The sequence below is a fragment of the Phocoena sinus genome, chromosome 8 (genome assembly GCF_008692025.1).
Source record: "Phocoena sinus isolate mPhoSin1 chromosome 8, mPhoSin1.pri, whole genome shotgun sequence".
Lineage (NCBI taxonomy): Eukaryota > Metazoa > Chordata > Mammalia > Artiodactyla > Phocoenidae > Phocoena > Phocoena sinus.
This window is the reverse complement of record NC_045770.1, coordinates 102,072,798-102,192,529: the sequence shown is the minus strand read 5'-3', so window position 1 is coordinate 102,192,529 and position 119,732 is coordinate 102,072,798. Positions and strand designations below refer to the sequence as shown.

Below are 119,732 nucleotides of genomic sequence, written 5' to 3'. Positions count from 1 at the left end.
TTCCCTGTGTCATGGCACAAGAGACCTTCCTGAGGTCTCCACTGGAGCATCCCATCCACGAAACAGGAGTCTCTCTGAAGACTCTCTCTACGCCCAGATCTTACACTGAGCCCATTCCTCTTTGGGAACCAGCCAGACCCTGACCCAGGGCTCCAGGACTTTCATCAAGGCGGGAATAAACACTCCATTTGTCCAGCAGTGTGTGTGGCGGGGAGGGGGGCTTGTCAGGAATCCAGCTGTAGGGAAGTCGGAGAACCCATGCTCAGGGCCGAGAGCCGAGCGAGAAGGCAGCCACCGTGAGAGGAGGCACCTCGTGCCCCGGCCTCCGCCGGCTCTTCCGGCAGCACCCTCTCCTCTCTGCTCCCTCCGGCACCCTGCTCTTCTAGGAGAGAGCAGGAGGGGCGGCGCGGACCACTCCTCCCCAGGGTTGGGGCTGAGGAGGCCACAGCTCTGAGGGCACCTGGCAAGCGGCTTGAAACCGGGGAGAGAACAGGCCTTGGAGAGAGCTTGGGAGTTCAGTGGCAGCAGCCACCACAGTGCCCGCCCGAATGGGAGTGCTGGCTGTCCCCAAACTTGGTCCTCCGGCTCAGGATCTCATAGGAGCAGTCCTCCCCACAGCAACCGGACATGCTTGGGGAAGAGTCGTCGATTTCAAATCTGCAGGCGGGCAGGAGGAAAGGGTTGGCTACGGGCAGCTGACTGCCTTCCTCCCCAGGAGTCAGGGCTCAGGAGCAGGGCAGGGGACCAAGCCACAGGCGCTCCCACACCATCTCCCCAGTTGCCAACCCCAAGGACCTCAGAACCGAGAGCTCAACGTCAGGACGAATGGGGCCAGGATGGGGGAAAAGACACTGGGGCAGGCAGCTGCTACCACCCAGAGCGTCCCACGCCGGGGCCCAGCTCCTTACTGCAGCGCTTCTCTGAAGAACTGGTAGGCACCATGATTGTGCTTAAATACCGTTAACATAACTTTCTTCATCTGTGTGCTGAGAAGAAAGCAGAGAGAACCTTCCAGAAAGAGAAACAGGTGCTAAATCCCGCTTGCTCTCTCGTGTCTGCCTGCTGTCTCCCATTTGCTCCTAAGAAGTATTCCTGAGGCCCGACTCTAGCCTGCCTTGGGCACCCACAGCACTGGGTGCCGCCCCCTGTGACAGGGCTGATCAGGCCCCCACCTGACTGGCTTCTCCTCCAGGTCCTCTCTGCACCCCGTTACTCAGGCGCGGAACAGGCACTCAGAGGTGCTTGCCTCCTTGAGCCCAGTGTACAAGATCTGGAGTCATGGCCGGGCAGGGAGAAGCTTACTGAGAGGGTTCTAGACACCGTTCTTTCACAACAGTCCCGTGAGCCCTGCCCCCACGAGGGATGCCTCAGAGGCAGCTCCCTCCAACTGAGCGGTGCACGGAGGGCCCTCACCTGTTGGCCACGAGCTGCAGGATCTGTACGAGGAACTTCCCCAGGCCTTTCCGCCGTACCTTGCTCTCCAGCTGCACTTCGTAGCTGGGGGAGGAAAGCAGAGTGAGTGTGGGGCGGCTGCGAGGCCTGCCACAGACCCAGACGGGCGTGCTGGATTTCGCCACTGGCTGGGGTGCCTCCGCCCCCCGCGCCCACCCCCAGGCCAGGGCCCCTACCAGTACAGGACTTCATCCCCGCACTCCACGTCAAACCGGAAGTGAGAAAAGGCTACGGGAACCGAACTGTTTTCCCAAGCGATGAGGTACCAGGCTCGGTCATCCGTCATTTCCTCGCGTTTCTCTCTGTCCTTCCAGCCCCACTCACTCTGCTCATACCTGGGAGACGGGGGTGGGGGGCAGTCAGGACAGGGGCTCTGGAGAGGAGGGCCAGTCTCCCTGCCCGAGAGGGCGTGCTTACATGGTCTGCATATTGGTCTTGGTCAGGTCGAAGGCCCAATCCACGGTGGCCGGCTCCAGGCCAGACACTCGCTTACATTCAATGGAGACATTTAACCTGAGAAGAGGAAAAGGAGGCGTCTGGAGCCGGCTACAGGCCCGGCACCACCGGCTGCCCTGACAGCCTGACAACGAGGCCCGCCTGGTCTCAGTTAATCTACAGAGAAAAGCCGAGCCCGGACGTGACTACAGAAGGTGCCTGTGAAGGAACGAGGCCGCTCAAGCCGAGATTAACAACTGTCATCACCAGCCCACCGCCCTGACCACAAGCCCACTTCCTGCCTTCCCTGCACAGCCCTTATCAGACGCAGCACTTTGTAAACTTCGGTCCCTCTCTGCTAGCTCTTTGCTCTCTCCACCCTCTCTTCTGTAGTTTGTTATAAACCCCGGAGTCCTCTCTGTTCCCTCGATTCCTGCCCTTAGGCATTTTTCCTGTTGCTTTCATTTGGAATCAAGTCTTCACTGGGCTCCCAGAGGAACTCTTCCTTCTTATCTACCAACCTTGCCTGCCAAAGCAGCTGGAGGACCTCAGGCCCTTCAGGAAGACTATGGCCCACGTCCCCCTGAGGAGTCCTGCCCGCTGCTTCCTCTGAGGACACAGTGGGTGCTCTCAGCTGATCAAACGGGGTAGATCGGGATTCACCCCGATGCTCTGTTTTCCTAAACTAACGAATGATGTAGGTGTTAAGGTATCGACTTTTTTTTTTTTTTTTTTTTTTTTTTTTTTTTTTTTTTGTCCTCGTCGCGTGGCTTGCGGGATCCTAGCTCCCCGACCAGGGACCGAACCTGGGCCGCGGCAGTGAAAGCGCCAAGTCTCAACCACTGGATGGCCAGGGAGTTCCCTCAATCTGCTATTTAGGTCTAAATGAATTAAATAAATCACAATTAAACTCCCTGGCCAAACTGTGAAATCATATTCTCCAGGTAGTGCCACATTCTGAAAGGACTGACTCGACTCCTCAGAGGACATCACCACTGGAATCCACGGTCACCTCTGCTGTCTGGTATGTCATACGAGCTGCACGTGTGTGTGGCCTTGTGAATTCAGAACTTCCTGGCTCTGAACAGCCTTTCTTTCTTTCCAAGTACTGGCCATGTAGTGGTCAGAAATGCCCACGCACAGCACTGCAACTGTCTTAGCTATAAATTTCCTCAAGGCTGGTTTGCAAGTATAAATTCTCCACTAATCTGAGTTCCTTAAGTACATGAAAGTAGGATCACAGGCACACAATTCCAGGCACCAAGTGAGCCCAGAGTCAGCTGGCAACGCCTGCTTCAGAGCTGGTCCATATTTCTGGAAGTCAGTGCAAATGTGGGATAGGGAACACTGAGAGAGATCACAGCAAGGAATCTCTAAACTGTGTCAAAGGACTTCCCAGAGGATGAATGATGACAAAGCTTCTAGAGGAAGCATAATGCATCTGATCTCAGACAGAAAGAATAAATTAATATGATACTATGAAACTCAGACACAGCTATGAAAGGCAAATGTAGTATTACCTACTATAGTCTTTCCTTCATAATTTATGCGTTTACATTTGTCTTATCTTGTTCATTAAAATACTCACACCAGCTGCAACTTACAGAGCTGGATATAGTTTCTGTCCTCCTTAAAACAACCTTGCAAGTTTGGCATCATCGTTCCATTTAACAGATAAAAAATGAGGCTTGAAGAATATGTTGACTTAACCAAATATAGTTAATAAGAGGCACTGTTATGATTCAGACCCATAGCAATGATTCTGTAAAATCATAGCCCCTGTTTCCCCCTCAGCCAACAGCATCTCGGGTAAGACAGATAATGCCACCTATTTTACAAACCAAAGGAACAGAAAGTGGAAGGGGGCTTTAGTCTAGATTCTGCAGTGAACTGGATTAGTAAAAAAAACAGTAGTAATAACAACTAACACTGACCTAGCCTTTCGTATGCTCCAGGCAGTAACACTTTACAACTAATCCTCCTGACAACTCCATGAGGAAGGTACCCATTTCTGATTCGAAAACTGAGACACAGAGAAGTTAAGTAATTTGTCCAGGGTCACAAAGCCAGTAAGTGGCTTTTAACAATTATACTATAGACCCAGGGAAAGAACGCTGGACCGGGAATTAAAAGCTCCCCTCCCGCGGCCAGGGAGAAGCTCCATAAGCTCAAACACCTCATTCAGCTTCTCGCAGCTTCGGTTTCCCTCTGCATAAAATGAGGGAGTCGGCCTAGATGATTTTCCAAGTTTGTTTCAGCTCTATGGTTCTTCGTCGGAGAGAATAACAAGTCCCACAGAGACATCAGTCTGAGATTAGGCAATCTTTGCTCATTTGCAGATTCCTTTGTCTCCCTAACTGGGGGATTTTATATCAACAGGGTACTAGCCATCTTTTCTGCTTTTTCATTAACGAAGAATGAAACAAGTTGGGTCTGAGGAAGCCTACTCTGGAAAGGTGAATTCCTGAAGAGACTCAAGGAGAAAAGTTAGGAATGCTGAACACTCACCCATTGCGATCATATTTCTTGAACACTGGGAAAGCCTCTAATGGGTCTCCAAGCTGTGGAGGGAAAGAAAAGAGGAGTAGCACAAACACTCGCCTAGCAGAGTCACAGGCTCCACCCTGAAGTACCACGCTGTGTGGACCCGAGTGGAGGCTCAGCTCCCAGGGCCAGGAGCCGCCCTTATATACGGACCCTCCATCTGCCTTAGCTCTGAAATCACACGTAGGAGGGAAGCTCTGGGAAGGAGGCCCAACAGGGTTTTAGCTTCGTTTGACAGGTTAAGAAGAGACTTTACTGCCTAATTCTAATACCGGCCTCTGGGCATAAAACCTACTCAGCACCCACCTGACCCAAGAGAGAAGACAGGTCCCTTGCTCCACTCACATAATTTTTTTAAAAAAATGATATATTTTCTTCTGATTTTAGTTTTGGCTACATGCTATAAGTTTTTCTTTTTTAATTTATTATTTTTGGCTGCATTGGGTCTTTGTTGCTGCATGCAGGGTTTCTCTAGCTGTGGCGAGCCGGGGCCACTCTTCATTGCGGTGTGTAGGCTTCTCATTGTGGTGGCTTCTCTTGTTGCGGAGCACGGGCTCTAGGGTGCACGGGCCTCAGTAGTTGCGGCTCGCGGGCTCTAGAGCGCAGGCTCAGTAGTTGTGGCGCATGGGCTTAGTTGCTCCGTGGCATGTGGGATCTTCCCGGACCAGGGCTCGAACCGTGCCCCCTGCACTGGCAGACGGATTCTTAACCACTGTGCCACTAGGGAAGCCCCACTCACATACTTTTGAGAGGCCCCCAACTAACCTCCCCTGGTCAAAACCCAAAATGAAAAATCATGTCCCTGCGCCACATCCTTGTAACTGTGAATGTCTACTGAGTGGACTAAAATAATAACAAAAACTGGGACATGAACCCGGGCAGGAAGGGTGACCAGAATCTCTCTGGTTCCACTGGAAAGCTGAGCCACTCCCAGTCAGGCCCACCAGGTGCTCAGAATCTCAGCTACTTCTCCCCCGACTGCGGCCCCTCGAAACCAGGCTGCTGCATCCCTGGCACAACCTGTAGTACCCCATGGGCAGGCAATAAATGTTTGAAGGAAAGAATGAGAAAACTATACCACATTTTACCAGGGAGGTTTCCTCCCCAAAATGCAAAACCCTAGGAAAAATTTCTGCAGACCCTCTTCTAGTGCTAAGGAAGGAGACCCACAGAGAGAAGACACCACTTCCACTTCAATCCACACCTCCCGCCACTTCCACTTCAATCCACACTTCCCTGCACGCCTGGGCCAATCGCTGGCCCTCCTCGCAGCTCTCTGCCAGCCAGGCTAGTTTTCCCCAGCAGCAAGGAGGCAGCAGAGGTATGGATGCGTAGTAACACAATTCTGCCACAGGGTGGCGCCAAAAGAAATCAAATTAAAAACCAAGTTGCAGTTCCAGGAGGAAGGGACTAGGAAGGAGGGGAGTCACCCTGTTGGCGGCGTCCACTTTGGCACAGACAGCATCCATGGCTGCTCGCTCCTCCAACCGCTTCTGTTTCTTCTCCTTTGCTTTGCTCGACTTCCTCTGCAACAGGGAAAAGCAAAGTGGGCTGGAAGGCTGTGACCAACCAAAGACTTGACTTTGACTTTCCCTTTGGAGACCCTAAGGGTCAGTCCCCAATCCACAGCAGAAACTCCGGATCCTGGCTGCCGGATCCTGCTTGGTAGGGTAGGAAAGACCCAAGCGCGTCCCAGTCATGAGACCTTGGGAGCGTCACTAGACTTCTCAGCTTCTCTATCAGGAAGAGTACTGACCCTTGGGACCACTGGGTCACTGTGAGGACCCAGTGAGAACATGTGACAACACGTGAAGCAGGGCCTGGGCCCCCAGCAGTGGCCTAATATTCACTCGTTCACTCCCTCCTAAGGTAGGAAAAAGTAAGTTTAGAGACATTCAGGGCAGGTTTCAGGGAGGTGACGGCATCTGAGGCAGCTAGTGGCTGACAGCTGTTTCTAAGTATAAATTCATTAAGCCTTTTCAGTGTCTTCTGGCTTCAGAAAACAAAGATCTGGTCTGGGGGCAGCCTCTTTGGGAGCTGAGTCTCCTTTCTAAGCTAGGGCTGGGCACTCTGGCTTAAGGCGATGGAGTTGTTCCCAGAAACGGCTGCTCAGCCAAGGCCAATGAGTGGCAGACACACCGAGCACCTAGTAGCGACAGGGCAGAGTGAAGGGCCCCAGGGGGTTCACCTGGGGACAGAGGCCATACTAACACGTGGTCAGCAAAGCCAAGTTGCAGGACACATAGGCAGCAGAGGAGGAGCAAAGGGAGGCTGTCCTTACACAGAGAAGCAAACTGCAAACCGCCCATAAACTCCAAACGGAGCAGACCCTGTTTGGGGGCTCACGTGAGTTTTTCTCAAATCTAAATGGACCCTCTTACCCTCTTGTAAAAACTGGTAACACAGGGAAAAGAGCCCAAGCTCTGGGGTCCAGCAGACCTTGTCCAAAGCCTCCTTTTGCCCTTTACTCCCTTCGGGTCTTAGGACAAGACACAACCATTCTTTGAGCCTCCTTCCCTCATCTGATGAGCAGGGCCCTTAACACCTCCTTTGAAGTATTAAGCCCATGAGGGTTACTATGGCCTGTGCTCGATAAATGACACTTTTCATTCTCACTCCCGAGGAGGAGCAGAGCAACACAGGCATCCGGAGGTGCCTGCCCACCCAGCCCAAGTCCTGAAGGTACCCCAAAGGCGCTGGGGAGGTGGCTCTGCTTTTTACCAACCGCACTGCCTCTTCTGCCCCCACCCCTCACTTCCGGACCTCACCAGAGAGAGGTTTTGCCACCTCCGATCCCACAGTAGCCCTGACACTGATTGGCCCAGGAAACGGTGAGTTGAATACCCAGCTGCTGGATAAATTCTACCCTCGGTTCCTCAAGGAATGACACTGCTTAACTCCTATTTCAGGCACCCAGAAGGCAAGAGCTCAGACACTAGGAGCTCACAGGGATGTTTGGCTCTCCTAGGCATAGACTCGCCCAGCACCAGCTGTTTGCTATCTGCAGGCTGAGCCCTGTGCAGAAAGCCGAGAGCTAGTGCCCATTTCTTACCTCCCTAGAGGGACAAACAGCAGAGAATGGACTGTCTTCACAACACTGGGATCTTGGGGCAGAACTAGCCCCTCTCTGCCACAAAGAGGTTTTAGATCATCCACCTTTTTTCCTCTGGGAATCTGGGTTTCAAGACAACACTGAGAGATACACTCATCTTGCAAAACACTTTCACCAACATTATCTGGTTCAATTCTCCGGGCAGAAACCACCACCTCCCTTTACACAAGAAACTGAGGCTCAAAGGCCTGGCGCGACTTGTTCGAAGTTCCCCAGAGAGTAAGCGGCAGAGGGGAGACTCAACCCCAGGGCTGGGTGCAGATTCAGTGTTTGTCCCACCAGCCACTCTGCCTCCCTCGGGGAGAGCCTACACCAGCGTCCAAGGCCTCCTCAGCTCCGCCAAGGTAAGGTCAAGACAAGACCTCAGGAGCCTCAAGGCAGCCACTTGGTGATTCACTTCTCATTACCCTTCTGGCTTGGTAACAGCTGACGTGACATGCCCGCACGGTGCCACCCCAGACCCTACATCCACACTGAGGTAGGGGTAAGGGACATGGAAACTTGAGACGGAAGGTCGCCAGGGCTGTGCAAGGGGGCAGAAAGAATATGAGCTTTGGCACCAAACAGGCCAGGCCACTGTTCCTCCTGCCACCCCCCGTGTGGCAAAGGAGCTCCACCTCCAGGAAAATGGGAACACAACTGCTGGCCTCACAGAACAGCCAAGGACAGGTCAGAAGCCAGCACACAATCCCAGTCGGTGCCAGCTGCCTGCCTCCACCCTGCACGTTAGCTCTATGGCACAGAGCTGAGGGATCAGAGGTGCCGGAAGGAAAGAGTAACTCCCAGGACCCCGGAAGCACTGAAGTGTAGGTTCCCTCCATAGCGTCTCATTTCTAAGCACCAGAAGCAATTCCTAAGCACAGGCGGCAGGAGGGCCCAGGACGTTCCCCTCATTCATGTAGGGGAACAGGTGAGCCAGGCAACTCGCAGTGACGCTTGGGGCCGCCATGGCCAGAGGCCGCGGATAATGAAAGAGCCCCTCAAGCGCTTCGCTGCCTGCACACGGGGTATGAGGCAGGCTGCGGCAGGCGGGGCCCTCCCCCAAAGCCAGCACCGGCTAGGAAAAGTAGTCTCCTACTGTTCCAATTAGCTTTGTCCTGCCTCCTGGAGGTAAGACTACCCTGCAGGGGCACAGGAAAATTCTCCTCATTAAAATGGGAAATAAGCACAGTGAACAGTAAAGCTCATTGTGGTTAAGTGTCTTTCCCAAGGGAGCTTTATATAATGAAGAGTGTGGGATTCTGAGTCAAGAAACCCACATTTGATTCTCAGCTCTTCCACTTAACAGCTGTGTGACTCTGAGCAAGTTATTTACTCTCTCTCCAACGAGTTACTCAGTTTCTCTGAACCTCAATTTCCACATCCATAAAATAGGGCTAACAGTGCCTATACCTCACAGGACTGCTGTCAAGGACAAAATGCTACAGTGTACTAGATATAAAAACTCCTTACTGTAAGGATTTCTGTGCACAAGGACCTGCTAACGATAAACACTCTGCTAGTGCTTTAATAGAGATGATTTATTTTAATCTTTGCAATAACTCAGCGAGGAATGCCTGCCTACTTCTTTGATGAGGAAACAGGCCCAGAGAGATTAGATAACTTTCAGGGTCACAGAGCCCGTGAAGATTCTCAAAGAGGTCTTCTGGCCACCCTCTCCCTCCACTCCCACCAGACTGTACACTCCACAAGGTAGAGGAAGGTCACATCTGCTTTATTTGCCGACGTATACCCAGTGCTCAGCAAACAGCAGGTACGCAATTCATACCTGTTGAATGAGTCCTCCAAGATTCAAATCCAGGTCTGAACCCCAAAGTCCCTGCTCCTTCCACTACATCAGTTAAATGTGTATGACACTTATTATTACAAAGTGTGGTATAAATGTTGTTTTCACATGCAGCTGTCTAACTCCTCCCCTTGCTATTCCTATCAAGGTAGTATCTCTCTTTTTTTTTTTTTTTTTTGGTCGCACCTCATGGCTTGTGGAATCTTAGTTCCCTGACCAGGGACTGAACCCCCACCATTGACAGTGAGCGTGGAGTCCTAACCACTGGACCACCAGGAAATTCCCTCAAAGGAGTATCTCTTTGACTGCTAGTCATAATAGTAGTTCCATGACTGCTAGGGGTCACACATAGAAATTAAAAAACAAAAAACGCCCAGATGGGGGCAGGAGGCACCTTCCAGAAAAAGGATTTGGCAACCCTTAGGTTTTCAGTATCAATGCCTCCATCCCACAAAGAATCCAGAATCCAGGAAAAAAACCCTCAGTTTTTGGCAAAGGGAGACAGAGCTCTAAATTCTAATTCCTAAAACACGTGTGGCAGCAAGGGTGAAAGAACTGTGGACAGTGCTCCAGCTGATGCCACTCTCTCAGCCTGTGGTCAGGCTGCCAAATGGAGCAGGGCCCTCTTCTGGAGGGTAATCATTAGGAACCACGACGCTCCTGACACCGAGGTGGGGAGTCCACAGCCCCCACCCATCAGGAATGAGCATGATGAGAGGGCTCCAGCTCTGCTTCAGGGAGGAAAATTCAATTTCACTTTTGCAGAGACTAGGTAGGGGCTGTTCTGAGAAACACATCTGTGAAGTATGAGTAATAAGATCAGGGCCCTTAGGGAAGCAGCAAGGATCGCAGGGTCTCTGAGGCCTGCTATTTCAACTCAACCAATGAGGAAGCGTTGAACGAGAATGGCATGTTATGCTTCTTGTTTTCTGCTCAGTCTGGAGTGGCTGACGCTGGGTAGACGTTTACCAAGTAATACCAGGGACTCAATATTTTATTTAGTTTCAACAAGACCTGGGGTCTGGGACCTTTCACTAAAATCTAGGTTAAATATGCCTAAGGTTTCCAGACTCGATTTTCTATACATGAAGTACACAGTATCCAAAAGTCCTTGTTGAAACATGATGAATGTGTTTGACATGGATTTTACATGAAGTGCTTCGACATGGATAAGACAACTATTTTTGTCTAACAAGTTGATTTATTCAGTCAATAACTATTTGAGTGCAGAGGAAACAAATCCAGATTAATAATAGTAGGGACAAACCCATGAGTTAAAAATAGCACAAATCTATTTTAGATGACTAAAGGCTGAGAATACAGGCAAAAATAACAGCCACTATTTAAGAAGCACCTACGTAAGCTATTTACATCCACTATCTGATTTTATCCTCACATCTGTCCTAAAGGGGAGGTATCATCATTCTCATTACATCGAAGAGGAAATTAAACTCCACAAAGGCCAGGTCACTGGCACGATATCATGCCGCTAGCCGGGGAAGGTGGGGCTGGAACTGAGGTCTCTCTGGCTCCAAAGTCAGGACTCCCTAAAGGTGGTGGAAATTTCATGTAAAAACTAAGCTACATGGTACCAGGGAGGGCCAGTTACATTTTTAGGAGAGTGACTTGTGCTACTCTAATTGGGACTTAGGAAGGTGATCTCACAGAAACATGAGAATAACTTCTGCTCAACCCTCTATCAGCACATGCCAGGAAGGGCATAAAACGCACCTCCAGGCTGCCTTGTGCAAAACAGGTGGTCACTATCCATCCCCGGCTGGGGCCATCACCAGTACTCCTCCATCGTCTCCCTGCTCACCTTCTGCACAGCTTCCCCACCCAAAGCCACCTGAAGTAGGAAGACTACTAACAACCCAAGTAATAAGACCCACTTCGGTGCATCTGGGAGGCCTTGAAGGCAGGCCTCTGTCGAAAAGGAAGAGAATGTTTTTGGAGCAGGAGGAACCTGGTGGAAAGATTTCGAAAGAGACTGGGGAAACCAGCTTCGCTGAGAAGCCGAGTAGCGGGAAGCGGGCGGCCGGGGATTCGAGAGCCCTGAGTCGGGGTTTGGCGCCCAGTCACTGCCCGTGTGACCTTGGCTGGGTGCCTTCTTCTCTCTGGGCCTCGGTTCCCTCTAACCCAGTGTAGGCCTAGGATATGGGAAGCCGCGAAGCCGGTGACAGCGGGGTGATGGGTGACCCCTGGGGGCGGGGGGGATACCCAGGGACCGCGCGGGGGTAGAGGGGAGGCCAAGAAGATAACACGTCCTAGAGGAAGGCAAGGGCGGGCACGACGCGAGAGGCTGGGGGCACCGGAGGGGGTGGGGCCCGGAGACGGGGCTCCCCAGGAGATTCCCGGGCTGGACCGGGCGTCGGGACACTAGACTGGGGGAGTCGAGTCATGTGGGGGCTGGGGGTCACGTGAGGCCGGAGGGGTTCGGGGTCACGTGAGAGGGGGTTCAAGGAACAATGGGGGCGCAGGGGACGGGGTAAGCGGGGAGCCCTCCCGGCCCTCGCGTCTCCTCTCCCTCCCTCACTCACCCCCATGGCGGCAACGGCGGCGGTGGCCCTCAGCTCCTCCTTCCCACACTTGCCAGCAGGGAGGCGGCAACGGCGGCAACGGCTGCGGCAGCGACACCAGAGCGGCGGCGGTCCCCGCACGGCGCATGCGCCTCGTGGGCTCCCCCTCGAGCCCTGGCGGGCACCGCGCCGGCGCAGAGCCCGAGGAGGGGACGGCGCGCGGGGGAGGGAAGGCGCGCAGGTGGAGAGCCGGGGAGGCGGGCGGAGGGTCTCGCACCCGAAAGAGGCGGGAGGCGAGGAGCAGCGTCGCTCTAGGAATGACGTAGCCGGGCCCGCCCCCTCCTCGGTTGGCTGTGTCTGTAGCTATGGCAACGGCCGCGCCGCCCCGAGAGAAGCGCGCCGTTGGGCAGCTGGGTGGGTGGCAGCGCCGCCTCTGCGCTCTGTTCCGCTTCTCCCCCGCCCGCCTGGGTCAGCCTGCGCAGCAGCCACCTTCCCAGACAACCAAACGCGTCACGACCTCTTAAATACCAGTCCCTCCTACAACCCTCTGGCACAGGGGAAGTCTGGAAAATTCCCACCTTCTAGATAGTGAACTCTTGAAATTCCTTTTCTAACCAGAGTCATTCATCCTTCTTCTAACCATTCATTCACCCTCCATTCATTCGCTCTCTCAAACACTGACTAGCACTTACACCTACGCTGTGCAGAGCCCAGGGGGCACAGAAAGGAGCAACATGCCATCCCAGTCCAAAACTTACTGTTTAGAGGTGAGACAGGCATGTAACAACTGTTTACTGGGGAGTGGAAGGTGCTGTGAAAATGAGACATTAGGCGTCCTGAACAAAATTAACTTCAGTCTATCCCAGCAGACCACTGTGACCCCCACTTGACCGGCATCAGAATTACCTGGGGAGCCTGTGCACTGTGCACACCACGGGACCTACCCTAGAATCTCCAGGGGTGGAGCCAGAGTCTTCTCTTCTGGGACTTCCCAGATAGGGTCGTACTCAAGAAAATCAGAAAACCGCTGCCCAAGGCAAGCTTCACAGGCTTTGTCAGGTTTTGCTCATTATCCCATCATCAGTGCTCAGCACAGGGGTGGCCCCCAAACAGCCACTCAAGCAACATTGGCAGTAACCATATGCTAGGCGCTGTTGCAGGCAGCAAAGAAAATACCAAACAGAAAAGGCACTGCCGTCATAGAACTTGTATTCTAGAAGGAAGAGGCAGATAATAAACTAAATGAATGAACCGGTAAAATACGTAACACGTTAGATGATATAGGTTCTATGGAGGAAAGAAAGCAGGGAAGGCAGATGGGGAAAGTCAGGTTTATAGTTTTAAACTAAGACGTTCAGGGAAGGCAAACAAAAGGTGACATTTGAGTCAAGATCTGAAGGAGGTGAGGCTATCTAGGGGAAGGGCATTGCAAGCTGGGGGTACAGCTAGTGCAATACTCCCTAGCAGGTGCATGGCTGGAATGTTTGAAGAACTACACGTAGCACAATGTGGCTGGAGCAGAGTGGGCCCGTGGGAGAAAAGTGGGAGGTGAAATCAGACAAGAAAGGAGAGAATCATTTAGGGCTTGTATGTTTTAAGACTTTGGGGCTTCCCTGGTGGCGCAGTGGTTGGGAGTCCGCCTGCCGAGGCAGGGGACACGGGTTCGTGCCCCGGTCCGGGAAGATCCCGCGTGCCGCGGAGCGGCTGTGCCCGTGAGCCGTGGCCGCTGGGCCTGCGCGTCCGGAGCCTGTGCTCCGCGACGGGAGAGGCCACAGCAGTGAGAGGCCCGCCTACCGCCAAAAAAAAAACAAAACCTGCCTGCCAATGCAGGGGACACAGGTTCAAGCCCTGGTCGGGGAAGATCCCACATGCCACAGAGCAACTAAGCCCGTGTGCCACAAATACTGAAGCCCACACGCCACAACTACTGAAGCCCGCATGCCTAGAGCCTGTGCTCCGCAACAAGAGAAGCCACCGCAATGAGAAGCCTGCGCACTGCAACGAAGAACCAACACAGCCAAAATAAATAAATAAATGTATTTTAAAAAAATACTTTGGCCGGGACTAGAGCAAGTTGGGATGCCATTAGAGAGTTTGGAAGGAGTATTAGGGATGGCTTATGTGCTCATAGGACCTCCTGGCTGCTGGGTTGAGAAAAGAGTGTAGGGGCAGGGTCAAAGGAAAGGCAGTGCAGAGGCCACTGCTATAATCCAGGCGAGAGTGATGGTGCTTGCAGCAGCTGGATGGCAGCGGAGGTGGGAGAAAGGTTCAGGATGTGGATGCGTGTTGAAGGTAGAGCCAACAGGACGTGCCTATGGACTGGATGTGGGGTGTGAGGGAAAGAGAAGAGTCAAGATAACTTCAAGGTATCTTGTGCTACTGGAAAAATGGAGTGACTTCAACTGAGATGTGAACAACTTTGGAAGGAGCAAGGTGGGTGGGGGAGGGGAAGATCAGGACTTCAGTGTTGGCCACGTCAGGTAGGTATGAGACTTTTTTTTTTTTTTTTTGGCCACACCGAGCAGCATGAGGGATCTCAGTTCCTCGACTGGGGATCAAACCCATGCCCCCTGCAGTGGAAGGGCGAAGTCTTAACCCCTGGACCACCAGGCAAGTCCCTTGAGATGTCTCTTTAGATATTCACATGGAGATGTGGAGTAATCAGAGTCTGGAACTCAGTGGAGAGGTTCAGGCTGGAGTTACAAATTTCAGCGCAATCAGGTCTGGATGGTATTTAAAGCTGGATGAGACTGGGTGAGACCGTGGAGGGAATGTAGGTAGACTAGAATGAATGACTCTTTGGCCTGCATCCCATTCCTGGGTCAGAAAATCTGGTTGTTAGCACGCCGGGGGCCAGAAGAGGGAGCTAAGGGTGGGAGGAGGGTGGCCAAGGTAGAAAGAGGGGGCTTCTGAGCTTGCCCTTGAAGGAGGAGGAGAAGGAGGAGAAGGCAAGCAGATCCCAGGGGAGGAAACGGTATTTGCCAGCCAAGGAAGCATGAAGGGGTGGGGCAAGGGGATTCACAGAGGGAGGAGGGGCAAAGTGCAATTCCCCACCCTATTTTGGCTTCTCTTGTCTCCTCACCCACACTGAACTTCATGGTCAGCTGTTTCAGGGAACAGATGCCCGCCACTGTGATGCCCTGTGCCCTGTCTCTTCTGCCACTCCTTACTCTTGGGTCCATCCTCCCCAGGCTGCAGGAATTTGCTGGACACCAGACAAGGCCCGGGAGGTGAGCCCAGTAGGCCCTTGGGGAGGTGACATCACCTAGGCCCCCGAGAGGCCTGAGAAGGCCCAATGCCCTATTCCTGCCCCACAGCAGTGTCCTTCTCCCTGGGGGCTGCCCCCAATTCTGGGCTCACTCCTGCTCAGGGCTTCCTTGGTCTCATGGGGTGGAGGACAGAGCCTGCTCTGGAGTCAGACCGGCCTGTGTTTAAATGTCCTTCGTGCTACTTCCATCCTTTGTGACTTTAGTCAAGGTGCCTCGAGTTTCCTTATTTATAAAGTGAGACCACCAATAGCAGTCATCTTCAACAGCGGTATCATCTTCCAGGAGAGGTGGTGAGAATTCATGAGATTAAATGAGATGAGGGAATTCCCCGGTGGTCCAGTGGTTAAGACTCCGTGCTCCCAGTGCAGGTAGCCCAGGTTCGACCCACGGTCAGGAAACTAGATCCCACATGCATGCCTCAACTAAGAGCCCGCATGCTGCAACTAAAGATTTCCGCATGCTGCAACGAAGATCCCGTGTGCCGCAACTAAGAGCCGGCACAGCCAAATAAATAAATATTTTAACATAAATAAATAAATGAGATGATGTTGCAAGGCACCTGGCATGGCCTGGGCCAGGAAAGGAACCCCCTCCCTGGGACAAAAGTACACACACCCCACCACACCCCCTTCACCACCCTCCCTCCCTTCTCTGCCAAACCTCTGCTCCTAGTGACCAGGCTGTTGTCTAGGCCAGACTCATTAGCTACGCCCTCCAGCTCCTGTGCACGCAGGGAACCCAGGCGACCTTCTCCACCCTCCTCTGACCTCTCAGGATGGGGACACTGTCTCCCCTCTCTCCAGGCCCTGCGCCCCTCCCACCTCCTTCCTGGACTCCCCTTCCTTCCAAGACAGCCGCTTCCCCAAACACCATGCTTCGCCTTCCTCAGCCCACAGCTCTCAACCGCTCTCACATGCTCAGCGGAGGCCTGGGGGCTGCCTTACACTGTAGTCTTCTGTGCTGGGGAACAGCCTTGGGAGATAGCCCTGCCCAGCAGGTGGCCCGTCAGGGCACTCACAGCACAGTGGGGGATGGATGGGCAGACTTTGCACCCTGTGATCAGCTGGCCAAGGAGAGTCCTTCCATTTCAAAAAGAAGAAAAGACAAAAAGACCAGAAAAGAATCTGAATGCACTCCACCCTCCCCTCCCTGCCACCTGCAGAGCTACTGAGACTCCTCCCCTCAGGGTCCTTCCCTTCAGTCACCCCGCCCTCCCTCAGCCTTCCTCAACCCTGCTCTCCTGCTCTCCACCTCGCTCCACCCAAAAACCTTTGGAGAAAACGGCCTTCCCTGTCTCTTACCTCCTCCTCGCTTCTGACGCTGCCTGCTCTCAAGCCGCTGCAGCCTCGCTTCTGTTCCCAGCGCCCCACGGAAGCCTCTCCCGAGGCCTCCAGCAGCCTTGCTACCTGCAAGGGACACGTCTCAGTCCTGATCCTTCGGGGCCTCCCTGCCACATCTGGCCTGTTCTTCTCGCCCCCTTCCTTGAAACACTCTTTTTCTTTGGCACTTGTGACCCCATACGTTGCCCTTGTTCTAAAATGCACGTCTGGTGGGCCAGTTAAAGCCCTCGGAGGCTGCAGGCTCTGTTCAGGGTTAGGGACTGCATGTTCGGTGTTGCCCGCTTGGCAAGGGCCCCGTCTCCCCGCCTTTGGAAACTCTTTTTCCTCCTCACCCCTGGGGGTCCCAGCTTAGATGCAGGAAGCCTCCTCTCACTCCCCTCACTCCTGCTGGCCCGGGCACACTCCCTGGGTCTCCTGATGCCTTATTCTCCCCCTGTTGCACCCTGCCATCTCCCCCACAAGACCGTAGGCTTCCTTCAGTTGAAGGCTGTGCTTCTCTCCCCCGCTGCTGTTAGCGTTGCTAGATACGATACACAATACGGGGGCAAACTGAAACTCACTCTGCATCTGAAATTCAGATTTCACTGGGTGTTCGTGTTTTTGTGTGCTAAATCTGGCAACCTGAACTTCTGAACTCCCAGGACCCAGCTCAGTGCCTGATATAGAGCAGGTGCTCAGGAAATGTTCATTGAAGGAATAACGGTGCATTGGTGGTACCAGGCACCGGTGCTGTGGGGCACAAAGGAGAGGTAGCAGGCTCCCTAGAGGAGGTGACACCCGAGCCAAAGCAGATGGAGATACTAGGTCATGGCATCAACCAGCCCCTCCATGGGGATGCCTCCTGTAGTGGGTTGAATAGTGTCCCCAAGTCCAACCCCTGGTACCTGTGAATGTGACCTTATTTGGAAATAGGATCTTTTCAGATGTAATTAAGTTAAAGATCTCAGGATGAAATCATCCTGGATTCAGGGTTGGCTTCTAACTCCAAGAACCAGCGTTCTTATAACAGAAAACAGAGGAAGATTTGAGACGCACATCCAGGGGTAAGATGGCCATATGAAGACAGAAGCAGAGATTGGAGGGAAGCAGCTGCAAGCCAAGGAATGCCAAGGGTTTCTGGGAGTCATCAGAAGCTAGAAGAGAGGCACGGAATGGAAGCTGTCTCAGAGCCTCTAAAAGGAACCAACCCAGCCAATACCTTGATTTGGACTTTTGGCCCAAATTAATTGTTGTTTTTCTAAGCCATTGTTTGTGGTAACTTGTTATGGCAGCCCCGGGACACTAATACACTCCCAAGGCTCCATCTTTCCCAAGATCAATGCGTAAGACTCTTCCTTCATGACCCTTTGCCCCGTAATCCCTTCTGGTACCAGATCTCTTATCCAGCCTGCGGTAGCCAGCCACCCAGATGGCCCCGGTGACTTTCTGGTATTCATGCCCTTACATAGTCCCCTCCAACACTGAGTAGGGCTGACGTATGTGACAATAAAATACTTCTGAAGTGACAGGGTGTGATTCCCAAGGTCAGGTTATCAACACTTAAGACCAAGCTTCTGCCTTGGTCTCTTGCATTGCTCCCTCTGGGGAAAGCCAGCCGCCATGCTGTCAGGATGTGCAAGCAGCGGCCTGGAGGTGAGGAACTGAGGCTTTTCACCAACAGCCGGTCTCCACTTGCTGGCCAAGTGAGTGAGCCAGCTTAGAAGATGATTGTCCCACACTAGTCAAACCTTCAGAGGACTGAAGCCCAGCCAACATCGTGGTAGCAACCCCACGGGAGACCCTGAGTCACAACCACCCAGTGAAATCATTCCTGAGATTCTGACTCCCAGAAGTTTTGGGTCCTTTGTTACACAGCACTGTTGTGGCATAACTAATACAAGGCAGTTAAACGTCATACTTGTTACTCTCAACTTCAAGGTCCACAGGCCCCACCCTTGGCATTAGAAGGCAACAACTGGTGGCAGGATTTAACAGTGACAGCTGGCATCATCAGCCTCAGGGCTGGTTAGGAGGCCAGGTAGTCATCTAGTCTATCCCTCCTTGACAGCCAAGGATGCCAAGGCCAGAGACGGGCCCAAAGGTGGGAAGGGGGTGAGATGTCCTGACCTGGAGGCCCAGGGCCGCTTCAGGTCTTGGTCCAAGTAAGTGGTGCCCAATCTGAACACACACACCCCTGAGCCCAGAGGCTGTTTCCCCATGTAGTAGTTTTGCAGGGCTGCTGTAACAAGGCGCCCCAGGCTGGGTGGCTTAAACAACAGAAGTTTATTGTCTCACAGTTCTGGAGGCCAGAAGTCCAAAATCAAGGTGTTGGCAAGGTTGGTTCCTTCTGAGGGCTGTGTGAGAAGGAGCTGTCCCAGGCCTCTCTCCCTGGCTTGTAAATGGCTGTCCTCATGATCACATGCTGTTCCCCGTATATGGCTATCTGTTCCAAATTTCCCATTGCTATAAGGACACCAGTCAAACTGGACGAGGGCCCACCTATTGACCTCACTTTGATTATCTCTGTAAAGATCCTATCTCCAGGGCTTCCCTGGTGGTGCAGTGGTTGAGAGTCCGCCTGCCGATGCAGGGGACACAGGTTCGTGCCCCGGTCCGGGAAGATCCCACATGCCGCGGAGCGGCTGGGCCCGTGAGCCATGGCCTCTGAGCCTGCGCATCCGGAGCCTGTGCTCCGCAACGGGAGAGGCCACAACAGTGAGAGGCCCGCGTACTGGAAAAAAAAAAAACAAAAGATCCTATCTCCAAATAAAGTCACATTCAGAGGTACTGGGGGCTGGGCCTTCAACATATGAATTTGGGGGAGGATACAAGTTAACCTATAACACGCCGGGGTCCCCTCTTTAGGGTCACAGTCATTCCATAACTTGTTGTTTCCTGGACTCTCTCCTCTCTGCTCTTTGCCGCTCATGCTGTGCCCAGGACAGACATTGCTAATCTCTCCTGGCATCCTTTCTGCTGAAGCAAGGTGCAGACTCCGTGTCCTCATCAGTAGTCCCCAGGCAACCTGTCCACCAATGTCAGCTGGTTAAGACTCTGTGGAGGAGAGGGAGGAGTCAGAGGAGATGATGGACCATAAACCCTTGTTGAATGAATGATTGCATACATCTAACCTGCAAAATCCATCCACTTGTCTGTCTGTTCCAGGTTATCTGTCTCTGCACTGGACCACTGGATCCAGTGAGCCTGCTTTCCACCAGGACCTGCAGCCCTCTCTGCTGGTTTTCATCCTCGGAAATGTGGGCACCTGGAGGCTGTGACTTCAGGGCTATAACCCAAGTCTGCCAGGGAAGAGAACCCCCCTACCCGCTTCTTCTGTTTGTAGTTCAGCCAACAAATATCTCTGAAAACTCTAGTGCACAGAGGGTGTCAGGGGGATGGGGAGGGCAGCTGAGGGCGGGGTTGCCTGTCTACCCAACAGCCATGTTTCCTTCTTCCTTGCTAACAGAGCCCCAACTGCTCAGGTGATGGGCGTCATGGCAGGGGATTGGCTTAAGGGGCACAGGCCTGCTCAAGAATTCCTGAAAAAGGTTTTTCTCTTTGATGAAAGAGACATGCCAAGGAGAAAGCCCCTGCTCTCTGTCCCTTCCGTCATACTCTGGAAATTGTCCTCCGAGGGTGAGATGCTTGGAGCAGCTGCAGCCATCTGGGGACCATGAGGGGGAACCTTGTGAGGCATGGAAGAAGCAGAGCTGAGAGATGAGAAGCATCTGAGGCCTTGGTGACCACTGAGCTCTGTCAGTGGTGACACTGACCCCCACGCTTCTTAGGAGAAACAATAAAGTGTCCACTTTGCTCAAAGCACCATCAAATGATGGTGCCTCTTGCCACAGCCAAATGCATCTTAACCGGAAGGATGTGGACACAGGAATATAAAAAGCAGGACTCTGGCATCAGCCGGCTTGAAACCAGTCCCAGTTCTGCCACTTTCAAGCTTTATGATCTTAGGCAGATCATCTCCTGAAGCCTCAGCTCCTCATCTGTAAAACGAAGACAATTAGAATACCTACCTCACAGGGCTGCTGTGGAGGAAAATGAGATAATTTAGGCAAGCATTTTGCACACTGGGGTTGGAACCTATGAGCATTCAATTTGTTTGTTACTCATCCACTAATTTATTCAACAATAGTTATTGAGCATTTCCTACGTACTTGTGCTAATCTAGGGTCTGGGGAATATAGCTGTGAAAAAAGAAATTATAGACACTCACAGAAGGTGGCATTCTCTATTATTATTGTAAATCTTTGCCTACAAGGAGATCCTAATACGTTGGTAAAATCAGGGGAGATTTGGCAGAAGTGATTTCCTGGGACCTGGCAGTGTAGGTACCTGTGGAGTGAGAGGGGCTGGGGGTGCACAGGTGAGTAAGACAGATGCTCTGCCCTCTCAGGACTCGCAGCCTCAAGGAGGAGACAGACAGGTAAACAGGTATGTGGTTACATTAGAGTGTGATCCGTGCTGAGATGGGGAAGAGCAGAGGTCCTAGACAGGGTGAGACTGAGTTTCATTTTGTGGGGCAAATGAGAATTAGTCAGCAAGGAAGATGGTCATCCCAGGTATCAGGAATCGCATCTACAGACTCCAAGCGAACGGCAGGTTGTCGGGCGTGGCTAGCTAAAGCGTAAGTTCAAGTGGGGTGATGTTGAGAGATGTCTTATTTCAGAGGCTGTGACAGAAAACTGAAATCAACCAGGCTCCAACAATCAAAGGAAGGTACCGACGCACGTGACTAAAAAGTTCAGAGGTTCAGTGGCTTCAGGTAAAGCTGACGTCATTGGGAAGCCAGTTTTTTTCCCATCTCTTTGTGGTGCCCTCCAGGCTCAGCTTCCTGACCTCCATCCCATATTTGTAACACGCTGATTGGGCCAGCTTAGGTCTCTAGTCCACTTCTGAACCAATCATGATCTCCAGGGCCTTGGGAAAGGCTGACATTGGCGTGGGATCAACTCCACAGCACCACATGGATCCCCAAAGGAGAAAGGCAAAGGGGGAAGGGTATCAGGAGGCCAGATTTTGAAGGAGATTATCAAAGGATAATGAAAAGCAGCGGATTGACTTGATTAGATTGGATGTGAGAAAGACTGCCCTGGCTGCTGAATAAAGAACAGATTAGAGGGGGCCAAGAGAGGAGGCAGGGAGGCCTGCTGGGAGGCTGTTTCATACATGGGGTGAGAGGGGGTGGCCATGGGGGAAGAGACTGACACAAGTTGGAGGCTGTTGGACTCGGAAGTGAAGCAGAAGGAGGAGTCCAGGGCATTTCCTAAGTTTCTATACTTCGTCGGGGACTGGTGGGAAGAGGTGGGCAGGCAGAGCAAACGGGTAGTCAAGAGGTGGAGATCCATTTCAGACAGGCCTAGCTTGTTGTGTCTGAGAGAAAACTGAGCACTGACGTCCAGAAGGCAGTTGGTTGGGTATGGGGGGTCCAGAGCCAGGGGCAGGGGTCGGGGTTGGAGATGGAGGTTGCAGTGTCCACAGCCCGGGGAGTTAAGGATGTAGCCTGGGACCGAAGGATCTACAGCAAGGGTTTGGAGGCAGAGAGGATGAGCGCCAGCTGGGAGCTCATGTCCAGGAACAGGGGTAGCCCTCTCTGTCCGTGCTGCCCAGAGGTGGATTGAGTCCAGGCCCATCAAAAGTCCTTTGGGGGTTTCTCTGGTGGCGCAGTGGTTGAGAGTCCACCTGCTGATGCAGGGGACATGGGTGTGCTCCGGTCCGGGAAGATCCCACATGCCGCGGAGCGGCTGGACCCGTGAGCCATATCCGCTGAGCCTGTGCGTCCAGAGCCTGTGCTCCGCAACGGGAGAGGCCACAACAGTGAGAGGCCCACGTACCGCAAAAAAAAAAAAAAAGTCCTTTGGGTTTAGAGATGACAGCCACTAGTGACCTCGGCAAGAGCAGTTTCCGTGGAGTGGCAGAGGGTGACACAACACTTCAGCGGGTTGCAGAGTGAGTGGGAGGTGAGAACAAGGATGAAGGGGTGTGAACAACTTTTTTAAGAAGCCCAGCTTTATCTTTATTTTTTATTATTTTTATTTATCTATTTATTTATTTTGCGGTACGCGGGCCTCTCAGCGTTGTGGCCTCTCCCGTTGCGGAGCACAGGCTCCGGACGCGCAGGCTCAGCGGCCATGGCTCACGGGCCCAGCCGCTCCGCGGCACGTGGGATCCTCCCGGACCGGGGCACGAACCCGTGTCCCCTGCATCGGCAGGCGGACTCCCAACCACTGCACCACCAGGGAAGCCCTATCTTTATTTTTTAATTTTTTTTTTTGGCTGCACTCTGCGGCTTGAAGGATCTTAATTCCCCGACCAGGGATTGAACCCAGGCCCCCTGCAGTGGAATCCCAGAGTCCTAACCACTGGACCACCAGGGAATTCCCTAAGAAGCTCAGCTTTAAAAAAAAAAAAAAAGAGAGAGAGAGAGAGAGATTGAGAGCAAAGGTAGCACTAGCTTTCAGTAGCTGTAGCTGAAAGGAGTAGCTAAAGGTGAAACTTGGGATGGAGGAAGGGGTGTGTGTGTGTGTGTGTGTGTGTGTGTGTGTGTGTGTGTGTGTGTTGGTGTACATGGGGGATGGGAGTGTCTTGGGATGGAGGGCCTTAGGCAGGTTGACATGCCGAAGGGAAGAGAATAATGAGGGAGGAGAGGTAAATGAGGACCAAATGTGTGTGTGTGTGTGTGTGTGTGTGTGTGTGTGTGTGTGTGTCTCGCTGAGAGATGCAGAGCCTGGGAGGGAGGTTGGCCTTGAAGGGGGAAGGTACACTTACAACTGCAGGTGACAGGGAAGGAGTGAATCTCTGGGTGCAGGGGCAGGCCTTAGAGGGGGTTCCTCCCAGAGGCCTCTATTCTCTCTGGAAGCGGAAGGCAAGGTCACGGCCATGCAGCAGATGGGGTGGTGGAGGAGGAGTATGAGGGGGGCAGGTTGGGGGAAGCAGGAAGGATGATTGTAGCCAAGCCAGGAACCCTGGATGTGCCCTGTCACAGCAGAGCTGGCCAGCAGAAGCCAGCAGTCCCAAGGGACTGGCCAGGTATGGGGCATGAAAATAGGTGGGCCGGGCCAGGGTCTGCAAGGGTGGATGGGGTATTCTGGGGCACCAGGCAGGGCTCAGCAAGTAGCGAGCAGACCTATTCAGCTGGATCAGATACAGGCTAGAAAGGCCTTGAGTACTGGGCTGGGAGAGGAGAAGCTCCAACTTTGCCTGGAAGGCAACGGTGAACCATGGAAGGTTATTGAGCAGGAGTGAGACCTGATCAAAGCAGTATTTGAGAATCTGTATCCAGCTATGTTTGTGTGATGGGTTGGCGAGCTCAGACCAGACCGAAGGCAGGAACCTGAAGCGGTAGACAAGTCAGAGGGAGGTTGTCAAGTGTCAAATGTCTCAGAGGAAGAGCTTTTAGCTCCAGAGGCCAGAACCAGGAGCTGCAGGTGGCAACGGCCTTCAGCTGGTCCACAGATCATGGGCAGCCTCACAGAGAAGTGAAGGGTGGTTTTGGAGCCCAGCTAGGGGTGTTCAAGAGGGGACCCCTGCTTCAAAAGGAAACCAGCACTGATGGAGACTCCAGTTACACTCCGTGTGAGATGACGTTGGATCCTCCCAACAATCAGATGAGCTCAGCGTTATTGTTCCCTTTGAGAGATGGAGGGACTAAGCCTCGGAGAGGCCAAGTAACTCACCTCGGGCCACACAGCAAGCAAGAAGCAGAGCCAGGACTCACTCCGGGTCTGAGCTCCCTGGCCTGCAGTGCTCCTGCACTTTCCCTGCGGTTCCCCTCTCCTCTGCCATTTCTCTAGGGGTTTCCGCTCCACCCGACTTTGTTCTGGGAGGTTCTGGGTGGCTCTGGGCCCAGGAGACGTGCTGGGGATTGGATCTAAAGCTCAGTTGGCCCCAGACGATCTTGGCCGCATGCACTTGCCCCAGGAGAATGGGCTCCTTAGGGTGCCGTGCTCAGACTCCCTGGGAGGACATTTGTGGCCAAGCTTAGGTGGGACCCCTTGGTCCACGCTGTGACCACTAGAGGGCGCCAGCTATTGCCCAGGTGAGCGTGAGGGGAGGTTCCTTTCCTGGCTTCCGGAGAAACAGAGGGGGCTCCCAGGTCTGGAAGCTGCCCCCTCGTGGCTCCAGGGAGCCTCTGTCACCTTCTCGTGTCTCTCTGCTAAGGTCTCCCTGACCCTTCCGCCCTAGTTCCTGCTTTGCTCAGGGAGTCAGCTTTCGTCCGCGTGGGTGACAGGAAGCCTGGGGTCTCCTTGCTGACCTCCCGCCTGCTTCTGCTCTGCCCGCCCCCAGCGCCACTCACAGATGTGCTGGCCTGGGCTCCTTTAGTGCCCCCCCCCCCTCACGTGGCCACAGTGCTGAGGCGATACCAAGCACCAGATCGTCACCCCTGTCACCTTCTCTCAGCCTCTTCACAGTCCCGGGTGGGAGGGTAGTTCAGGAGATTACTAACTGGGCCCAGGAGGGCAGTGCCCTGGGCCACACCGTCTGCCAGTGAGCCCCAGGGGCCTGGGAGGAACTGAAGTCCTCTCTGGGCAGGCTGAGGGCGTGAGGGCCCTGGAGGGAGCGCCGCCATGCTCCTTTCACACTGTAGCCCACCTTCACCATTTCTCCAGCTTCATCTCCCCCTGGCCTCCAGTCCGACTCCCCCGCTGCTCTGCCAGGTTTCTCCTTAGATCCTGCCACCTTCCCTCCCCCACCCAAGGGCCCGCCTGCCTGCCACCCTCCCCAAGCTGAGCCCCTTGGCTCTAGCCACTGAGGGCCTGGCCGGGGTCCCAGGCACCACACCGCAGCGGCCAGCCTTGCCTGGCCAGAGCTCAGGACAGTCCCAGTCTGTCTGGCAGGGCTACGGGTTCAGGATTGGCTGGAGCTGCCCCCGCCTTTGGGAGGAGGGAGAGGGGAGGCTGGTGGCTTGTTCAAGGTCACCCTCCTTTTCTCTCCCAGCATCCCTGTTCGACCTTCGTCCCCTCTGCCTCACCTCGAGGAGTCGGGAGGCAGGATGCCCAACACGCAGAGGACAGAGGAGCCCAGCGAAGAGGAAGGCTTCTGGGGCTTCTGCCATTTATTTATTCAGCAAATTTGAGTGCCTCCTATATGCCAGGCACTGAGAACACAGCAGTGAACACAGTGGACCCAATCCCTGCCACGCTGCCCTGCAGGGAGACAGTCGAGAAATAAACAATCACACAAATAATGTAAACTCGTGTCCCCAGCAGTGTGGCAAAGGCTCTGAGCACCTTGGTCTGGCTTCCCGGGGGATCTCAGGGGTGAGGAGCCCTGTCTGGCCCCGGGGTGGGGTGGGGGGGAGTCGGGGGCCGGAGGAAGGCTTCGGACACAGCCAGGGGCGTTGGCTTTGTGGAGGCCTGTGCGGGGTGGGGGGGGGGGGGGGGCTCGGCCAAGCCTCAGTTTCCTCAACTGGAAAATGCAGGAAGTAAATGTACCCGGATCACGGGGTTGCTGCCCAGAGGCCTTCAGCCCTCAAAAAGCAGGCACTGGCATCCTCCCTGAGGAAGGCCGAGGGGGAGCTCCTCAGTGAGAACGGCGGGGAGGGCACTCCCGGAGGCCGGCAGTAGCTCACAAAGCTCAGAGGTGGCCTCAGGGAGGTGAGGGACCCCAGTCCTGGTGCTGTACTACTGAGCTTCCCTGGCCCCTCTGCCTAAGGCAGGAGGGGAGGGGCTGGTCCCTGGCTGCCTCCTTTCTCTCCCCTCCCACGCCTCCTGTTCTGGGCCACGTGGCACCTCGGTGCCCCTGGCCTGGGGGAGAATGATTCCCGACCTGGGGCTGGGGGAGCGAGGGAAAAGTGGGTGGCACGTGGGGTACCGCCGAGACCAGGTCCTGTGGCGCACCCGGTCCATCCCGCCCCACAGCCCCAGGGCAGGGAGGGGGTGCTGTCTCTTTAAGAGCCTTCAGGCTGCTGGGAGCAGATGGCCAGGCCGGCCGGGGCCCCTTGTCCTTTGTGTGGCTTTGCACAAAAGAGGGGGCCAGCTGGGGAGGGGGCGGCTGCAGCAGGTGGGAGGGTGGGGCCTTGCCCCTCCCCCTCCTAACCCTGCGCCGTTGCCCCTTGGGGAGGAGGTTGCTCACTAGGAATGTGCCTCCTCTCTCTCCCTGGGCACTGTGGACCTCAGAGTCATCCCCAGATTCCTAGATACCCCTCCCATGTCGCGTCCCACCTCCTAGGCGGAAGCCTCATCACACCAGGGCCTAGGGACTCCCCCCCTCCTCTCTACGCCAAGGAATAAGCCTCCCCTCCCTGCCCCCTCCTCCAGAGCAGAATCTTCCTCTGGCCCTGAGCTCCAGGCCCTAGGGAGAAGTGAGAACAGAATTAGGTTCTTATTGGGGGGAGGGGTGCTAAGGAAGGAGGGACGCCTGCGGCTGGGGGTACCTGGGGCAGCCCAGGAGGAGGGAGCCCAGAATAAGCACGATGCAGAGGCCTGGGGGTGGGGTGAGGTGCTGGGCCCCGGACCCTAAGCATGAGGATGGAAAAGTGGCAAGGGGGAAAGGGGGCACCCAGCTGAGGCCCTGCTTCAAGAGGGGCTGGTGTGGGCAAAATGGAAGACTCCATCAGAGGAGAGGGCAGTGAGCAGCGATGGCTGCCGGCCAGGCAGGAGGGGAGAGAGATGAGAGGCTCCCTAAAGACTGGAGGTTCTGGGGGCAGGGTGGCCACTCAGAAGGAGTAAGGCCGCGGAGGCTCTTTTCCATTTGTAGCAGAGCCCTTAGCTCAGACCTGCCCTTGGCCCACTCGTTCTCCTCTATCCAGACCTCCCCACCCTGGGGCTTGGTGCCCAATCCATGATTTAAGAGGAGGAAAAAGGCCCCATAGCTCTGACCGGAGGTGTGGCGGGCAACGTGGCTGCCGGCTGGGTGGCCCCAGTGTGGCCCGACAGCACCGCAGCCGGGTGGGGTTGTGCCTGACTTTGCCCGGCCGCCCGCAGGAGCCCCCAGGACCGGGAGGCCCCAGCCGGGTCGTGGCCCGACCGCAGGACCCCGGCCGGCTGGCCGCAGGCAGCGGGTGGGGGCGGGGATCCATCCCTGGCTGGGCCCTGGGTTGCTTCTAAATTTAGGAATCTGATTACTGAGTGGCCGAGGAAGGGAAGGGAGAGGAGGGTGCGAGCGCAAGCTCGGCTCAGTCTGGGCACAGCGGGGCGTGCCCGGGTGGAGGTGTGTCTAGAAGTCTGGGGCTCGGCTGGGAGGGGCGACGGGTGGGAGGGGGCTTCGGCCTGTGTGCGCGGCCGCACGTGCCTGCGGCGGCTGGGACGGGCACCGGCGCAGCTTGTCGCCGGTGTGTGTGTGTGCTGGCTCTTTGTGTGCCTGGCAGGGTGGCTGGGTCTGGCTTTGAAAGTCTCTGCCCACCCCCCTCCCCCATCTCCGTCTGTGCCGCTCTACCCGCTTCCCGGTCTGTCACTCTGCCCGTGCTCGTCCTGGGGGAGGGGGATGCTGCTCCCAGCTGGGGTGACAGTGAACCCAGTAGGGAGGACACCCAGCTCCTCCCTCACCCTGCAGTCCAGATCTTTCCCTACACTTCCCACTCCCCATCCCGCAACCCCTTGTGCCACTGTTTTGGGGTGCGCGCTGCAGCAGTTAAAGGGAACTGAGGTGACCCCTGGGGACCCACAGATGCACCAGAAGCCAGGCTTTGGCCCGGTAGCTCTTGGAGGAATTCATTCCTCGCCTGTCCGGCCTCCCATCCGCTCTGGCCCCCAAGGGCGCATGAAGGGGGGGGGGTCCCCCCTGCGGAAGGGGGGCGGGGAGTTCCTTGGCAGGAAGGGAAATGGAAGGAAAAGCTGGGCTCCACCCGGGCGGGCGGGCAGGCGGCCTCAGGGCCCCCGGGGCAGGCGGCGGTAACCCGAGCCCACTGGTGTGTGGGGCTGGTGTGCGCCTGGGTGGGGCTGACCCCCGGCTACTCCTCGGGGGTAGGGGGTGGTCTCCCCCAGGGGCAAGTCTGGGAGCTCGGGGGGCCCGTAGAGGAAAGCGCTCTCCACCCGGGTCCTGACCCCACCCCCTGGAGGTCTAGCCCCGGCCCCCAGGCCCCGCCCCCCGGGCCCTCCCTTCCACCCCAGGGCCAGATGTTCAGCTGGCGGAGGCATCGGCTGGGGGAGGGGTGCTGAGGCCGCAGCCGGCACTACTTCCCTGCCAGCAGCTTCATTGTGTGCGCGAGGAGCGAGCGGCGGCGGAGAGCGGGCGAGCGAGCAGCAGCCCGAGCGCGCCGTGGAGAGCGAGCGCGCCGGGGAGGGTGCGAGGCGGCGCCCGCGGCTGCGCTCCCCCGCCTCCCGGCAACTCTGCCCCAGCACCGCGCGCCGTGCGCGCCGTCCCGCCGCCGCCGCCGCCGCCGCCACCGCCAGCGCCGGGGCCCCGCCGGCTGCCGTCGCAGGCAGGGGTCTGGTCCGGGCAGGGGTCCCCTCCCGGGGACTGGGGCATCCTGGTGCAGCCGAGAGGCGCGGAGCCCGCCGGGGGCGGCAATCGCGCCGCAGCGCCCGCTCGCTGAACTGCGTGGGCAGGCGGGCATTGGGGCTCCAGGGCGCTCCGAGGGCAGAGTGCCCAGACTTCTCCGGGGAGCCCCAATTCCGTGGAGCGTCCAGAGCGAGCGCGCCCCAGCCCCACCGGACCTTGCGCTCATCCCCCGCGTACCCCACTTCTACACAAACTTTTCTGACACCCTCACCCGGGGGGGGTCGCGGAGAGCGCTGGGCTGCCCGCTGGGCTCCTGCCCCGCCGGACCCTAGCCACGCTTGACCTCCTGCCTCTCGTAGCCTCAGTGGCGACCTCTCCAGGCCGGGCCGGGCACGGCACCCCAGGCGAGCGCGGCAACGACCGCTGCTCTCCGAAGGCTCCCGCGCCCCCCGGGGCAGCTGGGCGGGGTAATGCCCTCGGTGATGGAGAAGCCGAGCGCGGGCTCCGGGATCCTGTCCCGCAGCCGGGCCAAGACGGCGCCCAACGGCGGACAACCCCACTCGGAGGATGACAGCAGCGAGGAGGAGCACTCGCACGGTGAGCCCGGAGGCCTAGGGTTAAAGGCGCACCGGCCCGGGGGAGCGCGGAGCAGGGCGTGGGGGAGAGTTGCCGACCACGGGGGTATTATACGGATGGTTCCTGCCTTGCCTGTATTGGAGCCTGTGCCTTGCTTCTCCCCCAAGCCGGCACAGGGAATCTGGAGGCTGGGCCCCTAGCTGCCGAGGAGGCGGTCCTGCCTGCCCGCTCCCTGCCCTCAGTCCCCGAAGGACTCAGGCGTCCCTCCCTTTCACAGCTTGGGCTCCTCGTACCCTGCCACCTTGCAGGGGACTGAGGTCTGACTGGGGCAGGAACTGGAAAGACACCTCCACACCGGGCTGTGGGGCTCCTGTGGTGGGGAGGAGCCTTGGATTCTCTGCAGGAGGGCTGTGGTCCAGGTCTAGGGGCAGCCCTCCAACCCCCCCAACTCACCCCCCCCCCCCCCAGAACAAAGGGCTCTGCTGGGCCTGGGCTTGAAAACTGGCCCCTGTCCTCTCCCCCACCCCCCATGGCTATGGCTAGGCAGGTCTCTCCCTTTTCCAGTTCCTTCTGTGGCTGAGGGTAACTGAGGGGAAGATCAGGGAAAAGTGAGCCTCCTGGAAGATGGGGGCCCTGGGTGGTCAGGAAGGAGAACTCCAGGCCAGCCACCTCCCCCGCCACATCCTCCCGTCCTCCCTCCCTCCCTGGAGTCCTGACTGCCTCCCCCCACCCCCCACCGGCTCCACAGACAGCATGATCCGCGTTGGAACCAATTACCAGGCCGTAATTCCGGAGTGCAAGCCTGGTGAGTGGCAGGACAGGCTGTGAAGGGAGGGGACTGGAGGGCCCATGGCTTGGCCCTGAGCCCCACCTGGGGGAACCCTTGGCTGGCGCCCACTGTAAGGACAGGCGGGGGTGGGTGGCCGGCCCTGTGGCATGGTTAGTTTTCCTGCTCTGCCTTCCTGTCTGGGTCTCTGTCCCTCCTTCCCCTCTGGGCCTCACCTCGCGGGCCCCACTCCTCCGCTGCCCTCTGGCCGTGGGTCCAGGCCAGCGCCACCAGGCTGATGATGTCTTCCCTCCTCTGCTCCGTTGCCTTTCAGAGAGCCCCGCACGCTACAGTAACAAGGAGCTGAAGGGGATGTTGGTGTGGTCGCCCAACCACTGTGTGTCAGATGCCAAGCGTGAGTGGGGTGGGACCCTGGGCTCATGCATACCCTTGGGAGCTGGGGCCTGGGGTTCATGCCAGCTGGCAGCCAGCTCTTCTCAGAAGTGGGCTGGAGGCTGAGGTATGTGGGTTCAGCCCCTGCCCTGGGGCTCAGGCTCAGGGGCCTAGCCCCTGGGGGCATACCCCTTTCCAGGCAGGCCTGGCTTAGGGGTTGTAACCCCTCCTCCAAGACCTGGCTCCTCCCGCCCCTGCAGTTGACAAGTACATTGCGATGGCCAAGGAGAAGCATGGTTACAACATCGAGCAGGTGAGCCTTGGCCTCGCAGGGATTCGGGGTGGAGACGGGACAGTGCTGCGGGCAGCTGAGCCTGAGTTGTCCCCTCTCCTGGGCCAGGCACTGGGCATGCTCCTGTGGCATAAGCACGACGTAGAGAAGTCGCTGGCTGACCTGGCCAACTTCACCCCGTTTCCGGACGAGTGGACGGTAGAGGACAAGGTGCTGTTTGAACAGGCCTTCGGCTTCCACGGCAAATGTTTCCAGCGGATCCAGCAGATGGTAAAGCCCTCCACCCCCGCCAGTGCTCCTTGGCCCCTTCTTTCTGTTAAGCCTGCCCGAGGCCCAGAGTCTTAGGTGGGCCCCAGCCTCTGGCGTTGCCCCTCCAGCTGCCTGACAAGCTGATACCCAGCCTGGTGAAGTATTACTACTCTTGGAAGAAGACCCGCAGCCGGACCAGTGTGATGGACAGACAGGCTCGGCGGCTGGGGGGCCGAAAGGACAAAGAAGACAGGTGGGGGGCTCGGGGGAGGCTCTGGGTGGGGGTAAACTGAGCTCCTGGGGGCCCTGGCCCCTGCCTTACCTGGCCTTGGCCCCCGTGTAAGCAGTGATGAGCTTGAAGAGGGACGAGGAGCCGTGAGTGAGGGGGAGCCGGACGCTGGAGACCCCAAGAGAGAGGTGAGGTCCCAGAGCTCCTCTGGCCCTGCCCGCCTGCCCGCCCTCTCCCTGGGCTCTGCACCACCCACCTCCTCTCCTTTCCCTGGCAGCCTCTGCCCTCTCGGCCCCTGAATGCCCGCCCAGGTCCAGGAAAGAAGGAGGCCCAGGGGTCTCAGTACCGCCACCATCCGCTGCGAACTCGGCGGCGCCCTCCCAAGGGCATGTACCTGAGCCCCGAGGGCCTCACTGCCGTGTCAGGGAGCCCGGACCTTGCCAACCTCACACTTCGAGGCCTCGACTCCCAGCTCATCTCCCTCAAGCGCCAGGTGGGGGGCCCAAGGAAAGAAGGGGCCAGGCAAAGGGGACAGTCGGCAGCTGGGAACTATGATGGGGGGCAGCTGGAGGTGTAAGGGAGGTCGTGTGGATGCCAAGCCTGCCTCTGCCCCATCCTCTGGGCTTCTGGGTAACTTAGCGTTCTTTTCCGGACATTAAAAAACCAAAAAAAAACAAACCTGGTCTTTGAAAAGGGGCAAACCCCAGTGTCTCCCCTACTGAATGGCTGTGAGGGAGAGATGAGGTAGATGGTGGGTGGCGAAGAGCTTTGCTGGGCAGTGGGGCCCTGGTGAGGGTTGTTGTTGACGGCCTCCCTGGCTTGGAACTTGATGTCCCTTCCTTGCCTTGCCTTCCCAGGTGCAAAGCATGAAACAGACCAACAGCAGCCTCCGCCAAGCCCTGGAGGGGGGCATCGATCCGCTCCGCCCCCCTGAGGTGAGGCTGCGCTTCAAGTCTGGGTGCAGGAGGGGGGTCCTTCTGGTGGCACAGCAGAAAGGGGAGTTTCTCTTGGGTAGCAGGGCCTCTGTTCCCATATTTTTGAGTCTCAAGGATATATTCCTTGCTCCCCAGGCCAACACCAAGTTCAACTCCCGCTGGACCACGGATGAGCAGCTTTTGGCAGTACAAGGTGGGTGAGCCTCGGGAGAACAGAGGGCCCCAGGAGTCTCTCCTGCCCTCCGAGGAGCTGGGGCAGAGGGGGAGGATCAGGGAAGTAACTAGTTCTAAGGGGGTATTCACACCTGCTGCCCTTTTGACCCTTGCAGCCATCCGTAGGTATGGCAAAGACTTTGGGGCTATTGCAGAGGTGATTGGCAATAAGACTCTGACCCAGGTGAAGACCTTCTTTGTGAGCTACCGGCGCCGCTTCAATCTGGAAGAGGTGCTGCAGGAATGGGAGGCCGAGCAGGATGGGGCCCCTGGAGCCCCCCCGGTCCCCATGGAGGAGGCTAGGAGAGGGGCTCCCTTGCCAGCCCCAGCCCTGGAGGAAGACGATGAGGTGAGAAGGGGAGAGAGAGCGAGACGCTTCAGAGAACAGAGGAGAGGAACTGCCTCCATCCTTAGACTGGGCTGAGGGTGTGCTTGAGCCTGGTTTCTCACTCTTCTCTCGCCCCTCTCAGGTCCAGATTACATCTGTGTCGACATCAGGACCCCGATCGGGGCCCCCTGCGCCGCCCCCTCCTCCGCCTCCCACCTCGCTGTCCCAGCCGCCGCCACTGCTGAGGCCACCTTTGCCCACGGCTCCCACCCTGCTCCGCCAGCCACCCCCACTCCAGCAGGGCCGCTTCCTCCAGCCCCGGCTGGCCCCCAACCAGCCCCCACCACCTCTTATCCGCCCTGCCCTGGCTGCCTCCCGCCACGGTGCCCGCCCCGGCCCTCAGCCTGCACCCACCCTGGCTGGAGCCCCCCTGGAGCCTCCAGCACCCTCGCTCTGAGCCCCGAGGTCCTCCGCCAACCGGAGGCTTCAGAACCCCTTTGCCGGATGTCCTCGGGGACCTCCAGCTTCACTGATGACAGAAGAGACTAGAGCTCTCGCCAGGTCTTTCGAAGACCCAGCGCTGCCGACGGGGGGCACAGCCTGGACCCCCGCGGGTTCTGCACGTCTTTCTGGCAGCCAGCCTGTCTCCACCCCCACCCCAGCCAGGGTCTGGGGCCTTCTGAGCTGGCCCGAGGGTACTTTTCCTGGCTGGGACTGGAACGGCTGCCTCCTAGTCTGCCAGGGCCTGGCCTAGGGGTCCTGCCCTTCGTGTGTAGGGGGTAGTGACCATAGCCTGGGGGGGGGGGGGGGCGGAGAGGACAGTTTAGTGTGTTGGCTGTTCTTCCTCTTCCCCTTCTTTTAGCAATAAGTCTGGGGTGAGGTGGGGAGGGAGCTGGAGGGGGGAAGTGGGCAGAAAGGTTCCTTGGGGCCTGACAGCAGCAGAGGCTGAAGAGGTAGCTCTCCAGTCTTCAGGGGGCCGGGTGGAAAGTGCCGAGGAGCCCTGAGGGTGCCCACTGTGTCCACCGCCCAAAAGTTTAGAGAAAGGAGGGTTGGGAACATACGCAGACATGGGTTTATTTTTCAATGTTTTTTAAAAATAAATAAAACCTTCAAGCTCACTGAATCCTCTTTCCCTTTTGGTTTAAGGGTCTTGGGCTTTGCTTCATGTCTGTGCCATGAGGGTGGGGACCGGCCTTTCCCCAGGCCCCAGACAGGAATCAGTTCTCCCCTGCGAGGCAGGCAGGCTGGGCCACATCTTGCTCAGGGGGACTGGGTCCCTGCCCGGTAGGAAGAAACAGGAGGAGGCAGCTCAGATTCCAAACATTCTCTTTATTACGTGTTTGATCCAGAGGAGAAACTAAGTGCAGGAAGGGGGGGCTGGGTGGGGAGGGGCCACCTTGCCTGGGAGGCCCCCCCCCCCAGCCCCTGGCCACCACCCCCTTTGGGAGCCAAGCCTTGCCCTCCCGGCCCCTCGGAGCACCCGGGCTGTTCCATAGGGCAGGAGGGGGGAGGGAAGAAGGGAGGGGAGCCCTTGGTGGGAGCCGGAGCCCGCATTCAGGGCTTGGGGCAGGAGGGCTGAGGTTGGCGAGGCCCCTTCCTGGGAACCAAGGGCTCGACTTGCCAGGGAGCCAGGCCTGGGAGTGGGGTGATGAGTGGGAGTGGAGTCATCATAAATCAAAAGAAAAAAATAAAATAAAATAATAAAATAAAAAATAAAACCCATCACAAAAAATGTACAACTCAGGTGAGGGTAGAGGCAGCCTCTGTTCAGGACCCGCCCCCCCCAGTTTCTCAAGAACAGAAGCAGCAGAGAAATAAATTAAGGGATGCGGCGGCTGCCACCAGCCAAGCGCCCATAACCAGCCACTCCCACGCTGGCTGCAGAGGTTAGCAAGCTGGGAGTCACTTGGCCTATCTGTGCCCCCCACCCTGTGGAGGGCAGAGGCTCCCGGCCCTGCTGCCCTGTCCAGCCTCCCGCCAGGCGGCCGGCCACGGGGGCCCCCGGGCAGTGTCTCCTGAGAGGAGGGGCGACAGTGTGAGGAAGAAAAGGCAAGGCCGAGAGATGAGTGGTGAGGGAAGTCACTGCTATGGAACTAGCTGGTGCCCAGATTAATGCCAATGAAGGGGAGCAGTGGGGAGAGGGATGGCGAGGGGGGCTGTGCTTTCAGACAAAGGCTCTCCCAGAACGGAGAATGCCCAGCGTCCCTATTCTGGAGACTAGCAGCCCAGGCGGCCCCCTGGGGGCCGAGGAGCCCATCTGCCCTGCGGTCCCCTCCCCTCTCCCAGCCCTGGGGTCAGCCCCGCCTTCTACCCAGGAGGGGGTGGGAGAAGATGGCACAGACTTTTTGAGGAGGGGAACAAAAGTCCCCACAGCAGCTTGTGGAAGGAAATGCCCAGCCTCTGGGGAAGGAGGGGCAGAGGATACAGTGTGGAGGGAGGCTGAGCCCCGCGCCTAGCCTGCCAGCCCCAGAGCAGCCGCCAGTCCCACCGCTTCAGGGCTGTGCGGCACCCCTGCCCCCAGCCCCCAGCCGCCCAGGCCTCCAGCCCAGGGGCCTGAGGTCGGGGAAGGCCACCTCTGGTGGTTTGCTTGGAGGGGAAGGAGGAGAGGAGAGGGGAGAAGCCCAAAGTGGGCCTGGCGGAGGGCCTGACAGGGAACTCCACCACTCTTGCCTGAGAGTGTTCCAGCCCTGAGCCACCCTCCCGGGAAACCCCACAGATCCAGTCTCGACTGTCCCAATGGGGCAGGGAGGAAAGGTGGCCGCTGGGATTTTTTTTTTTTTTCTTTTTTCTTTTTGGTAATAAAAAATTTCTTGGTTTAGGCGAAATACTCTGTGCAACCGCAGTACCGAGGGGAGCCCCGCCCCCACCCCTCCCGCCCCTTCCTCTGCCTCCTGTGGGAGAGAGGGGGCAAGGGGGACTATCTGGGCAGGGGTAAATGTGGGGGGGAGAGAACCGTCTCCCAACCCCCACGAACATGGAAGAAGAAACTGAGAAGGGCGGGGAGGGGAGAAGTGCCAGCAGGGGAGACACACCGATCCGTCTCTGCAGTCCCGCCCGGGCAGGCGGAGCGCCGGCCCCGGCAGCTAAGTCCGGCTGGCCGCCCCCGCCGCCCCCGCTCCCGGCAGCCTGTTAAAGCTTCAGCTCGTTGGCTATTTTGGAGGCAATGTTTTTGAAGGCCATGGAGGTGCCCGATATCCGCTTAAACCGAACACCGTTGAGAGACAGCCGCGGCAGTTTGCACACCTCCATCTCCCACTGCACGAAGTTCTCGTGGCCCGGCGTGCCGTGCATGCACAGCAGCATGTACTTCTCGTGCAGCTCGCTCTGGCAGCTGTTCGCGTCCAGCACCTTGCGGATCTCCCGCATCATCTCGTTGGGCTCCATGGAGCTCGTGGTCTTCATGCTCCACGTGAAGCGTAGCGAGCGGGGCTTGGCCTCCCGAAACTCCTCCTTTTCCTTGTCACTGCCGCCGCTGCCCACCACGTGAGGTCTGCGGAGAGGGCAGAGGCGGGCGTCAGGCGCCCCAGCCACAGGACAGCCCCCCTGGCAGATGGACCCCGAGACCAGAGAGGAGAGCGGGAGGGTGCCCGGGAGGCGGCAGTGCTGGAAGAGGGAGCGTTAGACCTGGCCCAGGGAGCAGAGGGAGGGCGAGAGGGGTGGGCGGTCTCGTCTCTCAGGGCAGAGAAGGCGAGAAGCCAGCCCCTGGCAGGGGGTGACGAGGTGACAGCGCCATGCTTTCCTGGGAAGAGGGCAGGGTCAGGGAAGAAAGGGGAGCACGCGCTCAGTAGCCCTGAGCAGTTCACAGACTGGACAGAAAGAAGTGACTGATTCACAGGCAAGTGAGCTTGTCGAGGGGTAGGAGTCTAGAGTCCCAACCACCCGGCCCAGGCAGGGCTCTTGCTTCCAGAACACACCAGACCTGAGGAGAAGGGCCCACACCCACTGCAGCGGGGCTGTGGGGGTCCTCTGAGGAAAGGGAGGCCCCAAGAGGGGGAGGACAGGGCGCAAGCGTGGGAGGAAGAGCCGGGTGGCAGAAGGAAGAGGAGTGGGAGGCTCGTGGCAGGGCCGGCGGCCCGGGCAGGGCGGGCGCTGGCTCCGGCCCCCTCTCACCTGAGCGTCTCCACTCGGTCTTTGCTTTCAGGTTCATTCAGGTTCCTCAAAAAACAGAGCGAGGGAGAGTTTAGTGCTGGGACCTCTGTGAGGGCGGGTCCGGGGGAGGTGCCGCCGGTGGGTGGGCGGGACCCAAGCCCAAAGGCCACTCGCCCATCACCTAGCAGGCCAACATGGCACCTCACACTGGCAGCTCAACTGTCCCTCTCCAACAGGGAGCCCAGCACGCGGGGCCTGCCCCTCCCCACACTCTCAAAGACGGGTGCCGGGAGGAGCCGGGGGAGGAGGAGGGTGTGGACGTGCGGGCACACGCATGGCGCACACAGCCCACAGCCAGGGCTCGCGCAGGGCGGCTTCTGCACTAGCGCCCCCTGAGCGGGTCTCAGAACTGTAGTCCTCTTGGAGGGAAGGGCCGGGGGGGTGGCGGGGGGGGGGGGGGAGATAAATAGAGGTCTCTCTCAGGAGGCTCAAACGGCCAAGGGCCGGACCTGCTTTGAGTACGCCTGGGGCTCAGTGCCTGGGACTGGGGCGGGGAGGAGATGGGCCCTGAGGCCGGCTGTAGACAAGCCCACCTCCCCCACTCTTTTATAACTCCCCTGCCTGCCAGGCCATCTGCTGATACAGAAGGGAGGACAGAGGGCAGAGCAGGGGAGACACCTTGGGAGGGTGGGTGGGGAAGAGGTCTGGCCCCGCTGAGCGGCTTCTCCAGCTCCTGGCTGGAAGATGGGTGCCTGGAGCTGGGAAATTGGGGAGTGCAGAGGAGGGCAAGGATGTAAGGAGGAGTGAGAGAGAGCAGCGGCAGCACATGTAAAAGGAACACAAAGACACAACAGACACACGAATGCAAACAAGTGCACTGCGAACAGGGAGCCTGGGCCGTGCAGGGGAAGGAGCCTGGCTGCTCTCTCCGGCCCCACCTGGCTCCTGCCCTGTGGGTGGAGGTACCCTGCAGGGCAGGCCCCCACTGGGGCCCCATGAGTCAACAGCCAGCCATGCAGTGAAGAGCTGGGTGGCGAGCAGCGGGTGGAAGGGGGAAAGCCTGAACACCCTGTCTTGGCCGTCGTTCTGTCAGCTGGGGCACCGAAGGGGCTGGGCTGACGGCCTTGGGGAACCAGGGCTCCCAACCTGGCCCTTGGTCCTCAGCTTGGTATTTGGCCCACCCAGGCCACCAGAGAGGATGAAGACAGGGCCAGGGGTGGCAGAGCCAGGACCTGGCCCAGGAAGGGAAACGCCTGAGGGAGGGGGGATCTCCCACTATTTGGCCAGGGCTTAGGGGTAGACGGCCCCTGCCCTAGAATGTCCCAGCTTCTGGCTCTTCGGAAGTCACAGGCCATAACTGGAGAACACAGCCCAGAGAGGACGCGGCTTGATTCATCCAGAAACGTCTGGAGGCAGGAGGTACGCTGGGGTGGGGGTGGGGTCGGCCTAGTTCTGCAGGAGCTGCCAGAAGGGGGTGCTGTGCCCCGCTCGTGAGGCAAAGGCTCCTTGGGCCTGGAGGCATCAGGCTGAAGTCTTGAGACCCCAGTGTCCCGGCAGTACCTCCAAAGTCCTGCCATCCCAGAGGACAGGGGCAAGAGGCCACACAGCCCTGAAGTTCAGGGCACCAGGGAAGGGGAAGCCCAGGAGACCCAGAATGAGATACCATCCCAGATGCACTTTCGACCCCGGTGGAGCTTCCTCAGAGCGCATGCACAGACACGAGAAAGGGCTGGAAAAGGAGCCCAACGCGCTTGTGACCAAAACCCAGGGTAGGGGACTGGGGGGAAGGAGACAATCTTAAAGGGAGAATTCCCTGAGAAGGTCCCCCTTGCTTGGGGACAGGCCCATCGTTTTCAGAGTCATTTGCCCTGAGTGGGCAAACGTGGCCTTGTGGGCCGCCCAGGCAGAGGCCGTCTTCATCCCTTTAAGATGGCAGAGAGAGGACCCCACAGACATGGTTTAGCAGATGCAGGAGGGAGCAAGAGCCAGAAAAGGCGAGTTAGTGATGGAGGCAGGACACAGGACACAGACGCACACACAGCGGGCTCAACGCCTACCTTCTGGCAAACCTGAAAGACAGATTTCTAAAAAAACAAACAAAAAAAGACAAAATAAAAAAAGAAATAAAAAAAAAAAACCAACAAGACGGTATGTGGATAAGCAGGTGGGGAGTGGGCTTTACAGGTTCAAGGGTCACCCCACTTGTGGAAGAGCCGCTCAGCGAGACTAGAGTCCCAGACATCCCAATCTGCTCACGCCCCACCCTGCAGCCCTACACCTGCATTCCGGGGCTGGAAAGGGGCATGGCTTGGCTACTCTAGCTGAGTGGAATGAAGTGCAGGAGGAAGGGCAGGCAAACCTGTTCTCTCCAAGGCTCCTTCCTGCTGCTTCCTGAGCTACACTAAGATGGTTGAGGAAGTGGTGGGATGGAGACAGGGAGCAGCCCAAGAGGCCACATTACTGGATGCACCTCAAGAATCAACGCTGTCCTTTTGGGTCATCAGGGGCCAGGCGTGAGAAACCTCACGAAGAGAACCTTCACCCTGGTTCCCACGTAGGAAAGCGTCAGAGTGCCTCAGGCTGCAAGGGAGACATCCTAGGCCCCCACCAGCTATTTCATTTATGGCCTTCATCCTGGCAACCCCCAGCCCCCCAGCAGAGGAACGTGGCAGCGGCGAGTGGCTGCAGCCAGACAAAACCGACTGGGTGGGGAGAAAGGAGGTCAAAGGGGGCAAGACAAGAGACCAGGAGAAACTCTCCTTGCCGGCCCAGCCTGGCTCAGGCCTCATGACTCTGCAGCTGCGTCACCAAATATAAGTTTCCATGGGAACCCAGGAGAGACGAGGGGGGCTTTTATTTTAGCATCTGAGTTCACACTCTCCTAGAGAGGAGGCGGCATCGGCCATCTGCTCGGGCCAGAGAACAAGGAGTTGGGGAGGCCTGAGAGGGACGGATGGGTCTGGGCATCTCAGGTGCCAACAAAGACTCAATTTCTTAGGCTTCCTGAGGTTTCTAACCCTGGGACCTGATCCCAGCTCTAACCCCCAGGTGTCCTCATCCCCACCCCCAGGCAAGGTGGAAGGCCTGGCCTCAGCCTCTCTGCCGCCCTAGGCCCCCTACTCACCTGCGTACAAACTTGGAAGTGAATTTGCTGAAGATGCTCCCCGAGGCCCCCCGCCGGCCCTGGCTGTTGCCAGAGGGAGAGGCTGGGGTCACACCGTAGGGCAAATTCTGCTGGTCCCGCACCTGCCGGAGCTGCCCAGCGTGGAAGGTGCTTCGACTGGAAACACCCCGGGGAAAATTAGTTCGGTCTGGGGCTCCACCGCTGCTGCTGATGTTGTGGGCGGAGGGGGAGGCGACAGGGACACGCTGGGGGGCTGTGCTGTGAGAAAAGAGGTGGGGGGCGGGGAAATGCGTCAGGGCATGAGAAAGCCATCAGCACCGAGCATCTGGAGCTCCCTGGCATGGGAAAGGGAAGGGGGACACTAGGGCAGAGGCAGCCATCACAGAGGACACAGAAGGAAGGGGTGTGACCACTGAGGACACCAGTAAGGAAGATGTTTGGGTGGAGGGGGAAGGAGATGGTTTGGGGGAGGGAGGGGAGGCAGGGAAGGATACGTGTGTGGAGAGCAGTACAGGAAGGAGAGAAGAGGCTCCTTGGGAGCTAGGCAGTCTGGAACCTCAAGGGGACAATGTTGACCAACCCTCAAGGATTGAGTCCCTGTGATGCTGACTGTCCCCGGGGTCCTAAGGAAGTCCAGGAAGGCTCAGAACAAAAAGGCTTCCTTCTGGAGCCTCGGGACGGCTTCTTGCATATCTGTTCTGAGAGGGAGAACTGGAGGAAAAGAGGGGCATTAAGCTATTTTTTGTGTCCTCTACTTCCTGGCTGCAGGGGACAGCCATCTCTTGTGGCTAAGATGCCAAAAACAGAGCAGGACCCCCAGGTGGGAAGAAATTGTGGGGGGTGGGGGGGCGGGGGTGGGCTGAGGGCAGCAGGTGTATCAGCTGCCCCAGCACACTTGCCTGGGCCGCGGCACCTCACAGTTACTGTCCGTGGGGGGCAGCCCAGTGGCCTTGTTGGGGTGCACGGAGGCCGACATGGATTTCTGGTGCTGGCGGGGCCGGGCCGCAGAGACCGCGGCGGAAGCAGAAGCCGTGGAGGCCCGGGACCCTGGCATGGTTAGGCTAGGAGACAAAAGCAGTGGAGAGGCCTGGGTTAGGGGTGGGAGGGGGCAGGAGGCTCCGGTTAGGAAGCACAGGCAAGGCGGGAAGGGCCAGAGCTGGGGAGCCTCGGCGGGACGCACGTCAGGCCCAGCAGCAGCAGCGGGGCACGAGTCAGAGCCGAGGGAGGCAGGGCTGGGAAGTGCAGGGCACAGCAAGGAAGGAGAGGCAGGCCAGAGCCTAGGGGAGGAAACCCAGAGTGCAGGAAAGCCAACAGGAGGCAACTGTCTCCGGGCTGCACTGGTCTCCTAGAAATTCTAAGAACAAGGATGTGTCGTCGCCAGAAAGAGCAGCGTGTTGCTAAGGGGAGTTTTCGTTAAGCTCAGAAGACAAGGAGCCAGGAACTCAACATGACGGTCAAGGTTAGGGGGGCTCTGCTCTCATGGGCACAGCTAGAGTCACCCTCAATGTGTACACGCTTCAGGTGGGCATCTCTCGGTCCTGCCCTGAGCTGGGGCCCCTCAGGCACTGATGCCCAGAAGAGTGCAGTTGCCACGCCCTGGCTGCAGTCAAGAAGCAAGAAGGCAGCTGAGATGACCATGGAGTCATACTCGGTACACCGTAAGGAGCGGTCACAGGAGCACAGGGGAGAGGAGGAGGGGGGTGGGGAGAGAGGGAGGAGGTGCTGGCGTGTGGAAGGCTGGACTGGACAGAGCCAGGATGGGACTCCAGGGGGGCAGGACGGGAGACGGTGCTGCTGACAGACGTCACCGCTGGGAGAGGTGGCTCCCGGGAAATACGGCAGGCAGGGCCCAGGCCTGCTCACCTGTCTTTGCCGTTCTGGATGGAGGCCTGGCCAAGGCTGGCCCTCTCCAAAAGCGGGGAATTCCTGCTTCGATTTGTGCTGGTGGAGAGGACGCTGTTCTGTGGGGAATAAAGGGCAGAGTAGTATCACAGAAAACCAAAGTGTTCTACTGGCAGGTTCACAAAACCTGCTCCCCCTCCCCCTTCCACCACAAGCAGTCGGGCTGGGAAAAGAACGGAGTTCGCTTTTACCCTGTGGGGCAGGGTTTTCTACAGTAAGCTGAAGTGGCCCCGGGGCGGAAGGTCAGGTAGGCAGCCAAAGGGAGCTGGGTCTGCATTAAGGAAAGAGCTGCCTGGAGAGGGCAGGCCCCACAGCAGGAGCCGGGAGGATGGGGAGGAGAGGTGGGGCTGGCCAGGAGGAGGGAGGGGGTGGGCGTGGCTCACCGTGGAGGGGGTGGGGGTGGTCTTCTTTCTCTCCAGCCCAGGCAGGGGGCTGGCGGGCACTTTGGCTGTGCTGCTGGCCTTCCGCCCTGGCTCCCGGTCCTCCTCAGGCCGCTTGTTTTCTGCGTTGTTACTCTGAGTCTTCTTAGAGTAGGAATTAGAAGTGGGAATGGCAGGACCAGCTGCTGGGCCAGAGGACAGTGGGAATGGGTAAGGGCAAGTTGGAGGGAAGTTAAGTGACTTGCCCAAGGACATGCTACTAATAAGGGCTGAACAGGGATGGAAACTCAGCTGTGTCATCCAAAGCCCCAAGAACCCATCAGGAGAGGGGTGAGTCCCCCACCTGCAGTTCCCAGAAGTACTCACCCTGGTCGCTAAAGCGCCGCTGCTTGGGGTTGGCTGAGACGCTGCGCTGTACCTTGTGGGAGGGGGAAGGGGCACTGCTATTGGTCAGATCAGCTGAAGGCCGGGGTTTCAAGGTGATGGTGTCGCCCTCCAGCTGCAAGAACACAAAAGGGAGGGCAGAGGTCACGAAGAGTTGCCTATGGATGATCCCACTTACACATTCCTGCCTGACACAAAGCCACCCCAGGCTCCCATGAGACATACCCCCTGCAAGACCAGCGTGCATCTAAATAAACACTCACGGAGACAAGTCCCAACACAGACCCTGAAAAACACAGTCAAAGACACACCAACCTCCCCAAAAAGAACCCCGCCCTCAGAGTGGGATACACACGCCACACACGAGAGTGCACATTCAGACTCAGAGACACCCCCCAACACCTCCTGAACAGGCTAAGTCAAGAATCAAGAAAGGGCGTCCAGCACCGCCAGGCGGAGCGCAGGACGGGGAGGCCACGAGTGGATGTGGGGCCACACAGATGGCGAACAAGGCCCTACTCCCACAGAGACCCAGGCATTCAGGCGCAGACATGGGTACCCATACGAGCAGAACAATCATCACGAAGCCTCCAGGTGCACAGACGGGAGGATGGACGTACACGCACACAGATACACATACCCAGACACAAGCTCTAGGCAGAAGCAACACACAGGCTCAAGATTCCTATAAAGACAGACACAGAGCACCCAGGAACCCAGACTTCCAGATACAGAGAGACACAAACATATCGAAACAGTCAGAGACTTCTAGAGCCAACACAGAACTGACCCAGCCAGAATGACCTAGACCCAGTCTAACCAACACAGAATGAGCCAGATCTACTCACCCGTATGGAAACCCAGACCCAGGCCCAGACCCCACCAGCTTCCCTATTGAACTACTGATGGAAATTAGCGAAAGCAAAAGTCAGGGGACCTTAGCACCACCAGAGATTAGGCTTAAAATTAGTCAGTAGAGAGCACACCTACTCAGAGATGAGCTTCTGCCCTCAATAGCTGCTAGAAGCATGGGGATACTACCAACAGAGAGGCTGGCTGGACGGGGAATGGAGCAGGGGGCACACACCTCGGAGCTCTTGTAGCCCAGGAGCAGATAGGTGGCCATCACCTCGTTGTACCTCTGGCCCACCAGCGAGTCCTGGATCTCTTCCCGTGTGTAACCCATGGACACCATCAACTCTGCGTGGGGGGACATACAGTTAAGGCTGGTCCTGAGTCCTAGGCAGGCTCAACCTCACGGCCCAGCACAGCCTCACCTGTCCGCCGGGGGTCCTTGTAGTCAGGGAGTGGCTCCACATAAGGCTTTAATTCATCATCTTCGTGACCCACATTCATCCATCGATCTTTCATGATTTGCTGGGGAGTAAAGGGAAGGGGAAGGGCAGAGAGGAAGACTCAGCTTGGAGGTTTCCTTGGGAACCCAGGACCTCCTACCAGCTGGGCTCAGGCCGCTCACCTCTAAAGTGCCTCTCTTGCTGGGATTGAGAATGAGAAATTTCTTAAGCAGGTTTTCACAGTCTGTGGACATGTAGAACGGAATACGGTATTTCCCCCTCAGTACCCGCTCCCGCAGCTCCTGTAGGAGGGAAATTTAAATCACCCAAGGCCAAGGGAAGGAACCTAATATCCAGGCTCCTGACAGTTTAAGACTGGCCAGGCAGATATAAATGAAATATGGTTAAGAGGCAGAGAGCCTGGGACAAGGCACCTCACTCGAGAGGCGGCGATGTCAAATACCCCACGCCCTCTGGCCTGATCAGCCCGAGGCTTGCAATTCTGAGGACCTTGGAGGGGTGAACGGACATACAATTTATCCCAGCCCTCAAGAGAGGAACTGAGGTTATTTTGCTGGATGCAGAGGGCTTTTAATAGCTGCTACCTTTTGCAAGCCCTTCTTTGAAGCTCTGGCTCAGGAAAAATGTAGAAAAGCAGCAAAGGTGAGAGGTCGGGGATAAAACCAGAGGCCAAGAGAAGAAATGAGAGTACAAATGATCTAAGCCTGCACTTCACTCCACCTTGAGGTTCTGTCCATCAAAAGGCAGGGATCCGCTGACCAGTGTATATAGAATAACTCCCAGGCTCCACACATCCACCTCGGGTCCGTCGTATTTTTTGCCCTGGAAGAGCTCTGGGGCAGCATAAGGGGGACTGCCACAGAAGGTATCCAGCTTGTTCCCAAAGGTGAATTCGTTGCTGAAGCCAAAGTCTGCAATCTTGATGTTCATATCAGCATCCAAGAGCAGGTTTTCTGCCTGGGAGGTAAGAAGGAAAACGTCAGGGAACCAAGTGGATCACACTAAGGCACCGGACAGGAAGGAGCTGAGCGGAATGGAAGAACAAACAGGAAGTCATCTCCAATGTTAGAACTTCTCCCACCAACTCCAGGGCAGGCCTCCAGTCAGTGTGCAGAGGCTGGGCTGGGCTGGAGGAGGGCCGCGCAGGCCGGTGAGAGCTGGGATCTGAAGGCTCAGAGACGCGGTGAGCTGTGCAAAGCTTCCCTGTCAGGCCTGGGTTAATCACGGTCACATCTGCGAGGACGCAGGGGCCAGGAAGACTCCTAGGTAGTCTCACATGCTAACAGCTCAGTGAAAGACATGAGTCTGCTGCACGTCTGCAAAGCAGCTGTGACGCAGCTGTGGAACAGGCAGCACTGCTTCCTCGGTCAGCCGCCAGGCTGCCTGCAGCCCTCCTGCCATGCCTGGCTGCACCAGAAGGTGAAGGGCTGAGAGGTGAAATGGCAGAGACCCTCTCCTCGCTAGCTGGAATGGGATCCTAAGTCCAGTCATAAGGCCTATGTCAGAAGCAGCCCTAGGGGTTTCCTCATTGTCCCCCAAAAATTAAAGGCTGGTGTTTCCTTGAACACTCAGGGTGTAATGGTTATGTCACAGTTAACAGAGGGTGAATGACCCAGCCCTGACTCAAAGACACTGGAGATGAGAGCACGCCTTACCTTTAAGTCTCTATGAACAATAAACTTCTGGTGACAGTACTGCACAGCAGACACTATCTGAAAGGAAGGAAGAGCGGTCAGCTCAGGGGCACCTGAAGGTGGGCTACAGGGGCTGGTGGAGCTGTGATCCTGTGACCGAGTTCGAAGCAGCCACATAGATAAGCAAAGCCCAAAGGACCCTCCAGATGCCGCTTACAGACAGGCAGCTCCTCCCTGTATGCCAAACCCCCCAAAGCAGAGGTCGGGCCCACACTCCATGGAGGGAGTCACACCCACCTGGCGGAATTTGGCTCGAGCCTCTTTTTCTTTCATCCTGCCATGAGCCACTAGGTAATCAAACACCTCTCCTGCAAGTGACAGGGGCAGGGTCTACATCAGAGCTTGCTGGGGCTGGGGAAGGTGGGGACACAGTAGGAAGAGGCAATTCCATACCTACCTCCACTAGCGTACTCCATGACAAGGTAGAGAGTTTTCTCAGTCTCGATCACTTCAAATAACTTAACTACAAGAGAAAAGGCCAAGCTATGAGTCAGAGAAGCAGCAGGGGCCACACATCGAGCCCCAACATGTACAGGGGCATCCTAGGAATCAGAAAGTTTCCTCCTCTCCCAAAGACAGGTTCCTCTCGAGGCAGCCACACCACTAAGGACAGCCCTGTGCTCCAGAGGCAGAGCTGGATCTTGAGCTGGGCTCCCCAGAGGCATCCTTGAAGACTACGGACTCCAGAAGGCCATGTGCCTCAGGGAGAAGGGCCACATGCTGGGAAGTGGAGCCTTGCTGTGGGGGAAGAGGAAAGGAATGATGACTGGTTCTCACCTATGTTGGGATGATTCAAAACCTTCATTATTCTTACTTCACGGAACAGCTGGAAAATAAAATACCAGGGGTCATGCTTGCTCAGCTTGCTCCCCTCAGGTCCCCTCCAAACAGAGCCACTGCTAAGATTCTTTTTCCAAAAGAGAAAACAGGCAGGGAAAAGAAATAGAGTAGCTGTCCAGATCCTCCATGCCCATCCCCAGTGGCTGAGAAGGACATGGCGGGGAAGGAGAGCAAGAAGGGTCAGTGCGAGGAAAGCTGGGCTCTCATGACTTGTACCCTCAGGGGCAGCATCTGGACGAGCCAGCTGCACCCTTGGGTGTTGTCTCCCCAAATCCAGCCCCCAAACAGCAGACGGGTTTTGGCTGCATGCCTCTGAAAGAGGGAGCGTGAGCCCACGTACATGAACATTTAGAACCTGAACTGCTTCTACAGTTCACTGACAAAGCAGACTCTAGCTTGGTCTGTGTGAAGAGGTAGGGGAGCTCTGAAGGGGCCCCTCTGAAGGGGCCCACCACCTTCTGACTTACAGAAGTCAGAGGGCTCTGCACTAGTGGGTACGCCTTTCTCTCCTGGGCCTCGGGGTGGTGACAGAAGAAGCCACTCCTATATATAGCTGATGCCAATTTTAATCAAATCCACCTCCACACACTCACGCTCTCTTTGTGAAACAAAATCAGGGACTCCAAACCATACATTTCCATGAAGAAAGATGACAGAAATGAACTCCATCCCCTCTGCGGGGGCCAGAGAACTGGAGGTGGGGTTTTTTGCAACTTCTAGGCCTCACCGTTTGCACAAAGAGCAGAACTAGTTGTGTTGTGTTTTGTTTTTGTTTTTAAGGAGAGGGGAGGTATGGAGACCTAATTTAGGTTATTATTTTATGGGGAAAAGTGAACACATCTTTCTTTTTTTTCCTTTAATGAGATCCCAGAGCTTTTGTGGGCTGGAAAGGAAAAGAAGAGACAGGTTTTCCAATCTTCGAGAACCTGATTCTGACCTTGGCTCCCTTTTCTTGTTAGGGCCCAGGTTTTTCTTGCTTTCTTCCCAGGCCCAATAGCTATCTTGGATGAAGAGGCAAAAAATCCTGGACGCCACCTCAGGGGCAATAATGGGCCTGGAAAGGGCGTTCTCCTAGGAGCGCGTGGAGTTTTCTGAGCTTGTCTAGAACCCCGAAGAGGATGGCTTCTTCAGCGTTTGTCCTTTAGGGATCATTGCTGGGATCAAATTTAAACAGAGCGATCTGGCCAGAACCAGGCTGGCCTTGGCAGTGGCGTGAGTTCAAAGGCCCTAAAAATGGTTGCATTTGCCTGGTGCTGCCGCCTCCAGCCCGTCAGGAAGAGGCGGGAGAAAAAAGAGGTGGGAAATGAGACGGCCTAGCTGACTCTGGCAGGCTAAACTGCTCCAAAGACCAAACGGCCCACACCAGGCTGGCTTCTGCTCTGTGGGGTCTGAGCCAACATGTCAAGAGTAGCCCTCTTTCCCTTTCTTCCGGAAAGCTCCCAGCAGCAGGGAAGCCCTGGTGATGACAGCCATGTTTCCTTTGAGTCAAAGAACTCTGAGGGGATCCCAGGGGTAACAAAAAATAGGAAACACCTTGGTTTTGGCTGTCAGCATGTCAGGGCACCTCAACTCACACTAATTCTGTGAGTGTCTCTCTCAGCAACAGCTCCCAACCTCCAGTCCCAAGCTTCCCAATCTCACTGTAGTTGGCTGTTAGCATCAGGTTATGCCCTCTCCTAACTCAAGTAACAATGTGCTCGTGAAAAGAAAAACTCAATCTGCCACAAGATGCAAAGAACTAGGTTAATCAAGGTCAGAAAATCTGAGCCAGGGTCAGCTGGAGTATGAGGAAGTCTGACTGACCTGAATAGGGACAGCTTTTTGGGAGCCTGACGGGAGATTTCTTCCTTCCCCTAACTGACGGAGCCCAGGGTGGGGGCAGAGGGCAGACAGTTTCCAGTTCTACACCAACCAGTCACTGGTAAGCCGTCCCTCCTCTGCAAATGAAAGCCTTCTTTTCTCACTCCTACATATGTGGTCTCACCTGGAGGGTTCCCCGACCAGCTAAGTAAGACCTCAGTTTTCCACTGTAAGTCAAGAAGGGAAGGAAAGTTCAACCTCATCTAGCAAAAACTACATGCAAAGGACTCTGCAACTGTTAGTCAAAAGAAGCCTAGAAGTGAGAAGGAAAACTGGGAGGACCTGTCATTAATCTGCACGTACGGTAAGAGGCTTGAAACTGGAGTTTAGTTTCGAAAAACCCCAGCCTTCCATACCCATTCTCTGAAATGTAGCTGGCACAGAATCCAGTGGCAGGTTCTCTGCCTCCTCTTATCCCTGTACTTCTAGAGCCACTCCCCGGGATCATTCAGATCTTACAGTTAACTGCATGTGTTTCTAGTAATGGCTATATACATGTGTTTTTGCATAGGGCTGGTCACAGGCCAGAAGAAAACAAGATGCAGGAAGTAGGTCAGACAGGTAGGCCAAGGGGCAGGAAAGGGGCAGAAAGACTTCTAAAAGGGCCAGTGCCTGTGGCCAGGAAGCTCAATCAGGAGGCGCCAACACAGGTGATCCAACCCAAACCCTAAAGATAGCAGAGCCACGGAAAGGGATGGTGGGAACAGTGCAACGACCAGAGATTCTGAATTAGGGGTTCAAGAGGAGGTCCAAATGGGGTCAGCAGATCATTAACTCCTGACAGAGGTTTAGAAAGGGACAGGAGGTACTGTGTGCTTACTTTCTGGAGGCTGGAGGAGTTCAGTTGAGTCTTGTCAATGATCTTCACAGCTACCTGAACAAGAGATAAAAAGCCCAAGATTACCTCTCTGACCAGGCTAAACTCAGGACTCGAATCTACTTCCTCCTTTATATTTCTGCCTCCTTTTGGCCCTATCCCTCTCAGCACCCCTATCTGTTCAGATCTCATTTCTGCCTGATAAACAAAAGGCTGGCTGTGGTAGAAGTTCCACTACTACCTGCTGGCGTATCAACAGTTGGGAGATGCTGCCACGTCCCCAACCCCAAAGCTCACCTCTTTCCCAGTAAGGATGTGCCGAGCCAGCTTCACCTTGGCGAAGTTACCCTTGCCAATGGTCTTGAGGAGTCGATAGTTGCCAATATGGGGCTGCTCGTCAGCAGAAGTGGCTGAGTTGCGGCCCCGCAGCATGTTGGACTTACTGCTGGGCTTGGAGTCGAGGTGTCCCAAGGTGGGCTGCAGGGTAGAAACATGTACACCTTTGAGTATGCTGCCCTTCCGGTTCCCCATACTACTGCCCTTAGCTCTCTGCAAAAAGCGCAAGAGGCTGGGGTATGGGGGCAGACTCCAGGAGGCTGGTAGGCATGCAAAGAAAGAATCATAAGGCAGTGGGATAAAAGGAGATGGGAAGAGCGCCCACCTTCACGCCAAAAGAGCACAGCCTAAGGTCCAACGTCAACATCCTGTGGGCGCTGGAGCTTAGGACCTAAGCTGTCCCATCACTGGCTCCACTGCCTGGCAACACATCCGCTGTAACAACCCAAGAGTTCCTCCACCTCGTGTGGGAGAGCGCCGTCTACCGTCCTCCCACTTTGATGAGGCTACATCTCAAAGTCGCACGAGCTTGATCAGAATTACTGCAAAGCACTCACTGCCTCCCAACACTTTACATTTCTCTTTACTATGTATCACTTTACATTGATTTGTTGTCTATCCAGCAAGAATGGAAGCTCATGAAGACAGACATGTATCATTTATTCACTGATACATCCCTGCACCTAGACAGACTGGATTATGGTAGATGCTCAATTAATACTTGTGCAATGAACATGGAATGACAGGGTCTGCACAAGGCCACCCTCTGCCCTCCTTAGATATCCCATAGCTCAAATAAGGGTGTGAGGAAGCAGAAATGACAACTGGCACCAACAGGTATATAAACATAACACAAAAAAGGTATGGTCCAGATGAAAACATACATCTGTATGAAGACCTATACAGTCCTCAAAGGGCTAAATGTAGAGTTCCATGTGATCCAGCAATTCCACTCCTAGTTACATACCCAAGAGCAACTTGCACACCCATGTACATTCGTAGTATCACACATTCATAATAGCCAAGAAGTGGGAACAACACAAATGTCTGTCAATTGATAAGTGAAATATCCACATAGTGGAATATTCGTTGGCAATTAAAAAAAAAAAAGAAGGGACTTCTCTGGTGGCGCAGTGGTTAAGACTCTGCCTGCCAATGCAGGGGACATGGGTTCCACCCCTGATCCGGGAAGATCCCACATGCCACGGAGCGACTAAGCCCGTGTGCCACAACTACTGAGCCTGTGCTCTAGAGCCCGCGAGCCATAATTACTGAGCCCACATGCTGCAACTACCAAAGCCTGCGCACCTAAAGCCGGAGCTCTGCAACAAGAGAAGCCACCGCAATGAGAAGCCCATACACTGCAACAAACAGTAGCCTCTGCCTACTGCAGCTAGAGAAAGCCCGTGCGCAGCAACGGAGACCCAACGCAGCGCCCGCCCCCCACAAAAAAGAGAGAAAATAACTTAAAAACAAAAAAAAGAACTGACATATGCTACAACATGGATGGACCTTGAAAGCATTATGCTAAGTGAACAAAGCTGCTCACAAAGGACCACAGGTTATATGATTACATTTATTTGAAATGTCCAGAGTAGGTAAATCCATAGAGACAAGAAAGAGATTACTCTAGGGCTGAGGAGGGCTGAAGAGGGTGAGGGAACTTAGGGGTAACAACTAAGGGCTGTGAGGTTTCTTTCTGCAGTAACGAAAATATTCTAATGAAATGCTGACTGTGGTGATGGATACACAGCTCTGAGAATTTAGTAAAAGCCACTAAACTGTACACTCTAACGGGTGAACAGTCACACTGTGGAGCGTCTGGCCTGACTCTGGTCGAGAGCACGGATGTGCCTCTTCCAGAACACCCGACGCCATTGCTCCAGCAGGATGGGGTAAAGCGCTGCCACAGCCTCATCGCAGAGCCACCCAGAGCTGCCCTGAGACTCCAAGGAAACCGTCCGGAGGGAGCAGGGCGACCAGAGAAGTGTGACTCAAAATTCTTCCTTTCACGGTCCTTTTCTGGCTCTAAGTGAAGCCCTCAAAAACCACAGAGAAAAGAAATGACTTCTTGCTACCACCCAAGGAACTGTCCAGGGTTCCTTGGCAAGAAGCATGCTTCCCCAAGCTGTTGCTTTTCAGCCCTAAGGGGCTATGAGTAGGAAAACATTTCCCTCTGCCCCAACTTCCAAGATAGGAAGATGGGTGAAAAGTTTCCTTGGCAACCTCTAAATCACCTCCTAAATTGTCACTCTCCTGTTTTCTGAGGATATGAGCCAAAGGCAACAGGGTCTTGACAGTCCCCAAGTCCTCAAAGTTTGCAATGAGAATTTAGTGTCTACCTGAGGATTTGGGTCCTTTGCTCCCTGAAGCCAAATCTGGGAACCCTACTGCCTATCGCGAGCTCTGCTCTGCCCATCCCTCTCCACGTTTCCCGCTGTGTTGCCCAGCAGGACAGCATCCTCCCCACACCCAGAGGCTCAGCTGCACACAGAACTTCAAGGAACAGCAACAACCCTCCTCCTTACTGGGACAGAGAGGGGTGCTTAAGAGTACAGATGCAGAGACCAACTGCCAGGTTCAAGCCCCGAATCTGCCGCTCACTCAACACATGTTAACGCTATTATTATCAACAACATCCTTAAGATGGAGATGAGATTATTACAAAGCAGGAAGGAAGTCATCTAAAAGATGACCAACGTGGGATGATCCCACACGTGGGTGTCAGGAGACGGTCTAGTGGGTGCCGAGGAGCTCTGTCCAACAGAACTAGGTTCCAGTCCTGGCTCCCCCACTTACTAGCATTAGTTTCCTTATCTGTAAAGTGGTGATAAAGTAGTCCCTATTTCACATTCATTAGGTGACAGAAAATATGTAAAATGCCTTATCCAATGCTCAAAAAAGAACAACCATGAATACCACTATTTTTAGTTCCTAAATACTACAAAGCCTATTTGCAAAGCCGGAAGTCTCATTGTCAACAAGACTTCTGCATCTAAGTCAAGCCCTCCTAAGCCAGCTGCAGCCTATCTGGAGGCCAAGAGATGCTATGTATTGGCCCTCCCAGCTGGGGAGAGGTCCCGGCTGAGCATCAGCCACCTGGCCTACACCGGCACCTTTAACCTTCACAGGAGGGGACTCGACAGGGCAGCTGTGAAGGGCTGATTCCAAGCTAGGTATCCAGGACAGTCAAAGAGAAGGTTCTGCTTGTCTGGAACCCAAGGAAGCAGAGAACACTGGTGCGTGCTCTTTGATCCCCTGCTCTAAAAGTCACACACTCCCCTTTCAGGACCGAACTACCCAACTCTCAGGACTCAAAAGACACAGTCCTTCTCTTACCCCCTTCTGCCTCTTCTATGTTGTGAGATATTTCCCACAGCAGGGATGTGGGACAGGGTGAGGAAGCAGAGAAAGGAGAAAGTCTCTAGTAGGAAATGTTCCTTGGACCAAGGCCCCATGAGAGGCAGCTTCTTTGAAGGCTGAAGAGGAGGTAGGGGTGTGGGTGGCTATCATGGAGAGAGAGTCCCATCCCTGGTTCTCGACTAGGCCCATGTAACCTGGACCCAGATCTCACCAACAGGGTGGGGGGCTGAAGACTAGCTGCCCTTCTGGGCCAACTAAGCAGGATCTAGCTAGAGCCATGCTCTGCCCCCCACCTCCATCCTCCTTGCACACAGTAAGACACGGAACACCAGACATCCTCAAAGCTCTGGTTGACCTCACACCATAGGCAGGCCCCAAAGGTCTGAGGCCAGTCTGTTGAAAGCAGACACCACGGCTGTCAGGCAGCTTTCAGAAAGAACAAGGGGTCACCCTGTGAGGCAGTATTTGGAACCAAATGGCAGAACACGCAGGTTACTAAGCAGGCCTGATTCAGAATTAGGGCCTAAACAGCTTTGAGGTCCTCAGTCGAGAGGAGAGAAGGCAGGACATGAGGATGAAAAAAAAAGTCTTCTATCCAATGGGCCCTTCAACCTGGATCTCAGAACTCAGCCTAGGCATGTTGCCACGTTTGCCCGGAAGACAGCCTCCACCCCGAGAGGCCCGGCGCTGACTCAGGTAGGCAGGGCCCCTTCCCTAATGCTGGAGGCCCTGACCAACAGTTCTCCCCTAGAAAAGCTCACGCTTTGGGGCTCTGCACTCAGGTTTGGCCTTGAGTGTCCTGAGACTTCCCTGGGGCCGGGAGGGGGCCAAGCTGGGAAGGGGGATAGGCAGGTACTCCCTGGCCAGAGGCAGAGTGAGCCTGGGCACTGTGGAATGGAGGAAAAGTGTCCCTTGGGCACCGGCCCTGGGCGGCCGCCCCAGACCCATCTCCCCTCACTGTAGCACTCGTGCGCCCTCCCTGGGCCTCTGCCTGTCACTAGCCCATTCCCTTCACTCTGGCTGGGCCTGCTCATTCGACCTAAGGGGAGAGTCTTCTCTGGGCATTTGCCACCTCTTCCTTTCTCAGCCAATGCCTCTTCCCAGGAGGAGCACTTCCCTGTGCTAGTTGCTGCCTGGCTCCATTTAGCAACCCTTCAAAGATCCTGTGTTTGGGGTGAGACGGAAGAAAGAGGAGTGGGCAATTCCACAGCAAAAAAAAAAGGGGGGAAACATACCCGGCTGGAGAAAGGGACAAGGACTACCAGCGACTTCCATTCAGCAGAGCCCACAGCAGGATCTGTCAGGCAGTGAGGGCAAAGTACAGAGGCCGGGAAGAGCCAGGCCCAGGGCGGGGGCTCCTGGCTCCGTCAGCCACCCTTACTCAGCTGAAGCAGGCGACTCCTTCCACCACCTCGTCAGTGAAAAGCAGCGAAGCAGCCAGGCCAAGCGGCTCCTGCCTGGGAACCTGGACTGTGTCGCAACCGAAACCACCACTAGCAGAGAGAGCCCAGGCTTGGCAAGGAGAGCAACGGGGACAAAGCCCTGCGACTTCTTGTGGGCCAGGGTCTGGTAGCCAGAAGATGCATGCAGTCCTCGGACACTACCCAGGAGCAAGGTGGGAGGAAAGGGGCAGAAGGCTAACGGGAAGGAAGGGAGACAGAGAGAGTAAGAGGCGGGTTTAGATCAACTTCCTTCTCCCTTCCCCTCCCCCTCTCCGGAAGTGGGCTGCCCCACCCTCCCCAAGGTGCTTTGCTGGGTAACAGCTGGGAGAGGGTGAGGAGGAGACTTACGCCAGCCCAGGTTGTCATAAAGCCATTATCTCACCTGCAGCAGGTGGGACCTGGGTACGGGCTCAAATCTGCAGGAGGAGTATGTGTGAATCAGACATGCTGACCCAGAGAGCGCCAGCAAACCACCCACGGGGCGGGGTGGGAGCAGAAACTAGCCATCCAACAGTGGCACGTGGATCTCCTACTTCACAAAAAGCAGTGTTTAACCTTAGAAAAATGCACATTCCACTTATACAGATAGTATTCTGGACATAATATCAGGAGATTCAGGAACCCTGTGAAGCCCCTTAGGTCCATGGGTTCTAGACTAAGAACCTTTGTCACTGATAGAGAGTGAGAAGCTAAATCCTGAATTCTGCCCAAAGGCTGGGAACAAACCAAATGCTTCTCTAAACCCCTTCCAGCCCTGATTCTGGGAGTCTATCTCCAGGTTCCCACCCACCTCCAGGTCTCCATCACCCCCCCACCCCACCCCAATACTGCTTTCTTTGAGAACTCTTGAGGGCCTGGGGGCAGCAGGGGAAGCCATTCCTCACACCTGCCTCCAGCCAAGCCCCTGCTGTCCAGGCATCTGCTGTCCTTGTGGCAAACTGGAGCCCTCCCCGTTTGTGTTCTGGTCTCGGCCTTTCTTCTGGCCGCCAGATCAACTTCACATTCGTTCCACTACTCGAGGCTAGGGTCTTTCCCACTAGGCAACTCTTTAAAGATCTCATGCTGGGAAGCCATAAACCCCTCTAGGGAAGGGCAAAGCCTCCCACTGACCTCACGGCACCTGAGCACAGACACCTGGGAGACCGTGCTGCTCAGTGTTCACCTTATGTATGAACCCTGGTCAACAGATTCGGCATTTCTGGTACTACCATCTGCTGGCACGTACTTCCCATGTTCTCCACACCGTAAACCTACAGGGTAGGGAGCATCTTCACTTTACAGATGAGAAATTTAAGCACAGAAGTTAAGAGACTTGCCCCAGGTCAGCCTCCCAGTGCAGAGCTGGGACTGGAGCCCAGGGCTTTCGCGCCCACTCCAGCACTCTGCTGTTCCTCACGGTCCCCTTCACCAGCTCCTCTTCAATGCTTCTGAAGCCTAATCTGCTCTTATTTCTCCCAGAAGAATGAGTCCCTCGCTCTTCCTCCAAAGATTAGGAAGAGGGGAAAGATGTGAAGATTCCGGAAAGGTGCCTGGGACAGCAGGAAGGCCAACATCCGGGTTAAGGCCAGTGGGGGGCAGGGGCTGTTTTAAAGGCCTACCCAGGTGGTCCCACAGCACCCCCTGCTCTCACTCCTTCCCAAAGTGGGCCCTCATCTCAGTGGAAGAGGTCAGGTTTTATTCTGGACCCTGGGCTCAGGCTTGCCCCTCCACTCAGATGCCAGAGCGGGATCAAATGGCTTCATTTTCCAGTCTCCAGGATTTTGCAATGTGACAGAAGGATTGTTTCCTCAATCTTATTTGTTGGGGGGCAGTAAGGGGCTTTGTAAACTGAGGAAGTACCAAGCAGTGACCTCAGAGAGGCTGGGGAGAGACAGGATGGGACTGAGCTGAAACGTCACATGGCAAATCACTAGTTCTTTAACCCTTCCTCCTTCATTGCATCCAGGAGTCTTCTTTGCATCCTTTGATCCTGAGCAACCGTCACTCTCAACTGCCAAGAGTCAATACACCAGCGGAGCATTCTGGGTAGGAGAGCTCTGGTAAAGCTTGGTGACCAGTGGAGAGTCTGGATGTACACCCCCAGCCCCAGAATGAACTGTGATGTCTCCACCTGGGGAACCCCCACCATCCCTTAATACTCCGTCGCAGAGCGGAGGTGGGCTTGTGTAAAACTGCCAAAGGGCTGCTCCCTTTTTCCAACCAGGGTAGGTGCCTCCCTGACAAAGGAGGCCAGCACAGCCTGTGACTGAAGCAAAGCCAAAAGCAAGGTGGTTCGCTGCCCTCCAGCTCTCTAAGCTGCAAGTCTCACCCCAAGGCTGGGAGACCAGCACTGCAGCCTGGGCCACGCAGGGAGCCCACGCGCCTCAAAGCTGCCACAGCAGAGCCAGTGCCTGCCTGGGAAGTCCGGCAGGCGAGAACTGACCTGGAGTGAGATCCGAGCTGAGCCACCTACAGCCCCTTCATGCATGGAAGCTGCGGTGCAAGGAGCACCCCTCAAATCTCCTGTCTTCTGAGCCACTTGAAATGCTGGGCTCCTCTTCAAAAACGGTGGATTCTACTGAGCAACCACGGCTTCAGAAGCTTCCACACTTTATCCCTGAGAATCTGCTCACTGGGGCCTGGTCTCTATCTCAGTCCCCAATTACTGTTGCCCTGTTCAGCAAACCTTCATTGAGCGCCCACCTCTGGAGCCTGTTGCAAAGTACAGAGAGATCTGGTTCCTGCCTTCTAGAGACTGAGAGGAGGGGAACCATACACGTCTCGACTCACGACGGTATCTCTGCTTACTTGTTAGGCAGGCAGGATAGCACAGCAGAGCTCTGGAGGCAGCCGGAGGCAGTGGGGGCCCTGCCTTCGCTCCTTACCAGCTCACCGAACACCACCGGCAAGATCACTTGGCACCTCTGGGTCTCAGTTTCCTCACCTGGGACACGAGGACACGAGCTGTTCCCACTTAACAGGATTAGTGTGAAGATGAAATGAGCAAATCCACGCCAGCGTTGACCACGGTCACTGGTGCGCAGTAAGGTCTCGACCATGTTTTCTAAGATCTCTCTTCACTTTCAGGCAGGGACCTTTGTTTCCCATCTACAGGGGTTCTCTGAGCCCTGAGAAGAGCTATAATCTCTAAGAACTTGACTACAAGTACCAGTGTAGCAAAGGTGGTATTCCTTCTAGAATGAGGAGAGTCAAATTTCTACCATGGCTGGGCTGTCAGACAAAAAGGACCCTCCTTCCTAACACCACTCCTGCCAAGAGAAGTGGGTGACTGAGAAGGCAGCCACGCCTCTGCCCTCTGAGCAGCCCAGGGCGGGAGGAAGGTGTGCCCAACTCTTCCCTTCCTCATCATTTCCTTAACTCCTTCCTCTCAGAAAAGGTCCAAGAAACGGCCAACATACCAGTACCACATGGTGCCAAGGGCTGGGGGAAGCTCACACTGCCAGCCTCGCACTCCATTCGGCTCCTCCCTACCAGTGGGTTACCGTAACCATGGAGACCAACAAGTTCCTCCATATCACAGGAGAGCCTGCCTGCCAGCAGCCCAGGGCTCTGGGGGAGGCAGAAGGCAGCCTGCAGCAGGAAGGTCTGGCTCGCTTAACAGAGGACTGTGGGGAGCTGATGGGAGACTAACCAGTGAAGCTGAGGTGCCTGGGCCTGCCTCCAACTTCCTTTTCTTTGCCCAGTAGTTTGTTTTTAGCACATTCATTGTCTGGCTGTATGTGGTGTGGTAGTGAAGGGTGTCACTCTGGAGTCAGACAGACCCGCGGTGGGACCCCAGCTCCACCACTCTGGCTGCTGCGTAGGGAATGGACTGGAACTGTGGTATGAAGAGCTACACAGATCCACACACACTAAAAGGCTCCAGATCTCATATAATACCTTCTTTTAAGTGATCCAGGTAAGTAAACCCTCTTATCCCTTGTTTATCCCAAATCCCTTTGTTCAAATAGTTATCCAGACACCTTCTTAGCTGAGAGTGATCTCTCCCTTCTCTGACTCTCACAGCACCCTATCTGTATCCATTCAGGTCTTCTGCCTTTGTGCCTCTATGCCTTCACCCCCTCTTTGAGCTCTGAGAAGTCAGAGGTCACCGTTGTATGCCCTTAGTGCCTAACAGTGCCCCACGTTATAATACTTATGGAATATATACAGAATAAAAGTGGTACAACTTTTTGATCCCTAAAGTTGCTCCCCTCGTCCCCCAAGGAGATAAGCAAGGGCAGAGGAAGGAAGATCAAAACCTCTGGCCAGGGGCTTCCCTGGTGGCGCAGTGGTTGAGAGTCCGCCTGCTGATGCAGGGGACACGGGTTCGTGCCCTGGTCGGGGAAGATCCCACATACCGCGGAGCGGCTGGGCCCGTGAGCCATGGCCGCTGAGCCTGCGCGTCCGGAGCCTGTGCTCCGCGGCGGGAGAGGCCACGGCGGCGAGAGGCCCGCGTACCGGAAAAACAAACAAACAAACAAAAAAAAAAACAAAAAAAAACCTCTGGCCAGAAGATCCCTTTCCCCTCTTTCAGGGCATTTACTGCCCTTTGAAGTTGGTTGGTTACTGTCTGTCCTTCCCACTAGACTACACCATAAAGGGAAGGCCCCCGGTCCGTCTGATTCATGGCTCACAACAATGTCTATAACACAGAGCGGAAGTATTCAGTAAGGTAATGAATGAATAAACGTGAACGAATGAATAAATAAGAAAACATGTTGGGGCATCTTCGTGACAGTCTCTGGGATACACGCCAATAACCCGTATCAGTATACTCTGCACACAACATCCAAGTGGGCAGTGGGTCATGAGATCCTCTCTCCCCAAAATGGATGACATCCATGGAGCGTCAGTTCTACTAACAAGCTTTCTCTCAGCTGGGACAAGCCCCTTGGAACTCTCATCTGTCACAAAGCTTGAGGCAAAGGTGGTCACCGAGGAGAACTGGAGGCAGGCTCAGAATACAGGCACAGCTGAGGACCAGCAGCCCCCACCCCCATCCCTGGCTCCCCTCAATCAAGCTTAAGCCCTCCTTTCATCACAGAGGGGGATCCCTCTCCTCGAACTTCCTGCTGCCCAACAACCACCAGGCCTTCCCACTTCAGACAGTTCTCTCTGCCTCTCCACATTCAATCCCTCCACTGCTTTGCTACCAAAACCACTGTGTCTTGCTGTGACAATGCAATGCAGCTTGAGCCATTCTAAGAGCTACTGATTTGGGGAAGTGACAGTGACTTTAGGAGACATTTACTTACTGTTTGCCACACCGAGAGCTGCTTTAATATTTCCTCTTTGAACCAATGTACTGATTGCAAGGCCCTGTCAACCCTAGAGAGCCAAAAAATTCACCCATATACACCTGCCTTCTGTCCAATGCACAAACAGCGTTCCCACCCAGCCGCCACCCTCCCCAAACTGCCTCCTGTTACAGAAAAGCAGAGGGACGACTAAAAACGGCAGCTGGGGAGCTCAGGTGACTCACCCAGCATAATCACCACCTCCCAGAATCTCCAATCTTCTCCTGGGGTTTTTGCCAACACAAAATAAAAAAGAAGCACGAGATCTAAAACAACAACAACAACAAATAACCCCTCTCTCAGCGTTTATGCAACAGCCTTTCTACCTGGGTGCAGATTTAACCCTTTGTCTCTGCCCCTTCCAATGCGGTTTCCTTAAAATGTTTTTATGCTGAGGCCGGGAAACAGGCCTTCCGGGTCTTATCTGGTTCCAGCTCTACACTGGAAGGTGCTGAATAAGACATGTGCCTCTTTCCACTGCGTCTTCCTCTGGAAGTGGAAAAACTACTACCTTCCTACTCCTCCAGTTTCAAAGAGGGAGTTGAAGAAGGAGGAGGAAATATCAGAAAAAAGATTGGGACAAGTTTGCTGCCCCAGAAGTCACCATGGTCAGAGATCAGAGCTCCAGCAGGACAATAAGTAATAGAAACCACCTAAGGCTGGCACCACCACTCTCAGAACCTGTCTCCACCTGGCCGGGCTGCAATGTGGCTCTTCCACTTACGTGACCACTAAAACTCCAACTGGCTGCTCTTTCCATGAGCAAACCCCCATTGAGCTGTTCCTGCTCACAGGGAGAGTTGCTATCTTCCTCCTACAACAGATCATTGAAAACCCAAGCAGGTGAGGACACGTGAGCTGTGGAATGAGGGAACGCCCCTGTTTCCGGTGCTACCTGACAATGGGTCAAATCAGTCAAAATTGAGAATTCAGTCTCAATTCCCAGAACAATCACAGGAGCTGCACACAGCTCTCTAGCAAACTTTCTGGGTAGGAAGTGGTGTGTGCGTGTTTATCTTTGGCATTTGGCATCTAGAAAGACAACTTCTGTGATAGCTGGTGCTACGACTACAAAGTGATGAGAATGCTCCCACAAGGCACATGCAAACCTGCCGCAGCATGTGCTGCAAGAAAGTCAAGAAACCCCCAGCGTGGGACTCCCTGGTGGTCCAGTGGTAAAGAATCTACCTTACACTGCGGGGGACACAGGTTCGATCCCTGGTCAGGGAACTAAGATCCCACATGCCATGGGGCAACTAAGCCCGCACGCACCGCAACTACTGAGGTCGCACACTTCAACTAGACAGCCTGCGTGCTGCAAACTACAGAGCCCACGCGCTCTGGAACCCGTGCACCACAACTAGAGAGCCCAGGTGCCCTGGAGCCCATCCACCACAACTAGAGAGAAGCCCGTGCACCGCAAGGAAGAGCCCGCAGTCTGCAACAGAAGATCCAGCACACGCCTCAACAAAGATCCCATGAGCCGCAACTAAGACCTGATGCAGCCAAAAATAAATAAATAAATACATTAAAAATCTTAAAAAAAACAGGCAAAAGAAATCCCCAACTTACCAAAAGTTCTGTTCCATTTTTCCATAGAAGCATGTTACAAATGATGGCTGCATTCTCAGGCCAGCCCACCCCATCAGGGCCCACCACGGTATCTGAAGTAGTGTATTAACCATACCTAACACCTAAACCAGAGTTCAGAATAGGAAAATGCATTCAGTGTTCCAACATGGGACCTAGGAACGTATCTTTGCTTTCCAAGGAGCGTGGCCCGTAGAAACTGGGGTTTCTTAACCTTCAAACTCTGGGTGAGGGCTTGACATAAAAGGACTTGAGCACCGGGGGGTGGCTGGGTGGGAGGGAGGGTCTAAGGAGATATGAACCTAGGTGGAGATGAAGAATAAGGCTGGAGGAAAGGAATTCTGAATGGACACTGCCTTACAGGAGAGAAGGGCTAATTAAAGGAAGGCCAAGTAGAACTTCCAGAGAGAGAGAAGGCAGCCTGGGACAGTCCCCTGACATATCAGGGGAAACACTCTTTAGAACTGTCTTCCCTGCTGGGTACCTCCTTTCTACCTCACTGGGCCCGCCGCTACCACTGCAGTCTCAACCTTGGGCCAAGGGCAGAGACTGCTGAATCCTGTTACTAAGTGGCCATGACCTGGGCAGGTGCCTTGGCTAGCTCGTCGGATAAACGGAGGAGGGCTCATTTGTCAGAAGCTGGGTGGAGAAGATTGGAAAGAACAAGTTTCTGACTGGGACTGAGAACATGGCAGCTTGACTTTAGGCCTAGGTTGCCTCTGAAGCCAAACACTGTTCGTTTTCTGGTAGCAACGACACTTCCCCTCCCTAGCTGTTTGTGTGCATGACCTAGGAGCAGAGAATATGGTAAATGAGACTGCAGCTATTTTCCATTGTAAGCGCCTTCTTAAAAACACTTTTATAGTTAATCCATCTTCTCAGAGACAGAGCCCGAGGAAGAGAGTCTGACTGTACTGGCGTCTAAGAGAAAGGAGTGGTCCAGAAAAGGCCAGTTTAGCCCTGGCTAAGGCAGCGGGGAGATGGGGGTTCAGACTTCACTGCTGGAGGTTCTGAGCTTTCTAACGTCTGTGATTTGAACACGGGAACAGGGCCCTTTGGTACAGATTAACTCATGTGCTGGTGGAAGCCCTCAGGAACTAGATCCACCAACTGACCGGTGGTGCTGGGGAGGAAGGGGGCCACTTTGGGGCATCGTTAGATGCACTATTTATTACACAGACTGCAGACAAGAGAATGCTGGTTGTTTTGAAGGAGGCAAGCAGCCAAGTTTCTAGCTCTCCACCTCCTAATTCACTCAGAGAGAGCAGGGAAGAAAGGATGCCTGCAAAAGGAATACAGATCCTCCCCAACAAATCCTGAAGGGCAGCTCTAATTGCCAACAGGCATGGTGGCTTAAATAAAGACCGGAAGATTGAGAGAAAAAAACCCACCCAGGATACCTCCGGTCAGAAGAGTCTGGCTGCATAGCAGGAGGCCACTGCTACCCATCCTGTTGTTCTATCTAGTCAGTCCATGCAAACACCGAGTACAAGGACAAAGACCCCATAGTCATAACGGGGTTTCTATCAAGAGAAAACAAAGGGGTAAAGTCAGAAATTATCCAACACCATCCAAAACACTTAGAACAATGCCTGGCATATATTAAATGCTCATGACATGCTAGCTATTATTACTATAATTCCACATGCTTTCCCAACTTATTCTGTAGGTTGCTAGAAAAACATAAGTTTTTATATGTTTTAAATATGATTTTTTAAAAATTAATTATTATTTATTTTGGGTTGCATTGGGTCTGTTGCTGCGTGTGGGCTTTCTCTAGTTGCGGTGAGTGGGGGCTATTCTTCCTTGCGGTGCACGGGCTTCTCATTGCGGTGGCTTCTCTTGTTGTGGGGCACGGGCTCTAGGTGTGCGGGCTTCAGTAGTTGTGGCTCAGGGACTCTAGAGCACAGGCTCAGTAGTTGTGGCGCGTTGGCTTACCTGCTCTGAGGCATGTGGGATATTCCCGGACCAGGGCTCAAACCCGTGTCCCCTGCATTGGCAGGCAGGTTCTTAATCACTGTGCCACCAGGGAAGCCCAGATACGGCTTTTGGCTTTACCTTCTTTACCCACTGCTTACCACAAATTCTCTATTCTCCAAAAAGAGATGGATCTTTCAAACCAGCCTAGGAGAGTGCTAGAGTTGGAAGACCAAGTTCTGGTCACCTATTTGCACAGCTCAGACTTGGACATGGGTTTCTGGCAGAGCCAGAAAAGGCTCCAGCAGCTCAACTGTTTTATCCCTTCCATAAAAGGCCACTCTACTTGTCCCTGATAAAAAGCACTTTAAACACACACATCCAACCCCAGGAAAATCCAGAGTACACACCACAGCTCCTGAGACACACAATGTCAATAATCTTGCCAAGATTTTCTAGGGAAAAAAAAAAAAAAAGATTTTCTAGGTATATGGAACTGGAAACTTTGCAAATTAATAGTCACAATGGGAAATGTGACCGGTATTTAAGAAACACACACACACTCACACAGTGTGGCTAGAGTCCCTGATTGTTATGTACTGAAGAGCACTGCCTCTTCCGTAGTGAGAGGAGGGAGACTCAGAGCCAGGGTAGTGGGGGTGAGTGTGGTGGTGAAAACTTAGCTGCACCCCCAGCTCCTGAGCGTGTCTGGCTTGGAGACTCAGCAGCCTTCGTGGCAGCCAGGCTCCCACCACCAGCTGTCCTTCACACAACATAACAAGATCACTGTTTGGGAAGATGGGATTTTCGGTGTTGGGTTTTGTATCCCATAAGCTGGCATGCATCTGTCTCAGGGGCAGTTTCCTGAAACAGCTGCATGTCATGGGCCCCAGCAGACAGGATTTGAGATACAGGAGAAAGATAAATGAGATACCAGAAGTAGCAATTCAGGGATGATAAAGGTAAGAAGGAATGAAACTGTCTAGCTGTCCTTTTCTCACTCCTGTCCCACAAGAGCTGACTTTTCCTACCTGGTCCTCACTAAGGAATCATAAATACTCCTGTTTCCCTTTCTAGACAGACCCAGGCTTCCTCCTGGCATCTCCACATTTTTGTGGAGCTCTAACACATCAAGTGACTGTCTTCCCTACTGGGTACCTCCTTTCTACCTCACTGGGCCCGCCGCTACCACTGCAGTCTCAACCTTGGGCCAAGGGCAGAGACTGCTGAATCCTGTTACTAAGTGGCCATGACCTGGGCAGGTGCCTTGGCTAGCTCGTCGGATAAATGGAGGAGGGCTCATTTGTCAGAAGCTGGGTGGAGAAGATTGGAAAGAACAGGTTTCTCACTGGGACTGAGTACATGGCAGCTTGACTTTAGGCCTAGGTTGCCCCTGAAGCCAAACAGATACTGTGGTATCTAAAACTGATGCTGGGGCTTGCCTGGTGGCGCAGTGGTTAAGAATCCGCCTGCCAATGCAGGAGACACGAGTTTGAGCCCTGGTCCGGGAAGATCCCACATGCCGTGGAGCAACTCAGCCTGTGCGTCACAACTACTAAGCCTGCGCTCTAGAGCCCGCGAGCCACTACTGAAGCCCGCGTGCCCAGAGCCTGTGCTCCGCAACAAGAGAAGCCACCACAATAAGAAGCCCGCGCACTGCAATAAAGAGCAGCCCCCACTCGCCACAACTAGAGAAAGCCTGTGAGCAGCAACGAAGCCCCAGCACAGCCAAAAATAAATAAATAAGTAAATTTTTAAAAATAATTAAAAAAATAAAGCTGATGCTGGCTACCCCATTAAGAGATAACCAAGGTCACGTGAGCTGGCCCGACATGTTCTGCTGCACTTGTTTATGGGCAAGAGGATTCAAACAACCTGTCAGGGGAGGGAAGGGGGCAAACCCTGTACACAGGGCAAGCACTGGGAACACCACACAGAGGCCTCCTGCCAAGAGATCTTTTGCTCAAATATAAAGCAGAAATCTCTCACCAAACACCAAACCAGCTAACTATGCCAAATACCACTTTTGATCCAGTGACTTTGAGGCACTGCTCCGTCTTTCCAAAGTTCTTCGTATAAAAGGTTTGGGTTTTTTTTGGGGGGTGGGGGTCCGGGAGATTAGAAGGATGAGCAATATAGGGCCCCATTAAGAGTCGCAAATTGGGGCTTCCCTGGTGGTGCAGTGGTTAAGAATCCGCCTGCCAATGCAGGGGACACGGGTTCGAGCCCTGGTCCGGGAAGATCCCACATGCCGTGGAGCAACTGAGCCCGTGAGCCACAGCTACTGAAGCCCACGCACCGCAACGAAGACCCAACGCAGCCAAAAATAAAAATAAATAAAATTAATTAAAAAAAAAAAAAAAGAGTCCCAAATTAAAATAATACCCAAGCAGAGGCTCTCTGTCTCACCAAGAAACATATGTGGCATGGGGCTTAAAGCAGGGTGTTTCCAGGGTACTTTTGCATAAAGAAAGCACTCAGGGGCTTCCCTGGTGGTGCAGTGGTTAAGAATCTGCCTGCCAATGCAGGACACAGGTTCAAGCCCTGGTCCGGGAAGATCCCACATGCCACGGAGCAACTAAGCCCGTGCTAGAGCCCGTGCTCCGCAACAAGAGAAGCTGCCTCAATGAGAAGCCGTCGCACTGCAACGAAGAGTAGCCCCCGCTTTCCACAACTAGAGAAAAGCCCCCGCGCAGCAACAAAGACCCAACGCAGCCAAAACTAAAATAAATAATAAAATAAATTTTAAAAAAAGATCTGTGCATTAAAAAAAAAAAAAAGAATCTTCCTGCCAATGCGGGGGACACAGGCTCGAACCCTGGTCCAGCAAGATCCCCCACGCCGCAGAGCAACTAAGCCCGTGAGCCACAACTACTGAGCCTGCGCTCTAGAGCCCGCAAACCACAACTACTGAAGCCCGCGCGCCTAGAGCCTGTGCTCTGCAATAAGAGAAGCCACCGCAATGAGAAGCCCGTGCACGGCAACGAAGAGTAGCCCCTGCTCGCCGCAACTACAGAAAGCCCGCGCGTAGCAATGAAGACCCAAAGCAGCCAAAAACAAATAAATAAATAAATTTATTTTTTAAAAAAAGAAAGAAAGCACTCAGTTCTCAGATGGCTAAATGCCCAATCAGAAGTCAAACTATCAAAACAAAGCTTCCTATGACCATTTCTTGCCCTATACAAAGTCAGAATCGGGAGGCCATTTAGGTACAGCTCCAGGGCAGAAGGGCTCAGGCAGCAGGGAGTCAGGGTCGTCCTCTCTGACCAGAGGGTTAACCTCACAATGACATCACTAGCCACCAGACACAGGAAGGAAGGGAGAAGGCAGTCAGCACCTGAGCCTGTGGCCCTGTGGTTCCAGGCCGTCTGGGCTCTCCACAGGGTTACTGTAGAAATTGGCCCCTGGCTTTGCTAAATTAGATCCTTTCTCCCCTGCTCTTCTGCAAAACCATTTGTCACAGCCCCTAAATAACCAATCTTCCCCTCTTAGCAGGCCTGAGCTGCTACCATCTGGTCTCTCTGCCTTAGGCACTCAAGCCTCGGCAGAAAGAGGATGTTTCCATTTGGGTGCTCCCTTGGCTGTCTGGAGAGGTCCGCAGACAGGAACTAGGGGTGGCACCCTTCTCTAGCCAGCCAGAGGGGGATGCGAAATACCTGCTGGCAACCTGTGCTCCCTCTCCAAGCTCCCCTTTCTAGCAAGGAGCAGCTACCCCTTCCTAACCTTCCACCCACAGTCTCACCCCGGCCAGGGAGATGCACTCATCCTACAAGAAGTGAAGGTAGTTAAGTCCAGCTTAGGAGCTAAAGAACCTGGCTTAGGGAAGAAAGGGATATTGTGCTGCAAAGGATTCCAAGAACAAACTCCCCGAACCGCCCACCAAGCTCTTCTGAAGAGCAGGGGTATTTAGAAGCGCTTTCCATTTCCCCACGTTAGAGAGGAGGGTGGCCTCAGGCAGACACACACCTGGCTGGGTCATCATCTCCCCTCAGAAGCCCTGGTGTCCCTAACACCAGAATAAGTCCACACCTGCCACCGAGGACCAGCCTGAGATGGTAACGTGCTCCGGGGTTCACATACTCACACATCCATTAATCTTCCTCCAGATCGCTGCTGTCACGCAGAGCAGTGAGGCGGGCTGAGTCCCGCTCTGAGCCCCTGAGCCGGTCACTCCAGTTTGCTTGGTGTATTGTGGGGGGAGGGGGGCAGGAGGAGGAGGAGGAAGGGAGATTATGATTCTCTATTTTCAAGCCCTGCCCCTAAAACCGAGGAGGGAAGCAGCTGGGTTCCCACTGCAGGAGAGCTCCAATCTCTGGGCACTACAGCTGCATATGGAGAACTCTGGGGAACATGCACATCCAACACGCTGGGAAAAGGAGGGGAAACCAACCCGGAGAGAAGTGAGTTGGTCTCCTGCCAAGAACTCTGAATGGTACTCCTATCAGAACTAGAACATAACAGGAGGTAGGCAGGTTTATGGTCTCTGGGGAAAGGCAGGAGGGGAAACAGTAAAAGCCGGACTAGCATGGGAACAAAACTTGCTCCCTGGCAGGAGAGCGGACAGCCCAGCTATCTGCAAGGCAGCAGCCACATACAGTCAAGTGAGACCCTGTCCCTGTTCCACCTTTCGGGGACAGACAGTCCACACTCTAACCTCAGGTCGCTTTTCACGTGCTTTGGTTTTGCCGTTTGGAGCATGGTCATTTCTATGACCCTGTAAGTTAAGGTCCACCACTTAAGGACCTGTGCCCCTGATTGCCAGTGGCAGGAGGGAAGGGGGACTCTCGCTGGCGTGCTGTATAGGGTCAAGCAGAAGCCTCAGATGGCCCCTCTCACGGAGAGGAAATGCTCCTCCTTTACCAGAGCAGAGCCCAAGGCTGCCACAGAGAGGTGCTATTTAGCGACAGAAATGTCTGTCAGGAGTGGCAGGAGAAATGGCCACTACGTACTTCTTTCTCACCCACTGCTACCACCAGCCGCCACAGGCTGCCTCTGAAAAGCCTGCAGAACCTCCGGTGTCAGCAACGGCCTGTGAGTCACTCCCCCATGAGAAGAGGGAAACTGGTCCTGTCCCTGGGCCTGAAGAAGCCCCACAGTGTCCTCAGCCAGCTCTGCTCCAAAGCTAAAACCACTCCCACCTGCCAGGACGGAAACCTCGGACAGCCTACCCTCCACCCACACCTGCATGTAGAAAAACCAGTCCTCTTACTCTGCCACATGTGGGGGGCATCCACAGTCAGTCACCTCAGCAGGACGCCCAGCACTGGGAACGGGAAGTGATGGCTTCATATTCAAAGCTCCCCTTAAACACACACACACACGATTTATATGTATACGTACACATACATGGGGTAAATGTCTATATACATATATATATATATATATATATATATATATACACACACACACACTGTAAAACTGATTTGCAGACCCAAATCGTTTCTGGATTTTTCTTTCAGCTGGCAGCTCCCTTTCCCTGCCTGCAGCTCCAGCCTTGCCCTCGCCCCGCCCTAGAGTCTCACTCTGGGCTCCTGCCACTTGTCTTCAAGTGTTCTCTCAGACCTCCAGGCCTTCGCCACGGCCTCCTACTGCCTGGAACGCTTTGCCTCCATCCTCCGTTCCCATTCTTCTTCCTGGTTAGCCTCAGCTCAGACATCACGTCCTCCAGGAATTTTTCCCTGCTCCACCTCTCTGACTTCACAGGGTCCCTGACACATCACTCCAGGTGTCCCAAAGACAGCCGCCTTCTTGCACTAGGACTTCGCTCTTGCCGAACGGCCTGTCTCCTTCACAACTCTCGGTGGCTGTCTTGTTCACCACTGCACAAGAGTGGGAGTGACCTAAGAGAAATTTCCAGGGCTTAAGTCAACTCTGTGTCCTCAGTGCCCAGGCACAGCGCCTGGCACCTAACAGGCTTTCAAGCAATGCTTTCCTAACTCACGAGAGGTCAGGGTCTTCCTGCTTTTTTCGGAGTGACTCTTTACCCAATAGCTCTTCTTAGCACATCGCTGTTCCACGTGACTACTTCACCCTGGGCCAGGGCTAGAATGCTGGTGCCCACTGCTTTTAATCCTTTCTCGAGGGCCTTCTGGTGTCTCTACGGATGCAGACTCTGGCAGGATTTCAGAGCTCATGGCCAGTGTGTGGAGCTGGGGCCTACTGCCCTTTCACCTGTCCTTCCCCAGCCTCCCCTCTGCCATGAGGGCTGCAGGTAGCCCCCGCACAGGTCTTCTAAGCAAGAGGACTGCTTCTGAAGTGGAAGCAACGGGGGATACAGCTCCAAGTCCTCAAGAGAGAGCAAATGTAGATCCAGCTCCACCCAAACAAGTTACATATCCTGAGCCAGTCATTCACCCTCTTGTGACCTGTGTTTCCCCACTTGTATAATGAGGGGCTGGAGTTGAGCTCTGAGGGTCTGTCCTAGGTGGATATGAGGGCTCTCAGTGCCTCTGTGCTCATAAACCTTCCAGCCCTGTCCCTGAGACCACAGTAGGAAGTGAGCATGGTCTGCACGTCCTGAAGACCACATCCTGACCTTGTCTTACATCGAGTCAACCTGCCAGAAGTCTGGCTCCATAAGTAAACCTCACCTAACATGTCTTGAACACCAAGCTCGCACACTGGAAAACCTCTTCCACCTAGGGCTGAGAAAATTAAAGTTAAGCTAGGTGACAACTCTGGACTTAGAAACATTACAACCCTGAACTCAGTGTGCCCTAGGCAAGAATCCTCTCCCTCTCTAGACTTCATTTACCCACAACTTACAAGCTCCTCACCACTCCCAGCCTCTCTGCATACCACGAATGTGGCCACAAGGTGCAGGAAAAGGTACCGTGACACACAGTCTACTTCCAGCAGGCCTCAGGGCTCTGCAGCCTTAGTCTGAGCAGCTCTGAGCAGGTACAGCCCCTGGTAGGGTAGGTGGCACACCTGGTGCCTAGCACCTGCCCCCCCACACCCCCGCCCCCGCAGCATGACTCCCTAGCAGCCTGGCTCCTTGGAGGGCTCCCGGATGGGGAGCTGCCTGCCTGCCTGCCATGGTAGCCGATCCATAAGGAGAAACCAACTTGGCAAAGCCCAGCAAGCAGCAGTTTCAGCCTTGCTGCCCAGAGTGGGGGAAGGGGGAGGCGGGTCCAAGCAGATCAGTCCAACAGGTCCTTTTTCCACCATCTTACACAGCTGTTGCGTTCTGCACTGGTTCAAAACCAAGAGCTTCAAAAGTCACTTGGAGGAATTCCCTGGTGGCACAGTGGTTGAGAGTCTGCCTGCCGATGCAGGGGACACGGGTTCGTGCCCCAGTCCAGGAGGATCCCACATGCCGCGGAGCGGCTGGGCCCATGAGCCATGGCCGCTGGGCCTGCGTGTCCGGAGCCTGTGCTACGCAACGGGAGAGGCCACAACAGTGAGAGGCCCGCGTACCGCAAAAAAAAAAAAAAAAAGTCAGTTGGAGCTCTCACACCCTGAGTCACAAAGACCAAGGAATCAAGAGAAAGTAGAAAACGGTCATTGCATTCTTGCCCTACCCATAAATGGTCCTGGAAAATGTGGTCCCTGACACCTCACAGCTCTTGGTCAATTCAGAAAAGCACCTGATCTCCCCCGAGATGCTCCAAAAGAAATCTGGGTCCGCACCACCACCAAGTGCTGAGGTGGTGTGAAATCAGTTCTTTCTGTGCCATGCTCCTTAGCTTCTCTCCCACTATAAATAACTCCAGCCTTCTGATACAGACCACATGATCTCTCCAGCTCTGGACAAAATTCCCAACACCCAGTGTACCTCTGTTCACCCATTGCAGAAGCAGGGAAGATGAGGCCAATTTAACCAAAAGCAACAACATAGCCAGAGATGCTGTGTGTCAGGGGCAAGAACAGAATTCAGCAAAACCGGGAGGGCCTGGCTTTTCCACTCTCTTCCCTATTTCGGGAAGCCAGACAGGGTTTCCTCAGCAGTGCACTCCCCCGCTGTGGTTTCCTCTCTGAGTTCTTAACACAATCCAGTAATAGGGTAAAACGTCCCCTTTAGGGCTTCCCTGGTGGCGCAGTGGTTGAGAGTCCGCCTGCCGATGCAGGGGACGTGGGTTCGTGCCCCGGTCCGGGAGGATCCCACATGCCGCGGAGCGGCTGGGCCCGTGAGCCATGGCCGCTGGGCCTGCACGTCCAGAGCCCGTGCTCCGCGACGGGAGAGGCCACAACAGTGAGAGGCCCGCGTACCGCAAAAAAAAAAAAAAAAAAAAAAAAAAAAAGTCCCCCTTATGCTCTCATCCTGAAAAAGTTGTTCTTTTTAGTCATTATTGAACCTATTAAGACACCAATTAAGACTTGTGACTTATATGGCCAAAAAATTGATAGACAAATGTCTGATTCACAAATCAATATGGACACACTTCCCCAAGGGTGGTGGTAAATGAATAATAATACCCATGTTGTAATTTTTCTTATTGTTTTATTTCACAAATAATTCACTGAGAGATGATCATGTGCAAAGCACTCTAAGAGACTATGGGGGAGGAAGGGATACAGAGAAGGGTAAAATACAGCCCAGCCTTCAAAAAAGTTGACTGCCTAATTGGAGAGATAAGCACAAATCACACTGTCCAACGTAGGACCAAATCCAGGAGCTAACTAAAGTTACAGTCTGCCTGTGCCCTCCAATTTACTAGAAGTCTGTAGCTTTTGTTATTTTTCAGAGGAACCATGCGCTGAGAGATTTGAAGATCCCGGGTCTTGCTTCTAGCTACGACCATGAGTTCTACCAGGATCTATCTAAACCCTGAGACTTGGGACTTCCCTGGTGGTCCAGTGGTTAAGACTCTGCGCTCCCAATGCAGGGGGCCTGGGTTCGATCCCTGGTCAGCAAACTAGATCCCGCATGCCGCAACTAAAAGACCCCGCATGCCACAACCACGACCCGGAGCAGCCAAATAAATAAATAAATAATACATATTAAACCCTGGGACTTCAATGAATGGGGATGCCCACCCACTGAGTGGACCATGATGAGAGCTGTGAGATGCTGGTATGAAAGGAAGTCAACCCGGGAGACTCACTGAAGAATCAATCATTTAGCCTTCCTTGTCTCATCCCCATGTAGAAACCAGAGACAGGCCCAATATACAAGCAAAGAAGATACAGGAAGGGCTGAAGCACAAAGTCAGAAAAGTTGCTCAGCGCTAAGGTCATGGAAATGAAATCAAAACAAGCCCTTAGCGTTAGAACAGAAGAGGGTGCTCTTGGGGAAAACCTGGAAGGGCTTCGTAAAGCTCTGCATCCAAAGGCCCATATCTCAGTGCTGGCTGTGACTCTGGAGGCACGTTAATATACTTTTCCTTTTCTTTCCCAATTATTGGTTGTCAAGCCTGGTCTCCCTCATCAACTCCCATTCAAGCAGTGCTATAGCTTGATGTATACACTAGTACCAGTTTTTAAACTGTACCCTTACTCAGCAGGCTACCAGCACTGTCAGAGTTCTTCTGGAAGGTTTCAAGAAGGAACGAATACTTATTCCTGAAAGTACTTGGAAAGAAATTCCCTAGACAAACAGAAGATTCTATGCCATCCTAAAAAAAAAAAAAAATAAGGTAATTCAGGGGCTAAGGATAAAGATTAAGGCCCCAGTCTTCCTCTGTTGGGGGAAAAATAATTCTGAAGCTAGTTCTATTTTTTTTTTAATTGAAGTTTAGTTGATTTACAATATTGCAGGTGTACAACAAAGTGATTCAGTTATATATATATGTGTGTGTGTGTGTGTGTGTCTGCACACACATATATACGTATTCTTTTTCAGATTCTTTTCTATTACAGGTTATTACAAGATACTGAATATAGTTATATTGTTCCCTGTGCTATACAGTAGATCCTTGTTTATATATTTTATATATAGTTCTACCTTAAAAATGGTAAAGCTAGTGAGACTTGGCCCAAATCACCTCCAAAGAAAATCCTTTTCTGAAATTAAAAAAAATAAATAAGTAGGGGAAGGGGAATGGGAATTGTTTTGTTGAAAACCTTTCCTACAGCAGATAGCAGATTAGCTGCACAAGATTCTTTTGGAATGGTTTACTATGCAGAATTTTATAATGTAAAGCATTCCAAATGTGAAACTGGGAGTTCAGCACCTAAACATTTATTAATGAGAAAAACCCTCACACCCTAATCATGAAGAAGGTTTAACATCAGTGTCTGACATTTTGTCAGTTAGGAGTTGGTTTTAACAGTGTGGATTTGGCAGCTTGCTCTATCGGCTGTTTCACAAGCAGTTTCTGTGGTTTCAAGAAAGGCAGGGTGTTTGCTTTTAAACACTATCTTAAAAATATATTTCAGAATAGGGTTCAACCACTCCAAGACAGGAGGAGAGAAGGAAAACCAAAACAAATAAAGGAATCTGGTGCTACCAAACAGAAAGAAAGCACACCAAAGGTGCAGGAGAGGAAAAGACACTGCCACCGGCACCAAAATGACAAGAAAAGCCAACTTAGTGCTTCTTACTACCAAGTTAGAAGATAAGGACACAGAAATGGCACTAAAGACATGAGGTCTGGGACTTCCCTGGTGGTTCAGTGGTTGAGAATCTGCCTGTCAATGCAGGGGACACGGGTTCAGGCCCTGGTCTGGGAAGATCCCACCTGCCACGGAGCGACTAAGCCCGTGTGCCACAACTACTGAGCCTGCACTCTAGAGCCCGCGAGCCACAACTACTGAGCCCGTGTGCCACAACTACTGAGCCCGTGTGCCACAACTACTGAAGCCCACACGCCTGGAGCCCGTGCTCCGCAACAAGAGAAGCCACTGCAATGAGAAGCCCGTGCACCACAACGAAGAGTAGCCCCCACTCGCTGCAACCAGAGAAAGCCTACATGCAGCAATGAAGACCCAACACAGCCAAAAATTAATTAATTTTAAAAAAGAGAAAAAAGACAGTCTGTAAAAAAAAAAAAAAAGACATGAGGTTAATAAAGGGAAATCTTTATCTCTTCAAAATAAACTTACCTGGCTCAAATCTATTTTATTTAAAAACAAAACAACCTCAACAGTTCCACACCAATGCAAAGGACTGTCATCTAATCGGTTAGCAGCCACACCTCTCTGCCAGCATGATGTGGTAATTAAGGTAGAGATTTTTCTCCCTAGGAATACAAGTACAGAAGGGCAGAGCCCCTATGGACCTAACCCATTATGACAGCCTTTTCATTAGCAAGAGAACACTGCCATGCACTCTCCAAGGAAGCAGTGGCCTGCATCACTAAAGAACACCTGTATGTGACAGCAGCCACCTCTGAGGAGAGATAAAAATGTGCTGGAGGGACTTCCTTGGTGGCACAACAGTTAAGAATCCACCTGCTAATGCAGGAGACATGGGTTCGATCCCTGGTCCAGGAAGATCCCACATGCCACGGAACAACTAAGCCCGTGTGCCACAACTACTGAGCCTGCGCTCTAGAGCCCGTGAGCCACAACTACTGAGCCCGTGTGCCACAACTACTGAGCCCACGTGCCACAACTACTGAAGCCCAGGCGCCTAGAGCCCATGCTCCACAACAAGAGAAGCCACTGCAATGAGAAGCCCACGCACCACAACGAAGAGTAGCCCCCGCTCGCCGCAACCAGAGAAAGCCTGCGCATAGCAACGAAGACCCAACGCAGCCAAAAATAAATTAATTAATAAATTTTTTAAAAAGTGCTGGAGGTGGGAAGTGGGGAGGGGGAGAACCACTCATAAGAAACCCAACAGGGGCTTCCCTGGTGGCGCAGTGGTTGAGAGTCCGCCTGCTGATGCAGGGGACACGGGTTCGTGCCCCGGTCCGGGAAGATCCCACATGCTGCGGAGCGGCTGGGCCTGTGAGCCATGGCCGCTGAGCCCGTGCTCCACAACGGGAGAGGCCACAACAGTGAGAGGCCCGCGTACCGCAAAAAAAAAAAAAAAAAAAAAAAAAAGAAACCCAACAGGCTGTGCTTCTCAAAGTAATTCACATGGACCTTGGTTTTTCCACTGTAACAAAAAGATGGATTCTAAAGTAATTTAGAAATGGCATGTAACCGTGATCTCAGAGAAGTGAATCAGGTTTGAACACAAATACAATCATATAAGTTGAACTCCTCCTCTTTTTCTGCTAGGGCAGCAACAGGGGCACAAGTGGATAAGTGATGCTTGAAGCAAGGGCAGCAGCTCACCCCCTTTACCCATGCCCCATGCGGACATCTTTAAATCAGCTCAAAATTTCAGAATTTTGCTAATAAAATCAAAACCTCTAACAGGATAAAAGAAAAGGCACTATACTGCCAGGGGTAGACAAGCAAGTAAATCAAACCAAAAACTCATAAACTCAAGTTAACTGAAATTCCTCAGAGGTTCACTCTCACGAAGAAACAACTCCAGATGTCTAGGAGGACCACATGCACAGCTTCAGGAGAGAGAAGTGAACCAAAAGAAAGACTGACAAATGCAAACAGGAAGTAGTGGCATATTACACAAGCGATGGGATAAAGAGACACAGCAGGACGGACAGAATTCAGCTCCCAGGATTGGACTGGCAAGTCCCAAACACACACAGAGGCCTGGCACTACCAGCTACAGTGCTCTCAATGTCCTTGGCAGTCAAGGCTAAAAGCAAGTAGCTCTGGGCTTCTGCGTGTGTAAGTGTACATAATGGTATATAAAAAGAAAATATTAGTTGCGTAAGGATAAAATGTACATAGTTAAGATCCACAAACAAAAGTTTTCTTTTTGGGGGTTAGTGAGGTGCTACTGAGCAGGACAGTCAAATCTAAGAATCCAAACTGTCCTATGCCATGAGGTATTTACTTGTTGGTTACCAATTTTGGATCTCAAGACTCCGGTTTTTCTAAAGGAGTTCTTGGAATCCCAGAAGGTAAGAAGAGATGAAGAGGAAAACCAGAAGCCAGGATTAAACAATAAGATCAAAAAACTGTTTCCCACAGCCGTTAAGACCAGGGAGCTAAACCCAAAGAGCTGCATCTCCAGCACTGTGCCACCTTTACAACAGGCCACAGAGGGCAGAAAGAAACAAGGTGGGGCAGAGGAGAGCACGCACAACTCTGAAGCCGGCCTGGGAGCCATGTTTTGCCCACACTGGCTGTGAGCTCATCCTAAGGGATCTATCTTCCACTGCCAGGACACAACTGAAGCCAGAGCCAAAGTGTTCTCCACCGTCAAGAAAGTCTTGTTCTGACACCAACAAACACTCTGAACCACATGAGTTTGTTACCTTAAGTTACTCAACATTTCTGGGCGTCTGTTTCCTCATCTGCAAAGTGGGGAAAATAATAAGACCTACTATCTCACAAAGATTAAATGAGTTAATGAATGTAAAACAGCTAATTAAACAAGTATCTGGGACAAAGTTAAGTGCTGAATAAATGCCGGCTATTATCATGTCTATAGCTAAAGACACTAGCCTCAGGGCAAACTGTGCCCTGTGAGACATCTACCCTTCAAGTACTCAGTCCATTGCCTTTAAGAGTTTCCCAACCACTGGGAACAGAGTAATGTACTTAGAGGGCCATCCAGGAGGCACTGTTACTGAGTCACTGCCTTAGCTAATAGAGTGAACAAATCTCCTTTGAAAGCAAGTCTATCTTCCATACAGACCAGTGGCTGAAGAGAGAGAAAAAAGCACATCAAGTTGAATTCTGGAAAGAAATATGCTTTGTGTAAAAAGCAGAGGCTTATGGGACTTGTTGAGTGCTGGGAAATGGAGCTACAATCCTGCAAGTCTATATGTAGACACAAGTTGACATAAGGTAAGCACTTGATTAAACTTTTTTTTTTAATGATTCTGATGAGAAATGATTCTGAGCAAATAAGATAAGTATAAAAAGATTTGCTTTAAAGTTGGTCTGAGTGACTATTATAGGAGGCCCAAAGGTCTACTATTAGCGGTACTAAGAAGAGCTTTTAAAAGTAAGAGATACGGACTTCCCTGGTGGCGCAGTGGTTAAGAATCTGCCTGCCGGGGCTTCCCTGGTGGCGCAGTGGTTGAGAGTCCGCTTGCCAATGCAAGGGACACGGGTTCGTGCCCCGGTCGGGGAAGATCCCACATGCCACGGAGCGACTGGGCCCGTGAGCCATGGCCGCTGAGCCTGTGTGCCTGGAGCCTGTGCTCCACAACGGGAGAGGCCACAACAGTGAGAGGCCCGCGTACCACAATTAAAAAAAAAAAAAAAGAAAAAAAAAAAAATAATCTGCCTGCCAACTGACATATATACACTAATATGTATAAAATGGATAACTAATAAGAACCTGCTGTACAAAAACATAAATAAAATTAAATTTAAAAAAAAAAGGAATCTGCCTGCCAACGCAGGGGACACAGGTTTGAGCCCTGGTCCGGGAACATCCCACATGCCACGGAGCCAACTAAGCCTGTGCGCCACAACTACTGAGCCTGCGCTCTAGACCCCGCAAGCCACAACTACTGAGCCTGTGTGCCACAACTACTGAAGCCCGGGTGCCTAGCGCCCATGCTCTGCAACAAGAGAAGCCACCGCAATGAGAAGTCCACGCACCACGACAAAGAGTAGCCCTCGCTCGCCACAACTAGAGAAAAGCCCGCACACAGCAACGAAGACCCAACGCAGCCAAAAATAAATAAATAAATTTTTTTTAAAAAAAGAGGTGCTATGTTAACTGGAGAATGAATACAAGCAAAAGAACGAGGTGGAAAATAATATAGTAGTTCAGAAATATATTTACTGCAACTGTATCTCTTAAAGATGCTTCAAGCAAAGATAAAGTTCCCACGCTGTTACATACACAACAAATCTGCTTACCTCTTCCAGGAGAAAATAAAGTGCTCTTACATAAAAGTGGGATTTGGCAGGCGTGTTTCACTAAGAAACAAGACTAACAAAGAGTTAAGTACAGAAGAAATAGGAACAAAGTGTGTAGGCTCTGCAGCCACCCTGAGAACAGACTGTTGGGTGTTCTGGCCTCAGTGAGTGCCTGGAGCCTACCAGCCTTCAGCTATTATAGGCACCAAGGTTTTTCAAGGATAGAGACTAAGCAAGCTTTGCAGTTTTCAAATTTGGAATTGACCAATAGCCTACATATAAGCTTAAAAAAAAAAATCTACTGTCATGATGAAATCCAAGTAAGCCAAAGGCTTTTTTAATGGGGAAAAAAAAAAAAAAGCCAGTGCTCTGTATTAGAAGGAGGAAATAAGCCAAATTTCGTTAAAGTCCCTCAGGTCACTGAGAACCAGCTTCCTCATACAGATACACTGCAAACCAAGGCAGCAAGTGCCTTCCTGCAGTTCAGCCAGGACTCTGGGAATTGCAAAACAAAGGCTCATTATGAGGTCACAGCAAGTAACCAGCCAATCAAGGACAGGGATGATCCACAAAAGCAATTCTCACACTCCTGTGTGGACAATCCTTTATGCCTTAATTATTAAGGACCTCAAATAGCTTTTGTTGATGTGGATTATAGCTACTGTTATTGTAACTAAAACTGAGAAAAAAAAGAGAAAATGTTAATCTATTAATTCACTTAAAATAGTATTACTAAACCCATTACAACTATGTCTTAATAACTATATTTTCCAACATATCAAGTTAACACATACCATCACAGTAAAATCCAGGTTAACTTTTTAAATGTAATTAAAGCTACAAGATAGATGAATGTTGAAAACATTATGCTAAGTGAAATGAGCCAGACGCAAAAAGACAAATATTGTATGATTCCACTTATATGAGGTGCTCAGAACAAGCAAATTCATAGAGAAAGAAAACAGAAAAGAAGTTACCAAAGGCTGGGGGAAGGGAATATGGGGAATTACTGCTTAATTGATATAGAGTTTCTGTTTGAGATGATGAAAAAGTTCTACAAATAGTGACGCTGGCTACATTATGAATGTACTTAATGCCACTGGACTATGCACATAAAAATTTATTAAAATATAAGTTTTGTGTTACGTGTATTTGACCACAATGAAAAATCAGAATTAAAGCACAAGGCCATGAGAAAATTTCAGACTACCACAACTGAGGAACATTCTATAAAAATAACCAGCATTCTTCAAAACTGTCAATGTCATGAAAGACATGGAAAGGCTAAGGAGACTACAGAGACAGGAGAACTACATGCAATGTGGGCTCCCAGACTGGATCCTCAACACAAAAAGCACATCGGTGGAAAAACGGATGAAATCTGAAGATGGTTGGTTAACAGTATGATACCAAGATTAATTCTCAGTTTTGATACATGTCCTATGGTTATATAAGATGTTAATATAAGGGGAAGCTGGATAAAGAACGTACAAAAACTCTTTGGACTATTTTTGCAACTTTTCTAAGCTTAAAATTACCTCAACATTTAAAAAAATCAAATGTAACTGTTTAAAAAAAAAAATCACAAGGTCAATGCTATGTATTCAGAGGAGGAAACGAGCCAACTTTGGTCAAAGTCCCCTCTGGTCACTGAGAACCAGCTTCCTCGGCTAGAACAACAGCAAACCAAGGTAGCAAGTACCTTCCTGAGGCCCAGCCAGGACTAAATAGGGGCTGGGAACTGCAAAACTTTCTTTTTTTTTTTTTTAATGAAATTACCAAGAAATCAACCAAACAAAGCCAGGGAGAATTAACCCAGGTTTTGTCTACAGCTGTGGTTCTTATCACACTTTTTGGTTTCAGAAAGCCTTTGCAGTATTAAAAATAACTGAGCGCCCCAAAAGCTTTTGCTTATATGGGTTATATCCATCAGTGTCTCCATTCATTTAAAAGAACATTAATAAACCCATTACATATAAACATGTTACTTATTTTTAGTGAAGAAACTATATTTTCCAAACCACAACTTCACACATACTAAAGGAAGTCCACCTGATGAACTGATTTTTATCATGTAATTAAAACACAATGCCAGACCCCCCCCACCAAAAAAACCTAACAAACTAAAGAATAAAAAAAGAAAAAATGAGAAAAATAAAAGAATAAAGAGAAAGGGAAAATGAGAAAAAGAAAAATTAGGGAATAAAGAGAAAAAACGGGGGAAATAAACCACAGATAAAACAACAAAAAACCTCACAAGGCCAATGCTATATGTATTAGAAGAAGGAAATAAGCTCACTCGGGTCAAAGTCTCTGAGGCCCAGGCAGGGATTATTACAAGGGCTGGGAACTGCAAACAAGGGTTCCCTGTGAAGTCATCACAGGTAACCAGCCCAAGACTGAGGAAAATCAACTCAGGTTTTGTCTACAACAAAGGTTTTCTCACTTTTCGGTCTCAAGAACTCTTCAAACTCTTAAAAAATTTATCAAGGACTATGAAGATCTTTTGTTTATGTGGGTCATAGATATCAACAGTTTACCTTATTAGAAATTGAAACTGATAATTTTAAAAATTATTTTTATTCATTCAAAACAACAATAAACCTATTACCTGTTTACACAACTAACCCATTTTTTAAATGAAGAAACTATTTCTAAAACAAAATGAAATTTGCAACAAGAGTTACATGCTTTATATTCTTGTACATCTCTTTAATGTTTAGCTTAATGGAAGAGGGCCAACTTCTCATATCTGCTTCTGCATTCAGTGTGTTTCCACATGCTGTTTTGGTTGAAAGATATAAAGAAAATCTCATTTCACACAGATGTGTAGTTGGAAAATGGAGTTTAATAGCCTTTCAAACATTGAGGATTTTCTTCTTTGATACTAGACCAAAACTCCACAAGTAGTAGTTTTTAAAGACTAGTTGCAATGTGCAATCTGAAATTTTATCAATGAACCTTTTGTGTACTTTTACATTAAAATCCACTGGTCATCCTGCACTTTGAATGGCTCTTCTACCCACTGACAATCTAGGAAACATTCCTTCACCGAATTATGCAGAATTTCCAAATACTGGCATTTCATACAACATCAGAAAAATCACATTCCATCAATCTTATCACCGATCTCATCAAAAAAGTCTGACAAATACAAGTTTTCCAAAATTCTAAATTTTGCTTGAAAACTTGAATTTTATCACCGGCAATGGTGACAGGCTTTGTTCAATTTCAATAAAATGTCCACTAAATACTGCAGTACGAACAACTATAGTTTGTCCATCAACTGTTATTTCAAGTAAAAATGATGATCCATGTAGATGGTTCGGCTCCAACACGCAAGTGCATTTTCTCCAGACAGCTGGACTACGGTATACAGCAGCAATGCTCCGTGAATACTTTGCATTTCTTCACTTGGAACATCAAAGACCTTTATTATTGGAGGGTTGAGATTTAATTAAAAAAACAATAATTTTTGGGCTTCCCTGGTGGGGCAGTGGTTGAGAGTCCGTCTGCCGATGCAGGGGACGCAGGTTCGTGCCCCGGTCTGGGAAGATCCCACACACATGCTGCGGAGCGGCTGGGCCCGTGAGCCATGGCCGCTGAGCCTGCGCGTCCAGAGCCTGTGCTCCGCAGTGGGAGAGGCCACAACAGTGAGAGGCCCACGTACCGCAAAAACAAAAAACAAACAAAAAAAAAACAATAATTTTTGGTGCTTCATCCAAGGCATTCTTAAGCGAAAATGGCTTTTTTTTAAACCACAAGTGTGTAGCAGAAAAGTCCATGACTACGACCACCAGCAGTTTTGCGCCACTGCCCTGATCCATGTTATGGCACCAGCAGTTTTCACTGTCACTGCTTCTGCACCAACAGTGCAAATGGAAATGAAATTGTTTCAGGATAAACCATGAGAGTCAAAAAAGTTATTCAACCCTATGCATATTTATCACAACTTGTGTTTGTTGTTGAGCATTCACACAAAAGAAAATATTTTCTGAAGCATACCTGGTGCTGATACAACTTGAGCCATGTCTATAAATCTGCTCATTTGTAAGGTGAAAGTAAAATTTTATAAATATTACCTCAGTCTTCATGTTTGCAGCTAAATCTTTAATTCGACAAGTCACGGTAACGTATGAAGTGGCACTACCCTGAACTTTACTGACTTTTCATTCAGTGGGCATTCAGGAACGTCAGCTGTTCAAAACGTCATTAGTCTCTCAGCTACTGGGTGGGCTATTCCAGCCAAACCAATAACTCATCCTGTAAGAGGCTTCAGTGACTTTGTCATTTCTAGGTGGAAAAGCTGGAACAAATTTTGGCTTTTAAAGAGACCATGGTGTGTACGCTTAAAACACGTAATTCCTTCTTCTTTAAACTCTGACTGATTGGTCTTGAAATGATGCTTCAACCTAACTGGCATCCTAATACTACATGAAAACGCTCTGTTGCATAAGATACAATAAAGTACATTATTTGCATCTATAAAGCTGAGAAGATAACTTTCATTATGATTTTCATTTCTTTTTTTTTTTCAGTTCTTATCTACAGTTTCGCCCAGTTTCTTCAGAGTAGATCCCTCCCTTTCACTTGTTGATATGTCCAGTTGCAGTAAACAGAGCTGGCAGGTACGTTGAGAAAGCAAGACTTCCAACCTCCCCTTTTTAAGCCAACAATTAATCCTTAAATATAAGAGAAATACTATAAATTTTCTTCTATTTGAGAATAAAACAGAAGTGCTAAAATAAACTATAAATAAAATTTTAAAAATTATTAGTTTTCCAAAAAGTTTTTACAAGTAAGTGTTGCAGGTTGTACTTACTTCTTGTGTTTCTTCAAAGGTGAAGGAAAATGCTGGGATTTTAAAATAACTACTTATTGTACAATAATGAGGTTTACAGAGATTAGCAGGTATAACCGAAGAAAACTAGTAAGAGCACAGCAGAAGTACTGAGAACAAATCGAGTTCATCACTGAAAACTTCCATATTTTTTTTATAAATTTATTTTTATGTGTATTATTTACTTTTGGCTGCGTTGGGTCTTTGTTGCTGCACATGGGCTTCCTCTAGTTGTGGCGAGCGGGGGCTACTCTTTGTTGTGGTGCGTGCGCTTCTCATTGCAATGGCTTCTCTTGTTGCGGAGCACGGGCTCTAGGTGCGTGGGCTTCAGTAGTTGTGGCACACAGGCTCAGTAGTTGTGGCCCTTGGGCTCTAGAGCGCAGGCTCAGTAGTTGTGACACATAGGCTTAGTTGCTCCGCGGCATGTGGGATGTTCCCGGACCAGGGCTCGAACCTGTGTCCCCTGCACTGGCAGGCAGATTCTTAACCACTGCACCACTAGGGAAGTCCCAGAAAACTTCCATATTTATGCCTTAAAGTACTACCTTAAAAATTCTAGGAAACACAAAAATAAAGAAGTACACATTCCACTGGCCAAGAGTGATGACGTCAACACACATCATTTAGCCTCTGGAAAACTCCACTGTACACCGGTGAGAGAATGAGAGTGAAATAGGCAAATACTGCATTAATGTTACAATGAAAATTATTTTGACTTTGTATAGCACCAAACAGGTCTTAGGGACCCCAAGGGTCCCCAGACTACACTTTGAGAACCAAGTTCAATATTGTGCTACCAAAATTAACAAGTGCCTCCCAGATCTCTCCCAAGACAGGATCTAGAGTTATGGCATTCCTGATTGGTCAGAGGAAACAGCCTAGAACTAGCTTAGACCCTGTCACCAGGGAAACTGGGATGCCATCCCTAATAAGTTGTCAAGTTGCCAAGCCTGGATTTACTGAGGAACGTGGCTCCAGAGACACAAAAATAAACTGCTTTCTAAAGCAGTGAGTCCTTAACTTTACAGAAATCAGAGGAATAGGAGAAAGAAAGGACTGGGTGGTTCTGGGATTTTATACATGAAGGCGATCTCAGACTAGCAAAATTCCTCTCCCGAGCCATGCCACAAAAGAGGCATACAGGGCTTCCCTGATGGCACAGTGGTTAAGAATCTGCCTGTCAATGTAGGGGACACAGGTTCGAGCCCTGGTCCGGGAAGATCCCACACGCCACGGAGCAACTAAGCCCGTGTGCCACAACTACTGAGCCTGTGCTCTAGAGCCCGCAAGCCACAACTACTGGGTCCGCGTGCCTAGAGCCCATGCTCCGCAGCAAGAGAAGCCACGACAATAAGAAGCCCGCCCACCGCAACAAAGAGTAGCCCCCACTCGACGCAATTAAAGAAAGCCCGCGCGCATCAACGAAGACCCAATGCAGCCAAAAATCAATCAATAAATAAATAATTTTAGAAGTTCCCTCAAAAAAAAAAAAAAAGAGGCACACAGCCATACAAACAGGTAAGGCAGTGGTACATGGAGATGAAAACCCAAAATGGACAGTGAAAAGGAAGGAACAGAGTTCAAAGAAACCAAACAGAAAAAAAAAAAGGAAGTGAGACACAAGTCAGCAGAGGGGTCAAAAGGAAGAGGAAAATACACTGACAGAAACATTCCCTGATGAGCTCTGCGGCGACAGTTACCTTTCTCCCTGGCCACAGTGGCAGTGTGAAAAAAACTGAGCAACTTACTTGCTGTTCTGATAAGGCATTCAGGCTCTAGAAGTGGCAAGCAAGGAACATCAACAGGAACCAACTGAGACCAAAATCTCGGCCCAAGATTCAAAGTCCACAAATCCACAGGAGCCGCTGAGAAATGACTGTCACCCTCCCTCCCAGGCCTCACAAAGGGGAGGCTTTCTTTTCACTTCAGAAAAGCCAACAAAGGTAACAAGAACCTGCCCTGAAGGCCCCTCTGCTAGTGAAAAAGGAACCTAAAATCATCAGCTGCTAAGTTCCCATGTGGTCTTTAAGAGAAACAGGGAGCTTTCTCCTGTTGCCAAAGGGTAAATACTGCACGTGAATAAAGGAACACAATGAAAGAAATCCTGGCACTAGGTGGGGCCTCCTCTAACACCCGGATCCCAACAGCTCAGAAAAGCCCATGCTCCAGTAACTTTGGATTTGGCCTTCCAGCCAATGAAGAGACTGCACATCCACCACCAACACCACCACCATTCACACCACAGAAATAATGGACAGGCAGAGGGTGGTGTGTTTTTTTTCCCCTTTAATCAATAAAGTTGCCTAATATTGATATCTTGTAAATAAACGAAGTATTTTTTAAAAAGTGCTTTCAAAAGTACATAAACCTCTCCAACAGCATCCTATTTTCTTTCAGATATCTGATTAAAAAAGAAAGCTAAAATAAACAAACAAATTAAAAACCCCAGAAATGCTAGGAAAAGCACCTATGGAACCCCAATGGCTGGAAGAGGCCAAGATTCTTCCAGTCATTACAGAGACATTCCAAACTACGTCCCTTATACTGACCCGGAGTTGTGTGGCGCTCAGAGAAAATTTACTAAGCTGCTCAACTGAAACAACGATGACGATAATTACTACGTCCTGCCGGCACTAATGTAAGGGCTTTATATTCATTAACCCTTTTAATGCTCACAACAACTATATCTCTAAGATAGGTATTATTATTACTCCTTTTTCTTTACAGGCCTAGAGGGATAAAATAAGCCCAAGGTCACAGTAGCGGCTGACCCAAGATTCCAATACAAGGACTCTAGCTGCAGAGCCTGCTCTGACCACAGTGACACCATTTACTGGAAGTCCGAAAGTGCTGGGATCTCCTTTCAACTCTGCCATAAGCTCAACTCAATCAGAATGCTATGCTAGACCAAGAGGGCCTAAGGGACCCCACTTCCTGTGACTGGAGAACCAGTAATTCAAACTCTTTTGGGCAAAAACAAAGCAAGAAGCCAAAAATGCTGCCAATGCTATGTGCAAAGGCAGTCAAAAGATGGCCATCTGTGGAGAGGAGGTGAGGAAGTGATGGGGTAAGGGAAAACCAGCAGACACTCGGGTCTAAAGAAGGTGAAGGAAAAAGGGGGCCACCCTGCATATAGGATATGAGTAACCAAAACAAAACCTTCAGTAAAATGGTCCTCAGGAGAAGCAATGAGTAAACCATTGTAGCAGCAACAAGGACATAAGCTAGAGCTCTGCCTGCAGGTAGCTGCACTCATTAATCACCAAGCTTTTGGACTTGGGAGCTTTCTGCTTAGTGGGAGACTGAGAAAACAATCCGGCTACGTCAGCAGCACCTGCAGTCCAGTCGCAGGGGGCTCAGAATCCTGCTCTGTCCCCTCCATGAGAAAGATTCCCTGCTGTGTTCAGGAAGTGCCAGTTCGTGGTGACTGAAGGCTCCCACCTCCCCTACAGGCACCTTGATCAGGGACACTCAAACTGTTCCCCATGGCTGAAGTACCTGTTGAACTGCCAAAGATCAAAAACTATTCTCTCTCCTTTTTTCTTCTCCAGCGGGCCTGGACAGACAGTACCTATGTACCGATCCAAAAGGTCTGGGGTCTGGTTGGATTTCGCAGCCAGATCACGACAGTCAGGAGTCAGGAGTCCCGATTCCCTTCCAGATCCACAGGTGGGGAGCCAAGCACAGACCTCCTGGCCAGGCGAAGGGCCTTTTGCCAAGCTGTGAACTGCAAAGAAAAGGAGCTCTATCTTAGAGCTTCCAGTGAAAGGTGTGTAAGACCAAGCTGCTTTGAGTAGCACGGGGTGTGGAGAAAGCCCACTCACTGGAGAGGCCCAGCTCAGAGACCCATTCAGAATCAGAGAAGGTGGCTGTTTACAGACCTCCTCCAAACTCATGCCTCAATGAGCAGAGCCCCAGAGGAGGAAGATCTCTCTGTATTGCCAATTTCCCAAAGAGCACAGAGGAAAAGAGGCCGAGGCGGCTCAAAACTAGCTTGACTGGTTCTACAGAGAAGCCAGTTGGTCTGCTCCGCCTTCCTTATGTTAAAAAGAAAAAGGTGGCTTGGAGCCAGTCGTTGAACCCCCCTTCCCCCTCCCCCACTTCACTGTCCCACAGGATCCACCTAGCCACCAAGACCAGTGTCCATCTCACCCTCCCTCCTACTTGTGATACTATGACTTCATAAGCCTAAAGTCAATCATTTGCTGCACAAGAGGAAATACATTTGGTTTCTGCCCTTTTCCAATGAGAAGGAATAAACGAAAGTAAGGGGGAATGAGTGCCAACCCAAAGACGGACATCTGTGGAAAAAACTCCCCACAGGGACCAAAAAAACTGCAAACACTCTAGACAAAACGGACATTCAGACGAAGGGATCTAGCCTATTTATACCCGGCAAACGAGAAGCAGGTCGAGTGGGCCAGAGAAGGCCCTGGGACCCCTCCTCCTCTGAGAGAGAATTGGAAGCCAAGGGGGCCAGATGTTCTCTTGGTGCCTTTTCAGAACCAGATGTACCATCTCAAAGTCTAAGAAACAGCAAAGACATTCAATAGTCCGCACTAAAAGGGCTGTGGCGGGGTAGTGACGCTCTGCTCCAAGAGCTAGAACTTTCAGAGTTAACATGGCGAGAGACAGCCTCTTCCCATGCCACAAGTGGGAAATGGGTGTTTCCTCCCCCACAAGGTTTGTAAAGCCTTACTCTTCCCTTTGCTGAGACAGAAGGGGAAAATGCATAGATAACACTTCAGTGACTCATACTTGATGATGGCTGGGAGAAAGCCTGGAGAATCCAAGCTTCAGGTGCAAAATGTACAAATACTGGAATCTACCATCAAGAAAAGGAAACCCAGCCACCTATCTGGTTTGTCATTTTGCTGAACTTCCGCTGAAGGAGGAAGGGCCAGGTTTAAACTCCACCCACCCTTTCCATAGCCCTCTCAATTTTTGCTTTGACGCAGGAAAGTGGCGAATGTGGCAGCGTCACCATGGCTAAGAGGGAACCAAACCCTTTCCACGTCTCCTCCCAAAGCAGAGGCCTAGTGGTCAGTCTACAGCTTAACCCAGCACAAGGAGCTGGGGCTGGACCTGGTTACTGCAGGAAAGCCTCATCAGGCAGCCTCAGGGAAGGAAGGATGACCACCCTCCTTGCCCTTTCCATCTGCTGAGGTTACTTCATCCCAATCCATTAATGAGCTTCAAAGTGCTGCTGGGGGGAGTCCATTTAGCAGAGACGCTATCTTGGGGCCAAGGGTGGCGCCCAGCCCCCACCTCGCTTGTCGATAATGGGCCACAAGGTCCAACGCTTAGCTGCACTCTAGGCATAAAATATTCATTTAAGTCGACATAGTACATATGAGGAAAGTCATGGAAGCTCCTGGGAGAAGAGGAATGCCAGCCAGGTGGCTAAGTGCTCAATGGGAAAGAGTTCATGAAGGCATGGGTTAGTCCTGGTCAAATGCCCACTGAGAATTAGGCTGTTCTGTCCAAAGGGGAAGCAGTCTGGTCTGAGATGTTTTTGACTCCCAAGAGCTCTAACCATGCAAACCTCTCAGAAAACAAATTCTCAGTCTTTTCCTGCCTCACAGGCATCAACTCTGTTTAAGACATTTATGCTGAAGAAAACTCAAGCCCAATCTTTGGTCGCCATCCGAAAGATTCAGTTATCCCCGTGCAAACTTGATTTTAATCTGAGGCAGGTCGAATTTCAATGACTGCCTTGTATCCATCTGTTTAGCTACTTCCCAAAGTCCACAGACTAGAGAGAAATTGTTACAATTTACTAGGTAGCTACCTTTACCAGGTTCAAAGGTTGTAGTATGGCAACTCTATGAACTCCAGGGGCTCCTAGAGCCCTTGGTCTAACAATACCTCTTCCCTCTTTCGAGGGTGAAGCAGAAAGTAAGACTATATGGTCGGACATTCACCCACACCCCTGACTAGAAGGCAGCACCAAGGAGCCCCTGGCCAGGGTCAAAGGGCAGGGGTCGGAGTCAGCACCCAGAGCATGGGACTTGCTGCACAGCCTGCAGGACAGGGAGTGAAAGGAGAGCGAACCAAGCTCTCTACAAGACAACACTAAAACCAGATTACTCAGTGAAACATTCAGCCAGAATCAACGCTGGGATCCAAGGGATATGTGTGTTTGGAGTGGCTCAGTTGTTCTGTACGAGATTCTAAAAGTTAGATTTGCTCTCTCACCCACACTTCCAAACTCCTCTTCCCAGAATCATCTGAGAGAAGAAACAATGCCACTCACTCCCTGGAAGGACAACAACAGCCCCCTCCCTGGCCCACTGCAGCAGAGGCAGAGGCGGGTGGGCAGTGAAAGCCTCTTGCTTTCTCTCAGGTGCTTTCTCTCAGGAGCCCTCTCTTGTGGTTCCTGAGGCCCAGAGGTGGGGCAGGTATGAAGCCAATGTAGGCCCTCTACCAGGTGTTACAGGAAGCTTTCGCCAGCGGCAGGTGGACTCTGCAAGTTGGACCCCTCTCCACTTGCCTATTACTGCTGCTGCTGGCTGGAAGACAAACAGTCATCTTGCTGATTGCTTTCACCACTGCCAAGCCTCCAGGCCAACAGAGCCATTTGGAAAAGTGAACAGAAAGCTCAGCTCTCAGATTAAGAATGCCCAAAACTACCAGCCCCAGGTCACAACCCTCTTTCTGCAAAAGGAAGAGTCTAGGACTGTGAAAAAGCACATCTGCAATTAGGTGTCACAAAAATCACAATAAAGACAGGGCTTAACTTTCTTTTTATCTCCTACTTTCACTGTTAGAAGCAGAGTCAACAGCAAACAGGCAATCTCTCTGCAACACTAGGTTTATTTTTATGCTTCAACATTTTGTGTGTGTTTATGTCTGTTTAATTCAGATGTGATCAAAGAGCTCCTAGAAACAGCTCCTCATCAGCCACATGTTTTAAAGAAAGGGGGAGAGAAAGAGCAAGAGACTGGAGCTCGAAGACAACCAACAGAGTTTGTTTACCTATTTTCTTGTGAAACCAATTAAAATAATTTAAATCTAAATAAGATAATAGAGGAACTTTGTTATTTTTATTTTATTATTACTATTTTTTTTGCGGTACGCGGGCCTCTCACTGTTGTGGCCTCTCCCGCTGCGGAGCACAGGCTCCGGACGCGCAGGCTCAGCGCCCATAGCTCACGGGCGCAGCCGCTCCGCGGCATGTGGGATCTGCCCGGACCGGGGCACGAACCCGCGTCCCCTGCATCGGCAGGCGGACTCTCAACCACTGCGCCACCAGGGAAGCCCAGATAATAGAGGGCCTTTGGGGGAAAGAACTCAAACCAACCAAATCCCTTGCTTTTTATTTCACAACATTAAGGCTTATGCAATGACCATTTTAGCTAGAATCACAACAGGACCGAGAAGAGCTTTCTGGTCTCACCTGGTGGCATGATCTAGCCCAAAGGAGATCAGTGCTTCAGGCCTCTCTAGTCGCATGACCAGGGGAGGTGCTACTTGTCTTTTTTCTTGTTTTAAAAAATACTGCATCTGCCCGTTATGTTTTTCGAAATCCACGCTTTTACTGGAATGAGACTTAATATCAAGTCAACGGTGCGGCTACCCTGAGAATGACAGAAGAACCAATGAAGCGGCTCAGGGGAACCTAAATCCATGGAGTGGAAACAGGATGAGTAATTCATAATTTGGAACAGGGCGACAATGTATGCGGCCAGTGCTCTGGACAAAGTTATCAGGAGCAGCTTACGTTCCCAAATGGTTCACAGAGTTCTGCTATCACAAAATCAGTAGGCGTGCACCGGGCTCCTACTATGCGCTCAGCATTATGTGAGGCTTGTAGGGAAGAGAGGAAATCAATGCACACATCACAAGAAAAAGACCAAGGCAAGAATACATTTACATGGAGTAAAGAGCACAAAGAAACCACATTGAGGCACTCTGTTACTCTACTTTGCTGAATACAATGCCCCCCACAGCCTTGCTGAGAGAGTAGGCACTCCACCGCCACTCCCCAGATGCCTGAGGGTGCCAGTCAGTCACTTGGCCTCCTCCTACCAGCTCAGAATCAACAGCCTGGGAAAGTCCTCTGGTTAAGCAGGGTTTACCTGCTAAATAAAGGCTGTGATAGGAAAAGGAATGGAACAGGCAACCTCAAGAGGGCCTCGAGAAAGTGGTTCCCAGTAAGGAGAGACACAGCTGGCACTGGAGGGAAAGACGGTGAGATACAGACCATGCTCCACTTTCCAAACACCTCAGTCCCGTACAGAACCAGCTGCCAAACCCGCCGATGAAACGGAAATCAACCATCACTCCCTCTCAACCCATTTCAACCCCAGAAGCAAGCAGTCCATCCATCAGTAATGAAAGGGTCAACCACTGCAGAAAAACTTATCCAGAACTCCTCTTGAGTTCCTGACTGCCCAGATGACAGAGAGTGAGGGGGTAACAAAAGAGAAAAACATCAGAGAAATGAAAAGAGGGTGGATTTTTCAGAGAAAGGTGTTAATATGCAAGAGAATATAACAACAGTTCTACTGCACTAAGGAGAAAGAAGGAAACAAGATGAAAACATAAATAATGTAGTGGGGGAGAAGGATGCAAAAAGCACTTCAAGCCCCACAGGAGAAGAGCTCTTTTTTCAGGTCAAGTTTTTTTGGCCTAGTAAAGTTCTCCACCAAGTTTTTTTGGCCTAGTAAAGTTCTCCACCAAGGTATGACAGGCAGGAGACTCTCCACAGAGCAGGCAGCAAGGGACACTAGAGATGGTGAAAGAAAGGGGAGGGGTGGAAAGTGGACGCCTCTCAGCTAAGAGGTGAGATGACACAGAAAAGGCTAAGGCTTGGGTGACAGATGATAGCAGTGATTGCCAGGATGAGGGGGAAGTGTGTAGCTCAAGAAACTAGCGTGCAAACTTCCTGGCCCGGGGGGTTACAAAGACTAGCCAATCACAAGGGGATGGATAGGGGCATATACGGGAAACCAGAAGGCAACAAGCAAGGGGGAAGAAACTATGTAAAGTGACAGATCCAGGAGTGAAGAAACAAGAAACAAGAAAGCTTCACGGTTTGTGTTGCGGTGTAAGAGGACAGAAAGGCAAGGCCGGGGAAAGGACTGAGCAACAGGTTGTGTAAATGAAGTGGGGCTGAAATAGTGACTGTCTTTCCCTCGGTAGGAAGAGCCCAGGGAGAAGGCTGGTACAGCACTCACAGTGAGAAACAGGAGGCCAAGACTCAAAAACACAACCCCCAGAGGAAGAGAACGTGAGGGATCCAAAGACTCTGAAGGGAGTGAAGACTGGAACCCCAAAGACAACCTGTGGGAAAACTATGCGCATGACAGCTGTACGGGAAAACACGGAAGCGACAAATGCCAGCGCGAGGCACCAGGGAGCTCCTGGAGAAGAGAAGGGAAAGTGATGAGCAAAGAGTAGGCGAAAGATTTGGAAAGGTGATGAGGGTGGAGCTGGTGGGTTGCAAGCAAGAGGGAGAGCACAATCTGGAAAATGCAAGAGGCAGGGTAGAAAGCCGGGGAACTGGAAGGGGATAGGCATCGAGAACACCCTCCGGGGCAAGGACCCTGAGGGTGAAAGCTGGGACTGGGAGAACCGGTGCGGGCGGAGGGGAAGCGAGGCTGGAGGGATGGAGGAGGAGGTGGACAACGACCTGGGCCAAATCGCAGGGTGCCAGTCGAGGAACAGGAGGGTGGCTGCTTTAAGCGTGGGTGGAGGAAGACCAGAAAGGCCCCCGAGAGAAAAAGGGAAGAGAAGAGGAAGCTGGGGAGGTAACACGGAAGAGCGCAGGAGGGTGGTGAGGGGAGAAGGCGGGGGGGTCGGCAGAAAGACAAGTGTACAGCTTGGAGTCTGGACGAGGTGGGTCCCAGGAGAGGACTCGGAAGGGAGATGTACGGGGCCAGGAGCCAGATGACAGGGCAGCCGAGGCTTACAGGATGGCAGCAGGGGCACGAGGGGAGCTGAGGAGGGAGGAGGCTCTGCAAGGTGCAGGGGCCCAGCCAGAGAATTCGGGGAGCCCTTAGGGCTCCTTACCTGCTCGGTGTCCCTCTCGTTCAGCGTGGGTAGGGGGGTCCGGGCGCTGGACATGGCGCCGGTATCTCAGGGGAGGGAACCGAGAAGCTCGGAGGAAGGGAGGGAAGGGAAGGCGCGGAGCCCGGCCGGGCGGGGCTTCTCACAGCAGGGGCACCCGCCGCATGGGCCCCGGCCGGGGGTGCGGGGAGGCCGGACTGCCGCTCACGCCAGCCCGGGGATGCGCCGCTCGGGCTAGGCCGCGCCGGCTCCGAGCGGCTCCGGACCGCACCCCCCCGACCCCCGGCTGGGCTGTGCCGCCTTTCGGCCGGGCCGCGCCGCTCCGCCTACTCTCTGCCGCCGCAGCCGGCCGCCTGCCTCGCTCCTCCCCTGCCCTCAGCGGCACTGCTCCGCGCCCGGCACACAGGCAGCCGCCGCCGGACCTGCTGCTCCCAACATGGCCGCCACCACCGCCGGCCCTCGGCTCTTTCCGCCGGCAGCAGCCGGAAACATCCGAAGCGGCTAGAAACGGGAGGGGGGCGCGCCTTCTCCTCCCGGCCACGGACTACTGGTGAATTCCGGAAACACCCGAAGAAGGTAATCCCGGGGACGCGCGCGCCTCCTCGATTCCGAAGACCAAGCTTCGGCTCTGTTTGCGGAAATCCACGAAGGGACTCCGGGTACTCCAGCCACGCCCACAGGCCTTTCCCCGCCCACTTCCAACTGGCTCTCGGCAGTTTCCGGAAACACCCGAAGCCGCCCCGCTTGCCTTGAGCCGGCCCCGCCCGCCTCCCGCCCCGCCGACCGCCGGCGGTCGTCGGCCATTTCCGGCAACACCCGAGGCCGGGCGAGCCTCGGGTCATTCCCTCGGGTGGTACCCGAAGTCTGACTCTTCGTTTCTTTCCGTCAGTTTTCGGGTATTTTCAAATCTTGAACAGGGAGCGTGGATCACGTGTGCGTATTACCATTTGACTAAATAGAAAATAAAGCTGTTAGCCATCCCTGCTGTTGGCATCCTTTGGTTCTAAGGCAACTTCCTGTCTGTGTGTCCTTTCGTCTCTCAGCTAGCTCATTAAATACATCTTGTTTATCATCCAGCCTATCAACATGTGTGTCACCTGTCAGATGCAGCGTTAGTCTATTACCTGTCTACCTACCGTTCATCACCTGCTGTCATCTATCTTGGCTTCTATTTATCTATCCATGCACCCCACATCTAGTCCACAGGGCTCCTCAAGGTACCAGGCAAGCACCAGGTAAACGTCCTTGGCTCCCATCTGCCAGACCTGCACAGATACCCCAGCCCTGCATTCCACCTCCAGCTGTGTGTAGTGAAAATGCTGTGTGATCTTGGAAAAATCACATAACATCTCTGTTTAGACTCCTCAACGTTCCTATATTGACAGAATCCATGGCTTTGTTCCGGTGATGACATTCTAAATAACAACTTTGAATTTGTTACCTTTTTTTCTTTCAGAAAAAGTCTTTTTCTTGTTCAAAATAGCACAAAATGGCATTGCACTATGGCAATGAGTCTCACCAGTTCCCTTTTAACTACCCCTGTGAGGTAGAGCAGGAGAGACATTATCTTAATTCACATTTCAGTTATCGCTTCTAAGACAAGGAACTCATGGGAAAGAAAAGAGAAACTGGTTGAACATGAGGATTCCTCAGGATGGCACAAAGAATGGACACCTAGAGAGGTTCCTTTTCTTCTCTGGCCTCAGTTTCCCCATCAATGAATTGAGGTCACTAGATTCATGAGCTCTGAGGTCCCTCTCATCTCTGGAGAGCCCCTGACTTTAACAGGAAGTCCATGTGGCAACCTGAGTTCACTCTTCACTTCCTCCTAGGCTGTCTCACCAGGGAGGGGCAGTAGGCTGACTGGTCTGATTCCTCGGGCTCTAAGCTGCCCCCACCCATTGTATCCTGGACATGTTGAAAAACCACCACTCCCAAACCTACCCTAAGTTCAACAGCAGATAAGGTAGGTAGAAGCCAGAGTCCCCACAAGAGCCAGAGACCAAGCTCAAGTAACAAGTTCCCAGAGGTACAGGAGGAGAGAGGCCCAAGGGCTCGTGGGGAAAGAGTGCTGGTTGGACCTCTGACACTTGACTTCCAACTCCAGCTACAGCTTATTGAGCAGAGCCCTTGGCTAAGTCAACCAGAGAAATAGGCAGCCAGACAGAAGCAATGAGAGGATGGTATGAACATACTTCCTAAGGCAACAGGTATGACCTACAGTCCTAGTAAATGCTCGGGACTCCATGACACCTCCTCATGCCCCACCTCAGCTCCATTCAGGCATCCAGCCCTTGAGGAAGAAGTTGGTGAAAGAACACAGAAGGAGATGAGAGGGAAAAAAGAGGAAGAGGTGAAGCCAGAGGATATTCCCCGACCCCAAATTCATCCGGAAAAATCCATGAGAATGATGTGCCCTCTGGTGGCCAAAGGGAGACTCACTGTTGATTCCTGTGCCCTGTGTAACCTCCAAGGCTTGGGTCCCTGGAATAAGGGAAAAGGGGAGGGGGTTGGAGGAGCAAAGGAAGGTGCACTCAGGGGTCTTCCCTGGCCCCTGTCTAAGCAAACTTGACTAAGCAAACTCTACATCCTCCATGCTTCTACTCACTCAAGTTCTCATCCCTGCACTCTGCCCCTTAGTCCCTGCCTCCATCCTACCTGTTCTCTCCTCTTCCTCACAAAGCTGTCTAACAGGTCTCCCTGCCTAGAGTCCCTCCAACCTGCCCCACCAGCCATGCCAGAATAATCTTCCTAAAGTCCAGCTCCAATTACATCTCTGCCTTGCTAGAAGGCTCTCACCAGCTCCCTTGTGGGTTAGGCAGGCTGATTTCATGGGCCTGTGACCTGTGCAGTCACATAAAAGCCCCACACTTAAGAAGGGCTTTGAGCTTGATTTAATGCTCTACTGTCACCCCTCTTGAAATTTTTACCAAGGGGGCCCTGCATTTTCATTTTGCACTGGGCCCCACAAATTTTGTACCTGGTCCTGGTGGTAGGAAAAGACTTTGGCCTGCATTGAAACCTTTGCACAATCTGGCCTCAACTTACCTTGTGAATATCCTCCCCAACTAGGTATCACTGGTCGACACCTCCCTGCAATTTGTGCCCTGCCACCAAGCTCTCTCACCTTCACGCTTTTGTTCAGGCTGATCGATTGCCAGTCACCTCCCTCACCTGGAATTCTAGATGTCCTTCAAGATCCAGTTCAAATATCATCTTCTCATACCCACCTAGTCCTCTTCAAAGATTAATTATTACCACACATTTACCTCTCTCTAATCTGCAAACTCATTCATTCATAAATCTGTTGAGCATCTACTATGTGCAAGGCACTGTTCTAAGCTCTTCAGATATATCAGTGAACAAAAGATCTCTGCTGTTGGGGAACTTGCATCTCGACTGGGGAAAGACAGGCAACAAACATAATACACGATAGTAAATATTAAGTGCCATGGGAAAAAAACTAGTCAGCTAAGGGGGATCAGGATTGCAGAAGTGAGGTGAAGGGATGGAAAACAAGTTGCAGTTTTAGGGTGGTCAGTGCAGGCTTCACTGAGAAGGTGACACTTGAGCAAAGACTTGAAGGAGATGAGGGAGTGAGCTCTGCCGCTGTCTGGGGGAAGAGCATTCTAGGCAGAGGGTGCGGCCAGTACACAGGTCCTGAGGCAGGTGCGGGCCTGGCTGTTTGAGAGTGTGGGGGTAAAGAGTAGGGGAAGACGGCAGAAAGGTGATGTGGAGTCAGGCCTGGTGGGCCGCTGCTTTGGCTTTTTCTTGTAGTGAGGTGGGGAGCCACTGTAGTGACATGACCTGACTGGCTGAGAATAGAGTGAAGGGGCAGGGCAGGGTTTCCTTCTGGAAACCCTGAGGAGGCTTTTATGACAACTCAAGTGAGAGATGACCATGGCTCAGAGCAAGGCAGCAGTGGTGGAAGTAGTGAGAACTGGTCAGATTTGTGATAGATACAGCCGACAGGATTTCTTTCTTTCCTTTTTTAAAAAATCAATTTATTTATTTATTTTTGGCTGCATTGGGTTTTTGTTGCTGCGCATGGGCTTTCTCTAGCTGCAGCGAGTGGGGGCAACTCTTTGTTGCGGTGCGCGGGCTTCTCACTGTGGTGGCTTCTCTTGCTGCGGAGCACGGGCTCTAGGCACGCAGGCTTCAGTAGTTGTGGCACGTGGGCTCAGTAGTTGTGGCTCACGGGCTCTAGAGCGCAGGCTCAGTAGTTGTGGCTCATGGGCTTAGTTGCTCTGTGGCATGTGGGATCTTCTCGGTCCAGGGCTCGAACCCGTGTCCCCTGCATTGGTAGGCGGATTCTTATCCATTGTGCCACCAGGGAAGTCCCCGGACAGGATTTCTTTTCTTTTCTTTTTAATATATAAATTTATTTATTTATTTTTGGCTGCATTGGGTCTTCCTTGCTTCTTAGGGGCTTTCTCTAGTTGTGGTGAGCGGGGGCTACTCTTCGTTGAGGTGCGCAGCCTTCTCATTGCAGTGGCTTCTCTTGCAGAGCACGGGCTCTAGGCACGCGGGCTTCAGTAGTTGTGGCACACGGGCTCAGTAGTTGTGGCTCGTGGGCTCTAGAGAGCAGGCTCAGTAGTTGTGGCGCATGGGCTTAGTTGCTCTGCGGCATGTGGTATCTTCCCAGACCAGGGCTTGAACCCATGTTCCCTGCATTGGCAGGCGGATTCTTTTTTTTTAAATAAATTTATTTATTTATTTACTTTTGGTTGCATTGGGTCTTCATTGCTGCACACCGGCTTTCTCTAGTTGTGGCGAGTGGGAACTACTCTTCGTTGTGGCACGCAAGCCTTTCGTTGCAGTGGCTCCTCTTGTTGCGAAGCATGGGCTCTAGGCGCACGGGCTTCAGTAGTTGTGGCACGTGGGCTCAGTAGTTGTGGCTCGCGGGCTCTAGAGCACAGGCTCAGTAGTTGTGGCACACGGGTTTAGTTGCTCTGCAGCATGTGGGATCTTCCCAGACCAGGGCTCGAACCTGTGTCCCCTGCATTGGCAGGCGAATTCTTAGCCACTGCACCACCAGGGAAGTCCCGGCAGGTGGATTCTTAACCACTGTGCCACCAGGGAAGCCCCCGACAGGATTTCTTGATGGATTGGTTTAGGAGTTATGTGAGAGAGAAGAGCTAAGGATAATTCCAAGCTTTCCAACCTGAATAACTGAAAACAAAACAAACACAAAAGTAAAGGCTGTACCACAAGCCCCAGACCAGGTAGAAACCAATGGATAGGACCTGTGGTCCAGGGCAGCCATGTTGCCCACTGGAATCAGGGAAGGCAGCGGTTACAGATCCCCAGCACCAGAGGCACAGGGGCCTTAGGATAGCAGTCCCCTGCATGGATGGGCCAGGAAGGGAAAAGCCAAAGGGAGCCCAAGGTGCTGGATGGAAGACACCTTCATTCTCACCCCTGTGAACCATTGCAACTCTTCTCCATCTTTCTCCTCCCACCCAGTGAAGCCAGAGAGCCTGCTCAGGCAGGCCACCCCGGGGGGGTAAGGAGAGTGGTCCAGAATTGCCCTCTGATCAAGAGTCAGATAACAGGGTGTGGCAAACCCACACATGCCCTCTGACTCACAGAGACCCTGCCATCTCGCTGAGCTTTGCTCTCTCTTGATGTCTCTGAACTCCCATCATGCATTTTATTTATTTATTTTTAAAATTTTATTTATTTATTTTTGGCTGCATTGGGTCTTTGTTGCTGTGCCCGGGCTTTTCTCTAGTTGCGGCGAGCAGGGGCTGCTCTTCGCTGCAGTGCGCGGGCTTCTCATTGCGGTGGCTTCCCTTGTTGCAGAGCACGGGCTCTAGGCGTCCGGGCTTCATTTGTGGCTCGCGGGCTCTGGAGCACAGGCTCAGTAGTTGTGGCGCACGGGCTTAGTTGCTCTGCAGCATGTGGGATCTTCCCGGACCAGGGCTCGAATCTGTGTCCCCTGCGTTGGCAGGCGGATTCTTAGCCACTGCGCCACCAGGGAAGCCCCATCATGCACTTTATCGCCATTACCATACACCATATTGAATTTAGGACCTTTCAGAGATGTTAGAGTGTGGGCAGATGTGCATCTTAGAACTGATGGACTAGAATATGTTTATTATTCCACCAGGATGTGAGCTACACTAGGACAGGAACTCCCAGGCTCCTTCCCTTTTCTCAGGGCTAACCCACATGGAGAGCTGCATCCTATGTGGATATACTCACACTCACAAGTGGGAGGCATTGTTATTTCCCTCATTTTTCTCAGAAGAAAACTGAAGCATAGAGAAGCCTGGTCACTTGCCAGTGGGAGTGGGAACAGGGGAATGAACTTTGGGCTTCTCCGCCCACGAGAGGTGGGTTGTGTAGGGTGGTGGGCAAACACACAGACCCTACTGCCAGGCTGCTCCTTAGCAGCTATGTGATCTTAAGTAAGCCTCTTAACGTCTCTCTGCCTTAATTTCCCCATCTGTTAAACGGGGATAATAAAAGTACCTACCTCACAGGGCTGATCTGTGAGGCTATAATGAGACGATACACGAAACAGGCCAGGACAGAGCCTGGTGGACAGCCAGCGCTTTGTGTGGGCTGCTGTTATCATTAGGCAGACTAGCCCGCCTCCCTGAGGCTTCTTTTAAGTCTCTCTACTATATCCTCCCCACATCCCAGAAGCACAGCACTGGATCAGATGTAAGAGTCCATCCTGGCCCCAGCTCTGTCACTAATGGATCATGTGAGCCATTAGGTAACTCCCTCGCCCACTTGGGGCCTCAGGCTTCTTCTTTGCTCTCTGTGTGGTCTTCCGTAATGCTGTCGACTGAATGTGTGTCTGCCCCCCAAGATTCATATGTGGAAATCCTAATCCCCCTGAGGTGATGGTATTTGGAGGTGGCGCCTCTGGGAGGTGATTATGTCATGAAGACAGAGCCCTCATGAATGGGATGAGGACCCTTATAAAAGAGACCCCACAGAGCTCTCCGGCCCCTTCACCGAGTGAGGACACAGCAAGAAGATAGCTGTCTGTGAACCAGGAAGTGGACTTTCACCAGACATTGAATCTGGTGGCACCTTGATCTTGGACTTCTCAGCCTCTAGAGATATGAGGAATAAATTTCTGTTGTTTATAAGCCATGAGTCTATGGTATTTTGTGACGGCAGCCTGGACAGACTAAGATAATCTCCCAAACCCTAAGCCAGTGACAATGTCACTCTTGTCCTTCTTCGCCCATGACTTGGCACTGTGCCTGGGGTGGAGGAGACTGTGTTCCTGCCTTGCTCATATGTGCCTAGCGCAGCAGGAAAGTCCAGCTGCCCACGGAGGTCACTGTATACCGACTTAGGGGGAAGGGGGGAGGAGGGGAGAGGGGGAGAGGAAGGGGCATCAGGCAGGGAGGCCACCTTCAGTGTCTGTTCTCCTGGTAGGAGGTGCCATTTGGACCAACTCACATTCCCATACTGGGCCACTGTCTACAGGCAGAGTTCTGCCACCTCCATTACTAAGAAGGTTGGGCATTCTGGATGGAAAGCCAGGCTGCCACGTTGGCAGAAGCAACGTCGGTGGGAGGCAAAGGGGAAAGCAGAAGTGGGCGGTTTTTACTGGGGCTCAGAGGGGGATACCCAAAGTGGATGATCTGGGGCCTGTGGGAGCATGGGGACTGGAAGAAGCAGCAAGGAAGGCTTCTTAGAGGAGGTGATGCAGAGTCAGACCCCAAGAATAAGCAAAGGACTGCGAGCCCTGGCAGAAATAGGAGCAGCCCGTGGAGGCATGAAGGAGGCCGCTCTCAAGGAGTTCCCATCTCACAGGGATGGGCCAAGAGCAGCCTGAGACTTGGAGCTGGCAGAGGGGAGTCGGTACCAGCTGGCTGTAACTGGCTTCCTGGAGGATGAGGGGCGGGGGAGGCCGGCCAATGACTCATCAGTGTCTGAGATGATGTCCCCGCATACCCAAAGCTGCATGGTTGCTCCTGGCTGGCCGGCAGCAGGTGTGTCTGGGGGAATACTTCCACTTTCCCTACCACCTCACCATCCTCCCTAGGGAGGACAGTGCCTGAGGTCCCCAGCCCCAAGGACAGCAGGGACATTTTCTGGCCCTGGCGGTGTCCTTAGTGGTTCCAACAGTGCTGGGCACATAGCAGGCTGTGAATCTCTGGGGAACGAAAGCCACAGGACTTTGGCCCTCCTTGTTCCCTTTGCCCTCAACTCCCTTTCCCTATGTAACTGCATGGCTCTCTCTGTGCTTACAGAGGAAGCCCTCTCTAGCCCCCAACTCAAAACTGCATCCCTTGACAAATGAACAGGCAAGGATATCGTGGGAATGCAATCAGCCAAGTCCAGAACGGAGGAAATTCTGTCCGCAGAACAAGCCACTGTGTTCTTAAGAAAAAAGAAAAGAAATAGGGAAAAAGAGGAAAGAAAGGCTCAAATCCATCAACCAAATGCAGTGTGTGGAATGTACTTAGACCCTGATTCAAAGAAATCAGTTGTATAAAGATTCATGGCAGAGTTCTGGAGATCGGTTGTACAACAATGTGAATGTACTTACTACTAAACTGGACACTTGAAAATGGTAAATTTCATGTTATGTGTATTTTCCCACAATTAAAAAAAGGTTTTTTTAAAGATATTCATGGACCAACTGGGGGATGTGAACACTGTGTGGATATTAAACGACATTAAGGGATTATTAGTTTTTAAAGTGTGATATATATTTTACTGAAAAGAGTCTGAATTTCCTAGAGATACAAACAGACCTATTTACAGATGAACTGATACAATGGCTGGGATTTGCTTTTTTGTTTGTTTGTTTGTTTGTTTGTTTGTTTTTTGCGGTACGCGGGCCTCTCACTACTGTGGCCTCTCCTGCTGCAGAGCACAGGCTCCGGACGCGCAGGCCCAGCCGCCATGGCTCACGGGCCCAGCCGCTCCACGGCATGCGGGATCTTCCCGGACCGGGGCACGAACCCACGTCCCCTGCATCAGCAGGCGGACTCCCAACCACCGCGCCACCAGGGAAGCCCTGGGATTTGCTTTTAAATAATCCAGAAGAGAAGGAGATGTGGGGAGATAAAGATAAACCAAAATTGGCCATATTTGTTGAAGCTGGGATACATCAGTGTTCACTGTTCCTCTCTCTCTCTCTCTCTCTCTCTCTCTCCCTCTTCTTTTGGGTGTGTTTGAAACTGTCCACCATTGGGAATTCCCTGGCAGTACAGTGGTTAGGACTCCGTGTTTCTACTGCCGAGGGCCCGGGGGTTTGATCCCTGGTCGGGGAACTAAGATCTCACAAGTCGCGCAGTGTGGGAAAAAAAAGTCCATGATCAAAAGAGAAAGAAAAGAAAAGAAAATGAATAGTGCCCTTCCGTCACGCCCAGTACTCTTCCCCGCTGGACACACTGAGAAGCCCCTAGTTTGCCGTCTGCCTCCCCTGGAATGGGGGTGTGGGGAGAGCCGGGGTGCTCTCTCTCGTTCACAGCTATACTCAAAACACCTGAACCGTGAATGCCTCTCATCCAGCTGGCAGCTGTGAGCCCGGGTCTGCGTGGCCCCTTGAGCCTGAGCTTTGAACAGCACAGTGATCTTAACCTTGGAGGGCCATGGATTAGTCTCTCTGAGGCCAACTGCTCACCCAGGAAGATGTGGGTGCCATGGTGGGCGAGTGGTTGGGTCAAGGAGAGGGAGTGGAAGGGACAGGGCAGGGTCTGGAAAGAAGCCCTTCCCTCTGCCCCGTCCCCTAGGGCAGCCCGAGCTCATGTGGACGTCATCGCACCTGGCACTGCTTTTGTAGCCTCCAAATACCAAGTCCAGCCTGAGCCAGGGTCAGAGGTCGCTGAGGGAGGCCAGGGCCAGCAGGCGGGACCCACCAGGGGCCCAGGAGCCTTTCAGGAGAAAGGCAGGTGAGGGACAGGGCTCCCAACACCCTCAAAACCCTCAGCTTGGTTCCCAGACATCGTCACCTGAGACAGGTGTGATGAGCACCCCTCCACATTGCTGTGAGCCCCTCCAGTGGGTACTGCCAGGCACAGGGCATGATCCCAGCAGGGGCCAGGCCCTGGAGGGCTCTGGAAGTTGGCAAGGCAGGGGCACTGGGCACCTGTGCTCCTGAGCAAAGGAGGTGTGACCACTTGTTGTCTCCAACGAGCTTCCTGACTCCCACCTGCGTCCACTCCAGCCCCAAGCCCTGAACCCACCGTGGGTCCCCAGGCTCTGGAGGGAAGGTGTGCCAGGGTCTTCCTAAAGCACAAGCAGGCCATGGCGTGCCGGAGACAACAGCTCTGCAGGCAGACAGACCTGGGCTCAGCCAGGTCCTGCTCCTTTAGCCGCTCTGGGATGGCAGGCAAGCTCAAGGTGCCTCGGTTTCCTCACCTGTATCATGGGCACAAGGTCGGGTGACCCACAGTGGAGGCCAGGGCAGGTGTCCTGTCTGCACCCCACAGTTCCCAGCACCGTGGCTGCCCAGGGGCCTTCATCCACGGCTGTGCAAGCTGACCCTGCAGGGTGCTTGCCCCCGCCCCTGCTTCCCCGGGCCTCCTAGATGCGGGGCCTGAGAACTGAGGCTTTGCTGTTGGTGTTAGGGAGGCCAAAAAGGTGGCTGTTTCCTTTCTCTTCCTTTCTCGTGGTGTACTGTGTCCACGGAGTGAGGCTATTTGCTCCAGGGAAGAAAGGGACTGGCCAGATTCGGTGATATGAAGGCACCTGGTTCCAGGAAGGTGGGAAACAGACACACTGTGTGCTGTGGAGTCACCTTACCTCCATCCTGCCTTGGGGAGGTCAGCCGGGTGCCCCCTTCCCGAAAGACCCTCCGTGGGGACAGACGCAGAGGCTGCAATCCCCTCAGAGACGCTCTCGCACCCCAGCCCGCAGCCTCCTCCACACCTCAGGGGTGTGCAGAACTTCACACCGTGAAGGCAGTCTCATTCCAGCCGCTCTGCAGCCTGGCTGTGTGTGTGAGGAATGGGGTGGGGGGCCCGGAAAGGGAGAGCGGGTTGGAGGAGCCGTGGAGTCCGGGCCAGAGCAGTGACGGGACTGGGCGCTGCACGGGGGCCCAGCCGGTGACCCTCCCCCTTTTCCAACCGTGCCCCCCGCTTTCCAACCACGGCCGTACACACCGCAGTTTCTCTTCAAGGAGGGAAGGGGCTTCTTCTTCCCTGGTCTCAGACTGCCTTTGCCCTCAGGGCTGTTACTGGTCTCCAAAAAGAGCTCCCTGACTGGACCCGAAGGAGGGCAGTTGTGAAGGGTGGCAGGTGGCCGCCTTCAGAGCACAAAGGAGTACTGGGGACTAGGGGTGGGGGTACGGCTCAGAGGTCGGGCGGCGGCATCCTCTTCCCCAGCTCCTTCACCTGGTCGTGGCTGGACTCCAGCATCACACCTGGAGAACGTCACCACCGTCAGCCACTCGGGTCGCTGATATTTGCAAAGGAGGCTTTCTTGGTGTCACAGACTCTAGGACTGTGGCTCTGGCCCAGGTGGCGGACCCCAAGCAATCCTTCACCTACGTTCAGAAGCTCCCTTCTGCACTCTGGGTGGAGCCACTCCCCGGGCTCCACTCTCTCCACCTCTCCCTGGAAGCCCAGAGGTGCCCACAGGCAGCTCCCAGCCACACATGCTCACGGAGTCCCTGGGGTCCTGGCCAAGGCTGGGCAGATCCCTGCCACCCAGGATGTGGGGCATAAGCCATGGAACAACCATGTCACCAGCAGTCACAATGGCAGCCACCTCATGCAGAGGACCACACTGCAGGGACCGGCCTGCACTGCAAAAACGTCGCATAGGAATACGCACCAAGATGTCAGCAGACAAACATTTATTAAGTACCTACTATGCACCAGACCCTATGCAGGGCGCTAGGAAAATGAAGTCAATGCAATCCAGCCCTTGCCCGGAAGGAGCTCACAGTCTAGAGGGCCAAACCTTCAATCATAATTAACAGCCGCGAAGGTACATTTAGCTTCACAATTGCACAATGAGCTTTTACGTAAGTTCTCCCAACTGTCAACACCCAGCGACACAGCCACATTGTTTTAAAAGCACATTGGCATAAATGTAAACACAGTCACACGATTGAAAGGACGGACAGCGACCACCTGTGACAATTCATAGTCTGTGTTTCAGAGCCAAACTTTCAGCATTACTTATTTCTTCCCATTAGGAAGGATACAAGTTTTGCCAATTTGCAGAAATGGTGGTAGAGATACAGGGTAGTTCTACGGCCCCCTGACATCACGCGCTGGTGCGGCCGCCCTCGACACGAGGGGTCCTGAATCCTTGCCCTCTTCCCCCCACCACACCGCAAATCTTCTGGTCTCCCCTGGAAGAGGGCCCCAGATGTCCCTGGGCTTTCTCCCGAGCTCGTCAGATGGGGAGAAAGGACCACTTCCCACGAGTCAACCACGCCGAGATCACTCACACCTGGTTGAGCCCGCGGGTGACACCAGCTCAGACAGGCACACAGCACAGCGCGCTCAAGCCCACACCCTTCCTTATTTAGGGACCTGCTCTCTGGTCAGTCTCAAAACCTGATGGGGTTGGTGTCACACAGGAACAGCTGCCCTGTGAGCCCTGCCTCTGCCCCGCCCCTCCCCGGCCGCACGGGATCCATCAGCAGTCCAGGTGCAGAGGGTGGCTGGCCCTATTTATCCCACTCACCCCCGAATTCTGAACGGGACAGTGAAGTTTGGGATCTGAGAGCCCTCTGTGCCTCTCTGGAGAGCCCCCTTCACCAAAGAGGAAAAACACAACCCTACACAGATTTGGTCGGTGACGGTTAATTTAGGAGGATAAGGGGTTAGGAATCTGGTGAAGAGATCCAAGTGGACCCACCTCCGGGTCTGGGGAACAGGAAAACCAGCCAAAGGCTTGGTGTAATTAAGCCGAGGGGAGGACGGGCAGACCATGAGGCTGAGCGTTCAGCGCTGAAAGGTTGGGGGCATTCAGGACCCCACCGCCTGCCTTCCTTTCCTGGGGCAGGGGGAGGGGAGGCTTCTCTTCCCCTGCACACTGGGCACAGCCAGGGCACTTTGTAAAGGTCATGTTAAGTCTCAGCTCCTCCCCTGGGCCCCCCAGTGTGGCCTGTCTTGGACAGACAGAGGCTTACCAAGTGAGTCAGAAGGTACATGTTAAAGGTGTTTCTGACCCCATTTGGAGGGCACGGGTAAGGGGAGGGGGCGAGGTGCCCTGCTAACTGACTCGGCCTCGGTCTGCTGGCCCAACAAAGCCTGCCCTGACCCTGTTCCAGCCTCTGGGGCAGCAGCTTTCTGGCTCACACCCAGGACCACCTCTTAGCCCTCCTCAAGGTCGCTCCAGGAGGCCGGATATCCTGCTAGCAAACCCCTTCCCCCAATGACGGCCCAGACGGAACTCTCTTAATAAAAAAAAATAATTTATTGTCAACAAAGGAGATATATACAACAGGAAAAGGGGTGAAGAGGAGAGTGTGAGTGACGGAGCCCCCAGGTAGGCTACTTCAGCCACCTGCAGGGATGGAGCAGGAAGAAGAGGTAATGGAGGCCTCCTGGTTTAGGAGCCGAAACGGGTGGGGGAGGAGAGGCGTCCCCCGAGGTAGTGGGACTCAGTTCAACACCGTCACGACCACCTCTTGCGTAAGGCACTGTGCCAAGGGAGAATGGTGGGGGGCTGAGAAGGTGGGAGGAGGTCAGGGGGACAGAGAGGTCTGGGTCAGCAAAAGGATCGGGTGAGTGTTCTCCAAAGGCCCAATGCCCTACCGCACGACAGCCCTCGGCACCCCGTCCCCCTCAGGGCCTGGCCTCACGCCTCACTCGGGGAGACATTCTCCAGCGTCCCCGAGTCATAGCGGATGCTGCCCACCTTCCTCTCCTCCATCCTGCCTTGGCACCTGGTTTTACTCTCTCCATCAGGTGGCCGAGCTGGGCAGGTCTGAGTGATAAGCCGAAGGGTGACAATGCCTCCTCTCCCCGCCCTGAAAAGCAAGAACCTACAGGCCACTCCCTGCCTCCGGCTGCCCCCCGACAGTGGTGCTGGATTCCGACAGAACCGCGGGCCATTCTGGGCTGTCACCTGCTCCCACACCCTTGGTGCCCTGGGGATGCTTGGACCAGTCTTGCAGGAGGCTGACTGCCGGGGGCTCCTCCAGCCGCACGCGGATAACCTGGAGATCCAGCGTCCCACGAAGCCCCGGAGGGGGAGCTGGGCAAGGATGGGAGCAGAGAGAGAGTCAGGGCCCTCCAGACAACGCACCTTGAGGATGTCCCCCGAGGGTCTCTGTAAACCACACCCCCATTTCCTGGCCTTCAATTCCATAGCCCAGGACCTGCGGTCTGAGGAGAAGCCTGGGGACAGTGGGAGGCTGTGCTCCTAGATCATCCAAGGACCAGCACCAACCACAAGGGCATCGCACCTCCGCAGGCATCAGCGCAGGCCCTCCGCAGCCTTCCTCCCTCATGTATTCTGGCACATGGACACTTAGTGCTGTACTCCGCTCCCCTCAACTACCTTCAGCTGACTCCGTTTCATCTAGGACGTACTGGGCACCCTAGCCTGATGGGTTCTGCCTTGTGTGGGCAGAGGTGGTGGGGTGGGGAACACCCCAAAGCAGAAAAAGACATGACTGTGCCCACAAAGGAGCAACCAGGTGAATATGCAGGGCGGAGGAGAGAGCACTGGACAGAGGGTCCTGGGTTAACATTCAGCTCTGCTCTGGAACCTCAACCAGGCTCTTCATCTCCCGAGTCAATACCTACCACGCAGGGGTCAGATGTCCAACTCAGCAGCGTGGAGGAGCTACTCGCAATGGACAAAACCAGGCCTTAAGACAGGGGAACGTGAACTGCTGACAGCCACTGTTCAGGTACCAAAATGTCCAGTTTGGCACGGGCACACGCAAAAGTTACATCAAAAAACAAAACCAGAAAATGGTGACTGTAACTGTTGCGGTGCCTGTATTATTTGTGGTTTTCTTCTGCACTGTTTCTAGAGACCCAATGATTTAAAATCTGGCAGAGAAAACAGGTACAGTTTTGCTGTACTGTCTGCCGGGATTTAAAATGACTCAATGGCTGCCACTGGGTCGTGCGACTGAACAAGTTCTGCTTTGTAGTCACACGAGCTGGTTTGTCTCCCTGACAAACTCTAAGCTCCTCGAGGGCAAGCAGAGCCTACTCACTGGCTCCTTAATTCAACAATAACTTCCTGGGCAACTATACTGTACCCAACACCAGGCCAGTTCCCCAGAACATGGAGCAGGCCAAGTGGCCTTCCTGGAATTTACATTCCAGTGGTGAGAGCCAATAAACAGGATGAACAAAGCAAGAATGCACTGTGATATATACAGACAGAAGCAAAGTAAAGTACACCAGGGAAGGGGACGGGGTAGCAGGGAGGGCCTCACAGGGCTGATGCGTGAGCAAAACATACAGGAAGCGAGGAGTCAGCGGCGTGTCTAGCTGGGGAACGGCATTCCTGACGGGAGGAAGAGCAAATGCAGATGCCCTGGTGGGCAGAAGAGGTGAAGATCCTGGTTTGAGGACCACTGGTCTCCACGAGGACTCTGACTTTTATCTGAAGTGCGACAGCGACGGTGCTGGAGAGCTCTGAGCAGAGCAGTGCCAGGATCCCACTTGTGTTTCAACAGGGGCTCTGGCTGCTGTATGAGACCGACCACAGAGGGCAAAGCTCAGAAGCTAGGAGACAAGTTCAAAGGTTGTTAAGGAAGCTTGGATGAAAGTAGCAGCAGTAGGGGTAGTGACAGGGCGGTCAATTCTGAGCATCTTGGAGGTGGGGCTAACAGGATTTGCTGATGGACGGATGTGGGGTCTGAGAGAGACAGAAGATGATGACTCTGAGGGTTTGGTCCAAGCAAACTGAAGAACGGGGCTGCCAGCTTCCTGGGTAAGGGAAGACTGGGGGCGAAGAGAGTGGTTGGAGGTGAGGGGAGGAGACTGGGGGTTCTGTTCAGAAACGCCGTCAGAAACTCCGAGTTTGGGGGATCTTTTAGGCAACCAATCAGACACATCATACGGGTAAGAGAGAGGCTGGAACCGAAGGGAGAGGTCCGGGGTGGAGGAGAAAGGCGGGACTGTGAGCACAGGAACTGTCCTTCAAGCTGTGAGCCTGGACGGGATCACCCAGGGCGTTGAGTGCAGACACTGACCCACGGTTGGGTCATTCATTCATCCACCAAATACAGAAGCAGCACCTATTCTGTGCTGGGCACTGGGGATATCACAGTAAATGAAACAGGCAAACATCCTGACCCAAAGGAACATATGTTCCAGAAATGGGAAGAAAAACAACCACAGGATCCCACTTGGGGAGCTAGGAAAGAACAAGCAAGAGAGGCAGGTGTGACCCAGGCGTGCTGTTGCCCGAGAGGCCAAGGGCAGAAAGGGTCTCTGGGAAGGAAGGAAGGAAGGAAGGAAGGAAGGAAGGAAGGAAGGAAGGAAGGAAGGGAGGAAGGGAGGAAGGGAGGAAGGGAGGAAGGGAGGAAGGGAGGAAGGGAGGAAGGGAGGAAGGGAAGGAAGGGAGGAAGGGAGGAAGGGAGGAAGGGAGGAAGGGAGGAAGGGAGGAAGGGAGGAAGGGAGGAAGGGAGGAAGGGAGGAAGGGAGGAGGGAAGGAGGGAGGGAGGGAGGGAGGGAGGGAGGAGGAGGGAGGGAGGGAGGGAGGGAAGGGAGGGAGGGAAGGGAGGGAGGGAGGGAGGGAGGGAGGGAGGGAGGGAGGAAGGAGGAAGGAAGGAAGGAAGGAAGGAAGGAAGGAAGGAAGGAAGGAAGGAAGGAAGGAAGGAAGGAAGGAAGGAAGGAAGGAAGGAAGGAAGGAAGGAAGGAAGGAAGGAAGGAAGGAAGGAAGGAAGGAAGGAAGGAAGGAAGGAAGGAAGGAAGGAAGGAAGGAAGGAAGGAAGGAAGGAAGGAAGGAAGGAAGGAAGGAAGGAAGGAAGGAAGGAAGGAAGGAAGGAAGGAAGGAAGGAAGGAAGGAAGGAAGGAAGGAAGGAAGGAAGGAAGGAAGGAAGGAAGGAAGGAAGGAAGGAAGGAAGGAAGGAAGGAAGGAAGGAAGGAAGGAAGGAAGGAAGGAAGGAAGGAAGGAAGGAAGGAAGGAAGGAAGGAAGGAAGGAAGGAAGGAAGGAAGGAAGGAAGGAAGGAAGGAAGGAAGGAAGGAAGGAAGGAAGGAAGGAAGGAAGGAAGGAAGGAAGGAAGGAAGGAAGGAAGGAAGGAAGGAAGGAGGGAAGGAGGGAAGGAGGGAAGGAAGGAGGGAAGGAGGGAAGGAGGGAAGGAGGGAGGGAGGGAAGGAGGGAGGGAAGGAGGGAGGAAGGGAGGGAGGGAGGGAGGGAGGGAGGGAGGGAGGGAGGGAGGGAGGGAGCGGTTCCTTGTTTTTGCCAGGTCAGGAAAGATAAGGACTGAGAACTGACCACCAGATCTAACTTTATGGAAGTCAATGGCAATGTTGCCAAAAAAGCCATTTTAGTGTAGGGTGGTGGGCATGCGTTTGGCTCAAGCGGCTTCTGAAGACAGCCTGGAGACAGTATGGAAGAGCTCTCCAGCTTTGCTGAAAAGGCTCGGGGATAAATGGGACAGCGGTTACGATGGGATGAGGGGTCAAGAAGGGAGAAAGAACAGCTTTGCGTAGGCTGATGGGGAAGACCCAGAGAAAAGAACAGCTCCTGGTCTGACAGAGAACGGATTCCTGGCCCTCACTGCAGGCGGGGAGCCGCATGGGTGAAACACACCTGCCCAAGGCTCAGTTTCCTCTTCTGTAAAGTGGACATAATAATCCTTTATAAGGTGGTCCTGTGGATTTCAGGAAAAAATACATTAAAAGAACTCAGTACATTGGAATTAAGTGCCAATTCTTCCTGATAGCAGGGAGGGCAAAGGGGTGGGTGGTGGGGAGGGGTGTTTCAGGAGGGCGAGGCCTGAGGTGCGGTAGAGAGATGCTCTTTCAGAAGCAGTGCGTGAGCACAGCCCCAGGCCATCGGAGAGCAAAGCCAAGAGGACTTCTCTGTCCCCGGGACAAGCTGCAGCGCGCCAGCCCCAGAACCGCCCCGACTTCTCTCCTGGCCCAAACTGCTCTGCTTCCCCAGCTTCCTCCCCTCCCCTTCCTCCACACTTGTGCATGTGTGTGTAAATGTGTACACCTTCTCCAGGGGGTGGCTGCGGCCCACTTCTCTCGTTTCTCACTAAGGCTTGTCTCTGAGCAGAGACTCTGGAAATGCCACCACCAGGATGACAAGTGAAGGCAGCCGCCATCCACTCATCTGTCAAAAAATCTTCCCTGAGGGCTTTCTTGGTGCCAGGCCCTGTTCTAGGTGCTCTCTCTCTCTCTCTCTCTCTCTCACACTCACACACACACACAGGCCCTGTTCTAGGTGCTCACACACACACACACACACAGGCCCTGTTCTAGTGCTGACACACACACCCCCCCACACACTCCCCCCCCACCCCGGCAGGACAAAGAGGCTTTTTTCCACTATCTGCACGCGCGCACGCGTGCACACACACACACACACACACACACACACACACACACACCCCAGCAGGAGGCTTTTTTCCACTGTGTGCGAGTGGGCCCTCAGGGCTCACCTCCTCTCCTGGCCAGGTCCCCGCCTTCAGCCTGGGAGGCCCCTGAAAGTCCAGCAAGTCGTCCCTGACTGCTTGACACACATATCCATCAGGTCAGCTGACCTGACCACAGTGACTCCCCGCCCCCCAACTTTTACATCCTTGATTTAAAGTGGTAGGATCTTTACTCAAATAAGATCTTTGGAGAGTTTCAATAAATAAAACAACTCAAAGTAGAGACATTCTGGTTGAAGCCTCACAGGTTTCTGAGAAATCTGAGCTTTGGGTACTTAAAACCCCAAACCAACCTGAAACTACTGGTCTGGAGCCTGTGCTCTGCACAGAACCGTCGTGGGCACCACACTCTTCTCCATTTGCTGACTTGTACCCTTAGGCAGACTGTGAGTTTCGTGGGGACAGAGGCTGTGGCGCTCCTGTCATTTCCCATAGCTGGGCTGCAGAACACTTGCTGCTGTGTCACTTAGTACCTCCTGCAGGTTCTGGACTGTCTCCAACTTCCACAGGTCCCTGCCTCTGCCGGGAACACCTCTCGGCCCTCTCCATCCCTCTCACATCATTCAATCAGCTTGCTGAACCCCAAATCTCAGGCTTTGCCCACTCACCCCAAGTAAACCTGAGACCTCAAGGATGCCCTTCTCACCTATTGGTCACTCCACACAGGTGGGGTTTGGGCACAGGGTACCCCAGGGGTCAAAATAAAGCCCCCACTTTCAAGAATGAAACCAGAGGACTCGTCAGCCAGTGGAAGAGATCAGCCATTTAGAGCAGGGGTCCACTGACAATACGAGGGGGCCCGGGAAACACTCGAGTCCAGGCAGAGCACGGTCCTGGGGAAGCAGGACTGGAAGGTGATTCAAGCTGAAACCTGAGACAGTTACAACCTCACAGGGGTGAGGCCTGCCTCCAGACTAGAAAAAGTGGTAAAAAATAAATAGATGAAAGCACACGTGCAGAGACGGGCACACAGAGCTCTGTAAAAGGTCTGAAGGACGCAAGCCAAATTTTTGACAGTGGTCACCACTGAGTGATGTGGGCTGAAGTGACAGGTTTGCCTTTTTCTTTAGGCAAAAAGTACACCTCCTTTTTGAGAGCCCTGCTCTGGGGAGCCTCCAGCACCCCGTGTGCCATCTTTCTCAGGGCTCCAACTCCAAACGCCCATTTCAGGCAGGCGGGACGAGGCACTCTCTGTGTCACACATTCACTCCTTCAAGAATCACTTTCTTGGGCTTCCCTGGTGGCACAGTGGTTAAGAGTCTGCCTGCCAATGCAGGGGACGCGTGTTCGAGCCCTGGTCCTGGAAGATCCCACACGTGGTGAAGCAACTAGGCCTGTGTGCCACAATTACTGAGCCTGCGCTCTAGAGCCCACGAGCCACAACTACTGAGCCTGCGAGCCACAACTACTGAAGCCCGCGCGCCTAGAGCCTGTGCTCCGCAACAAGAGAAGCCACCGCAATGAAGAGTAGCCCCCGCTCGCCACAACTAGAGAAAGCCCGTGCACAGCAACGACCATCCAACACAGCCAAAAAAAAGAAAGAAAAAAAAAGAAAAACCATTTTTTTGCGTCTGAGATGCTGCGAGCAGGGCCTGGCCCGGCGAGACGAAGAGAGAGAGGAACCAGGCTCAGCCCTGCCCTGCTGGAACACAGGCCAGCCTCATCTCAATTCTGCTACTGCTAGGTTACGTGACTGTGGCAGCAGTATACCGGTCCCCCAAAGACGTTCAAGTCCTAATCCCCAGGACCTCTGAATACGGTATCTTACACGGCAAGGGAGAATTAAGACCACAGATGGAACTGACATTGTTAATCAGCCAACTTTGAAATAAAACAGAGATCTGGATGATCTGGGTGGGCTCAGTGTAACCGCAAGGGTCTTTAAAGGGGAAGGAGAAGGCAGAAGAGTCAGACCCAAAAGTGGCATCCTGAGAAAGACTGCACTGGCCACGGCCTGCTTTGAAGATGGAAGGAGGGCACAAGCCAAGGAATACAGGCGGCTGCTAGAAGCTGGAAGAGGCAAGACTTCCTCCTTTAGGAGCCAGAAAGGAACCCAGCCCTGCTGACACCCTGACTGTAGCCCAGTGAGACCCGTTCCAGTCCTCTGACCTCCGGGACTAAAAAGTAGTATATCTGTGTTGTTGTAAGCCACGAAGTTTGTGGTAGTTTGTTACAGCAGTCTCAGGAAATGAATACAAGGACCGTAGAGGAGGAACCAGTTCTCTGAGACTCAGTTGGTCCATCTGGAAAAGATACTTTTATAAGGGCCAGATGAGCTGCATATGAGTTTCTTAAAATCGGAGAACGTGATAAAAACACAAGCGCTTACTGCTATTATTAGATGTAAACTGAGCTGAGGTGTCTGCTGAGTGCTCGCCCCGTCTATTCTGCTATCGGTCCCATCTAGGCCCCTGGTCCATCGGGGCCAAGGTGGGCACCTCAGGCTCCAGCTGGAATCAACCTTAACTGCGGTGATGGGTGTCGGGCTTTTGGGGAGTACTGGCTTAACCCAACCTACCAACCAGCCAGGACACTCCCAAGGAGCTCGCAAAAAAACTCAGCTCCCTGGCTGGCTGCTGTATTTAAATCCACCTGCCCTCGGCCCCTCTCCCAGGGGACTGGAGCACCAGCCAAGCAGCCTCGTGGAGGCCAGACCCCAGGGATGCGGCCTTCCTGACCCCGCACTTGTCAGCCCCTCTCACGAGCTCACCTGGGGAGGGGCTTTCCGGCTGGAGAAGACCTCCTTCTGCTACTCTCCCCTCTTTGGGCAAGTCCTTGCTGTCTGAGGCCCTGAGCTGGGTGTGGGAGAAGAGCTGGAGGACGAAGCCAGCGGGGAAGCTGCCGTCGGTGAAGTGTCGGACCTCGGCGGGAGCCGCAAAAGTCTCGGTGGGTGAGCCAGGTGAGGGGGGATCTGGAAGGGAGGACAGGATGGAACTGTGAGGTCAGACTCCCAAGGGCTGAGCCCATGGCCTCAGCTGAGGTGCAGGTGCCCTCTGCCACGCATCCCCCCACCCCCTCCAGGGTCCTAGCTTTCCTCCTGGAGCCCACACCTTCCTCGCCTTCACCTGGGTCCGGGTCCGGGTCCAGGTCCAGGGTTTTGGTCATGGGTCTGCCTCTTTTCTTTCTGACTGGCTCCTCCCCAGGGGGCTCCTTCCATCTCTGACCACGTGGCTTCTTGCTTACCGGCTCTGAGACAGGGGCCGCTGCAAAAGACAAGACCTTTTTAAGAGGCCTGATTGCTGTAACCACAGGGCTGCTGAAGGTACCTGCCCAGCAGCCTCTCTCCACCCAGATGGCAGGGCCCATGCTTCCCCTCCCCCCAACTCAGCCTCTGAGGCTTTGGGATGACTGACCAGGAAGCTCCAGAGGGCGGAGTCCCCTGGGCCGGCTCCTTCTAGGGAGGGAGGGGTTGTCCTCGGAGTCGAGGAGAACGACAATCTCTGCTGGCATTTCGGGGTCCGGGTCGGAGTCTGGGTCCACTTCCACCTCCTGGCCTGAGTCTGAAGCGGGCAGACGCCAGTGAGCAACAAGAGTCCTGACTTTTCCTTCCCCCTCCGCCCCTCCCCCAGCCCAGCTACCTGAATGGGGCGGGGACGGCTGCTCAGCCCTGAAGTCCTGCAAAAGCGCCACCCCCTCACTCCAGGCCTCCAGGATATTGCTCTTCTCGGAAGGGCTCAGGTCCAGGGTGTGAGGGTGCTGCTCCAGGATGTGGGCGCGTGCCGTGTCCGCCGAGGGGGCCTGGATCTCGGCCCCACACACCATGCACAGCGCCCGCCCGCTGCCTCCCGGGCTGTTCCCCACCAGGAACTCCTGCTCCCAAGACACCTGCTGCCTGGGCTCCTCACAGCCATCGCTGCCTGCCTCTAGCAGGCTGGGCCTCGGCGGTGGGGTCTTCTCCTGCTGGGCCACTACGGAGGGATAGGAGGGGGCGGGGACTGTCAGTAAAGGTGCCCACAACCAACAATACAGAGAACAGGATTCCCCAAACCTGGTGGCATATGTAGGGAAGGAACTTTCCCACCTGGAGTCTCTTTCTCCCTTCCCCTGGAGCCCACAAGGCACTAGCCATGATAAACACAGCCTACATGCCTCGGCATCCTGCTACCTCAATCTAGTCTCCGACCACAGGCCCAACAGGCATTTCCAACAGACTGCGTTCCTGCACGTCTACGGCCTTGGCAGCCCATCAGTCTGGCAAAGTCCTCTACTTCCTTCATGGCCCTGCTCAAAACCTCAGCCCTGGGAAGCCTTCCTGACCTCCCACCCCTGGCAGGTGATTATATCCATATGCGACTACGAGGCCATGGCAGCGAAGCACTTCCTTGAGGACAAGAATGGTAAATTTTGTCATCTTACTGTCCCCGCAGGGCCTGGCACGTAGGAGAGGAGATGCTCAATGAGCCTTCTCGGGTCAGTGAATGGCATCCATGCCTGTTCCTCCACTTGCTGAGGTCCCTTCAAGAGGCCTCCCATCCTGTCGGAAATAGCCTCCCCTCCCAAAGCCTTTGCGGCAGTAACCTAGCTTGTCCCTACTGGTCGACACAGCACCTGTTCCCTGTGCACATGGACCACAAGCTCCGACAGGATGGGAACCCTTCTCAGCCCAGCAAAGGATGCAGGCTCAGACCCACGTTAGCCTGGCAGCTCAGGGTTTCTGATCCCTTGTGGCTGCACCTCCCTCCCACCTGAAAAGATGGAGCGAAAGACAAATATGGGAGACCCTAACACCTGGGGACTACCTGGAAGAGGTGGCATTTGAAATGGGTCTGAGAACCGGCTTGGTCTCAGAAGGTCTAGCTCCAAGGCTGGGTTGTACCCCGCTCAAATGTGACTGTGGGCAGGAATCCCTTGGTTGCAGCTGGGCTTTCTTTCCCACCACTCCTCGAAAACAGCTCTTGTCAAGGTCACCAATGCTAAACGCAGCAGTCAGCTCTTCAACTTTGTCCTTTGACAGACAGCTTCTTCCATCTTGATTTTTGTCCCTTGGACTCCAGGGCACCACCTTCTATTGGTTCTTCTCTTACTTCACTGGAGCTATTTTTCGGGCACCCGTGCCAGTCCCTTCTCCGGAACAGAGCCGTCTTCTCACCCAAGGTTTGTCTGCTGTCCCTTAGAAAGCTGCCATCTGCCCCACCTGAGCTCCCTGTTCCCCTCACTGCTTCATTTCCTACTCGTTCCCTTTGTCTCCGGACTGCACTGTAGGTCCAAGACAGCATGGATTTTTTTTTTTTTTTTTTTTCGCGGTACGCGGGCCTCTCACTGTTGCGGAGCACAGGCTCCGGACGCGCAGGCTCAGCCGCTCCGCGGTATGTGGGATCTTCCCAGACCGGGGCACGAACCCGTGTCCCCAGCATCGGCAGGCAGACTCTCAACCACTGTGCCACCAGGGAAGCCCCCAGCATGGATTTTTGATCCTTCACAACTGTATCTCCAGCACTCGGCACAGTGCCTGGCATGTAGTGGCATTCAACAGTGTTTGATGAGGAATGACTCAGTCTCTAAACTGGAATCACTGGAGCATTCCACAACGGTCCTGGGACCCCATCTTTATCTACCTCCTTCCTCTGGTGGTCTCATCCCAGTGCCTGCCTGCTGACAACTCCCATGTCTATACCTCTAACTAGACTCTCCCAGGAAATTTAGATTCACATGCCTTACTTACCATCTGACATCTGTGCTTGAATGTGTCATAAACTTCTCAAACTTGCCATGTTCAAACCTTAACTCCCCATCTCCCACAGGCCTGCACTCCAGTCTTTCCATCTCGGCAAATGGGAAGTCCATCCTTCTAGTCGCTCAGGCCCAAAACCTTGAATTCGTCTGTTTTTCTTTCCCACCCCAAATCTTTCAAGAAGCTTCTGCTTCAGGACCTTACTATTCTCTCTGCCGAAAATTCTTAACCTCAATTATCTACAGGGTTCTCTCCCTCACTTCCTTTGGTCTGTGTTCAAAATTCACCTTATTAGAGAAGGCTTTCCCGACCACCTGATATTCCAAATGAAACACCCTCACTCTTTTCTCCTTACTTTGATTTCCTGTTCTCTGAACCACCTGACATGCTATACATTTATTTATCTTCATTTATCTTTGGTCATTAGTATCTACATATATGTTTCAGAAGAGCAGAGTTTCGACTTTCTTTATAGCTATTAGCATGCCTAGCCTAAAACAGTGCCTGACATATAAGAGGTGCCCCCACATACTTGTTGAATGAATTCACTTCTCTGGGGAAGGAGGATGCTCTCGCAGGGTTGTTGAGAGGGTTAACTGAGACAGCCTGGCACTGAGCACTCGAGAAATATTAGCAGAAGTACAGAAAGAACCTCTCTTTTGGATTGAAAGCTCTGAGAAGGGTAGTGGCCTTTATTTCCCTCATTTTATAGCACTCTTGATTCCAAAAAGGAGAGGCAGTGCAGGGAGACATCACCATGTCCTGCTGAGGCTAAATGAATGGCCTTGCTCTCAACCTTTTGGGTACTGTTCCCCTGAGGGACGGGGTATCTAGGAATGAAAAGATTTTGCATTTTCATGAATAGTGTGTCTTCCACTAAGGTGGCTCTTTGTTTTCTTAGGGTTTGCAAGATCCTGAGGACTGGAGAAATCGGTGAGGGAGGAGGGGAAAGCGAGTGCTCCCAGACTGCTCCTCAAACCCCTTCCCGAGGCCAATCCCCTTCTAGAGTGTCTGAGGGCGCCCGTAGCAAGCACTCCTTTTCCAAAACTAGGTGTCCTATGCAACCCCTTTCACCCTTGCAGCGCGAGAATCTGACACCTGCGGCTTATGCAAGCGCAAGGCCCGGGGATGGTGAGGGGGGCGTAGGAAAGCATTCTGCATGGAGAGCCCTTAAAATCCACCTTTTGGCGGGCTGCAGCGGCGCCTGCCTCCACCCACCGAATCACTCCGGACACCAAGGTGCGGGGCCCCTAGCTCCGGCGTGGAGGCCCTGCCGCCCCTCGGCCCTCGGCCGAGAACACGGCCTGGCCCCTGGGCCTGCCTCTGTCTCTGCCTCCGCGATTGGTGGGGGGGGGGAAGAAGGGGGAGGGGGGAGGGGTGGGACCCGCCAGCGTCACCTCGAAGCCGTCGTGCTGGGCCCGGGCGAGGGGGCGCTCGGGCACCGGAAGATCCGGAGCTCGCGGGGCGTGGATCGAAGGCTCCAGACCCTGGGCGGGGGAGGGGGAATTCGGGGAGGCCTGAGATTCCAAACCCCGCTGGGGGTGGAACAAGAGAGCGCCAGTACCTCAGACAGAAGGGGGAAGGGGGCGCCCGGGCACCAGGCCGGAGTGGAGTGGGGGCGCTTGGGCCCCTGACTGGAGGTGCGGGAGGGGGTACCCGGACCCCCGACTGGTGTGGGGGGGAAGCCCGAGCCCCGGACCGTGACGCGGAAGTGGGATTCCCCTCCCATTCTCACCTCTGAGCATCGGCTCGGGCCGCGGGATTACGGCCACCACCATGGCCTCCTCGTCGTCCTCCCCTTCCTCGCATTTGAGGGTCACCTCGAAGCAGTCGAGCGCGGCGCCCTCGGCCTTCAGGGCCATGGCGCGGCCGGGGGGGCTCTCGGTGACCGGACGCCAGAGGACTGGCGCGCAGGCCTGCGCGCAAGCCGGCGGCCGCCTCCTGCCCCGTGCAGCCTCCTCCCCGCCGCCCGCCGCTCGCCGGCCCGGCCTGCGACGGGCGCGTCTGGGCCTCCCCGAGACCTAGAGCGTCGGGACCCCGGGCGGGGAGGGCTCAATCCGGGGCTCTAGCCCCCCGCCGCTCCCTTTTATGGAGGCTCATTGTCGGCGCCCGCCCGGCCTGCCCGCCGCGGGCCCGCCCCCGACTCCGAGCGGCCAATCGCGCGTGGCCCCGCCCCGGGCACGCGGCTCCGTTAGAAACCCCGCGACCCGCAGGAGGCGGGCAGGGCAGCTTGCTTCCGGCTGCCCCCCGGCGCGGGGGTGCGGGTCTCGGGCCAGCGGGAGAGGACCTTGAGCTCCCCAGAGCCGGAAGCGTCCTGAGCCGGCCGGCCGAACCTGGCGGGTCGCCGTTTATTGAGACGCCAGTTGGGCACGTTGGCTGCACGAAGAGCGCTACCAAGTGCCCCAGGATTTTGAGCGGGGTCTCTCTTACCTTTCCCTGAACAAGCCCTCCTCCGCCAGAGGATGTAGGGGGCGCGAAAAGAACCGGTGGGGGAGCGGAAAGCGCCTTGGCGTGGGAAGAGTAGAGAATGAATTCCTTCCGATTTGCTAGCGCTGTGATCTTGGGTACGTTATCTGTTTTCTTAGACGATTTCATCCTTTATTTCAAAAAACATTGTGGAGCCTTCTGGACAAGGGAATGGAAAGATGAAGAGCCAGGTGGAGTGTTGGGGGCGCACGTAAACCACCCCGAGGGTTGTGATTTACATTTTTAAAAAGTGAGTCCAGAGATTGTGACCCTCCCCACAGGTCACGCAG

General features: G+C 53.3%; 4 protein-coding genes across 23 annotated transcripts in view; 1 reads left to right on the top strand and 3 right to left on the bottom strand.

Annotated features, from left to right (window-relative positions):
* The window catches only part of NAA40 (N-alpha-acetyltransferase 40, NatD catalytic subunit), a 13,912-nt gene extending 1,802 nt beyond the window's left edge, over window positions 1–12,110 (bottom strand). The window contains exons 1-8 of one of the 2 annotated variants that reach the window (XM_032641655.1): window positions 11,870–12,110; window positions 5,862–5,957; window positions 4,396–4,448; window positions 1,870–1,965; window positions 1,719–1,787; window positions 1,414–1,497; window positions 909–986; window positions 1–657 (exon numbers count right to left, since the gene is read on the bottom strand). The exon at window positions 1–657 is cut by the window's left edge and continues 1,802 nt beyond it. In XM_032641655.1, coding sequence (XP_032497546.1) covers window positions 516–657; window positions 909–986; window positions 1,414–1,497; window positions 1,719–1,787; window positions 1,870–1,965; window positions 4,396–4,448; window positions 5,862–5,957; window positions 11,870–11,875 — 624 coding nt within the window. In that variant the 5' untranslated portion in view covers window positions 11,876–12,110 and the 3' untranslated portion in view covers window positions 1–515. Of the gene's footprint in view, window positions 658–908; window positions 987–1,413; window positions 1,498–1,628; window positions 1,788–1,869; window positions 1,966–4,395; window positions 4,449–5,861; window positions 5,958–11,869 lie in introns of both variants that reach the window. The other variant, XM_032641654.1, reaches the window with a different exon arrangement.
* A 16,466-nt stretch (window positions 12,111–28,576) lies between these two features.
* Window positions 28,577–33,932, top strand: RCOR2 (REST corepressor 2). Of its 2 annotated transcripts, XM_032640397.1 has the most exons (12): window positions 28,577–29,426; window positions 30,154–30,210; window positions 30,506–30,586; window positions 30,825–30,877; window positions 30,965–31,126; window positions 31,234–31,358; window positions 31,453–31,522; window positions 31,612–31,827; window positions 32,192–32,269; window positions 32,405–32,462; window positions 32,599–32,831; window positions 32,953–33,932. In XM_032640397.1, the coding sequence occupies exons 1-12, from the start codon at window positions 29,300–29,302 to the stop codon at window positions 33,265–33,267; spliced, it is 1,575 nt and encodes a 524-aa protein (XP_032496288.1). In that variant the 5' UTR covers window positions 28,577–29,299; the 3' UTR covers window positions 33,268–33,932. The 2 variants fall into 2 exon arrangements, with proteins under 2 accessions (XP_032496288.1, XP_032496289.1); XM_032640398.1 differs by lacking the exon at window positions 32,599–32,831 and having other exon boundaries at window positions 32,953–33,922.
* Window positions 33,933–34,119: 187 nt separating this feature from the next.
* MARK2 (microtubule affinity regulating kinase 2) lies at window positions 34,120–93,416 on the bottom strand. Of its 11 annotated transcripts, XM_032639597.1 has the most exons (20): window positions 92,788–93,226; window positions 86,269–86,497; window positions 49,514–49,693; window positions 49,220–49,273; window positions 46,477–46,525; window positions 46,097–46,162; window positions 45,937–46,007; window positions 45,661–45,717; window positions 44,726–44,962; window positions 44,167–44,286; window positions 43,967–44,066; window positions 43,777–43,889; window positions 42,672–42,804; window positions 42,309–42,490; window positions 41,887–41,984; window positions 40,923–41,084; window positions 40,024–40,281; window positions 38,957–38,983; window positions 36,921–36,965; window positions 35,940–36,300 (listed from the first exon to the last, which is right to left on the bottom strand). In XM_032639597.1, exons 3-20 carry the CDS (start codon window positions 49,646–49,648, stop codon window positions 35,940–35,942), a joined length of 2,268 nt encoding a protein of 755 aa, XP_032495488.1. In that variant the 5' UTR covers window positions 49,649–49,693; window positions 86,269–86,497; window positions 92,788–93,226. The 11 variants fall into 11 exon arrangements, with proteins under 11 accessions (XP_032495481.1, XP_032495483.1, XP_032495490.1 ...); XM_032639590.1 differs by lacking the exon at window positions 86,269–86,497 and having other exon boundaries at window positions 34,120–36,300; window positions 92,788–93,413; XM_032639592.1 differs by lacking the exon at window positions 86,269–86,497 and having other exon boundaries at window positions 34,120–36,300; window positions 42,309–42,487; window positions 92,788–93,222.
* Window positions 93,417–106,120: 12,704 nt separating this feature from the next.
* Window positions 106,121–119,094, bottom strand: SPINDOC (spindlin interactor and repressor of chromatin binding). 8 transcript variants are annotated; one of them, XM_032640783.1, is made up of 8 exons: window positions 118,712–119,094; window positions 118,374–118,463; window positions 114,884–115,213; window positions 114,659–114,805; window positions 114,356–114,508; window positions 114,016–114,216; window positions 110,456–110,516; window positions 106,793–106,888 (listed from the first exon to the last, which is right to left on the bottom strand). In XM_032640783.1, the coding sequence occupies exons 1-7, from the start codon at window positions 118,836–118,838 to the stop codon at window positions 110,467–110,469; spliced, it is 1,098 nt and encodes a 365-aa protein (XP_032496674.1). In that variant the 5' UTR covers window positions 118,839–119,094; the 3' UTR covers window positions 106,793–106,888; window positions 110,456–110,466. The 8 variants fall into 8 exon arrangements, with proteins under 8 accessions (XP_032496666.1, XP_032496672.1, XP_032496667.1 ...); XM_032640782.1 differs by having other exon boundaries at window positions 106,803–106,926; XM_032640775.1 differs by lacking the exon at window positions 110,456–110,516 and having other exon boundaries at window positions 106,121–106,926.
* Window positions 119,095–119,732: the final 638 nt, after the last annotated feature.

Excerpts from the sequence above, each read along its gene's own strand:
- RCOR2 (XM_032640397.1), top strand. The coding sequence starts at position 29,300 with ATGCCCTCGGTGATGGAGAAGCCGAGCGCGGGCTCCGGGATCCTGTCC. Across the intron at positions 31,359-31,452 it reads CGAAAGGACAAAGAAGACAG|TGATGAGCTTGAAGAGGGAC; the intron begins GTGGGGGGCTCG and ends CCGTGTAAGCAG. Across the intron at positions 31,828-32,191 it reads TCATCTCCCTCAAGCGCCAG|GTGCAAAGCATGAAACAGAC; the intron begins GTGGGGGGCCCA and ends TTGCCTTCCCAG.
- MARK2 (XM_032639590.1), bottom strand. The coding sequence starts at position 92,841 with ATGTCCAGCGCCCGGACCCCCCTACCCACGCTGAACGAGAGGGACACC. Across the intron at positions 41,985-42,308 it reads CCACCCCCACCCCCTCCACG|AACAGCGTCCTCTCCACCAG; the intron begins GTGAGCCACGCC and ends TATTCCCCACAG. Across the intron at positions 36,966-38,956 it reads TCTTTCAGGTTTGCCAGAAG|GAACCTGAATGAACCTGAAA; the intron begins GTAGGCGTTGAG and ends CTGTTTTTTGAG.
- SPINDOC (XM_032640775.1), bottom strand. The coding sequence starts at position 118,838 with ATGGCCCTGAAGGCCGAGGGCGCCGCGCTCGACTGCTTCGAGGTGACC. Across the intron at positions 114,806-114,883 it reads GCCGTCCCCGCCCCATTCAG|ACTCAGGCCAGGAGGTGGAA; the intron begins GTAGCTGGGCTG and ends TGCCCGCTTCAG. Across the intron at positions 114,509-114,658 it reads CCGCCCTCTGGAGCTTCCTG|CGGCCCCTGTCTCAGAGCCG; the intron begins GTCAGTCATCCC and ends TGTCTTTTGCAG.